Source organism: Gobius niger, assembly GCF_951799975.1.
Source record: "Gobius niger genome assembly, chromosome: 20".
Taxonomy (NCBI): Eukaryota; Metazoa; Chordata; class Actinopteri; order Gobiiformes; family Gobiidae; genus Gobius; species Gobius niger.
This window is the reverse complement of record NC_136871.1, coordinates 3,969,394-4,113,572: the sequence shown is the minus strand read 5'-3', so window position 1 is coordinate 4,113,572 and position 144,179 is coordinate 3,969,394. Positions and strand designations below refer to the sequence as shown.

At 40.2% G+C, this 144,179-nt stretch overlaps 1 protein-coding gene and 3 long non-coding RNA genes across 4 annotated transcripts; all 4 read left to right on the top strand.

Annotated features, from left to right (window-relative positions):
* The first annotated feature begins 12,543 nt into the window (after nt 1-12,543).
* Nucleotides 12,544-14,578, top strand: LOC306979978. The gene is made up of 3 exons (XR_013793981.1): nt 12,544-12,619; nt 13,005-13,078; nt 14,433-14,578. It is a non-coding gene; the product is annotated as an uncharacterized lncRNA (long non-coding RNA).
* Nucleotides 14,579-45,673: 31,095 nt separating this feature from the next.
* Nucleotides 45,674-133,570, top strand: LOC306979496 (uncharacterized protein; the record flags this gene model as incomplete). Its single annotated transcript, XM_079578454.1, has 5 exons — nt 45,674-45,845; nt 46,138-46,173; nt 47,225-47,317; nt 133,199-133,239; nt 133,310-133,570. 5 exons carry the CDS (start codon nt 45,674-45,676, stop codon nt 133,568-133,570), a joined length of 603 nt encoding a protein of 200 aa, XP_079434580.1.
* Nucleotides 113,453-116,059, top strand: LOC306979963. The gene is made up of 2 exons (XR_013793977.1): nt 113,453-113,524; nt 115,990-116,059. It is a non-coding gene; the product is annotated as an uncharacterized lncRNA (long non-coding RNA).
* Nucleotides 126,866-129,112, top strand: LOC306979877. Its single transcript, XR_013793967.1, has 3 exons — nt 126,866-127,100; nt 127,379-127,411; nt 129,059-129,112. It is a non-coding gene; the product is annotated as an uncharacterized lncRNA (long non-coding RNA).
* Nucleotides 133,571-144,179: the final 10,609 nt, after the last annotated feature.

Below are 144,179 nucleotides of genomic sequence, written 5' to 3'. Positions count from 1 at the left end.
TTGAGTGGATTCTTTGATTTGGTCAGCAGCGTGATTATTGTGGTATTTTGAATACGTCCATTGAAGTAGAATCCTGCATCCTGATTCATCTCTGAAGGACTTGATTTCTGCAAAGACTTAAAATGACACAGAAACACATTTACAATAAGCCGAATGCCCATCTCGACTGCTCATGCGTGGGTCAATCAAGCTCCTAATTTTGGCCCAAACACAACTGAAATGTGTGAGCGAGTTCAGGTAGTGGAGCCTGAAAATTGAAGTGTATTGAGCCAAAACCGTGAATTATTAGGCCTCTGGGCATTGGTTTAAAGACTAGAAGTCTCAAGTGACATTTCTGCAAATATTTATGTTGTCAATGTCTTGAATGTCATGAAAGCGAAGGAAAAGTCAGGACGGCGACCATAGCAGACCATAGCGGACCACAGCGGACTACAGCGGACCATAGTGGACCATAGTGAACCATAGTGGACAGGGGGGATCAGCCCAATACAGACACCGCCATTTTTTAAATCATTTAAATTTGTCTTGGAATCACAGGGAAAAGTTTCAAAACGGTGTTGATGTTAAATATAGTGGGTACATTTCCCTCTGTCTAATTAGCGATGGATTAGCTAATTCCATTAAATTCCATTAAATGTTCTAAACATCGGCGACTTGAGGCCACAGTTTCAGACCCTGGACTTTGTCCAACAGTCGCCTTCAAGAGTCAGAAATGTTTTTCTCACATAGTGATTCCAACTATGTGAACAAGGACTTTTGAAGCATCTCTACATATGAACGGTTCAGTTCTTTCTGTTTCTGTTTATCTCCGTCCGCAGCCCTGCTTGTAAAAATAGGCTTTAAGCTAATATTGTAACAAGCTCCACGACGACGACAAAAACGCTTTAAATCATCAACTTCCCAGCGGTTAAAACAGTTCAAATCAGCTTTCTTTGTTGCTTTACGCTAACTATCAGTATTGTTTGGTAGCCAAAAGAAATTCCATTACCCATAATGCAACGTGCGACCTGCGGCCATAAGTCCATTCTGGAAGAGCACAGAAGGGCCACCGGTCTGGCCTCTCAACTTTCTCCTGACCCTCTTATCCCCCGACTTAACCGAGCTTTACCCAAATCGGAAAGCTTAGAAGAAAAACGTCAAAATAGTGACAAAAAACGAGGATGAAAACGGAACAAAAATGTGCCGGAAAAAATGTGGCGAAAACAAAAATATGATTTAAAAAAATGACAAGAAAGAGACGAAAACACAGCAGCAAAGCAAAGAAAAAAGCAATAAAAAGCCACAAAAACAAAAAAATATGACAAAAATGTGAGCAAAACGCAGCGAAGTGACAATAAGTTGCAATTTTGTAGGCCTTAGCTTTCAAATGAGGCGTTACACTGTTTGGTAAAGCCTGGAGAAAATGCACTCGGTCAGTTAAGGCGGGGGGTAAGAGGTTAACATATGTCTTTGTGGAAGTGTCACATTTACGCTAATTTGGCCCAGGCTGGTCAGAGTCCAGGGCCGGTTTGAATTCCCGGTCCGGCCCTGCATAAAATGACATTACAGAATTTATTACTAGCCCTTCACTATTTTTTGTATCTGCTCCCAAAAGCACAACCCAGTTCAGATGACTCTGGCCCCTTTCCATTAGAGAATCATGGACGGCAAAACATACTAAATATATATCGACACATCTGATGTCCCAATATGTAATTTAAAACTAAAATAAAATGCTATTCTAATTTCTAAAACTGAACAGATCGTTAACAGGAAAACATATTACAAGATAAAGTGAATTATATTAGAATTTACCTGTGTGTGACATAAAGATTGTGAGTAGAAAGCTCCTCATTTTGCTGGTGTGGTTTAAGTGAATGTTCTCTTTCATCTGTGCAACTGACTTATTGTTCCTCCGCTAAACTTCCTACTCTTTCATTATAGCTGCTTTGCATGACTTTTTTTTTAGCAGTGGACTTAACAAACGTAACCTTGTTATTTTGTTCTATGGAAAAACTGTTTGCATATGTCGCACTGCAGGGGTGGGTAGAGTCGCCAAAATAGTTACTCAATAAGAGAAGTGTTACTTTGAAAAATAATGATTTGACTCAAGTATTTCATTTCATTTATTTCAAGGATAGCCCCGTTGAGATGAACCATCTCTTTTTCAAGGGGGTCCTGAACACAAAATAACAAAACATAGCAAGTATTGACACATACATACAACAGTCACATACACATAACAACATAACATAACATCACAAGGTCTCATGTCTTGTTCCCATCCCCGCCCACCCCACCAATGCCCCCACTTTCAATATAAAACAATATCTCTATAAAGAGAAAATAAATTAACATAAGAAGAGGGATAATAGAAAAGAAATTGGACATTATGAAAAAATGCTAATAACATTGACATTGACATTTTAGATTATTGTACAAGGATGTTTTGAATATATGTAAAGATGTCGTTGATCTAAGTTCTATTGATAAGTGATTCCAGTCAGATGGGGCTTTATAACGAAAGGCTCTCCTGCCGGCCTCCTTTTTTACATGTGGCACTCGATAGAACGGTTGGTCCAGATCTCTAAGTGCATATGATGACGTAAAAAGAACCAGATGCTGTTTTAAATATGTGGGATAATCATATCGGATACATTTATAAACTAGAATAATCCAGTGGAGCGTCTTCTGTCTTTGGGTTGTAGCCAGTCAAGTGTGTTGTACATAGTACTGTGATGAGTCAAATAATTACATCGAAGCACAAATGTGCAGAGCGAGTTTGTGAGTGTTGTCAGCGGTTTAAGAACATTATCTGTAGTGTTTTGGTAAACAATGTCTCCATAGTCGATTATTGGTAGTATGAGTTGCTGAGCTATTCTTTTCCTGATATCGAGGGTAAAACAATTGATAGATCTATAAAGTTGACCAAGACAAGCATTTACTTTATTAGTTACATATTCAATATGTTTTTTATAGGTTAGTTCTTGGTCAAGCCATAGTCCTAAATATTTAAATTCATCAGTGTTTTCAATCAGGTTTCCATTTGAGTAGTGTATATTGAGGCTCTGCAGGGAAGAGAGACAATTCTTAAAAAGCATACTGTAGGACTTCTTCTTGTTAAGTATCAAATTATGTTGAAAACACCAAGATTGAACATTGTTAAAGTCAAACTGAAGTGATTCTTCAATGTAACATTTATTCATATGCGAACTATAAATTATTGTGTCATCAGCATATAGGTGAATTTTTGACTTTTTGATAACTTTAGATAGATCATTAATATATATTGAGAATAATAATGGGCCCAGTGAGGACCCCTGGGGCACCCCTTTACTCACTGTGACTGTATCTGAGGACTTATCCTGAATGGTAACACATTGTCTTCTTCCGTGTAGGTACGCATTGAACCAAAGTACTGCATCTCTGGAGAGGCCAATTGAGTAAAGCTTGTCCAGAAGTAAATAATGATCAACAGTGTCAAATGCTTTTGTGAAATCTAGAAATATTGCACCAGTGAGCTGTGTATTATCAAAGGCTGTATAAATATTATTGGTAAGATCAAGTAATGCTGTTGTAGTTGAGTGATTATTTCTGAATCCCGATTGACTTTGGGACAAGATGTTATGTTCATTGACAAAGGAAGATAGTTGAGTAAAAATTAATTTTTCAAAGATTTTTTGTACGGTGCAGATAATGGAAATAGGTCTATAATTATTAACATCTGCTGAATCACCTCCTTTAAACACTGGCGTTACTCTGGCGCTTTTCCAGACTGATGGCAGTGACTTTGAGGAGAGAGAGAGGTTGAAGAGCTCTGCCAGAGGATAAATTAAGATATGGGCGGCCATTTTAACAAATTTAGCTTCCATCCCGTCAGAGCCAGGGCCAGTATTGGGAAGTAGAAGTCAAGTGTGGCTTTAACCTCTTAACCCCCGCCTTAATCGAGCACATTTTCTCCAGTTCGGCTTTACCCAAATCTAAAAGGTTAAAGCCTATAGGGCAGGGGTGCCCAAAGTGGGGCCCGCCGAAACAATTCTGTTGGCCCAGAGGGTGACCTACTTTTGTGCTGCTGTGGTTGATACTAATTCTCTTCAGGGGCGGACTGGGACTGAAAAACAGCCCTGGACTCTGACCAGCCTGGCCCAAATTAGCGTAAATGTGCACTTCCACAAATATATGTTTTAACCTTTTACCCCCCGCCTAAACGGAGCGCATTTTCTCCAGTTCGGCTTTACCCAAATCAAAAGCTTCTCGGCTGGAGAGCAACAATGTAACGCCTCATTTGAAAGCTGAGACCGACAAAGTGATTGTAACTTTTTGTCAAGTCGCCACATTTTTTGTCATAGTTTCGTTTTTCTTCATTACTTTTTGTGGCTTTTTGTTGAATTTTTGTCACTTTTTTTTGAATTTTTGTCACTTTTCGTTGAATTTTTGTCAAATTTTTGTTGAATATTTGACACATTTTTGTTGAATTTTTGTCTTTTTTTTTGTTGAATTTTTGTCATTTTTTTGTTGAGTTTTTGTCACATTTTTGTTGAGTTTTTGTCACATTTTTGTTGAATTTTTGTCACTTTTCGTTGAATTTTTGTCACATTTTTGTTGACTTTTCATCACATTTTTTGTCACATTTTTTTATGCTTTTCCGGCACATTTTAGCTTTGATGCTTCTCTTTTTAGCTTTTAGATTTGGGTAAAGCTCGGTTAAGGCGGGACTGGTGGCCCAAGAGCCAGTGGCCCTTCTGTGCTCTTCCAGAATGGACATATGGCCAGTCCGCCCCTGATTCTCTTCCATTCATTGTCAATGGGATATATGGACGCAGTACACTTTTTGGCCACCAGCGTCAAATTGGGGGCGCTGTTTCACTCCTTTCACAAAGTTAAGGAAACACTGTTGTGGTGTCTTGGTGTTTATCACAGGGCGTTGTAGCATCAACTTTCACACCTGTATACAGGTGTTTTTTTTTTACATTTTGCACTATATTGCTACAATTGTTTATTTTGTTCTACTAAAACTAGGCTTTTGCCAGAGTTAACATTTGGTTTAATGTAACATGTTATTTGCATAGATAGAATCAAATACAAACATATACCAAAAAATACAATAAAGTAACTATTATTAAATGCAGTTATATGTGTTTCACGCTGGACATCGCCGTGTTTGACCCGCGACCCACAGGCACTTTTCATTTTGGCCCTCGGAGACAAAAAGTTTGGGCACCCCTGCTGTAGAATAACACCTGATTTGAAAGCTAAGACTTTCAATACTGATCTAAGATTTTTCCTCGTCTTGTTGCCGTTTTGTCGTCACTTTTCCGTCATATTTTTGACATTTTTTGTTGCTTCTTTGTAATTTTTTGGTTGCTTTTTTTGTCTATTTTTTTTTATTTTTTTGGGCTTGTCATATTTTTGTCATATTTTTGTAATTCTTTGTGGGCGGTTTTTCCAAAAAGATTTTAGATTTGGGTGGGGGATAACGGACGGGGGGTTAAGTATCTTTTTGTCAGTAGTTTTTGTTTAGAGTACTTTTTATTTCTCGAATGATGTAATCAAGTATCTGTACTTTCACTTGAGTATAAAAGTATGTAACTCGTGACACTGGGAGTAAAGTTTCAAGAGACAATTCTTCAAATAGATCTGTCAAAAAGGTCAGATTCTGTTTTCTTTTCCATCATAATGATTTCTTTTTTCATGTTTTTGTGGTATTTTCTTTGAAAATACCACAAGATGGTGGAGCGGGTCGTCTCATGAGCGGAAGGTTGGCGGTTTGAATCCCAGCTCATTTTGAGAACATATTTTTATTTAGTTTTCGTCTTAGTCTTTTGACGAAAATGTAATTCAATTTTAGTCGAGATTTAGTCAAAAAAATATCTTTTTATTTTAGTCTAGTTTTAGTCGACTAAAATCGCAAGTAAATTTAGTCGACTTTGGAATTATAATGTTCATTATAATCATGTTTAATCTTGTTCCTCTGCTTCATGGAGCTGCTCCACATGAACAAAGCTCAGAGCTGATCCTTTGGCAGAGGATTTACATGATCTGAGACGGTCAGTAGAAATTTAGATGATTTTAGTCTCTCCTTTCATTTTTATTTAGTCTTGTTTTAATCGACTAAAATATCTGGACATTTGAGTCATAGTTTTAGTCTCATGATTTTTTTTAAATTTAGTTTTAGTCCAATTTTAGTCATCAAAAATATCACTTTGACTAAAATGACTAAATCTTTTAACACTGCCTGCAGATGCCCACTGTCATTGTGTCCTTGGGCAAGACACTTCACCTGCCACCTTTCATTTCATTTTTTCATTTATTTATTCATTTGAGCAGAAAAGTATGTCAACATTTTACAGAAAGAAAAAAATACAAAACAAGACTTTGTGCTCAAAAGGAGTAGGAAGAAGTTCAAAGAACTTATAGTAAACCTGCCCCTTATCTCTCATTCAAGTAATCGTCACATAAACTTTCCGCTCATGCAAGAAACCGATGCATGAGTCTGGGCTTACATGTTGATATAAATCGTTTATGATCGTACAAAATGTCAAAGAATTTCATCATTTACAGTTACCAAAAAATGAAAATAAAGGATTTATCATTTACAGTCATAAATAAATAAATACACCATATGGTACATAAGAGTTATACCAAGGCACATCTCCCTTTCGTTCTGATCACACAAAAATATATATAATATCGCTCAGCCCTGCTATACCAACTACACCCAAATGTACAAGCTCCGTATAACCATGTAGAAATAGAAACTATCTGTCCATAGTCATTCACTTAAGATTGACAGGGAAAGGGAAAGAAAAAAGACATGTATACATCCTTGAAGTTTACATACGTATATGTAATCCATGAACATATTGGAAACACGTGTTTTGTCCTTTGTCATGTAAACTTGAACTAACAAGCTGACCTCACTTTGAGTTCACACAAAATGATTTCCAAACGCACAAAAACTTACTGTAGTCGATGCAAAATAATGCTTTCGGGTCTTAACTTTCTTTATATTTTGATATTCATATCCAGGCAAATACAATATATACCTTGCCTCCAGTGTCTGCGTACGTTGGTGTATGAATCACAGAGTGAATGGGTGTCTGGTAGAAAAGCACTACTGTATATAAGTTGAGACCGTTTACCGGTTTGAATGATGACCTAGTTACTCAATACTCACACTACTTGAGTAAAATCTTCTCCAAGCACTTGTTTACCCTTACTCGAGTAAATATTTCTACTTGAGTCAAATCATTAGTAACACTTCTCTTATTGAGTAACTATTTTGGCGACTCTACCCACCCCTGCAGTGCGACATATGCAAACAGTTTTTCCATAGAACAAAATAACAAGGTTACGTTTGTTAAGTCCACTGCTAAAAAAAAAGTCATGCAAAGCAGCTATAATGAAAGAGTTGGAAGTTTAGCGGAGGAACAATAAGTCAGTTGCACAGATGAAAGAGAACATTCACTTAAACCACACCAGCAAAATGAGGAGCTTTCTACTCACGATCTTTATGTCATACACAGGTAAATCCTAATATTAATCCCTTCACTTTTTAATACGTTTTCCTGTTAACGATCTGTTCAGTTTTAGAAATTAGAACAGCATTTCATTTTCATTCATATTGAGACATCAAATTTGTCGAGATATATATTTATATTCAGAATGTTTTGCTGTCCATGATTCTCTAGTGAGTCACATACTCTGGGAACTGGGTTGTTTGAGAATCTTAACCTCTTAACCCCCGCCTTAACCGAGCACATTTTCTCCAGTCCGGCTTTATCCAAATCTAAAAAAGTGCATTAACATCTTTAACTCCCGCCTGAACCGTGAGCATTTTCTCCAGTTCAGCTTTACCCAAATCCTGTAGGCCAGTGTAGCACCTCATTTGAAAGCTAAGATCTAGAAAACTCATTTGAATGGATCTTTTCCCTCATGTCATCAGATTTTTTTCCCATCATTTTTTGGGGGGTTTCAACTCATTTTTGTCCATTTTTTGTCCAATTTTTTTCAATTTTTTATCCCATTTTTGCCACTATTTCAACATTTTTTTCATCATTTTATGGTCAATTTTTTGCCACTTTTTTGTCACATCTTCATCATTGTTTTCGTCTCAGTTCTGTCGTGATTTTCTCACCTTTTTTCCAGAAGCTTTTGGATTGGGGTAAAGCCAAACTGGAGAAAATGTGTTCGGCTCAGGTGGGAGTTAAGGGGTTAAAGACATCCAAGAATCTTCAACTTTTTAATATAATGTGTCAAGCTTATTCGGTCCATTTTTGGCAGCACATATAAATACCAGTGTGAACTTTAATGAACATTTCCTTGACAACCTGTAATTGTTCATGTGCTTTTGTGTCATTTGAAGTCTTTGCAGAAGTCAAGGCCGACATAGATGTAACAGGATGCCTTATGGGCTGGGCTACATTTAAATGGGATTTGGAATCAAATCCCGATTTTAACAAAATCACAGTATCTACTCCAACTGGCAGCACAATCGCCACAGAAGAATCGTTGTTGCCTGAATATTCCATCGTCGACAACAAAGAAAAGCGATTTCTGAGACTGAAGGTGAAGAAGATTCTAAACGTAAACTTTTTTGGGCGGCACAGTTGCATCGATGGAAAATCGGCAAAGACATTTGACTTAAAACCTGGAGGTAAAAAATTGCTTTTAAACTTTAATACAGGGTTTCTGCGGGTAGCAAGGAAGTAAGTGCTTTATTTGCCAAACCAAATTGCGTAGATCCACCTCAGCCTCCCTTTTCCTAGTTAGCATTAAAAGTCAGCATCTGCCATCTTAGGGTTACAGTTGTTTTCTCCAATTATCAGTGACGTACGTGAGGTTTGTTGCTGGTCAAGCTCATGTTCTACAGACTCCAATATAAAGTCAAAAACAAAACTGCAGGAAAATGAAACTTGCAGTCTCTGGTAATCAGAATCAGAATAGTTTTTATTGCCATTGTTTGTAAACAGGTTCACAAACTAGGATTTTTTCTTGGTGAGACGTGCAACATTAAACATAAAACACATATAACACAGAGTTTAGATAAAAATAAGCTACAAACTTTAAACTATAAGGCTTTAGGGGCATAAGAATATTAAAATAAATAAACAAGATCAAAAATAAGAGGTAAAATATGGTAGACAACAATTGACAAAATAATGGGATTGGATTTACCTACTGTGTAGGTGTATAAAGTGATATAAAGTGATATAAAGTGATATAAAGTGATAACTGGTGCAGTGGTTCTAAATGTGGACAAACCACATCGTGCAATAGAGCAGATTACAGTCTGTGCTGAGGTATTTGGTCTTTATCGTTCATGAGTCTGACGACGGTGGGGAAAAAACTGTTCAGGTGGCGGGATCTCTGGGTCTTGATAGACCGTAGCCTCCTGCCTGAGGGGAGAGGGGTGAATAGTCCGTGTCCAGGGTGAGAAGGGTCTCCGGGTCCTGGAGGTGAGCAGGACTTGGAGAGATGGTAGCTGACAGCCAGTCACCCTCTCAGCAGCTACACAATGCGCTGCAGTCGGTGCTTGTCCCGGTCTGTAGCACCGGGGAACCACTCGGTGATGGAGGAGGTGAGGATGGACCACACGGTGATGGAGGAGGTGAGGATGGACTCCATGACGGCCGTGTAGAACTGCACCAGCATCTTGGTCGGCAGCTTAGGTTTCCTCAGCTGCTGTAGGAAGAATTCTATAAATGTTACTTACTTTGAAATAACATCAGCAAAAGCAAAATAAAATATGCTCAGATTGTTTGCAAATGTGGCATTAACCTCTTAACTCCCGCCTGAACCGAGAGGATCTTTTTCCACACGTCATCAGATTTTTTTTCCATCATTTTTTTGTTGGGTGTTCAACTCATTTTTGTCACATTTTTGTCATTTTTTTGGTCATTTCTTTGTCAAATATTTATCACATTTTTTTCATTTTTTTGTCACATTTTTTTCATTTTTTGTCACATTTTTAGTCATTTTTTTGTCAATTTCTTGTCAATTTCTTGTGACATTTTTGCCACTTTTTCATCAATTTTTCGTCACTTTTCTGTCAATGTTTTCTGACTTTTTTGTCACATTTCCATCATTGTTTTCGTCTCAGTTTTGTTGCTATTCTCACAGCTTTTTTCCAGAAGCTTTTGGACTGGGGTCAAGCCAAACTGGAGAAAATGTGCTCGGTTCAGGTGGGAGTTAAGGGGTTAAACTATGTTATTTGGGCTTTACAAAGCCGTAGGTTTGACTTGCTGCTGCCTGTAGAAACCGTGTACATTTATGGACTTTGCTGTGGAATGTCAGTAGAACCCGCTTTGCTTTTAACATGAAACAACTGAATGGCTCAACTTAAAAAGACACATTTGTTGATGAAAATAACACTGCAGACATGACCTTCAATCTGCCGCCACCTGTTTCTACAGACCCTACCGACTGTCCCAAAGAGATCACCCAAACCGCCTACACAACAGAAGAAACAATCATCAAATGTGGACCATCGGATTCCAACTTCATCTGTAAAGTCGATGGTTTCGGTTGTGAGATGCTTCCCTATGATACAGACGGTATGATGTATACCATCAGCGATGTGAAACCAGAGCACGAGGGGGTCTACTGGTGTGGCCGTAAGTCACGGGATGGATACAAAGTGTCACGACAAAAAATAATCCTACAAGGTGTGTATGATGTTTACTTTCCAAGGATTAAATCTACCACAGGGAGTATTGAATATACCACTTAAAACAAATGTCATAAGATGGTAGAATAAAGATCAGTCTGTTATCATTTTGCCGTCTGTGGTTGCCCCTCTCCCATTATCCTAAGGCTGGCTCTTTAATCCCTAAACTCCCACCTGAACTGAGCACATTTTCTCCAGTTTGACTTTTCCCCAGTCCAAAAGCTGTGAAAATAGCAACGAAACTGAGACGAAAACAATGATGGAAATGTGACAAAAAAGTGAGAAGACATTGTCATTTTTTCGACTATTTTTTGTCAATTTCATGTGACATTTTTGACACTTTTTCATCAAACAATTGACCAAAAAAATGACCAAAAAAATTGCAAATATGTGATTAAAAAAATGATGGAAAAATGTGACAAGAAAAAAAAAAAAAAAGAAAAAAAAAGAGTTTAATGCCCAACAAAAAAATTATGGAAAAAAAATCTGATGACGTGAGGAAAAAGATCCTCTTGGTTCAGGCGGGAGTTAAGGGCTTAATCCAAATGCTTAGCTGCGCCTGAATATTAATCTGATTAAATAATTGTGATTTTCTAACAGTATCCGTTCGGCCGATTCTTGCACAAAGCACCTTTTCACCAGCGACTTCTTCAAGACCTTCTCCAACTCAGGAGACTCAAAACCAAGGTAAAGAACAGCAAAAAACAGGCAGTTTTCAGTGGTTCATCAGCAAATCATTCAACATGCACAGCCCCTCTCAGTGAAGTTAATTCATCTAACCATCATTCAGGAAACAATTTCAGCTAAAAACAAAAAGTCAGATTTTATGTCAGTTTCGCCGACGTATTGAAATCTTTCACCATCACCGGTAAACTTTCCTGTCTACACCTAAAGGGTAAATTACATTTGTTCAACTTACTCTATTTTCGTGGTTCTCAACCGGTGGGTCAGGACATCTCAGTATTCATCTATCTTTTCAGAGTCACTTATTTAATACCTTAATTTAAGCATTTGTGGGGAAAAGACAGCATTTTACATTAGATATAACAAATACAACTCTTATTTGGGTTGCAGCTTGTAATCCCAGCGTGTTTGTGGGCCCCAATGCCCCCGGGTTGGGAACCACTGCTCTGTTCAAATGGAAAAGTTCAAGTTCAAAAGACATGTTCACGTATCTAAATATAACAGAAGCACCAAACCCCATAGTTTCTGCCTTGTAGTAATATCAGGTCATATTTGAACATAGGACAGGGCGATATATCGATGCTTAAAATATATCAATATATTTTTAAATGAAATATGGAATTAGACCATATCGTGTATATCGGGATATTTCAAATTGAGATAAGCTATTAAGTTGACAAAAAGAAAAAGATAATCTCAGGCTGATTCTTAAACTGAGCACTTTATTTTGTTTTCTCTTTATATATAAACGCTGCCTTGTTTTATTTTGTAGGCTATTATTATTTCATATTTGGGGCAGAATGATGGGGAATCTAACTGATTTCATTTTGTTGTAAAGTTGCTAATGGTAACAGATAATATAAGATTAATCTTCCCTTTGTTCCTTTTTGTTCATTTATGGATGAAACAAAAAATTGTGGAACGGCATGAACAAAATAAATGATATAAATATATATTTTATATATATTTTATATTTTATTTAAATGTACACGTGCGCCTTACTGAGCTTTGTTACACAGTGTTTAAGTTTACTCATATTTGACTTTGACTTGAGCATTTCATTTCACAGCCCTCACTTTGCGGGAAAAATATCGGGATATATATCGTATATTGACATTTAACCAAAATGTTTCGGGATTTGACTTTTGGTCCATATCGCCCTGTTTGTTCAGTACATTCATTTTGTTGTGTATTTTGCAGGTTTTAAGTATAAGACTTTGACCATTGCTCTCCCCTGCTGTGGTGTCATTGTGATGCTGGGGCTCGCTGTATTCTGCCTCCAAAAGAGTAGGTTTTTACATTTGGTTGAGAATATTTGGATTTTAGCTTCTAAAGGTGCATTATGCAACTTTTGTGATGAAAAAAAGTAGATGTTTGTGCATATTTGACCTGGTTGTAACTCAGTGGCTGTATGATGGTCAATATGGCACCTTTACTTTCCAACACAGTGGTCTCTCGGACGCTCCAGGATTAATTGTTCGGAAGGTTTTCACTTTTCACCTACAAAACAGTTGATCCTGGAGCGTTGTAGAGGCCACTTGCCACTCATGCAGCCGCTGGGTCACTACAACTTTTGCATAAGAAGTTGCATAGTGCATCTTTAAATTCAACTGAAGTAATAGATATCACCAGACACAATGTGGTTTAGCATTTTTGTCGTCTCCTCTTTCAGGATTTCGCCGATCCAGGAGCACCAAACCAGACAAAGAGGAACCAGCAAACAAAGAGGAACCGTCGAACAAAGAGGTGCGTGTTTGATGTAAAAACCTGCTGTGTTTCATGCATGGATGTTATTATCGTAATTTGCATTGAGGAAATGCAGGGTGTGTTATGCTTTTTTCAATCACATAGCACCAGTCTATATCACACTACAATGATGACCAAACCTTCTGTTGGTCTGTAAATGCAGTAAATTAGAATAACTGCCTTGTGTAAAATTGCTCTCTCAAAATGGCTGTAGTGAATGTCTTGAAATAGGCCTCTGTCTCTTTAAGAACCTCTGACCCTTTAGACACGCCCCCTCCACACGCTGTCTGTGGCATCGGTGGGGAGGGGGTTCTGCTGAGGAGCAGTGGTTGGTTACTCGGCTGGTGACGAAAGCTCGGAGGCGTCTCCAGGAGGTGGGGGCGTTCCTAGGAGGACTCAGGCAAACCTATCCCTAAAATGGCCGCCATAAGAGTTTTTACAGATTACTCAAAAATACGTGAATGTGCCAAGGCAAAGCCGATTTTGCATAACACCCCCTTTTAAAAAATGCCTACTGTATTCAATAGTAGCAGTAGTATGTGCACTAAGGTGAGACACTGTGGGTGAATAGGGAAACACTTTAAATGTAGAGATATCAGTTTGAAACTTTTGATGTAGGTTACTGGCATAAATATGATGCAAAACTGCATTGCAAGTTTTTCATCATTTTGTGTTTTTTATATGAAAAAAAGGGATTTTCTTTTCATACATTTTCTTTTCCAAAACGTATTTTTGGCGACGAAATCAGAAAAATGGTTCGAGTCAGGTTTAAATGGTTGCATTTTGTTGACATATTTGTTACAAAGACTTTTAGAGTGGATTTTGGATATCTTGTCAAAATCAATTCTTTTTGTAGTGGAAAAATCTGTAAAAAAATGGAATTTCGCCTTGTTTTTTTATAAATTCAAACCTCAACAGATCAGGTTAGGGATTAGATATTTAAAAAATCCCTCTGAAAAAAACTTCAAAATCTGTTTTAGTACAAGACTGGACAATTTTAAGTCTGTCGAGAGATTGTTGCACCAGTGTGAGAAAAAAGCATTTTGAGGAAATGACAATATCCCAAATAAATCTGTAGAGAAACATTGAATCAGTGCATGTTATTGTGACGATTGGGGTTTAAAAAAAAAAAAAAAAAAAAAAAAAGCTAGTTTTTATATTAGACCAAATTGGCCTAAAAAAAATAAATAAAGTTTTTGACTGGGGGGGGTCAAATTTATTTTTTTGGAGGGGAGGGAAAAGTGTATTTTCTGCAGTGTAGTTCTCCACAAAAGGTGGTTTCAGTTCATTATAATGGAGGTTGGCTGACACTGCACCGAATTAATCAAACACTTCTTTCTGTAATTCTGTAAAGGTCCATGAATATGATGAGATACCAGGCCGCCCCCTACCGTCTGCCCCTCAAACTGCAGTCAAGACCATTTACAGCGCCGCTACTTTCCCCAACACTGAAGACTCTGCTGGGCCTGGTCGTATTGACACTGGAACCGCTCCTACTACAACGACAACAACTACTACTACAAGTGCATACTCCAATGTGACCCGTCGCACCTCAGACAACACGGAGCTCACCCCAAAAGGCTTCACCACGGCCACTGCTGCAGACGACAAGGTAGCTTTATCAAACAGCTGTTGAAATAAAATAACACTAAAGGGAAATGTTTGGATCATTTGGATTTTATTTCTCCTCAAATGTCTTTGTTTTGACACTATGTTGTTGTTGGACACTATACAGTAGGGGGCGACATGCGCTTTTGTTTGGCCTCACTCCACCAATACCTTTAAAGAAGAAGAAAAACAGCTGTTGGTGATGCCACTTCCCTTTCCCCTGTTTAAGGACGGACGGATTGTGCAAAATACCTTTGAAGCTCCAGTTCACTAACTGCACAGATCTAACAGTCGACCCCATGAAAGGTTAAGGAATAGTTGATAGTGTTAGTGCTTAGAGGCTATAATGTGATGGTTTCGGACGCAGCCACAGACACACAGGGAGGGGGGAGACACAGGGAAACACAGTTCCTCGTACCTCCTGCACCGCACGTCTTTCTCTCCTCTGTTTTCTTTCTCGTTCCTTTGTTTATCCAAACCCATGCGCTCTCAGCTAGGTCCGAGGTCCGATGTGATATCCATCACGGCACTTTAAAGCTGTTTAGTTTCCGAGTGAAAAGCAAAGCGAAACCATGCAGTGTTAAACAATTGAGCTAGTTTCAGAGAAAGAGAGCCCCACGCGGTCAGAGACAGAGCAGCACTGCATCTTTATTTTCATCACAACCCGCGGCTCCTTGTAGTGGCTCTTTGTCCCACTGTTGTAAAGAGCCCGTCTGAATCTGTCCTCTTTATATTCGCTTACTGTATACTGCAGCTGCTACTTTATTAAGAAACAAAACAAAGCGCATGAGCTGAAACATGTGCTTTTGCCGCTCGCTCGTATCATTCAGAAACTACGGCACTAAAGGGCTGACGAGAAAATCCTTCGACCCTCGTTCATAAAAATAGAGTGTCTGTCAAAGTAGGTGAATTTCTACTTTCTTTGCTGTTTTTTTTAATGAATTGATAAGAGAAAAGAACCGTATGAATAAGAGAAATGATCAATGGTATTAACATCGATAAAATCTACTGAGCATTAAAACTACTGCAGCTCTTTGAGATCTTGTTTGGGCTGAAATGGCTCTTTTGATGTTGTGGGTTGCAGACCCCTGCCCTAACAGCAGACTGACATGATTGCACTGAATTAATCAAACACTTCTTTCTGTAATTCTGTAAAGGGCCATGAATGTGATGAGATACCAGAGCACCCCCTACCGTCTGCCCCTCAAACTGCAGTCCAGATCATTTACAGCTCCGTTACTTTCACGAATACTGAAGACTCTGCTGGGCCTGGTCGTATTGACACTGGAACCGCTCCTACTACAACGACAACAACTACTACTACAAGTGCATACTCCAATGTGATCCGTCGCACCTCAGACAACACAGAGCTCACCCCAAAAGGCCTCACCACGGCCACCGCTGCAGACGACAAGCCCACAGCGTCGTCTCAGCTGTAAAGGAGCACATTAAGCTGCTTCTAACAATTATTTTAGCACAACATAAAGTGCATTATCTTTAAACTCTTCAGTCAGATCACATTTTGTTAATGTTCTTGTTAAGGCTGACTTTTTCATTTTAGTTGTTCCAAAAAAGTCCGAGTTGTTGTTTGTTTCTTCTCTTCTTCAGGCCTTGAGAGCAGTGGTTCCCAAAGCGGGGTCCAGGTCAGCGTGGGGAGGCATTGCAGGAAGGGTCCCTATGTTGTGTACATTAGTGGTTCCCAAACTTTGTGGGCCAGATCTTGTGGTGGCGCAGGCTGTTGGCGAATTATTTTCCGAGTGGCGGCGCTATATGTGCCATTCGCCTCCGCCACCTGTGAGGGGGCGTCACAAGAGGAGGCGACTGCACTGATGGAAACACGGCTGACATTCACTTCCTCGTTTACATTGCGCTGTCTTGTGTTCTTTCTTAAGCCTTAGGCTCTCACAGGTCAAACTAATAACTCTGTTTACCCCATCGTGAGCTAAACGATGTTCAAAATGTGTGTGTCTCCACCCACTTAAATGCGCTAAGTCTGGAGTGGCAAGATCACAAAGTGCTCCTACTGAGCGCAAAATGTCACACTATCGTCTGCATTTTGATGCACAAGATCGGGCCCCATATCTTGTGTACCCTGTGGACCTTCTATTTGTACTCCATGTACCCCCTTCCTCAAAGGTGTTGATGATTATTTATAAAATAGACGAGAAAATGAAGCTGTAATTCAACCTGAAAAGACTCACAGAAACAGAGTGGCGTTAGGAGAGTTTTATTGGACATGAATCATGATTGGGGCTCAGATATGAAGGACACGGTAAGGATGAATGACTGACTGAGACTTTCCCCCAGAGTCTAGACACAGGTGGTAGTAAAGGATGAGACGAGCAGAGTCAGGGAGAGGTCAGATGGAGCAGGGGCGGAGGAAGGTCGCAGCACAGCTGGGAAACGACCAAGCAATGGAGCTTAAGAAGGGGATCCTGGGCAATGAACGGCTGAAGCGGTGATTGGCTGTTGTGAAGGTGCGGCTTGAGATTTGGCTGGGATCGGTTGATTGGATGATCGGATGATCGGATGATCGGATGATCGGATGATTGGTGAGGAGCTGCCGGCAATGGTGATGAATGAGTGCTGCAGGTAGGTCCTCCAGGTTGACTTTGCGCAGACGCTTCATTAGTCTCTCTCATAGAAAAAGGTTAAATCATCGACTGGACTGGGTTTGGTAAAGTTGACGACATTTCGCTTCTAGTCACAGCCTTTTCTTTCAAAATTATTCAAATAGCTTTCACCCGTACCCCTGATTGGGAAACACTTGTGGCATAATAAGCATAACATGAGTTTGACATTAACTTTGTACGTTTGTTATTGAGAATCACTACTTTCAGTCTTGTTGTATTGACACTTCCGGTAGAGCGCGAAGCCCGTTCATTTAAACGGAGAACGAGGGAAAATGTTCGCCGCTAAAATCTGATGTTTAGTAGATTTATTTGTGTAAAATGTCCAATGTTCATTTGCACCAACTTGTCAACTCTGCACCGTTTCTCTGCGCGGCCTGAAAACGGCTTTGCTTTCGTGTAGAAACTGATTTTATCTTGACTCCTCTGGTCCTATGTTAACTGATAGGAGAAAAGGGGCGGGTACAATTCATGGCGACGCCCACGTGAACTTCCGGAATAAGATGAATAGATCTTCCAGGGTGAAGTCTTGCCAAAGAAATTGCTCGTTGAGTTGCTAAAATGTTCACACTGAAACCAGATTTTGAGTGTCTGAGAGTTATGTAAATATGTCTTGTAGGATTTGTCAAAGTAAAGTTCCATTTTATTGGATTTTATTATTATATTATATTATTTACTCTAGTTTGTGACATTTAACACATGTTTAATGATGCTTTATGAGATCTGGTGGTGGGACTTGATATATTTGTACTGTCTTAATATTTATTAATGTACACTGGGGGTATTTGGTATGTGTGATAAGGCACCGTTCATTTGAGTAATTTAGCATGAGTTTTATGTATGTTGTGCTGTCATGTGTGCTGTGTTTTGTACTCATGTATGTTCTGTGTTGGTGGTTTGTTTTTACCCCATGGGACTGTGGATGGAAATGAGCTCTGAGCTAAATCCAGCATATTATTATCCTGTTTGTCTGTTCATTAATATGCATTGTCCTATTCAAATGAATGAAGTGAAATAAAAGTAAATAAATAAGTAGCTTCATGACATTTTCCAGTGCTGTACATCTTACCACATATGTCTGTATTTTTGCAGAATCCTGCATTTGTTACATTAATATTTAATAAAAGTCTTTTCAATGTTGATTTTTATGTTTCTATTTGACAGGAAAAAGCGGTCTTGAGGTCTAGTTTGTAGATAAGGCATTATCTACTATGTATTAGTTTTAGAAGAACACTAACACTAAGAGGGTCGCCTCCCGCGGGAGGTGTTCCAGGCATGTCCTAGTGGGACAAGGCCTCGTGGAAGACCCAGGACACGCTGGTGGGACTATGTCTCCGAGCTGGCCTGGTGTCGCCTCGGGGGGTCCCCCCAGAACAGCTGGAGGAGGTGTGTGTGGATCGGGAAGTTTGGGCATCTCTGCTGAGATTGCTGCCCCCGCGACCCGGCCCCGGATAAAGCGGAAGAAAATGGATGGATGGATGGATGGATGGATGGGGTTCAATGAAGAGTTTTAAATTGACTCAATGAACCTTTGAACATTCAAGTCACGAACATTTTTTTGTTGAACCAATTTAAAATGTTCACAGTTACAGATGAAACATTTATAGTTGGACTAATGAATATATATCATTATGAACAACTAGTAAAATGCAGATGTAGATGATTTCTATACATTTTTCAGATTAAGCCAATGTTTTATTTTTCTCAGTGCAATACACACTAATAGAATCATGAAGAAGAAGCTAACAGGCTAACGGGCAAAGCTAACTGCGGGCTAGCACCACTTAAACAGTATGTACAGCCAAGTTTGAGTGAAAAAAATATTTCCATTGTGTAAATAGATGTACAATATCCCTCTCTCCCTTTGTCTTTTCTGTCTACGTTGTATTTACTCTCACGGACAATTAGTGAGTGAACCAGTTACTTTGTACTGGTTTAAAAGCTTTTGTGTAGAAATGTGCCAAAAACAACTCAGAGGCAGGCAGATAATCTTTGACCTTGCTTAGAGTTGATTTGACAACATGATTCTCTACGTTTTAATGTCAAATTTAAATGAATTGGGATTCCTTGCAAAAGGAGGAGGCCTGAGGGCCAATGGCAAAGTCACACAATGTTCCAACAATAGAGCTATTGATTATGGAGCTGAATGTATTGACATAATATGTCAATAAATTTATATATTATATAAAATAGGCTATTTCTTCTGGTGCTAAATTCTTATTAGTTGTGGATACAGTCCTCACATATTACTGTGAAATGCAAATGTTTATTATGTTGAATGTGGGGGAGGCGCTCATAAGCTTCTTGAGTCGGCCTATCTGTGACTGTTTAATGTGTATTTTGTTAATTAGGAAAAAGTAAGCTGCTCATACAAACTAAACAACACTCGCAAATATTTTTATTGGTGTCAAAGAATTCCAGGACAATACAGACATTTTCATCTTGTGAGTAAATAATCATGTGATGCTGCTTTAATCACATGCTGCAAGTTGTATGAACTGGGGCTGCACGTTAGCGCAACAAAATGTCCGAATGTGCTGCACAAAACGTGCAGTTCAGACAGTCGCCGCTCGAACTGGACCAACCGGGAAATTCCATTGTCACAGTCGCTCAATAATAGAATCGTACAAACAATTAACAGCAATACCGCTAATAAAGGATAAAGTGAACTTAAAATAAAGCAACATGTACACATTTACAAGTAAACAAACTTTAAAATATGAACTGAGGAGCGGATGAGAGCCGTCCCCAAAGATCGTTTGCAGATTTCATCGTCTGCTCAAAGCACAGGGGGCGGAGCTCTGACAGGGCAACCAATCATTTTAGAGCAGACGTTGAAAGTGTTCATGACGATTACAGTCCTGGATGTTCACGGAGAAGAACCAGCAAACAAAGAAAAAGGTTTTGATGCAGTAAACTCTCAATGAAAGAGTAACATGTTGTTAGGATTATAATACAAACACTAAATGATTTCAGCTTTCTTAGAAGAATTTTACCCAATGACTGAAATTGAAATTCAAGCATTTGAGCCTTTGAGTCCGGCTGACTCAATATTGACACAACTTGTACTATGTTTTGAGTTATTGCAATATGACTCTGCTGTTGTATAATTACGTTTAAGCTCTGTGAAGCGCTTTGTGACTCTGTGTCTGTGAAAGGCGCGATACAAATAAAGTTTAAACTTACTTACTTTACGACAGATATTTTCATCATTGGTAATTACTTCATGAATGTACAAACCAACATGTGCCTTTGCTCCTAAGACATGACTGTAACTTCACCGGGAGTGGGTGCGTCTCCAGCTCGTCTCCATGGGGATGTGACTAAAGTCAGCAGGATTTGAGATTTAAATAGGTTATGTTTTCAACCAAATCCATTCTTTTATTACCCACTACAATAACAGCATTTTCTGTGTCAAGCTGGTCATCAGGAGCGTGTTGTGAACTGATGGCAACAGTACAAAATGTTACACAGTGTCCCTTTAACAGAGAGAGAAAAAAATAATGCGTCCGTCTTACTAACAATTTTGTGCATTGGTCGTGGCTCAACAACATCTCCTGTCTGCTTGAGATTTACAAAACCCGCTAACCTTGTAGTTTACACACTACAAACATGTTCCGAAGTGCACCAGAATCTTGTTTTTTTTTTTTAAGTGCAGCCGATATAGCCTAGTGGTTAAGCTGCTGCACGTCTGGTATAACACGGTTCTGTCCTCAGCGTGGGGGGTTCGAGTTCTGGCTCCAGTTTGCTGAGTGTGTCTCTGCAGCCAAATCCTTAACCTCTTAACTCCCGCCTGGACCCAGAGGATCTTTTTCCTCACGTCATCACATTTTTTTCCCAGCGTTGTTTTGTTGGGTATTTAACTCATTTTTGTAGCTTTTTTTTGTCACATTTTCAAGGTCAAGGTCAAGGTCAAGTTTATTTCTATAGTACATTTACAACAACCACGGCTGCCCAAAGTGCTTCCCAACACAAACAAATGATAAAAACTAGGAATACAAATACAAACAAGGCATAATAAACTTTGCGTCAATTAAACAAAAAATACAATGGAGAAACAGTGTAACATATTAAAAGGCCTGTGTAAAGAGGTGAGTTTTAAGGGAGGACTTAAAAATGCTTAGAGTCGGGGCCAAACGGATGTTGAGGGGCAGACCGTCCCACAGTCGGGGGGCAGCAGCGGAAAAAGCTCTGTCTCCTCTGGTTTTCATGTGCGTTTTGGGCACATCCAGAAGGAGCAGGTCAGCTGAGCGAAGTGCTCTGGACGGGGCATGGACAGATCGTAGCTCGGACAGATACAAAGCTGCCGAGCCATTTAAACATTTAAAAACAATTAAAAGAATCTTAAAATTGATTCTGAGACAGACAGGAAGCCAGTGCAGACGGGCGAGCACAGGTGTGATGTGCTCACGTCGCCTGGTGCCGGTCAGCAAGCGGGCCGCTGCGTTTTGGACCATTTGTCACATTTTTGTCATTTTTTGTCAAATTTTTGTCATTTTTTTGGCAATTTTTTATCACAATTTTGTCACATTTTTGTCATTTTTTCGTACATTTTTCGTCACTTTTTTGTCAATGTTTTCTCACTTTTTTGTCACATTTCCATCATTGTTTTTGTCTCAATTTTGTTGCTATTTTCACAGCTTTTTTTCAGAAGCTTTTGCACTGGGGCAAAGCCAAACTGGAGAAAATGTGCTCGATTCAGGTGGGAGTTAAGGGGTTAAATAAGTAAATATTTGTGAATATATTGTTATCTTTCCTTCTATTACATGAACCTATTCAATGCAAAAAATATAGCACTCTGCTTTCCCCCAAACTCTGCCCATTGCTTTACTTCTTTGTGCCCACATTGACGTACACGGCGTCCCCGGATGGCGCTGTGTGGACGGTGCCGGCGTCTTCTCTCTTATTGAACAAAGTGCCGTATTCACAACGATCTGGCGTCTGCAATGCCTCATAGACGCGCTCCTCCTATTGACAAAACCATCAGACTTTAACTTTTTGATTAGTATTTACCCAAATCTAAAAGCTTCTTGAACAAAGCGTCAAAACAGCAACAATGTATGAAAAAAAAGCCACAAAAAAGCAAGTTTTAAAAAAAGTTATGAGAAAATGTAGGAACAACGTGAGGAAAAAGATCGATTTAGATGAGTTTTGTAGGGCTTAGCTTTCAAATGAGGCGTTGCACCTCATGGATTTGGGTAAAGCTGCACTGGAGAAAATGCATTTGGTTCAGGCGGGTGAACCGAGCACAGTTTCTCCAGTTTCCCAAATCTAAATGTTTCTTGAACAAAGTGCCAAAACAGCAAAGAAAACTAGGATGAAAAGACAACAACAAAAGCAACAAAAGCAACAAAAATGTGCCAGAAAAGAAACAATAACACAATAGAAATGCGACAATGACACAACTACAAAGTGACAGAAACAAAAAAGGACGAAAACATGAAAAAAATGCTTAAAAGATGTGACAAAAGCGTGTCAGTTTAGTAGGTCTTAGCTTTCAACTGAGCCGTCACTCTGGCCTATTGGCTGTAAGAAACTTTTAGATTTGGGTAAAGCCGAACTGGAGAAAATGCACTCGGTTATTATTTGGACAAAACAAGCACAAACCTGTCTGTTGTTCTGTCGTGGAGCTTCATTTCTTCTTTTCCCTGAAGGAAATTCACAACAAGAAAGCTGTCGTTAGCTTCCGCCATTTTGTATTTGACTTTTTTTGTGCCAAAAAACGTTTTATGTGCTTTTGAGTGGTCAGCATGGCGCCTTTACTTTCGGTGATCTCTTGGACGCTGGAATCGCCCATATGTGGTCATGTTTGAAAACAGTTAAGGGGTTAAACAATTTGGAGAAAAATCTAAACTTTCTCTAATTATTAAAAAACTACTTCAACAAACGCTGAATTATGAATATAGTTTTCTACTGAATGAAGATACAAAGACATGGAGAGGAGCAAAGTGGTTCAACAGCCCATAATTACATAAACAACGGAGATGCTTCACGCTCTGAGGTGCCGAGACCAGGCAAAAAGAGGCAAAAGTGGGCGTGGCGGAAAAAGGTGAATAGTCAAGATAGAAAAAAGAACTTATCTCTCCTATCATCATTTACTCATAAAAATAGATTTAAAGGAATAGGCCACCGTTTTTACATACTAAGATATGTTCTTACCTCACTTTAGCCAAGTTAATATATCCCCGTCTGGTCTTTGTCCGTGCGCTCTGCCAGGCAAACGGAGCACATACGCAGCCTCTCCCACATGTCACATAGCTCCAAAAAAGCTCACGATAGAAGCTACCAAGCTCTTCCACGTGTTCCCTATTTAAATAAAGTTACGTGAAGTGTTTTCATGCGAAGTATATTTACCCAGAAATGTAGCATGTCGATTTTATAAGCAAATAAAAAGGGGGACTATATTGTGAGGCGTAATGATACAAGGAGCACAGCGTCCGCGTAGTAACTCCTAAAGACTTCCCCCGCTCACTTCCGTCAATAACCTTTAGGAGTTACTGCGCGGACGTTTTTTTCCTCGTATCATTACGCCTCACAATATAGTCCCCCTTTTTATTTGCTTATAAAATCGACATGCTACATTTCTGTGTAAATATACTTTGCATGAAAACACTTCACGTAACTTTATTTAAATAGGGAACACGTGGAAGAGCTTGGTAGCTTCTATCGTGAGCTTTTTTGGAGCTATATGACATGTGGGAGAGGCTGCGTATGTGCTCCGTTTGCCTGACAGAGCGCACGGACAAAGACCAGACGGGGATATATTAACTCGGCTAAAGTGAGGTAAGAACATATCTCAGTATGTAAAAACGGTGGCCTATTCCTTTAACAAGAACATTTGTGCTTGTCGTCTGCAGCGGTGGCCGTGGTGAGGCCTTTTGGGGTGAGCTCCGTGTTGTCTGAGGTGCGACGGGTCACAGTGGAGTATGCACTTGTAGTAGTAGTTGTTGTTGCTGTAGTAGGAGCGGTTCCAGTGTCAATACGACCAGGCCCAGCAGAGTCTTCAGTGTTGGGGAAAGCAACGGCGCTGTGAAGGGTCTGGACTGCAGTTTGAGGGGTAGACGGTAGGGGGCGCCCTGGTATCTCATCACATTCATGGCCCTTTACAGAATTACAGAAAACAGAAGTGTTGGATTAATTCAGTGCAATCTTGTCAGTCTGCTGTTAGGGCAGGGGTCTGAACCCACAACATCAAAAGAGCCATTTCAGCCCAAACAAAAATCTCAAAGAGCTGCAGTAGTAGTGCGGCAAGATGCTTCCGAATTGGTAAGTCAGTTAGGAAGTAATTAGGAAAAGGAGTCTTGATGCTAACTATCATGGTCACTTTAGCATAGGGACCTGTGATGCTAACTAACCGGTGATTAGGAGCTATGTGCCATCCCATAAGCCACTGTGCCAAACCCCCCCACCCCCCTCGCCCCCACCCTCGAGTGATTCATGCGCAACCACTGCTGATTGACAGGAGCACATTTAATAATCAAAAATAATAATAATAAAAAAAATAAGATTCTGCACAAGCCAAACTTTATAAAAGTGACAACAAAGACATTTAAGGAGAAAAAAATATCCAAATGATCCATCACATTTCCTTTTAGTGTTATTTTATTTCAACAGCTGTTTCATAAAGCTACAGCAGCAAATGATCCATGTGGCTTAGTTTCTACTGAATGAAAACAAAAGCATTTAATCCGTTTACTGAGTTTCCTCTTTAACACTGACATGTGACTGAGCTGTGGGGACGTGTATTTTGTCACTTTTATAAAGTTTGGCTTGTGCTTATTATTATTATTTTTAATTATTAAATGTGCTCCTGTCAATCAGCAGTGGTTGCGCATGAATCACTCGAGGGCGGGGGCGAGGGGGGTGGGGGGGTTTGGCGCAGTGGCTTATGCGATGGCACATAGCTCCTAATCACTGGTTAGTTAGCACCAGAGGTCCCTATGCTAAAGTGGCCATTAGTTAGCATCTAGGCTCCTTTTCCTAACTCCTTCCTAACTGACAGACCAATTCGGAAGCATCTTGCCATGGCGGACGCTGACGCACATCCGGTTTGGCGCAAGAGCTCTTACCAATCTGATGGTTTCGGAAGGAGCCTAACAGTCGACCCCGTGAAAGGTTAAGGAGTTAGTTGCCAGTGTTAGTGCTTAGAGGCTACAATTTGATGGTTTCAGACTCAGCCTGTGTCTCCCCGCCTCCCTTTGTGTGTCTGTAGGTGTGTTTAAGATGCCGTTGTGTCTCTCCTGGATGATCGGCGAGAGTAGCCGACGCAACGGGGGCGGAGAAAAAAGTCTGAAGCCCGTCCGACCGCTCCACATGCAGAGCACAACGAAAGCCTCAGATCACGCAGCGTCTCGTTCAGATATCGCGTTCATTTAAAGTTTATCCTAAATAAAAGTCATTCACCTCCTGCTCTGTTTCCTTTACTCCAGAGACATCATTCTTCATCAGAGAAAACTTTCCCATTCGTTTGTTTGTTCAAGTTTGTGAGATAAAATACGTCCTTTTGAATCACGAGTTGTTCTGTAAGTACAACAAACATGAGCTCTATTTTAGGGGCGATGCATAACTTTAATAGTTTCAGTCATAGTTTATTTGTTCAGATCTAAAGAGGAGAGGGGAGGGGGCGAGGAGCACGTTTTTGATCACAGCAGACTCGTATCCAATCACCTGAGCGTGAGGACAGGTGGGCGTTTTCCCATCATGCACGGGGCCGTGGAGCCGCTGCAGTTGCCTCTGGAGAGATGCAGCGGCTGATCAAGTCGGCTGCTCTCGTTGGGGTCTCACGATCTTTCCGTGCCCCACGTGCCCGTGACGTCAGAGACTCTGGAGCAAGTCGGACAGAAATCTAACCGGCACCGAGCGTCTGCAGTCGGCGTCAAAACTGCGTCCGTCTGGCTCATCTCAAACACACCTTGTGTTACAACCTACCTGGGCGTGGCTACTCCAGGCCACAGAGCAATACACCTGCCAGCAATCACCAATGACCTGCACTGCCAGTTTCCTCACCATTCCTCGCTAGTTTGTTTGTACTGCCACAGTCTAGCAGCTTTTGGCTCTTTTAGATTTTTTGCTAAGCCTATGTTTTTTGTCTCCAGCTCCTGCCTGCCAACCAACCTACAAACACTCACCTGCCTGCTTACCTTCTTACAACTGGTCATCTCTTTCACAAATCAAAACTTACCTGTTCAATAAATACTTGTAATGACTTAGACTATCTGCTGTGCTTTGCTTTTTAGTCCAATAGAAAACAAATGAATCCCCAAATCCCAAATAAATCTAAAAATGGCTGTGTGTGACAACATCTATACATCAGTAGCAATTAAAGACTTCAAATTTTCCAGAACCATTAATCCGATTTTCATACAAAATCTTGCAATGCATATTCCCATATATTAATGCCAGTAATCCAGTGTTTTTCAACCACTGTGCCGTGGCACACTAGTGTGTCGTGAGATATTGTCTGGTGTGCCGTGGGAAATTATCCAATTTCACCTAATTGGTATAAAAATATATTTTTTGAAGACAAATTAATTATCTTCAAATAATGTGCTGTTATTGAGTCTCTGAGCGGTCTAGTGATCGACAGAGTAACCATGTTATATGTTATGGCCGCAGGAAGCTCATTTCTTTGAGACAAGAGAATTAGTGATGCATGGAAGCGACAGGTGTGACAGAGTCATTGTGGCTGACAAGACTATACGGTGTTCCTATTCAAAACATTTTGATGAGACTTTATATTGTGAATACAGGCTATACAGAGTAATTTTTTTTTTTTACATTTTCTGCTGGTGGTGTGCCTCGTGATTTTTTCAATGGAAAAAATGTGCCTTGGCTCAAAAAAGGTTGAAAAACACTGCAGTAATCTATATCAAAAGTTTCAGACTGATATCTCACCGGCAGTGTCTCGCCTTAGTGCACATACAGCTACTATTGAAAATGGTATAGGAATTTTTTTTAGGCTTCTCAGGAATTTCCCCAATGTAAATTACGATAATAACATCCTGAAACATGGCAGATATTTACATCAAACACCCACCTCTCTGTTCGCTGGTTCATCTTGGTCTGGTTTTGTGCTCTTGGATCGGGGAAATCCTGAAAGAGAAGTCGCCGTCAATTTACAAAAATGCAAAACCACAAATTTAAAGGTGCACAATGCAACTTTCTATGCAAAAAAACAAAACAAAAAAAAGGTTGCTATTTGACCTTGTAGTGACCTCGCGGCTGTATGAGTGGTTAGCATGGCGTCTTTACTTTCCATCAGAGGGCTGCCCCTTAGTGCCTCTCTGAGCTCCTCAAACCCCACTCTTCTTCTCAGTCTCATAGGTCGACCGACAGTGTCTCAAAGACAAATCGGAAGCTCAGAGGGGACCGGGATTTTGCAGTGGCAGCACCAAAGTTGTGGAATGCGTTGCCTTTATTTATAAGACAGGCCCCTTCTGTACCAGTGTTTTAAGTTTTAAGATACCAAACATCTTAGGTGGTGCTTGGTGCACCACCTAAGATGTTGACATTTTTATATTTGCGCATTTTGTTGTTGTTGTAATTTTAACTGTTTTATACATTTTAAAGAGAGATAGATGCAAGTTAGTCATTATATGCTCACTACTGCCACCTCAGGGCTTACGCGTAACTGCAGTTTCTATATTAAGCTCGTGCATGACGGCACTTCAGACCCGATTTAACAACTTTTTGAGTGACAGAGTAGAATTTTAGAGGCAGTTGTGGTGAACAGGTCTGGGCCATAGACTGTATATATAAATGGACGTCTTCTGCTCACTCCTCCCCGTTTACCATAATGACCAAGCTCGAGGGGGAAATCATGGCGGATTTACAGACTCCTCCTCCCCAGCTCTGATGAAGCATGTTCCTAAAAAGGACATAAGGGCGGGATCTTCACCGTAGACTCGGCCCTTGCGTGACGTGTAGCTCGCGCAGCTCCAATGCTAACAGTCCGACCCTCATTAAGTACGAGATTTCAAAAATTCTTCTTACGAAAACCAGCCTGGTTTCTTTAATTGTAGCTAACCCTCGAGATAGTTCCAAAAAATTGGGACCAGGCTTTAAAGTTGTTTTTAACGTGTCTAAAGTCCAATGCTTTTCAATGGGGGACCAGCGGCGATATGGAGGAACTACAGCAATGGCGGCCTCTAGTGTTGTGGGCATAAAGCAGAGCAGCCAGCGGCCATTGGTCTGGGCTCACTCTACACATTAGGACATGGCTGGAACATGAAGGGGGATGAAAATACTTAGTCGTATAGTCCCTTTTAAGTTTTTTTTGTATCTTGTTGCACTTTGGTCGAGTTTTTTAAAGTGCGTTATAAATAAAGTTACATTTGCAGAGTGACCTCTACAACGGTCCAGGATGAAAACCTTCCAAACAATTGATCCTGGAGCGTCCTAGAGGCCACTGTGATGGACAGTAAATGCCTCATGCTTTTTTTTTCCTCCAAAAAAGTTGCATAATGCACCTTTAAAAGCTAAAATCCAAATGCTCTCTACAAATTGTAAAAACCTACTCTTTTGGAGGCAGAATACAGCGAGCCCCAGTATCACGATGACACCACAGCAAGGAATAGCAATGGCCAAAGTCTTATACTGAAAACCTGCAAAAATAGACAACAAAATGAATGTACTGTTCAAATATGACCTGATATTACTACAAGGCAGAAACTATGGGGTTTGGTGCCTCTGTTATATTTAGAGATGTGAACATGTCTTTTGAACTTGAACTTTTCCATTTGAACAGAGCAGTGGTTCCCAACCCGGTGGCACTGGGGCCCACAAACACGCTGGGATTACAAGCTGCAACCCAAATAAGAATTGTATTTGTTATATCTAATGTAAAATGCTGTCTTTTCCCCACAAATGCTTAAATTAAAGTATTAAATAAGTAACCAACCCTAAAAAGCTAAAGTCATGATTAAAACTCTGGAGACAGACAGTAGATGAATACTGAGATGTCCTGACCCACCGGTTGAGAACCACGAGAATAGAGTAAGTTGAACAAATGTAATTTACCCTTTAGGAAAGTTTACCGGTGATGGTGAAAGATTTCAATACGGCGACGAAACTGACTTAAAATCTCACTTTTTATTTTTAGCTGAAATTATTTCCTGATGGTTAGATGAATTAACTTCACTGAGAGGGGCTGTGTATGTTGAATGATTTGCTGATAAACCACTGAAAACTGCCTGTTTTCTTCTGCTCTTTACCTTGGTTTTCAGTCGTCTGAGGTGGAGTCGGCCGAACGAATACTGTTAGAAAATCACAATTATTTATTCAGATGAATATTCAGGCGCAGCGAAGCATTATGGATTAAAGAGCCAGCCTTAGGATAATGGGAGAGTGGCAGCCACAGACGGCAAAATGATAATAATAGACAAACCACTGAAAACTGACTGTTTTCTGCTGCTCTTTACCTTGGTTTTGAGTCGTTGGAGAAGGTCTTGAAGAATTACGAACGAATACTGTTAGAAAATCACAATTATTTAATCAGATGAATATTCAGGCGCAGGCATTTGGATTAACCCCTTAACTCCCACCTGAACAGAGCACATTTTCTCCAGTTTGGCTTTACCCCAGCCCAAAAGCTGTGAAAATAGCAACAAAACTGAGACGAAAACAATGATGAAAAAGTGGCAAAAATGTGACAAAAATGTCACAAGAAATTGACCAAAAATTGACCAAAAAATGACTGATGACTTTGATAAAAAAAAAATGATGAAAAAATGACAAAAATGTGACAAAAATGTGATAATAATTTATTTAAAAAATGTTTTTTTTTTTAGATAAAATAAAACTAAATAAAACTTCACCATTTCTTTTCTAAATCTGCTCCTACTGTTTCATAAAAATTCAGGGCAAAAAGCACATTCTGTCCTAATACCATGAATGCTTCGATTAATACATTCTGCCATATTGTTGAACAGGATATTCAAAAAAGCCAAGATAAGTCATATATACATTCATCTAATCTATCCATAGATGAAAGTATTGCTTTAAAACAACTTGTGGCTGATAGAGAAATTGTGATAAAGCCAGCGGACAAAGGAGGCGCGATTTGCATCCAGGAAACTGCCAAATATAGGGAAGAAATGATGTCCCAACTTCCAGCTGCACGGGTCTACAAAAGACTGGACCATGACCCTACCACCTCTTTTCAAAAACAACTATGGGAATATCTTGTACCTGCAAAAGAAAGGGGATGGATCTCACAAAGTGACTTTGATTTTCTTTATTGTAAATTCCCAATTCGACCAGTGTTTTATACATTACCAAAGATACACAAATCACTCACTAACCCCCCTGGACGTCCCATTGTGGCACAAACAAATTCACTTTGGTCCCCCTTGTCTATTCTCGTAGACCACTACATCAAACCATATGTGCAGACTTTACCGGCTTACGTCAGGGATTCCACTGACTTCATAGAAAAATGTTCTCACATTAAAGACTTGTCAGATGATGTGTTTTTGCTCACCATGGACATCACAAGTTTATATACTTGCACCCCCCATGAAGGAGGTGTTGAAGCCCTTGATTTTTACCTCCAGAAAGACCATGACCCAGCGACTCCCCCAAACCAGCTGATCCTGGACCTCACAGAGTTTGTAATGAAATATAATTCTTTCAGATTTGAAGAAGACTTTTATCTACAGGTCTCTGGGACGAGCATGGGCACGGTCTGTGCACCTAACTACGCTGATATTTTTGTGGGTTATTTTGAAAATAAATTTGTTTTCAATGCAGTAAGAAATTCATTTGTCTCTAAGATCATTAAATGGTACAGATACATCGATATTTTCTGCATCTTCAGAGGCCCCACACAGGAAGCTACCGAATTTATATCACTACTAAATAGCTTCGAACCAAACTTATTTTTCACAACCCAGATTAGCAACGATGCAGTTAATTTTTTGGACATGCAAGTTATAAAATCTAAAGGGTCAATCATCACTGCACTCTATCAAAAAGAGACTGATAGAAACAATCTATTATTGGCATCCAGCTTCCACCCCACCGCTCTCAAGAAGAGTTTGCCCATAAGTCAACCTTTGCGTCTTCAGAGAATTTGCCACACGCACGACGACTTTATGGAGAAAGCGCAAGAACGTTTTTTACAAAGGGGTTTTCCATCAACGTGGGTAAACCAAGCGTGTGACCGAGCCTCAAATAAAACGCTGAAAAAAACAACCAGAAAACAAAAACATTTTTCAGTCACCTGTGTCTCACAATACTCACTCTGCAGCCATCAGGACCATTTTTAAAAAACATTGGCACATCCTTGCATCTGATCCTGAACTCGCTGCTACCTTTAAACATCCACCTCTCTTTGTGAACAGAAGAGGAAAGAACCTCAGGGACCACCTTGTGCATGCCAGCTCCACACCTATGAGAACTTTGAGACAATCTTTATTATCCCCGCTTCAACGGGAATTATAGGTGTGGCAACTGCGCACAGTGCAATAACACTATGAAAATAAATCATTTTCAACACCCGCACACAGGAAAGAAGATTTTTATCAGAAGTATAATGACGTGCGCATCTACACGCGTGATCTATCTTCTTCGTTGTCCCTGTGGTCTCGCGTATGTGGGCAAGACGATAAGACAATTGAAACAGAGAATCAGTGAACACAAAAGTACAATACGCCGCAATGACCGGGATGACCCTGTGGCAGTTCACTTTAACGATGCCAAACATGACGTGAGCGCTCTCCCATTCTGTGGGATCGAATGTGTCCCCCCGCCTCCGAGAGGGGGCGATCACGATAAACTCTTAAAACAACGAGAGGCCTACTGGATTTTTACCCTTCAGACTTTGTCTCCGAAGGGTCTAAATGATGAGTTCAACCTGAATGTCTAAGTATGAAAAATAATGCATGTTTAAGCCACTGATACAGTTGTTCTGTCTGAGGTGAACAAAGTGATATGAATATACAGTCAGTTTTTCCTTCTTTAGACTGACTGTGATATTTGTTTCCCATATGTGTACTACATCCTACTTAGACTAAGTATATATTGTGATAAAGTGATGGAATATGTATGTATTGTATGTGCACTGATATGGATTGGGTGTCTATGTTATATGGCCTGTGTACCTTTTATTTTGGACGCGGTCATTTTTTGCGTCATCGGCCACCCCCCTTTTTAAGGTGCTCTTTACCGCTCTATAGCCATTTGCCTGAAGAAGGTCTAGAGCCGAAACGTTGCAATACACTTTTTGCAAGTTTCCCAGTGTGCGGGAGTTACTTTTCTTCACATGTTACGAGCTTTACGCACGACTTCTCCCACGCAACTGGTGTGAATCTGATGTGCGAAGCACCCGCTTTCTGACATTTCTTTGTCACATATTTGTCTTTTTTTTTTTGGTCAAATTTTGATCACATTTTTGTCATTTTTTGTCACATTTTTTGTCACATTTTTTTGTCTTTTTTTGTCATTTTTTTGTAATTTTTTATACATTTTTTTGGTCAATTTCTTGTGACATTTTTGTCAATTTCTTGTGACATTTTTGTGACATTTTTTGCCACTTTTCCATCATTGTCTTCGTCTCAGTTTTGTTGCTATTTTCACAGCTTTTGGACTGGGGTAAAGCCAAACTGGAGAAAATGTGCTCGGTTCAGGTGGGAGTTTAGGGATTAAAGAGCCAGCCTTAGGATGATGGGAGAAGGGCAACCACAGACGACAAAATGATAACAGACTGATCTTTATTCTACCATCTTATGACATTTGTTTTAAGGACTACAGTGGTATATTCAATACTCCCTGGTAGATTTAATCCTTGGATAGTAAACATCATACACACCTTGTAGGACTATTTGTTGTCGTGACACTTTGTATCCACCATCCTGTGACACATGGCCGCACCAGTAGACCCCCTCGTGCTCTGGTTTCACATCGCTGATGGTATAACCCGCAACTGTATCATCGGTAAGCGTCTTACAACCGAAACCATCGACTTTACAGATGAAGTTGGAATCCGATGGTCCACATTTGATGATTGTTTCTTCTGTTGTGTAGGCGGTTTGGTTGACCTCTTCGGGACAGTCGGCACCGTCTGTAGAAACAGGTGGCGACAGATTGAAGGTCATGTCTGCAGTGTTATTTTCATCAACAAATGTGTCTTTTTAAATTGAGCCATTCAGTTGTTTCATGTTAAAAGCAAAGCGGGTTCTACTGACATTCCACAGCAAAGTCCATAAATGTACACGGTTTCTACAGGCAGCAGCAAGTCAAACCTACGGCTTTGTAAAGCCCAAATAACATAGTTTAACCCCTTAACTCCCACCTGAACCGAGCACATTTTCTCCAGTTTGGCTTGACCCCAGTCCAAAAGCTTCTGGAAAAAAGCTGTGAGAATAGCAACAAAACTGAGACGAAAACAATGATGGAAATGTGACAAAAAAAGTGAGAAAACATTGACAAAAAAGTGACGAAAAAAATTATGAAAAAGTGGCAAAATGTTACAGAAATTGACAAGAAATTGACAAAAATATGACCAAAAATATGACAAAAATGTAGCAAAAAAATGACAAAAAATTGATAAAAATGGACGAAAAAATTGCAAAAATGGGATAAATATTTGACAAAAAAATGACAAAAATGTGACAAAAAATGACAAAAAAAGTTACAAAAATGACTTGAATACCCAACAAAAAAATTATGGAAAAAAAATCTGATGACGTGAGGAAAAAGATCCTCTCGGTTCAGGCGGGAGTTAAGAGGTTAATGCCACATTTGCAAACAATCTGAGCATATTTTCTTTTGCTTTTGCTGATGTTATTTCAAAGTAAGTAACATTTATAGAATTCCTCCGACAGCAGCTGAGGAAATTTAAGCTGCCGACCAAGATGCTGGTGCAGTTCTACACGGCCGTCATGGAGTCCATCCTCACCTCCTCCACCACCGTGTGGTCCATCCTCACCTCCTCCATCACCGTGTGGTCCATCCTCACCTCCTCCATCACCGTGTGGTCCATCCTCACCTCCTCCATCACCGTGTGGTCCATCCTCACCTCCTCCATCACCGTGTGGTCCATCCTCACCTCCTCCATCACTGTGTGGTCCATCCTCACCTCCTCCATCACCGTGTGGTCCATCCTCACCTCCTCCACCACCGTGTGGTTCCCCGGTGCTACAGACCGGGACAAGCACCGACTGCAGCGCATTGTGTAGCTGCTGAGAGGGTGACTGGCTGTCAGCTACCATCTCTCCAACCCCTGCTCACCTCCAGGACCTGGAGACCCTTCTCACCCTGGACACGAACTATTCACCCCTCTCCCCTCAGGCAGGAGGCTACGGTCTATCAAGACCCAGAGATCCCGCCACCTGAACAGTTTTTTCCCCTCCCTCAGACTCATGAACGATAAAGACCTAATAACTCAGTACAGACTGTAATCTGCTCTATTGCACTATGTGGTTTGTCCACACGTAGAACCACTGCACCACTTATCACTTTATATCACTTTATATCACTTTATATCACTTTTAATCACTTTATATCACTTTATATCACTTTGTATCACTTTATATCACTTTATACCTACACAGTACGTAAATCCAATCCCATTCTTTTGTCAATTGTTGTCGTGTACCATATTTTACCTCTTATTTTTGATCTTGTTCTTGCCTTATAGTTTAAAGTTTATAGCTTATTTTTATCTAAACTCTGTGTTATATGTGTTTTATGTTTAATGTTGCACGTCTCACCAAGAAAAAATCCTAGTTTGTGAACCTGTTTACAAACAATGGCAATAAAAACTATTCTGATTCTGATTACCAGAGACTGCAAGTTTCATTTTCCTGCAGTTTTGTTTTTGACTTTATATTGGAGTCTGTAGAACATGTGCTTGACCAGCAACAAACCTCACGTACGTCACTGATAATTGCAGAAAACAACTGTAACTAAGATGGCAGATGCTGACTTTTAATGCTAACTATGAAAAGGGAGGCTGAGGTGGATCTACGCAATTTGATTTGGCAAATAAAGCACTTACTTCCTTACTACCCCGCAGAAACCCTGTATTAAAGTTTAAAAGCAATTTCTTACCTCCAGGTTTTAAGTCAAATGTCCCTTTAGAATTTCCATTGACGCTGCAACTGTGCCGCCCAAAAAAGGTTGCGTTTCGAATCCTCTTCACCTTCAGGCTCAGAGATTGATTTTCTTTGTTGTAGAAGATGGAATATTCAGGCAACAACGATCCTTCTGTGGCGATTGTGCTGCCAGTTGGAGTAGATACTGTGACTTTGTCCAAATCGGGATTTGGTCCCAAATTCCATTTAAATAGAGCCCAGCCCATAAGGCATCCTCTTACATCTGTGTCGGCCTTGACTTCTGCAAAGACTTCAAATGACACAGAAGCACATGAACAATTACAGTTCACACTTGTATTTATATGTGCTACCAAAAATGGACCGAATAAGCTTGACACATTATATTAAAAACGATGTCTTTAACCCCTTAACTCCCGCCTGAACCGAGCACATTTTCTCCAGTTTGGCTTTACCCCAATCCAAAAGCTTCTGGAAAAAAGGTGAAAAAATCACGACAGAACTGAGACGAAAACAATGATGAAGATGTGACAAAAAAGTGAGAAAACTAAGACAAAAAAATGGACAAAAAATTGACCAAAAAAAATGACAAAAAAGTGGTAAGAAATTGACCAAAAAATGATGAAAAAATGATGAAAAAGTGGGAAAAAATTGATAAAAAAATGGACAAAAAAAGAACAAATGTGACAAAAAGTGACAAAAAATGTACAAACAATTTGACAAAAAATGGACAAAAATGAGTTGAAACCCCCCCCCAAAAAATGATGGAAAAAAAAATCTGATGACATGAGGGAAAAGATCCATTAGGATGAGTTTTCTAGATCTTAGCTTTCAAATGAGGTACTACACTGGCCTACAGGATTTGGGTAAAGCTGAACTGGAGAAAATGCTCACGGTTCAGGCGGGAGTTAAGAGGTTAATGCGCTTTTTTAGATTTGGATGAAGCCCGACTGGAGAAAATGTGCTTGGTTAAGGCGGGGGTTAAGAGGTTAAGATTCTCAAACAACCCAGTTCCCAGAGTATGTGACTCACTAGAGAATCATGGACAGCAAAACATTCTGACTATAAATATATATCTCGACAAATTTGATGTCTCGATATGAATGAAAATGAAATGCTATTCTAATTTCTAAAACTGAACAGATCGTTAACAGGAAAACGTATTAAAAAGTGAAATTATATTAGGATTTACCTGTGTATGACATAAAGATCGTGAGTAGAAAGCTCCTCATTTTGCTGGTGTGGTTTAAGTGAATGTTCTCTTTCATCTGTGCAACTGACTTATTGTTCCTCCGCTAAACTTCCTACTCTTTCATTATAGCTGCTTTGCATGACTTTTTTTTTTAGCAGTGGATTTAACAAGCGTAACCTTGTTATTTTGTTCTATGGAAAAACTCTTTGCATATGTCGCACTGCAGGGGTGGGTAGAGTCGCCAAAATAGTTACTCAATAAGAGAAGTGTTACTAATGATTTGACTCAAGTAGAAATATTTACTCGAGTAAGGGTAAAAAAGTGCTTGGAGAAGATTTTACTCAAGTAGTGTGAGTATTGAGTAACTAGGTCATCATTCAAACCGGTAAACGGTCTCAACTTATATACAGTAGTGCTTTTCTACCAGACGCCCATTCACTCTGTGATTCATGCACCAATGTACGCAGACACTGGAGGCAAGGTGGGTGAAGTGTCTTGCCCAAGGACACAATGACAGTGGGCATCTGCAGGCAGTGTTAAAAGATTTAGTCTTCATTTTAGTCAAAGTGATATTTTTGATGACTAAAATTGGACTAAAACTAAATTTAAAAAAATGAATGAGACTAAAACTATGACTCAAATGTCCAGATATTTTAGACTAAATGAAATGAAAAGGAGAGACTAAAATCATCTAAACTTCTATTGAGCGTCTGAAAGAGCCTCAGATCAGGTAAATTCTCTGCCAAAGGATCAGCTCTGAGCTTTGTTCATGTGGAGCAGCTCCATGAAGCAGAGGAACAAGATTAAATTTGATTATAATGAATATTTTAATCATATTTAATCAAAAGTAAGTAAATACATTTACTTGCGATTTTAGTCGACTAAAACTAGACTAAAATAAAAAGATATTTTTTGACTAAATCTCGACTAAAACTGAATTACATTTTCGTCAAAAGACTAAGACTAAAACTAAATCAAAATATGTTGTCAAAATGAGCTGGGATTCAAACCACCAACCTTCCGCTCATGAGACGACCCGGTCCACCATCTGCACCATGATCGCCCAAATGATGAAAAACAAAACATGAAATTGTGTGAAAATGTTAATATTTTCAAAGAAAATACCACAAAAACATGAAAAAATAAATCACTATGAGGGAAAAAAAAACAGAATCTGACCTTTTTCTATTTCACGCGTCAAAAGAATTGTCTCTTGAAACTTTACTCCCAGTGTCACGAGTTACTATACTTTTATACTCAAGTAAAAGTACAGATACTTGATTATATCATTCGAGAAGTAAAAAGTACTCTAAACAAAAACTACTGCCAAAAAGATACTTAACCCCCGTTATCCCCGCCTGCACCAGGCACATTTGTCTCCCGTTTGGCTTTACCCAAATCTAAAATCTTTTTAAAAAAAAGAGTGAAAATAGTGACAAAATGAGACGTAAATGCGGCAACAAATAAATAAATAAAAATCCAAAAAGAATTCCAAAAATATGACAAAAAAATACTAAAAAGCCCCTCAAAAAATAAAAAAAAAACTACTAAAATTACACAGAAGCAACAAAAAATGTCAAAAATATGACGGAAAAGTGACGACAAAACGGCAACAAGACGAGGAAAAATCTTAGATCAGTATTGTAAGTCTTAGCTTTCAAATCAGGCGTTATTCTACAGCAGGGGTGCCCAAACTTTTTGTCTCCGAGGGACAAAATGAAAAGTGCCTGTGGGTCGCGGGTCAAACACGGCGATGTCCAGCGTGAAACACATATAACTGCATTTAATAATAGTTACTTTATTGTATTGTTTGGTATATGTTTGTATTTGATTCTATCTATGCAAATAACATGCTACATTAAAACAAATGTTAACTCTGGCAAAAGCCTAGTTTTAGTAGAACAAAATCAACAATTGTAGCAATATAGTGCAAAATGTTAAAAAAAAACACCTGTATACAGGTGAGAAAGTTGCTGCTACAACGCCCTGTGATAAACACCAAGACGCCACAACAGTGTTTCCTTAACTTTGCGAAAGGAGTGAAACAGCGCCCCCAATTTGACGCTGGTGGCCAAAAAGTGTACTGCGTCCATATTTCCCATTGAGAATGAATGGAAGAGAATCAGTATTAACCACAGCAGCACAAAAGTAGGTCACCCTCAGGCGGGCCAACAGAATTGTTTCATCGGGCCCCACTTTGGGCACCCCTGCTCTATAGGCTTTAACCTTTTAGATTTGGGTAAAGTCGAACTGGAGAAAATGTGCTCGATTAAGGCGGGGGTGAAGAGGTTAAAGCTACACCACGTGGAATTTTACCCAATAGATAAAATTTAAATACAAGCATTTATTTTATGACAGGTATTTTCATCATTGAAGAATGTAAAAACAAACAAGTGCGTTTGCTGTGGCTCAGCTCTCCTAAAACATGACTGTAGCTGGTGTATGAATGAGAGTGTGAACGGGCGACTGGTGCCTTCCTATGAAGCGCTTTCAAACAGTTCCTCCAAGCTACTTTTTCTACTTGAGTCAAATCATTATTTTTCAAAGTAACACTTCTCTTATTGAGTAACTATTTTGGCGACTCTACCCACCCCTGCAGTGCGACATATGCAAAGAGTTTTTCCATAGAACGAAATAACAAGGTTACGCTTGTTAAGTCCACTGCTAAAAAAAAAAGTAATGCAAAGCAGCTATAATGAAAGAGTAGGAAGTTTAGCGGAGGAACAATAAGTCAGTTGCACAGATGAAAGAGAACATTTACTTAAACCACACTAGCAAAATGAGGAGGTTTCTACTCACGATCTTTATGTCACACACAGGTAAATTCTAATATAATTCACTTTATCTTGTAATATGTTTTCCTGTTAACGATCTGTTCAGTTTTATTAATTAGAATAGCATTTTATTCTAGTTTTAAATTACATATTGGGACATCAGATGTGTCGATATATTAAGTATGTTTTGCCGTTCATGATTCTCTAATGGAAAGGGGCCAGAGTCATCTGAACTGGGTTGTGCTTTTGGAAGCAAATACAAAAAATAGTGAAGGGCTAGTAAAAAATTCTGTAATGTAATTTTATGCAGGGCCGGACCGGGAATTAAAACCGGCCCTGGACTCTGACCAGCCTGGGCCAAATTAGTGTAAATTAGTTTGCATCTCGGGTCGCACGTTGCATTATGGGTAATGGAATTTCTTTTGGCTACCAAACAATACTGATAGTTAGCGTAAAGCAACGAAGAACGCTGATTTGGACTGTTTTAACGACGCCTCTTATTGATGCCGCACAACCTCTTTATACTATAAACCTGCAGGCGCGGAGCCGCTGCAGATACAGGCACCACTCGCGCCCTCCCACACGTCCATTCTGTTTTAGGATCCGCGCTCCACGTTGTAATGAGCCCGTCTGAATCTGTCCTCTTTATATTCGCTTATACGAGCAGCTGCTACTTTATTAAGAAACAAAACAAAGCGCACGAGCTGAAACACGTGCTTTAGCCGCTCGCTCGTATCATTCAGAAACGAGGACGCTAAAGGGCTGACGAGAAAATCCTTCGACCCTCGTTCATAAAAATAGAGTGTCTGCCCCATTGAAGTTGCTTTAATTCCCGTTAATTGAATCAATATTGTGAATGAATTTGTATTTTTGTTAAACATATCAACAATAATATAAATCATTGTTCGGTCGGTTGAGCATTAAAACTACTGCGGCTCTCTGAGACTTTTGTTTGGGCTGAAATGGTCCGAAATGGCTCTTTTGATGTTGTGGGTTGCAGACCCCTGCTCTAACAGCACATAACACCACAGTCAAATTTTATTGAACAAAAAAAAAAAAATGCAGAAAAGGTCTTTTGCAGTGTAGTTCTCCAGAAAAGGTGGTTTCAGTTCATTATAATGGAGGTTGGCTGACACTGCACTGAATTAATCAAACACTTCTTTCTGTAATTCTGTAAAGGTCCATGAATGTGATGAGATACCAGGGCGCCCCCTACCGTCTGCCCCTCAAACTGCAGTCAAGACCATTTACTGCGCCGCTACTTTCCCCAACACTGAAGACTCTGCTGGGCCTGGTCGTATTGACACTGGAACCGCTCCTACTACAGCAACACCAACTACTACTACAAGTGCATACTCCAATGTGACCCGTCGCACCTCAGACAACACGGAGCTCACCCCAAAAGGCCTCACCACGGCCACCGCTGCAGACGACAAGCCCACAGTGTCGTCTCAGCTGTAAAGGAGCACATTAAGCTGCTTCTAACAATTATTTTAGCAATAACGTAAAGTGCATTATCTTTTAACTCTTCAGTCAGATCACATTTTGTTGTATGTTTCTTCTCTTCTTCAGGCCTTGAGAGCAGTGGTTCCCAAAGCGGGGTCCGGGTCAGCGTGGGGAGGCATTGCAGGAGGGTCCCTATGTTGTGTACATCAGTGGTTCCCAAACTTTTTATCTTGTGTACCTCGTGGACCTTCGATTTTGACTCCATGTACCCCCTTCCTCAAAGGTGTTGATGATTATTTATAAAATAGACGACAAAATGAAGCTGTAGTTCAACCTGAAAAGACTCAGAGAAACAGAGTTTTATTGGACATGAATCATGATTGGGGCTCAGATATGAAAGACACGGTAAGGATGAATGACTGACTGAGACTTTCCCCCAGAGTCTAGACACAGGTGGTAGTAAAGGATGAGACGAGCAGAGTCAGGGAGAGGCCAGATGGAGGAGGGGCGGAGGAAGGTCGCAGCACAGCTGGGAAACAGCCGAGCAATGGAGCTTAAGAAGGGGATCTGGGCGATGAACGGCTGAAGCGGTGATTGGCTGTTGTGAAGCTGCGGATTGAGATGTGGCTGGGATCGGATGATCGGATGATTGGTGAGGAGCTGCCGGCAATGGTGATGAATGAGTGCTGCAGGTAGGTCCTCCAGGTTGACTTTTTGCAGAAGCTTCATTTGTTTCTCTCGTAAAAAAAAAAGGTTGAAACATCGACTGGACTGGGCTTGGTAAAGTTGACGACATTTCGCTTCTAGTCACAGCCTTTTCTTTCAAAATTACTCAAATAGCTTTCACCCGTACCCCTGATTGGGAAACACTTGTGTGCATATTACGCATAAAATGAGTTTGACATTAACTTTGTATGTTTGTTTTTGAGAATCACTACTTTCAGTCTCCGTTGTATTGACACTCCCGGTCGAGAGTGGAGCCCGTTCATTTAAACGGAGAACGAGGGAAAATGTTCGCCGCTAAAATCTGATGTTTAGTCGATTGATTTGTGTAAAATGTCCAATGTTCATTTGCACCGACATGACAACTCTGCACCGTTTCTCTGCGCGGCCTAAAAACGGCTTTGTTTTCTTCTAGTGATTTTATCTTGACTCCTCTGGTCCCATGTTAACTGATAGGAGAAAAGGGGCGGGTACAATTCATGGCGACGCCCACGTGAACTTCCGGAATAAGGTGAATAGATCTCCAGGGTGAAGTCTTGCCAAAAAAATTGCTCGTTGAGTTGCTAAAATGTTCACACTGAAACCAGATTTTGAGTGTCTGAGAGTTATGTGAATATGTCTTGTCGGATTTGTCAAAGTAAAGTTCCATTTTATTGTATTATGTGACATTTAACACATGTTTAATGATGCTTTATGAGATCTGGTGGTGGGACTTACTCTGGTATATTTATATTGTCTTAATATTTATTAATGTACATCAGGGGTATTTGGTTTGTGTGATAAGGCCATAGACTGTAGAAAATAATGGACGTCTTATGCTCACTCCTCCCCGTTTACCAGAATGACCACGGCCGTGGGGCAATTCATGGCGGATTTACAGACTCCCCCTCCCCAGCTCTGACGAAGCATGTTCCTAAAAATGACATACGGGCGGGATTTTCACCGTAGACTCGGCTCTTGCGTGACGTGTAGCTCGCGCTGCTCCAATGCTAACAGTCCGAGCCTCATTAAGTACGAGATTTCAAAAAATCATATTACGAAAACCAGCCTGGTTTCATATAGTGTTATTAACCCAGCGTTATCTCAGGAGGAAGATCTAGCCTAGTCTAGCGTTGAAACAATTGAAACCAGGCTTTAAAGTAGTTTTTAACGTGTCTAAAGTCCAATGCTTTTCAATGGGGGCCTAGCGGCGATATGGAGGTACTGCAGCAACGGCGGAGCAATGGCGGCCCCCACGTTTGTGGTCAAAAAGCAGGGCAGCCACGGCCATTGGATAAGGCACCGTTCATTTGAGTAATTTAGCATGAGTTTTATGTATGTTGTGCTGTCATGTGTGCTGTGTTTTTGTACTCATGTATGTTCTGTGGTGGTGGTTTGTTTTTACCCCATGGGACTGTGGATGGAAATGAGCTCTGAGCTAAATCCAGCATATTATTATCCTGTTAGTCTGTTCATTAATATGCATTGTCCTATTCAAATGAATGAATGAATGAATGAAGTGAAATAAAAGTAAATAAATAAGTAGCTTTATGACATTTTCCAGCGCTGTACATCTTACCACATATGTCTGTATTTTTGCAAGATTCTCCATGTGTTACATTAATATTTAATAAAAGCATTTTCAATGTTGATTTTTATGTTTCTATTTGACAGGAAAAAGCAATGAGACATAGTTCGAAAGCAGAGTTTGCAGCTGATGTGATGCACAAAGGCTTTATCGCTGAATCTCTGCACAATTTATTTACATACACGTCTTCACACTTATTTATTTATTCACCCTCAGTGTAAATGTTTCTCAAACCCTGACACCGACCTGCAAAAACAATGTTAATTCATTCCCTCACTCACACAGATATTTACACATTTTGGTGAGATTCAGTATGAGCCATGTTGAAGCGTAATGTTTTTGAGGTCTAGTGTGTAGATAAGGCAGAGTGAACATGCGTGAGTGTTTTAACCACTGGCAACGGAAAAAGAGCAAAAGACATGATTCGATCTCGACAGGAAAAGTGACAGAAGCAACAAACATGTCGAGGTGAAGACACACAGCAACATGATCATCTTTCTGCTTCTTGCTTTTTCAGTGGCTAAAGGTAAAAATGCATTTTTATATGTAATACCACAGTGTAGCTTAACCACAGCGTTTTCATAGCCTGTGTTGTAATAATAATTCATATTTTGGCTATGATTTGGCAGAAAGTACGATGACAAAAATACTGTCATTTCTCCCACGATGATTCAGTCAAAGCTGTTTTCTCAATTGAAGCAGTTGTAGAAATTCTAACAAACAGACGTCAAATTGGAAGCTGTATTTTAATTTAAACTCATCAAATGTAACAGATACAAATGTACCTTTTTTCATGTGCACAATGACCATCATCTTTATCATCAAATCAGACGATTAAACACTTTCAAATGGGCAAAAAACGGATGATGTTTTGGATTATCATCAGTTTAGCTGCAAAGGGCTCTGTCTTATTGTGACAGAGTGGAAGGTCTTAGCTTAACACAATAACACATTAAAAAGGACCACAGGTTCGTTCATTGAAGAGGCCAGTCGTTCCAATCATTTTATCCAATTTATTTTCAGGTTTATAAATGAAGTTAAGTTTCAATCTTCATTTCAGTTTGTGTCCCAACAAAAATAAAAAAAGGAAAAAACAGGTTGGCAAGAGTCCGTTCACTGGCAACACCGCTCATCACGTTTCTCCGTTGTTTCACAGTTCACACACATTTTTCACTCTTCGCTTTCATTTCCGTCCGCATGAACAAAGCAGCAATGGTTTCTGTAGGTTCGAGATGGTTCAATTCGTGTTCTAAACAGAATCCAAAAGTGAGCTGCTAAACCTACACTGGTTTACTCCGTACATTCGCGTACTGGCCCGTGGGGAACCACACTTCCCACCTACAGCACCGCCATCTCGCACTGCGCCTGAAGCCCCGCCCCAGACCCATAGCTGCACCAAACACAGGGCTCGGATTAGAGCTAACAAATATAGATTTGTCAAGTTGTACTACGGGAATTTGCTTTTACCTGCTCACGAGAGGCTTAGGCTACACCACCTCCACAGCAGGCAGACACGGAAGAACAAGGGGTCGGAGGCCGAACGCAAGTAGACTGTGCCCTTTTATACAGCGCCCCCAGCTGACGGGCGGAGTAATACCGCAGACGGCTCCTACTATTACATTATAAGATAACTAACTTCCTCTGAGTTACAAGGAAAAGACTCTAAAGTTCAGTTGTATTAATTGAGCAACTTCCACATGTTTTATGTTCTTGTGAGTTTATGTAACTTCACAACAACATTCTCAATACGAGACAAAAACTAAAGCAAAATAGTAAATTACCTGTGTATTTTCCATTCACAGTGCGGGCAGGGGTTGGATGTGAAGGAGGATGGGTCACCTTCACCTGTGAAAGCCTGGACAACAGTAGCCTCCCAATGAACAGAACCAGGATCATCAATAACACTGTTGTGGTGAAAAATCTACAGCAAAAAGATGTAATCCTCTGTCCGACAAACAGAAAAGAAATTAGAATCGGTAAGAGAAATCACTTTTGTTTGAATAATAATGTAGGTTTAGCAAAATTGTATTATTAAATCTTTGCTTCCAGTGAATTGCAGAAAAAGACCTCAGATAAACCGCACTGTCTACAACAAAGCCCAAACTACAATTAATTGTGGTCACCCCGGCTTCAGCTCCACACATGGACTGTTGTATTTATGCAAAGAAACTGGTGATTTTGATTGTGAAGACGTCTCATTATTGACCCCACATGGTCGAAATGCAACAATTACCGGCATCACTCCAGAAAAACAGGGCATTTACTGGTGTGCAGAGCATAAGCATTTCTTTGACTGGTCGTACAGAAGAGTCAACATCACTGTTCTCTCCAGTAAGTGCAACACAAAAGTTCTTCTCATAAACTGCTGTTGCTGCTAAGAAAAGTGCTGAAACCAGAGAAGATACAAAAATACTGGCAGAACATAAAGATGTAGACAGACACTAATGTTTTTTTATTTTGTCTAGACTTTTCTGATCATCAGGAGAGAGGACGTATTGGAGAAGACCTCGGACTGTCATGTGAATATCCAAAGAAACACCGTGCGAAAAAAATCTTTTGTAAAGGGGAAGATCCACACACCTGCAGACAAACCAACAGTTCAATGCCAGATCCAAACCCTGAGAAGTTTAGGTTTGAAGACTCGGAAAACAGGCGCAATGTAACAATATTCAACATAACAGCAGAGGATGAAGGAACTTACTGGTTTGGAAGTGGGACTGACACAGAACATGGAAACGAGCTCGAGATCTTCTGTCGACTGGAGGTGACTTTAGGTGAGTGGTGTCACTTCTATCACTTCACATAACGTCATGACTCACTGACTGAACGACACCAAACTGGAGACGAGACTAAAGTGTTAACAGATAATGGCCGCCAGGAGGAGGAGGGCCTTCAGAATGTCTGTGCACGCCACTGATTCCTTTACCTTTTGATCTATTTTTGCTTTTGGGCGGTTGAATAATTTATTTATTTGCTAACATTTTGTAAAGGTAGAGCCTTTATTGGTTAAAACCCTCTGAAACAATTGTCACAAACTTGAACCTCTTTTTCTTAACGTTTCTACAGGTTTTTCAGGTCAGTCGCCGATCAACCCGCTTCCTGGTAAGAACTTGTTTACAGACAGAGCACAACTTAGGATACAGCTCACATTACAAAGCATCCTAGAGGCCAGGGCTTCACAAAGTGTGGCTCGTGACTCCCAGGGGCGTCATGAGGATGTGAGATTGAGAGAATAATTTTCAAATATAATAATATTGTGTTCTAGTTTTGTCATTTAAAACAGTGTATACAGCACTACACTAGTTAGATTTCACTGTGGAGGTCTGCAGTCGCTCACGTCTTTATATTGGGGGTCACGACCTGAAAACTTGGTAAACCCTTAGGCTTTAAAGGAATAGGCCACCGTGTTTACTTACTGAGATATGTTCTTACCTTAGCTTTGACGAGTTCTTTAGGACCTGTCTGATCTTCCCCCGTGCCTTCAGTCACGTAAACACAGCGCAGACGGCGTTAGCATTTAGCCTCTCCCTCTCTCCACTATAGCTCCAAAACAGGTCAAGATAGAAGCTACCAAGCTCTTCCACGTTTTCCCTTTTTAAATATGGTAACGTGAAGTGTTCCACTACAAAGTATAATTACACAAAATTAAACAATGTGGATTTTCTAAGCGGATAAAAGGGGGGACTATATTGTAAGGCGTAATAATACCAGGAGTAGTTTGAAATCCGCACAGTAAAGTGAAGATTACTGCGCAGTAAAGTGAAGATTACTGCGCGGATTTCGAACTACTCCTGGTATTATTACGCCTTACAATATAGTTCCCCCTTTTATCCGCTCAGAAAATCCACATTGTTTAATTTTGTGTAATTATACTTTGTAGTGGAACACTTCACGTAACCATATTTAAATAGGGAAAACGTGGAAGAGCTTGGTAGCTTCTATCTTGACCTGTTTTGGAGCTATAGAGGAGAGAGGGAGAGGCTAAATGCTAACGCCGTCTGCGCTTTGTTTACGTGACTGAAGGCACGAGTGAAGATCAGACAGGTCCTAAAGAACTCGTCAAAGCTAAGGTAAGAACATATCTCAGTATGTAAAAACGGTGGCCTATTCCTTTAAATTGAAGTGATCCAAACTGATCAGAACTTTTTTGCAGTGGAATCTTATTTTTATCTCATCATCGCCACCCTGTGTGTCTGCGTGGCTGTGCTGGTGCTGCTGGTGGTCGTCATCGTCCTTATTAAAAAAGGTGAGTTTCCAACAGTTGCTAGGATTTATGTTCATTTTGTTTCAAATATGCAAAACACACAAACAACACGAAGCGACGAAAAGCAAAGTTCAAAAGTTTGCGTTCACGGTTTATGGCCTTGATATATAGATACAGACGGCATCTCGTCATAGAAGGGGGCGTGGCCTCGCCAAGGAGGAAAATAGAATCTTTTCACTTTTTTAAGCCATTTCTTGGTGAAATATAAACGTATCTATTAGATATAAATAAAGTCAAGTCTAAATCAGGTTCATATGGATGTTTATTCACAGCAGATTGTTCAGTAGAAGTGAAAAAAGGCAGTCGTAGCCAGCGCCAGGGGTGGACTGGGACTGAAAAACAGCCCTGGACCCTGACCAGCCTGGCCCAAATTAGCGTAATTGTGACTTCCACAAATACATATTTTAACCTTTTACCATCCGCCCTAACAATGACAAGTGCATTTTCCCCAGTTCGGCTTTTTATTTTATTTTTTTTGATTGGCATCAGCAAAAAGAACAGGAAAGGTGGTCATAGAAACAGAAGCAAAATCATTAATATGAATAATAAATAATAATGGTCCCAGAATTGAACCTTGTGGCACACCATGCTCCACGGAATTCCTTTTAGATTCATGTTTTTTTATACTGGGCTTTACCCAAATCTAAAAGCCTCTCGACTGGAGATCAACAATGTAATGCCTCATTTGAAAGCTAAGACCTACAAAAGGGATGGAAACTTTTCGTCACGTCGCCACATTTTTGTCATATGTGTGTTTTTCTCACGTTTTTGTAGGTTTTTTTTGTCCGTGTTTTTCTCATGTTTTTGTTGACTTTTCATCCTCTTTTTCTCGCTATTTTGATGCTTTTCTTTTTAGCTTTTAGATTTGGGTAAAGCTCGGTTGAGGCGGGACCGGTGGCCCTAGAGCCAGTGGCCCTTCTGTGCTCTTCCAGAACGGACATATGGCCAGTCCGCCCCTGGCCAGCGTTAGCATTAGCACGTTGCTAACATGAAGCATCATGTTAGCATTCTCTGCTATTTATGCATTTATGGAATGTTGAACCACTTTTATCCTCTCCATGTCTTTGTATCTTTATTTAGTAGAAAACTGTCAATAATTTATGCATTTGCTAAAGTAGTTTTTGAATAATTAGAGAAAGTTTACATTTTTCTCCCAATTGTTTTCCCCCTTAACTGTTTTCAAACATGACCATATATGGGCGATTCAATAGACATTTGTACGTTTGAAAGTGTGTATCCTGCCGCTGCTACTGTGCTCCACTATTACTTTACTAATTGCTGAATTATTAATATATTTGTCAACTACATAAAAGATACAGAGACATGGAGAGGAGGAGAAAATAAATAAAGGAATACTTAAAAAACAAACAATGCTCACCAGGAAGTTAACGTTAGCTTCATGCTAAATATGCTAAGGTTAGCTACAACTGCCTTTGTTTTGCTTCTGCAGAACTATTTGCTGTGAAAAAACATCCTTTTGGACCCGATTTTGGCTCGACTTTATTCTTTTGTGATGAATATGCTTAAAGTCCGGCGAAAAAAAAGTGAAAAACTGTATTTCCCGTGAGAGGTTTTCTTCCCCCTTGGCTCGGTCACACCCCCTTGTATGACGCGTTGCTGCTTTTCCCACCTTCATAGCTTTGTGTCACATGAATGCAAACACTTTTCTTCTCTGTCTTTTACATGTTTGAAAAGAAATGAGAGGACGTGTTTGAATCACTCTAAAACTCTATCGTTTTGGTCTGTGCACATCCTGTACTCACATGTCAAACTTTTTCAATGTATTTACTTTGATTTTCTTCAGGCGTAAGAAGAAATGACGCGCCACCGCAGAATAACAGACAGGTTTGTACAGCTTGGTCCGTTCATGAATAATAACAATAACAATAAGTTAAAGTCTGGTGATTTGGTCTAAAGGAGGATTACATCTATGAGGAGGTGCAGTCGCCGACCGCGAGGAGCGCAGTGACCACGGTCTACGCCACAGCCGATCCCTGTCAGGACTCACTTCACTATGTGACCGTTGGTTTTGGGAAAAGGGGAAACACCTCTAAACCCAAACCCAGCTCCTCTCACTGTCAATACAGCACTGTGTTCAATAAGGGAGCAGACACATGCACCATCCAAGAGGCCCCGTCTGAGGAGCCCCTGTACTGCAACGTTAACAGAAAGCACTAATGCAATGTTTTATGAGGTATAGTAAGACATGTGTGCTGTGTATATGGTTTGCAGGACTTTGTACATGATAAGGCTCCATTGAGAGAGAATGTTTTGGATAAATAACAGGGTTTATACTGGCAGAAGCAAGTCAAATATAATGCCTTTTAATGCTCAAATACTACATTTTAATGTGACAAACACAGAAAAAAAATCTGTACATTTAATTGCTTAAGATTTGCAAACGGAGGAAAGAGAAATGGACAACATGGGCCACTTTTAAGCATAAACATTTGGTGCATATCAGCCAAAACTACAATTGAATATATTTTAGGCCATAATTTTTTGTTGTTTTCGGTGAAGCTGTTGTTGAGCGATGTCATCATTTCCAATACATTTAGTTTGAATCTAATTTGATGCTTTTTAATGACATTTAAGGCCCCCTTAATGCTTTTTGCAATCTTTGCTATTTGCTAATAAGTTTGATAATGCCATAATTCTGTAAAAAAAATGCTTTTTATTATCATAATCATTATTATTATTATTATTATTTAGGCCATTTTGTTTTGTTCTTTGTGTTATTTTTATGGAAATGTAAAGTTGAGTTGTTGAATACAATCTTTTGCAGTAAGAACATATATGTATAATGTTAAGAGTTTTTCTCTAAATAAATCATATTTTTAGATGAGTGAGTGAACCGCTTGTCTTTCTGTTGTATAACAAGACACCTTTTACATTATAGGTTTATAGGATAAATGACACGTGTGACCTGTAGAGCAAAACATGCTATTTTGTGTTGCACTGAAGGTACCATTTGTTCCTGTAATACAGTATTAGGCCCCAAATCTGATCTGTAAATAAGACAAACTTGCGTAAGTAAAAAAAAGGCAAAAATGACAAACATGTCTCAAAACAAATTCACAGGAGAAACACAATGACATAATGACCACAAGGATGAGCAGCCCAGAACAGCAGGTGAATTACATTTATTCACCTTATTCAGGAACTCACGGCAGGCAGCGCCATCTTGTGTTCATGGCCAGACTGCAGGTCTGACTTACATTAGGTGTGTTTAAGATGAGCGAGGCGCTGCAGGCGGGCGGCTGCAGGCGGGCGGCTGCAGGCGGGCGGTGCAGGCGGGCGCTGCAGGCGGGCGCTGCAGGCGAGCGCTGCAGGCGAGCGGTGCAGGCGAGCGGTGCAGGCGGGCGCTGCAGGCGGGCGGTGCAGGCGGGCGGCTGCAGGCGGGCGCTGCAGGCGGGCGCTGCAGGCGGGCGGCTGCAGGCGAGCGGTGCAGGCGAGCGGTGCAGGCGGGCGGTGCAGGCGGGCACTGCAGGCGGGCGCTGCAGGCGGGCGCTGCAGGCGGGCGGTGCAGGCGAGCGGTGCAGGCGGGCGGTGCAGGCGAGCGGTGCAGGCGAGCGGTGCAGGCGGGCGGTGCAGGCGAGCGGTGCAGGCGGGCGGTGCAGGCGAGCGGTGCAGGCGAGCGGTGCAGGCGGGCGGTGCAGGCGAGCGGTGCAGGCGGGCGGTGCAGGCGAGCGGTGCAGGCGGGCGGTGCAGGCGGGCGGTGCAGGCGAGGCGGGCGGTGCAGGCGGGCGGTGCAGGCGGGCGGTGCAGGCGAGCGGCTGCAGGCGAGCGGCTGCAGGCGAGCGGTGCAGGCGAGCGGTGCAGGCGGCTGCAGGCGGCTGCAGGCGGCTGCAGGCGGGCGGTGCAGGCGGGCGGTGCAGGCGGGCACTGCAGGCGGGCGCTGCAGGCGGGCGCTGCAGGCGGGCGGTGCAGGCGAGCGGTGCAGGCGGGCGGTGCAGGCGAGCGGTGCAGGCGGGCGGTGCAGGCGGGCACTGCAGGCGGGCGCTGCAGGCGGGCGCTGCAGGCGGGCGGTGCAGGCGAGCGGTGCAGGCGGGCGGTGCAGGCGAGCGGTGCAGGCGAGCGGTGCAGGCGGGCGGTGCAGGCGAGCGGTGCAGGCGGGCGGTGCAGGCGAGCGGTGCAGGCGAGCGGTGCAGGCGGGCGGTGCAGGCGAGCGGTGCAGGCGGGCGGTGCAGGCGAGCGGTGCAGGCGGGCGGTGCAGGCGGGCGGTGCAGGCGAGGCGGGCGGTGCAGGCGGGCGGTGCAGGCGGGCGGTGCAGGCGAGCGGTGCAGGCGGGCGGCTGCAGGCGGGCGGTGCAGGCGAGCGGTGCAGGCGGGCGGTGCAGGCGAGCGGTGCAGGCGGGCGGTGCAGGCGAGCGGTGCAGGCGGGCGGTGCAGGCGAGGCGGGCGGTGCAGGCGGGCGGTGCAGGCGGGCGGTGCAGGCGAGCGGTGCAGGCGGGCGGCTGCAGGCGGGCGGCTGCAGGCGGGCGGTGCAGGCGGCTGCAGGCCGGTCAGATTCGTGTCCAAGATGGCCCCGCCTCGCTCTGACGCCACCTGTGCGACGGTGCCCGTATTCTCGTGAGACCGAGGCGGCTGGAGCGCCTTGGGTCGGCGAGCAAAGTTGCTTTTCTCCGCCTCGCTCGGCTGCCTGAACTACAAAGGCCAAAGGGATTGTGGGAAATGAAGTGCTGTAAACACGTGCGCTGACAGAGGACTGACAGATGATGGATATGAGTTGTGTTTAGATCAGAATTGGTTTCCCTGACGCTCCGCAGCTCCTGCCTCATCTTTTCTCATCACAGAGATCTACTTAAATCTGCAGAAAGTCTTCATATTTGACGGAAGGTGCCAGTGTGTTCAACATATGGCTTCATTTAAATAAGCATACGTTTATTATTCTAATCCTAAACTGTAAGATGTGAGTCTGTTGTTTTAGCTGTAGTGATGGGGCATCTGTCTGGTGTGTGGGAGAAGCAGAAATGTGTTCACAAACTTTAACAATAGTTTTATTCAAAAACTCTTGTGATCTGAGGCTCCTCTGTTCTCGGGGCTGAGCTGTGTCTGCCTTGATTAGAGGCGCCTTTCTCCGGCCTCGGACGCCACCGCCTGGTCTCGTCTGGAATCGAGGCGAGGCCACTTCATCTTACTATTATAACCTGTTCTAGTTTTTTATCCTATTTTTATTGTTGTTGTTCACCTATTGTTGTATTTCTGCTTTGCTTGTTGTACATGGGATACCTCGTATTTATTCTATTTAACTGGTTGCACATTTTGAGTGATCTTCTTGAACGCCGACTGTAACAAGTGAATTTCTCCATTGTGAGATCAATAAAGGATTATCTTATCTTAGCTTATCTTAAACACACCTATTGGCTTTAATTTAGATACTGACGTCACATGTGACATTTCAGACGTCACTGGGTGAATATAATGTTCGGCTTCAGTTCTTGACAGATCCTCACAGACAAACCATCACTGTGGAGTAGATCGTGTTCCTTTTTCATGATGTCTTCCCCGTTTTGAGCCCATTTTAATTTTGTCACTTTCTGTGATTGGCAACAATTGAAATCCTCGCTCACAGGAAGCGCTGACACGGAGCAGAAATGCTCACACCACAAAAGTAGGCGGGGCTGAATGAGGTGAATATAGGCGTGGCTGCATCAGCTGTCCAAATGATTGGCTCGGTATTAAGGAGCCTCCACCAATCAGGCGCAGACAAGCAGCTGGAATTATGAACCAATCAGCAGCAGGACTGAAGGCCTTGAGTACTTCTTAGATTACTTTTACCATATGGCACATTATTATAATGAAGTATCTGTAATCTAACCTGAGTAAAAAACAAACAAACTGTTACTTTTCCACCGTGTCAAAAGTAGTTTGTGTTTCCATCCATCCAATTTTTTATTCCGCTTTATCCGGGGTCGGGGTCGGGTCACGGGGCAGCAGTCTCAGCAGAGATGCCCAAACTTCCCGATCCACACACACCTCCTCCAGCTGCTCTGGGGGGACCCCGAGGCGACACCAGGCCAGCTCGGAGACATAGTCCCACCACCGTGTCCTGGGTCTTCCACGAGGCCTTGTCCCACTAGGACATGCCTGGAACACCTCCCGCGGGAGGCGACCAGGAGGCATCCGGAACAGATGCCCGAGCCACCTCAGTGGAGGCCACCGACGTGAAGGAGCAGCGACTCTACTCCGAGCTCCTCCGGGTAACAGAGATCCTCACCCGATCTCGGAGGGTGCGCCCAGCCACCCTGCGAAGGAAACTCATTTCGGCCGCTTGTATTCGCGATCTTGTCCTTTCGGTCATGACCCAAATCTCATAACCATAGGTGAGGGCGGGAACGTAGATCGATCGGTAAATCGAGAGCTTTGCCCCGACTCAGCTCCCTCTTCACCACGACAGACCGATACAGCGACCGCATCACTGCTGACGCCGCACCGATCCGTCTGTCCATCTCACGCTCCATCCGTCCCTCACTCGTGAACAAGACCCCGAGATACTTGAACTTCTCCACTTGAGGTAAGGACTCCCCACCGACCTGTAGAGGGGAAGCACTTTTTTCCGGTGGAGAACCATGGCCTCAGATTTGGAGGTGCTGCTCCTCATCCCGGCCGCTACACACTCGGCTGCAAACCGCCCCAGAGCAGCTGAAGGTCCTGGTTCGTTGAAGCCAACAGAACAACATCATCCGCAAACAGCAGAGATGAGACTCTGAGGCTCCCAAACCGGACACCCTCCGGCCCCTGGCTGCGCCTAGAAATTCTGTCCATAAAAGTAATGAACAGAACCGGTGACAAAGGGCAGCCCTGGCGGAGACCAACACGCACCGGGAACAGGTCTGACTTACTGCCGGCAATGCGAACCAAGCTCCTGCTGCGGTCCCGGCCCCGGACCCCATACTCCCGGAGCACCCCCCACAGGGCACCACGATGGCCTCGGACCCCATACTCCCAGAGCACCCCCCACAGGGCACCACGAGGGACACGGTCGAAAGCCTTCTCCAGATCCACAAAACACATGTGGACTGGTTGGGCGAACTCCCACGAACCCTCGAGCACCCGATGAAGGGTATAGAGCTGGTCCAGTGTGTTTCATGTATTTTATTTTTTAGTTATGTTTGTATATATTTCTGGCATTTTCTTTGGAAATACGATATTTTTTACATTGTATATTTTGTTTCTTATCATTTTCTATCACTAATGAATCATAAATCAGACTTTTATGTCCAACAGTTACTCAGTACTCACACTACTCAAGTAGCTTTCTCCCCAGGTACTTTTTTACTCTAACTTGAGTGAATATTTTAGCTCCTCTGCAACCAAGACACCCAAAACAAAACAAAAAACCCTCAACAAAAAACGGTTTAAGGCACAAAAAAAAAAAAAAAAATACAAAAGTGAGAGCTAACGACAGTTTTCTTGTTGTGAATTTCCTTCAGTCAAAAGAAGAAGTGACGGTCGACAACACGTTTGTGCTGGTTCAAATAATAATAATCAAAAAGCTAAAGTCTCGATAGCAAAACTTTAGCCTCATATTTTTGTTTTTCGAGATTAATTTAGGAAACATAATGAAGAGAGAAAAGGCGATGAAACAGTTCGGGGTCTGATCCTCTGAATCTGCCCGGTATAAAAGCCAGGTCAGAGATCCCGGTTAAAGTTTAGTGTTTAGAATTGTCTGGAGCCTGTGTTTAAAATGTGGTCTTTGGTTTGACAGTTGTGAAGTCTGAAGGCGTCTCTCTGCAGTGGCGGGCTTGACAGGTTTTTTTTTTAATGCTAAAATAAATAGAGAACGACCCCCTGGTCTGTGGGCGCTGACCCCCCTCCCAACCGCCTTCTGAATGTCCAGTCCTGTCCTCTCTCAGGTGTGAGACTGAGAGGGAACTCCAGGGGCTGGGGGGAATGGGGGGTTTGTGGTTGGTGGTGGTGTAGTTCATTTTAACTGGAGTTTTTAAAATCTTGACTTACTGTACATGATCCACCAACTTAAACCACATTTCTAACATTGAAATGACGTCAGATCTTTAGTCAACAGGAAGTCTGGGCGTCTTTCTACAGAAAACCACAGGAAATGATTTGCTAACAGAGATGTTTCAGATTTTGAGATAACGTTAAGAAAGTCTGTGAACGGCATTTCCCGTTCTCTTTACGTTCGTTCAATTTGGTGACAGATTTCTTATATCAGTGATTTAAGACCGCGATCAGTGAATATAAAACCCTCGCCGCGCCGTCAGAGTTTACCAGCAGGTCTAAACTCTGGCGGGTCCACGGTGCAGCTCGCGCTAGCTCCGCTCCGCCCCCGCGCCAACAGCCCGACTGTGTCCAGTTCTGTGGCGCTGAACTCTGCTGTTTATGGCCCTGGCACAGGCCCTGGCACACTGGTAACCGGCGGGTCCGCACGGTGCCGCAGCAGCCACAGTGTGAGGTTACGAAGCGTTTCCCTTGTGTAACGTCTGTGGCTCCAAACTCCTCTGCTCCGCGGTGCCACTCATTTGCATAAAGCCACAATGTGGAGTTTTTAACGACAAATTAGCTCCTAAAACAATCTTATTCACATGATTAATTTACCAAATTAACACAAATGCAATTGAATATTTGTAGCTTCAGAATTTACAAATTAAACTTAATAATAATGAAATAAAATATGATTAGCAAAGATATCCAAAATCCACTCTGAAAACAGTGACCGGCTGACATGAAAGAGCTTTAACACTAAGTGAGGAGGCCATAATATTTTTGACTCATGGCTGAAGTCAACTTTCTCCAGCTCTCCCAAGGTTGGCAAAAATGCATCTCAAAATACTTGCTACTACAGATTGTTGCTTTAAGATATGGAATATAAAAATATTTCCCTGAGAGGGGAAATATACTTCTCACCTATTTCATCCCTGACCCGTTTTCATGCCTGAATAATAGCTTGCAGCAAAAAAAAAAAAAAGAACTATGAACTCGTTCATTTTTGGAACTGTGAACGAACTATTTACTATAAACAATTATGAACTATGAACGAACTAGTTAATTTTAACATTTGTGAACTGAGCTTTGAACTAGTTCAGGTAGAAAATGAACTTTCCCAACACTGGTGACTGGTTCCTTACTGGAAAGAGCATACAGTGTAAGTTGTGATCAGTAAAGGTTGCTCAAAAAAATTGCAGACGCAAATTGCCACAATTTAGTTGAAATTTAAAATAAAATTGTGGCAATTTGTGTCTGCAATTTTTCTGAGCAACCTTTGCTAATCACAACTTACAGTGTAGGGCCTAATGAAGGTAGAACAGTGATATATGAGTTGAGACCATTTACCACTTCAAACTATGTTGAAGAGCACTGAGTATTTCAATACTGATGTAGAGGCAAACTGCCTGTTCTCATCTGTATGAATATGCAGATGAAGATTTTACAACTTAGTAATATTTCTACCAGAAGATAATTATGCTTTAACTAATACAAATACACCGTAGAGGGCAATGTTGTAATGAGTACAAATATTAGTAATGTCAATAGGAAAAGCATTACCATATAGATATACCCCTCATATAGTTCCCCCTCAGTAGTATCTACAACTAGCACTATTGCTGTATCTACAACAGATCCTCAGAAGTACAACTTTCAAAAACTAGTCCTCCAAATAGACATAAGAAACACATCTGAGAACTGACTAAAATTAGAAAAACATTACCTCATAGCCCCGGCTCAACCAAGCTTATTTTCCCCAGTTTTGCTTTACCCAAATCTAAAAGCTTAAAAAAGCATCAAAATAGCGACAAAAACGAGGATAAAAAGGCAACAAAAAAGCAACAAAAGCTTGACAAAAAAGGCCCGAAAAAGTAACAAAGTTACAAGAAAGAGACAAAAACGTATCAAAAATGTGACAACAATGTTCCGATCACTTTTCTGGTTCTTAGCTTTCAAATGAGACATCACACTCATTCACCTGTGACACTAATCTTTGATAGAATCATTACATGCAAGGTGACACATGTGTGGCCTTTATTTGTCATCATTTTGATTATTATGGCTCAGTTTGGAAAAACCCCAAATTGAAAATCTCATAAAGTTTATTTTGAAAATGGACTATAAGCCACAATCATCAAAATTATAAAAAAAAACAAAGCCTTGACATTTGTCACTTTGCATGTGATGAGTCTATATCATATATTAGTTTCACATTTTAAGTTGAATTACAGAAATAAATGAACTTTTGAACGATACTCTAATTCTACTCTATTCTTACACAGTACATTCCATTGGATTAAAATAAATATTGTAATATTGTAAGTTTCTTGATAGTATTTTACATTTTTGAGGGTTTTGGGAAGGTGACAATACAAAGTACAACCTTTTATGGGCATGAGAGGCAGACGTGATACAAAGGGGAAGAAGTGACATTGGTACCAAATGGCAAACTGAAATATCACCAGAGAGAAAGAAACAGCAGCACTTCAAACATGAGGGTTGTTCTGCTCTTTGTCCTTCTACTCACCTCAGGTAAAAATGTATTGTTATTATTTGCATGGATTCTAATTAGTGGTTAATTATGGCCTTTGGGTTTTAGCGTATATTATGATATTTTATTGTCGCTGGTGTGTGCTATTTTACCAGTGTGTCATTATATGATCGCAATTTGATTAATTTTCTTTCAGCCATTTGTTTTTTCCTTTGTTTTTTAAGAATTATGTCGGCTAATGTTCCCATTTCTCACAGTGTGACCCGGGCGGGGGGTCACGAACCTCTTTAACTGTAATAATGGGGGTCACGGCTCCAAAAGGTTGAGAACCACTGCTTTAGAGGTATATCTTAGATGCTTCTTTGGATTTTCCGGGATTTGAACTCACCTGAAGTGGAGATTTGAGGCCAGCGTGAACATTTCAAACACTTTTTGGAGAATGATCTTTTAAATATATGTCGGAGATTAACTGTGTGAACAAACAAGTTTAACAGTCAAATAGTTTTTGGCTTCACGTGTTGTTTGTGCCTAAGCAGGAAAAGAAACGGAAGTGTCGAAAGTTAAGTGTGATTAATTTCGATTAATATTTTTAATCGCACTAAACCTTATGTAATTAAGGCGAGACACTGCAGGTCAATAGGGAAAAAATGTATATTTACAGATATCAATTTGAAACTGTTGCTGTCGATCACTGGCATAAATGTGAGAAAAAAATATGTTTAAAAAACGTTTTCAGAGGGGATTTTGGATTTCTTGTTTAGTTTTAAAATAAGCTGTTTTTAGTGGAAAAATGGGAAAATAAAAATGTAATTTTCGCCTTATTTTTTGACATTCAAAACTCAATAAATGGGGCTTAGGGATTAAATAATAAAAAATCCCTCTGAAAAAATCTTCCTAATTCCTATTGTTCAGTCCAAGGCTGGAAAAGTCTTTAGGTCCGACTGACGTGGACATAGTGTTGCCACAATGACAGAAAAATGTGTTTTGAGGAAAAGGCCCTTGAAATTGCATTGTCCCATATAAGTCTATGGGGGAACATTGAATCAGCGCAATATTTAAACACGTTATTGTGAAGATTAGGCATATTTTCTGTTTCCGGGTGAAAGCTTGTATGTTCAGAAATCAATTTAGCCCAAAACCTGAAAACTGAAAAAAATGAGTTTTGCCTGTAGTGTCTCCCCTTAATTAATCAATCGTCATTAGTCATGGCCCTAATTCTAATGCATTCATTTTCAACTCACTCTCCAGTGAGTCTCAGTTATTCCTATTTAATCATGTTTGACATTAGATTTATGCGCTCGTGTTTGAGTCTGATTTGCTGAATTTTCAGGGCAATTCAAAATTATTTGAATGTATATTTTGTTCTAGGGCTGTGGTTCCTTTTGTTTTATGTACACCTGGAGTCTTTCATCAATCTCAAGCACAAATATGCCCACTTTTTCTTTTTTTTTTTACTGCACAGCACACGTATCATTGACTTTCCTTAATAGGGAGAAATGTTGAAATACAAACTCTGAAATAATTCCAAGCCCCCCCTGCTAAGCGAGTTCCCATACCCTTAATTGCACGGTTATTTTTTTTTTTCGCAAAAGAAATGTACATGAGTTTATCCGACTGCTATAAAATAAATGTTGCCTTAACACTTTCTAAACCTATTGTAGCCGATATCCATCATGGAGGACGAATCTAAAGGAGACGTTTTTTCAGCAAACGGTTCAAAATCATCAAAAATGTACAGGTGCTTTAAACATTCCAAATTCAGTTATTTGTTTGACATAATTACTTATTAGCAATTACTTTATCTAAGATTGGGAACCACTGTTCTAAAGCACACCGAATCTCGCCTTTTTCACATTTTTCCAGTATGTTTTGTTGCTTTATTGTACATTTCTATCTCATGATTTAGGACTGACTCACTTTGACATTGTCTTCTGCAGTGTGTGGATATTCGGACGTTGGATGCCTTGGAGGCTGGATTGAATTCACATGCAATTCAGATAATAAAACAGATCTCCAATTATATGGCCCCTATAAAACACCAATAATGATCCCAAATATTGAAGACAATAAATGGACGGCTGTGGACGCACGACGATTCGTGTACCACAACACAACTGGGAAATACTGGAGAGTGCTTATGACACAACTTACCAGGTGGGACTTTGGGGACTACATGTGCAACAAAAGAGCAATAGACCTGAATTATTGTGAGATTTAATACATTTAAACAATTAGTCTCAATGCTTAAAGGAATAGGCCACCGTTTTTACATACTAAGATATGTTCTTACCTAACCTTAGTCGAGTTAATATATCCCCGTGTGGTCTTTGTCCGTGCGCTCTGTCACGCAAACGGAGCACATACGCAGCCTCTCCCACATGTCATATAGCTCCAAAAAAGCTCACGATAGAAGCTACCAAGCTCTTCCACGTGTTCCCTATTTAAATAAAGTTACGTGAAGTGTTTTCATGCGGCTTCTATTGACGGAAGTGAGCGGGGGAAGTCTTTAGGAGTTACTGCGCGGACGTTTTGTTCCTCGTATCATTACACCTCACAATATAGTACCCCTTTTTATCTGCTTATAAAACCGACATGCTACATTTCTGTGTAAATATACTTCGCATGAAAACACATCACGTAACTTTATCAGTCATCATAGACTTTGTGGACTGGTGTGAGCGTAACCACCTGTGCGTGAACATCAGTAAGACGAAGGAGATGGTGATCGACTTCACGAGGAAGCCACTACCGCACACACCGCTGAACATCCAGGGGGAGGACATTGAGGAGGTGGACAGTTTCAAGTACCTGGGTGTTCACCTCAACAATAAACTGGACTGGTCCCACAACACCAACGCCCTGTACAAGAAGGGCCAAAGTCGCCTCCACCTTCTGAGGAGACTGAAGTCCTTCGGAGTGAGCCGGCCTCTGCTCAGGACTTTTTATGACTCTGTGGTGGCCTCTGCTCTCCACTACGCTGCCGTGTGCTGGGCCCCGGGCCGCACAGAGCGGGACAAGAACAGACTGAACAAGCTGGTCGGGAGAGCCAGCTCCGTCCTGGGCTGCCCCCTGGACTCTGTGGAGGAGGTGAGGGACAGGAGGGTGTTAGCCAAGCTCACCTCCATCATGGACAACACCTCCCACCCACTGCATGGGACTGTAGAAGAGCTGAGCAGCTCTCTCAGTGGCAGACTGAGACACCCTCAGTGCAGGACGGAGCGCTACCGCAAAGCCTTCATCCCCACTGCTGTCAGACTGTGCAATAAGACTGTGAAGTAACGCCGACTGTAACAAGTGAATTTCTCCTTTGTGAGATTAATAAAGGTTTATCTTATCTTATCTTTATTTAAATAGGGAACACGTAGAAGAGCTTGGTAGCTTCTATCGTGAGCTTTTTTGGAGCTATGTGACATGTGGGAGAGGCTGCGTATGTGCTCTGTTTGCGTGACCGAGTGCACGGACAAAGACCAGACGGGGATATATTAACTCGTCTAAGGTTAGGTAAGAACATATCTCAGTATGTAAAAACGGTGGCCTATTCCTTTAAAGCTTTTGGGCATTTTAGCATATTTCCATTGTGTGACAGGAATAACTGAATTGTAAATTATTCTGTTTTAGATAACCCTGACTGTCCCCAACACTCACAAATTGTTTCAATTGGAGCAAATACCACCATCAGATGCACAAGCCCTGGTCAAAACTTTATCTGTAAACAAAGCCTCCACAAAGACACCTGTGACATACTGTCCCGAGCCCCAAACCGTGTTTATCACATCAGTGGTGTGAGTCGACAGGACCAGGGGGTCTACTGGTGCGGGTACGACTCACGAGATTACAAGATCTCAAAGGAAAAAATAGAACTTCACGGTAAGAGAAGATCTGCACTCAACACATCTGTTCATTTATAGACAGTATGTAATGTGAATTATTTCTGTATGAACACTGCAGTTAGGCTGGTATGGAGCACTCATTAGTGACACACACAACAAGAAAAACGTTATATGATTGATTAAGATTAAAGGGATATTTCAGGATTTTTGACATAGGGCCTCATTTCCTAGTTATCCAGAGTGTTGCTGATACCTGGAGATATTTTTTTTGTAATTCAAGCAGTTCTTATATTTGAAGAGTTTCGTGGCGCTAGGCTAATGTAAGGCTAGAACGTTTCTATGGTATCAGCTAGCCTGCATTAAAAACAGTCTGACCCGCTCCACAGAGCACCTGAGGCAAATCACTGATAACTCCAGACTAACCATATAAATGTCGGTGTCGATAGAATAAGTTTAACCATTTTGTATTTAAAATAACTTATATTTGAGCAGCATCAGCTTCGTGGTTGTATAAGCTACGCAGCGGCGGAGTGATCTGCTAGAAAATAGTCCCTCAAAATGCGATCATTCATGTGATGCAGGTCAGTTATATTCCAACATTATTCTATCGACACAGACATTTATATGGTTAGTCTGGTGTTATAAGTGATTTGCCTCAGGTGCTCTGTGGAGCGGGTCAGACTGTTTTTAATGCAGGCTAGCTGATACCATAGAATTGCGCTAGCCTTGCACTAGCCTAGCGCCACGAAACTCTTCAAATATAAGAACTGCATAAATTTCAAAAAAAAAAATATCTCCAGAAATCAACAACACTCTGGATAACTAGGAAATGAGGCCCTATGTCAAAAATCCTGAAATATCCCTTTAATGGCAGGTAATGGTATTACTGTTTATTCAGTATCTACAGTATATATACTTTAGACCAGTGGTTCTCCAGTGGTTTGGGTTCAGGACCCAACATTACCCTAAAGGATGACCCAAATAAAATTGTAATTTTTCACATATCATGTAAAATATTGTGTATTTTGCACACAATCGTTTATTGAACAAGCTGTGGATATGCCTTTAAGATTGAAATCAGGATCAAAACTACACAGTAACAGTCAATTGAATAGACTCCGGTTGTGCAGGAAAGACAAAGTGCTCAGGAAGTCAATGACATAATTCGTTTATAAGGTAAGGTTCCCTTTTTCGGTGTTTGGGGAACCAAGACTCAAAAGAAAAACAAAAAACCAAGGCACTCCTCTCACATCGTAATTCTCTATTTACATTTAAAAAGCCTTCATTGTGCTGGGCTGATGAATCTTAAAAATCTCTGAAACATAATGCTGGTTTTCTTCCACGTGTATCGGCTCCAAACAAGCCTTTGTCAAGAAGACTCCAGTTGTGTTTCCATGAAGTTTCAGATGGAAAATATGGAAAACTGTTCCCTGGATTAGACTCCGACCGACTGAAAGTGTTTCCGAGACCCACCTGTTGAGAATCACTGCTTTAGACCCAGAGGGGTTGATTCAATGAAAACAAATAAATAATACGAGATAAGATGTATTCAAAGTTATTTTTTTTATATTGACACATATATATATATACAGTATATTACAATATATAAATACTTAGTTGTTACATACAGTATGTTGTGCCATTTGAGCTGCAAACTTCTTCAGTCACTCACAATCCATCAAACAGAGAACAAACTTACAAAACAACAATCCAGTCAATTTCTCTTTTCATCTCAATCTTTTTGTTTGTCCATGTAGTTGTTGAAGTCACGAAGAGAAGTGTCAACTCTGGACAGGACTTGACCCATCAATGCAACTATACCAATGCTTCTATTAAGAAGTTTGTCTGTAAAGGAGAGTCTTCCACAAAGTGTCAAGAGCTCGTCAGCACGTCCCAAAGGCCCAATGAGAGGTTTACACTTGTAGATGTGAAAACAAACGGGATGATCATCCTAACTCTTCGACATGTAACCATTGAAGACAGTGGATCTTATTGGTTTGGGACTGTAAGGACTGGAACTAGAAATGAAAAAGTCTTCTTCCACAAACTGGAGCTGACCGTGGGTGAGCATGACTTCATTTTCACAGTTTAGCTTCAGTCACAGCGGCTCGATCTCTTTAACATCCTGTCCATCCGAACCGTGCCAGAGCGTGGAAGCCCTTTCAGCACGGTTTGTTTGTCTGTGAGCACAATCAAGCTGTGCTCAGGTCCAGCTCGGTTCTGGACTGTGGCGCTGGGAGGAGGTGGGCCAGAGAGCGGCCTGGTTGGTCATACATGCGCACACGGATAGGGAGCTGTTATATGAGCTGCTGTATAACATGTGTCAGTGCCGCTGTGGAGCGTTTTACAGCAGCAGAGACGTTAAGAAGACGCCTCTAATTAATGTATAAAATACAGGCCTGAAAAAGGCTACGAGACCAGAAGATTTGACGCTCGGTTTGTCATTCATCGCTGCTTCGGCCACTGGTTCAACAGCTTTGTAAGAAAGCACTGAATACAAACGCTCACCAAAATCACAAGCGATCTAAATGCACAGGCAGCCTTTATCTGTCTGAGATAAAAGCCTATGGCGAAACCAGGGTTCAGTATCAGAGAAATTAGACTTGGACACAGCGCGGACGAAGCACAGGCTGCCCCTCGTAAAGTCAGACCCGAGGCACAGTGGCATCGACACATATTGTAAACACAGGCTTCTCTCTCTGTTTAACGTGACAAATGCAGCCGCTCACATGACAGCGTGTGTGTCCGTGTGTGCACATACACGAGCTGTGGCCCATCTCTTCCAAGTGGTCCGAAGTCCGGAACCGAGCTGGACCTGGGCACGGTTTGATTGCGCTCACACTACACAAACGAACTCTGCTGAAGGAGCTTTCAGCGCTTATATGTATGTGTGTATGTGTGTACATATATATATATATATATTTTTTTTGTAAAGTCCCTCCAAAGGTCGAATCATAATTGGTTAATAATTCGGGCTGGGACGATATTGTTTGACAACAACAAAAAAGATGAGTCCAAAAGTTATAAAACAAATGTCACTTGACATTTTCTGAAGTGACTGTGAAATGTAGGTTTAACATGAAGTGCTGAGTAACTATTCCTGAGGAAAGATCACATTTAAAAGTATTGAAGATACTTGGTTTTGCGTCAAAGGCGTATGATGATATTGCAAAACGATATATCGTCCCAGCCCTACTGAGAATTACTGAAGTATTTGACACCATGATCAGTACAGTATTGATCATGTTAAATGTGAACCTCTTGTCTCCCACATCTCTGCAGGTGAACACGATCCGGAGCTGGACCTTCCAGGTAAGAACCTGTGTAACATCTGACATTACAAAGCTTTATAGGCCAGGGGTTCCCAAGTGGAGGTCGAGACTTCCAGGGCCATCATGAGGCTCTGAGCTATAAAATTATAACAGGTTTTGAATGCGTTGAATCTTGAAACAAGTGCAAGCATCAGCTACATTTTATTGCACAAGTCTCCAGTTGTTCACGTCAATATATTGGGGATCACGACCTGACAGATGTGGGAACCCCTTAAGCTCTAAAATGAACTGGGATGAACTGATCTGACTTTCTGCAGAACCTTCTCCCGCTCTCCTCGTCATCATCGCCTTGAGTGTTTGTGGGGTTGTGCTGGTGCTGGTGGTCGTCCTCATTATCAAGGGTGAGTACTCTGACATTTGGTGAGGATATAATAAAGTATATATTTAGAAAAGGTCTTTTTTGTATATTGCTCTGACATTTAAGAGCATTTTTAGTAAAAAAAAGGCGGGAGCTTGGAGGCCTGGTGCCGTAACAACACTTTTCTTGATGTGAATTTCCTTCAGGCAAACGAAGAAGTGAAGCTGCGCAACAGAACAACGGACAGGTTTGTGCTTGTTTTGTTCAAATAATAATCAAACAGTTAAAGTCTGACGGTTTTGTCAATAGGTGGAGCGCGTCTATGAGGAATTACAGATGGCAGACCGTTGTGAATACGATACTTTGTTCAATATGAGAGAAGACGCCTGCACCGTCCACACAGCGCCATCCGGGGACGCCCTGTACGCCAATGTGGACACAAAGAAGTAAAGCAATGGGCAGAGTTTTGGAGAAAATTAACAATATTATCACAAAAAGAGCCTTCATAGACATTATCTTCCGAGAAAGCTGAAATAATTTAGTGTTTGTTCTAAAATCCTGACCACATATTACTTTTTCATTGAGCATTTACTGTATCACAGCCTTCTTCTTTGTTTGCTGGTTCTTCTCCCTGAACATCCAGGACTGTAATCGTCATGAACACTTTCAACGTCTGCTCTAAAATGATTGGTTGCCCTGTCAGAGCTCCGCCCACCCTGTGCAACAATCTATGGGGACGGCTCTCATCCGCTCCTCAATCAGCTTCTATTTTTAAGTTTGTATACCTGTAAATAGGGCTGAAGCAACTAATCGATTAATCGACAACTAATCGATTACTAAAAAAGTTGTCAACTATTTCAGTAATTGATTAATCGTTTTCTAGCAAACACAGACTAAAATAGAGCAAAAAAAGACATGACAATTATGTATTTTGGATGAAAACCTACTTTGTTTTTAAAGTTAGGGTCTGTAGTGTTTTGTACATAATAAATTTCATTAATATCTGCCTTTGTCTCTTCCAATCACAAAGCAGAATTAGAACAAAGAGCCTCCTACAAACGTCTACTTTTAGTTTACTCCATCAACATGTCCTCAAGCGGCGCCACTTTAGCTTATGTGATAAAAAAAAATGAAGAAATACAATTTCCATGCACCTTTCACAGCCAAGTGATTAATCGATAAATCGTAACGATAATTGGTAGATTAATCGATTACCAAAATAATCGTTAGTTGCAGCCCTACCTGTAAATGTGTACAAACTAGGGCTGCAACTAACGATTATTTTGGTAATCGATTAATCTACCGATTATTTTTACGATTAATCGCTTGGCTGTGAATGGTGTATGAAAATTGTATTTTTTCATTTATTTTTAATCACATGAAGCTAAAGTGGCATCTCTTGAGGACATGTTGATGGAGTAAACTTAAACTGTGTTGTAAAGTGTTTTTGTAGTGCCAGTTCTGCTTTTTTAATTGGATGAGACACAGACAGATATCTATGAAATGTTCAATGTACAAAACTCTACAGACCCGAGCTTGAAAAACAAAGTAGGTTTCCATCAAAAATAAAAAATGTTCATGTCATTTTTGCTCTTTTTAAGTCTGTGTTTACTAGAAAACGATTCATCGATTACTAAAATAGTTGACAACTATTTCAATAATCGATTAGTTGTTTCAGCCCTAGTACAAACTTAACTTATTTGTTAATTTTGTTTGTTATTAGTGGTATTACTGTTAATTGTTTGTAAGATTGTATTATTGAGCTTCTGTGACAATGTAATTTCCCTCATGGATGAATAAAGTTTGTCTGTGTGGCTTCAGTCCGGACGAAGACTTTGTGATTAAACCATGTGTGACCATGTGATTAAACTGAGTGTTTAATGAACCTGTGGTCCTTAGTCATGTTTGATGATTTTAGACCATTTATGTTGCTCAAATAATAACAAAGCTCCCCCTTGCAATCCAAGGCGCCCTCAGGTTGGGAACCACTGATCTAGGTCATATTTAAAGACTCTAGAACTGAGACAGACTGAGAGTAAACTGTGTTATGTTAAAGCTGAACTAATGTTTTAATAAGTGGTAAATGAACTCAACTTATATAGATACAGACGGCATCTCATCATAGAAGGGGGCGTGGCCTCGCCGAGGGGGAAAATCTTAATCTTTAGAGAAACACAATTTTCCCTCTTTTTAGCCATTTTCTGGTGGAATATGAACTTATTTATCACACGTACATAAAGTCAAGTCTAAATCGGGCCCATATGGATATTTTGTCGCAACAGATTGTTCAGTAGAAGTGAAAAAACGGCAGTTGTAGCAAGCGCTAGCTAAACGTTAGCATTAGCCCGATGCTAACATCTAGCATCAAGTTAGCATTCTCCGTTATTCATGTATTTATGGGCTGTTGAACCACTTTGCTCCTCTCCATGTCTTTGTATCTTTATTTAGTAGAAACCATATTCATAATTCAACGTTTGTTACAGTAGTTTTTGAATAATTAGAGAAAATTTACATTTTTTAAACTTGTTTTCTCCCTTAACTGTTTTAAAAAATGACCATATATGGGCGATTCCAGAGATGCCGTCTGTATCTATAGCGCTTGTCTACCTTCATCAGGCCCAAAGTGCTTGACAGTGAGGAACGACTCACCCATTCACACTCTCATTCACACACCATTGTACGCAGACCCTGGTGGCAAGGCAGGTGGAGTGTCTTGCCCAAGGACACAACGACAGTGTGCAATTATAAGACTGAGTTGTATAAGGCAGAGTGAAGGTGCGTCAGAATTTGAACCACAGGCAAAAGACAAGATTTGATCTAGACAGGAAAAGTGACAGAAACAGACATTTCTATCATGAACGAGGCGAATACACAACATGATCATCACCAAATGCCCGGAGCAAAACTAGCACCCTGAAGAGGTTGAAAAATAAGTGTGAAAGCAAAAATGCAAATGGAACCAATTAACTCAATTTTATTGCTTTTATTCAAGGAAACACTTATTACAGTGTAGCCACGTAACTGAGCTCCTCACCCGATCTCGAAGGGTGCGCCCAGCCACCCTGCGGAGGAAACTCATTTCCGCTTGTATTCGCGAGTATTAGTATTGTCAAGAGGAAAAGCATTACCATATAGATATACCCCTCATATAGTTCCCCTTCAGTAGTATCTACAACTAGCGCTATTGCTGTATCTACAACAGATCCTTCTCAGAAGTAAGTACAACTTTCAAAAACTAGTCCTCCAAATAGACATGAGCAGAAACACATCTGAGAACTGACTAAAATTAGAAAAACATTACCTCATAGCCCCGGCTCAACCAAGCTTATTTTCCCCAGTTCCGCTTTACCCAAATCTAAAAGCTTAAAAAAGGCATCAAAATAGCGACAAAAACGAGGATAAAAAGGCAACAAAAAAGCAATGAAAAAGACAAAAAAACATGACAAAAAAGAGACAAAAACGTATAAAAAATGAGACAACAATGTTCACTTTTCTGGTTCTTAGCTTTCAAATGAGACCTGTGACACTAATCTTTGATAGACTCATTACATGCAAGCTGACACATGTTTGGCCTTTATTTGTCATCATTTTGATTATTATGGCTCAGTTTGGAAAAACCCCAAATTGAAAATCTCATAAAGTTTATTTTGAAAATGGACTGTGAGTCACAATCATCAAAATGATAAAAAACCAAAGCCTTGACATTTGTCACTTTGCATGTAATGAGTCTATATCATATATTAGTTTCACATTTTAAGTTGAATTACAGAAATAAATGAACTTTTGAACGATATTCTAATTCTACTCTATTCTTACACAGTACATTCCATTGGATTAAAATAAATATTGTAATATTGTAAGTTTCTTGATAGTATTTTACATTTTTGAGGGTTTTGGGAAGGTGACAATACAAACTACAACCTTTAATGGGCATGAGAGGCAGACGTGATGCAAAGGGGAAGAAGTGACATTTGTGACATATTTAACAAATGACAAACTGAAATATCACCAGAGAGAAAGAAATAGCAGCACTTCTAACATGAGGGTTGTTCTGCTCTTTGTCCTTCTACTCACCTCAGGTAAAAATGCATTATTATTATTTGCATGGATTCTAATTAGTGGTTAATTATGGCCTTTGTAATTTGGGTTAGGGTTACCTTTTTTGTGCGTACTCTATAATATTTTATTTAGTGATGCACGATAATGCCAATTTGAACCGATATCCGATAATTCCGCATGTCCCGATACCGATAACCGATAATGACACCGATAATTATGTATATATATTTGCACTTTATTTTGTGACAAGAACTCAATGTAACAGTTCACAGTTCTGCCCAAAATGTATTAACTCTACCAAGCAATATACAAGTGTATAAATATAAGTCAAATAATGAGTTTTACTTTGGGTTTGAGTCTCCACCTTTTTCTAAAGCTCTGGGTTTTTTACAGTTCCATCATCTGAGCAGGTCTGACTCTGTTCATCTTTGTCACATCGTATTTAAACAAAACAAAAAAAGAATAATATTACTACCACTACTACTAGAATATAGAATATAGACAGTATTACAGTATTTCACTGAGTCTAGAGGCGTCTCTGACGTGAGAGAGAAGTGATGCCAAATCTGTGACAGATTCTGACTAATAATACGATACTACAGCACAAAAACAAGACTCTCTCCTTTATTGGGCTCATTTATGCATTTGTGGTCGTGGCTCATTTCATCAATGTAAAACTTCTCTCGTTCATAGCGCTTCAATCTCGGGGCTGTCGTGTTTATTTTATCAGAAATACTAAGATAACTCATGGGTTTTTAGGCCTCGCTCTGTTCCAGTATCTTACGTGAGCGGGTCTGCGGTTCACATTTCCTCGTCTTTTTCTCATTTTGAATGTTGAATGTTGAAGTGACTTCGATGTAAAAAGTCGAAACACTCTTCCTTCACGGAGAGAGCCTGCACAGCTGTTTCCCTGGAATACTCGTCGTATTTATCAGCTAAAACCGTGCAGAAGTCGGCCGTGGAGAGCGTATATCTGCTGCTGTAAACGTGCTGTCCTGAGTCTGCAGCAGCTCCGGGCTGCAGGACGTGCAGCCGCAGAGAGAAAGGCAGCGAGCTGGAGCCGCAGATTCAATGTAATTTGAGCTTATAATTATCGGGCCTAATTATTGGACACATTTTTTTAATCTGCTTTATCGGGGATGGCGCCAAAATGCCGATAAATGCCGATAATTATCGGCGGCCGATATTATCGTGCATCCCTAATTTTATTGTCGCTGGTCTGTGCTATTTTACCAGAGTGTCATTATGGTAATTTGATCAATTTTATTTTAGCCATTTGCTTTTTCCTTTGTTTTTTAAGAATTATGTCGGCTAATGTTCCCATTTCTCACAGCGTGACCCGGGCCGGGGGTCACGGACCTCTTTAACTGTCATAATGGGGGTCACGGCTCCAAAAGGTTGAGAACCACTGCTTTAGAGGTATATTTTAGATGCTTCTTTGTATTTTCCGGGATTTGAACTCATCTGAAGTGGAGATTTGAGGCCAGTGTGAACATTTCAAACACTTTTTGGAGAATGATCTTAGTTTAATAGTTTTTGGCTTTACGTGTTGTTTGTGCCTAAGCAGGAAAAGAAACTGAAGTGTCGAAAGTTAAGTGTGATTGATTTCGATTAATATTTTTAATCGCACTAAACCTTATGTAATTAATTAATTAATCGTAATTAGTCACAAAAAAGTCCTGGCCCTAATTCTAATGCATTCATTTTCAACTCACTCTCCAGTGAGTTTTCAGTCATTCCTATGCGCTCATGCTTGAGTCTGATTTTATGCATTTTCAGGACAATAGAATGACTCTGAAATGAAAGAAAACGTGTTTTATTTTTATTTCCCGTCATTTTTCCAAATTATTTGAATGTACATTTTTGTTTTAGGGCTGTGGTTCCTTTTGTTTTATGTACACCTGGAGTCTTTCATCAATCTCAAGCACAAATATGCCCACACGTATCATTAACTTTCCTTAATAGGGAGTAATGTTGAAATACAAACTCTGAAATAATTCCAAGCCCCCCCTGCTAAGCGAGTTCCCATACCCTTAATTGTATGGTTATTTTTTTATTGCATTACGAAATGTACATGAGTTTAACATCCGACTGCTATAAAATAAATGTTGCCTGAACACTTTCTAAACCTATTGTTGCATCATGGAGGACGAATCTAAAGGAGACGTTATTTGAGCAAATGGTTCAAAATCATCAAAAATGACTGAGGAAGGTGTACAGGTGCTTTAAACTTTCCAAATTCAGTTATTTATTTGACATAATTACTAATTTGCAATGACTTTATCTAAGATTGGGAAACACTGTTCTAAAGCAAACTGAAACTCGCCTTTTTCACGTTTTTCCAGTATGTTTTGCTGCTTTATTGTACATTTTTATCTCATGATTTAGAACTGACTCACTTTGACATTGTCTTCTGCAGTGTGTGGATGTTTGGAGGTTGGATGCCTTGGAGGCTGGTTTGAATTCACATGCAATTCAAGTAATAAAAATGATCTCCAAGTAACTGGCCCCTATGGAAGTCCAATGACGATCCCAAATATTGAAGACAATAAATGGAAGCCTTTGGACGTACGACGATTCTTGTACCACAACACAACTGGGAAATACTGGAGAGTGCTTGTGACACAACTTTCCAGGAAAGACCTTGGGGAATACAAGTGCAACAAGAGAGAGATAAGAGAAATAGATGATGGTGAGATTTAACACATTTAAACAATTAGACTCAATGGTTAAAGCTTTTGGGCATCTTTGCATATTTCCATTGTGTGACAGGAATGACTGAATTATAAATTATTCTGTTTTAGATAGCCCTGTCTGTCCCCAACGCTCACCAACTGCTGTCATCGGAGCAAGTACCACCATCAGATGCCGTCGCCGTTGTAGGCGATTTTACAGGAAATATTAGCACTCTAATATACACAAGATCTGACTCCATAAGATCAATTTAAACACAGTTAAACAGTTAAGTTTAAAGTATTAAAGTATCAAAAAGGTCTCGCCAAGCGTGTTCGTTGATCCCAAGGTCCAAGGAGAAACAACCAGAATTCAGTAGCTTTAGACAAAGAAGATTTATTCCCTATAACAATTACAATTCTAAACACAGATTCTCCGAGCGCTAAAGTCCCTACACTAATACACACACGGTGCTCGAGCGGGGCAGTCCCGGAAAAAGCATCGTCTAACTGCGCTCTTACAATATATATTATCAAAAATGTGACGTTCACGAAGAGATAGGAGATGAGTTGAGCTTAGGCCAAGGTCACCAAGCTTTTCTCTCAGTAGTTTTCCACTAGAAGTGTCTTCCTGATGCCTTATTTGGAGTTATTATTGTCCAGACTGGTGAGGGCACCTGGACGTCTCCATAGATATGAGCAAAAGAATGCAAGAGCGAGAAATGGGGTATTGTTACAGCAGTGTGCGTGTGAAATGATTGGTTTTCCACTGAAACTTAAAGCACATAGATTAAACTCATAAAAAACATTCAATAGCATTATAAAATATAACATTAGCTAAAAATCATCAATTTCCCACATTCCCTCTTTTGATCTCTAACCAGAGATCACAAAAATGGCAAAAGCAAACAATGAAATGGCTGTGTATAAAAAATATTTTTATTTTTTAAATGTCCAATATAAATAAAAAAAACTTACAATACAACTGTATATATCTGTGTGTGTGTGTGTGTGTGTGTGTGTGTGTGTGTGTGTGTGTGTGTGTGTGTGTGTGTGTGTGTGTTTGTGTGTGTGTGTGTGTGTGTGTGTGTGTGTGTGTGTGTGTGTGTGTGTGTGTGTGTGTGTGTGTGTGTGTGTGTGTGTGTGTGTGTGTGTGTGTGTGTGTGTGTGTGTGTTCAATGCATACTGTTATGGCAGGAGTTCATCAGTCTCTGTGGTGTCCACTGTCTCCGCAGCATCTGTTGACACCGGCATCAGCACATACTGTCCTCCTGGTCCCACCATCGAGGTTATCATGTTAGACAGCATGCTGCGAAGACAGGGCACTATGCACATGGCAAAGACACAGAACAAAATCAGTATGATTAGTACAAGCAACAGAAATTTCTGGTCTCTGCCAGTTTTTGCAGGTCAGCGATGGCTTTTGTGACAAAATTCTATTGTAGTTTCTAATTCAAAGGTGGGGGTTCTGTTCAATATGAGTGATATATTTTAACAGTCCTTTAGACAGGACAGAGGGTAGCATGTCAGAGCTGGTTTGGATTGGTATGGTCTGACAAATAAAGATGGGGTTCCTGAAGCGTTGGGCATTTGGGTACACACAAAGCAATTGATCAGATTCCTGTGATTAGCAGTCCATTTGGCATATTTGTACCATATATTGACTTAATGCATATTTTTTGGGTTGTCTGTGTCATGCCATGCGGGTCAATGAGGTTGGTATAATAATCACTGCGTCGGGCACAAATTTTAAAAGGTCTGGTCACATTATACCATAAATCGTTGTTCTGGAAAGTGTGGTTGCATGTGGTCTTGGCAGTTGCCATTATGTGTATGCCCCACTCCCGGTCTGGGTTACGACCACGGAGTTATTGCAATAGAGTAAGTGTGTGGCATATTGTCTCGTGGCATCACGCCAACATTAAAATAGTAGTCTGAGATTGTAAGGTATGCACATGCCGCTATTATTGTGGTGTATGTCTACTGTTGTGAATGTTGTGGTGTGTCAGGTGTTTATTTGTGAAAAAGAAAAATCACGGCACTATAATACCCATACCAATCTTCCCTCTTTTGGACTGGGGTAACCCAGGCCATCAGAGTAGTTAAAACGAGGCATGTAAGCGGTGTAAAGTGTGACTTACGACCAGGGAGTAATATATCCACGTACAGTGGGAACAGGAAACACTCCTAAGAACCCACTGGAGACCTTAACTTGCAGCTCTGACCTGGAGACTAACTGAAGTGGTTAGCGAAAGCAGAAAAAGGAAAATTATTTAATGGAAGAAGAGACGTCCGGTGTGGAATAGTTTGCAGCCGGCCTGGTTTGAGTCAGATGATACTTTTTCCAAGGCCGTTTTCAAATTCAAAGTAGGATGGGCTCAATGGGAAAAATGTTTATCGTTAGCTCATAATCATGTGTTTCAAAAAGGAATGTGTGAGGAGTGTTGCGATGGAGTGTTGCGATGCGCTGCTGGAGCACTTCCTGTCCTGATCTTGGTCTGATTAGAGCACCTTTCGGATACAACCGAAACAATGCACTGTGTTTTCTGGAAGCGGCCTCTTACGTTACAATATCTCAGGCGCTTCATTTTCATATTTAAACTACGTGAAAGTGACCCTTACTATACCCCGTTAGCTTGTCCACCCATGACAAGCTACAAACCCCGGAAGTGTAACATTATATTACTGTATAGGCAGGAAGTGGCTAGATATGCAGATCTCCATTTAAACCATCAGAAACGAGCACTGCCAGGCCAGCACATATCCGGTCGCCATGGAGATAGATACCAGACCACTATGATGCCCCATCAGCGGCTATGTGTAAGCAGCAATGATGTGGCATAGCAGCACAGAGTAAGAATGTGTCATAACAACGGGTGGAAAAGAAAAAATGCCCTAAAACTATTAGTAAACTACTCTCAAAATCAGCCCCCTTCTTTACGGCAAGAAAGTTTCAGATGTGCCGGTACCAGGCATGAATTTGCGACGAGTACCAGGAGATTCAAACCCTCTCTATCCCTGCCTCGTCGTCTGTCCCTGGGCCGTAACTAGTGGTGTACCTGATTAAAACCTATTTGTTAGCTCCAGCTCTATGTGTGTGCGAAATGTGGTTCCAGGAGAACTGAGATCAACAATTTAGAAGTTGTGTCATTTTAAAGTTTAGTTTAATATGATAATTAGAAAGACAAAATTTAAACATGGCATTTACGTAAAGGTATATAATAGAGAATCAGCACTGTTCTTAAAATAATTTGATTATAACACATGGGTATAACGTGAGTGTGATAACAGAGTGCATATATTTCTGTCACAGAATATCAAATGAGTATAAGGTTTGTGGTGATGTAGAAAGCTTTCATACAATGGCTACTACATTATTAGTCATTAATAATGCTAATAATGCTCTTGTCTTGTCAGTAAGGCACATGTGATATATAATTGATCACACAGTTCTCATGGAACAGTTGTCTGTAGTGAAGGTGTATTAGCAAATCGTAAATTGTGTATTGTGTGCTATAATCAATACTAGGGACAGGGAAGATGTCTTCATCCGGGTCTTCACCCCACAAAGGGGTCATTTTGGTACCAGGGAACGCTCAGGGTCCGTCATGTCAAAGTCAGGGTCAGTCAGGGTAACTGTCAATGGCACCGTTACCATTACCTGGCAGAGCCAGGGCTCACTGAAGCCCTTAATATACAATTTTTGGTTCAAATTAGCATTAATTTTTGCCCATGTTTTTTATTTTTTCCTATAGAACCCTTATCAAAATAGGTCAGACAATAAGAATGGTGACTGCGGCCAGGTTGATCAGGTCTGTCCACGTTCCACATTCCAGTCTCTAGAACGGCTTTTCCCCCATTCATTGTTCAGGGGTCCGTTTCAAGTGTCCCCCTCATTATTGTTATATACCTGGAAAGGTCCTCGCCATCAGGGTGTTCAAGTCAATCTCCACAATGTGCCAGGTACCTGAGAAGATAAACACTGCACCGTATTGTTTAGTGTTCAAGTCCATTATATTTATTTATTTCATTTAGAGGTGCCATTAAAATGTTAATACTAAAACTGCTAAGCCAATACAGTTTGAATGTAAGGGATCAGGAGATCAATCTAATGATCTGCCCCTCAGTTCCTTCTATTAATTCACATCAGGCTGTGTTCAATAATATTTTCAATTATCAGTCAGTTCTTGGCAATATTTCAACGTTCATGTTCGATGTTCTAAATATTTACAGTTGTTTTTTGTATCTTCTGCACAGTATTTACAAATCTTCACAATATAAAACCATCATATTCATCTTTGTATATATAAAAACTAGATTTTTCATAATTCTTCAGAATTTTAGCTCAAACGCGATGTTTGGCCCATTGCTTTGGTCCTTATATGGTCAGTTATTTCAGATTAAAGTGAAGTAAAGTTTTTTTTATTTTGTTTTTCTTATTATTATTTTTTAGTCAGTCTTGGGTGTTCATTTGCAATTTATTTATTTATTTATTTATCTTTCTTTTTTTTAAATGTATTTATTGGCTTATTTGGTAGGGACAGTGCATGTTAATGAACATACACGGGTCTCATGCATGTAAACAAGCCACACCGGATTGTAGCCTTGGGCTAATTTCCATCCGTCGTCCCCCATGCGCACTCTCAAACACACACTCTTTCATCCAGGCCTATTGTACATGTTTTTATCCCAAACTTTATAAAAACTCTATAACTCTATACAGTTCTCAAACCATGTCAGTGTTTCCCTTATATGCTTACCGGTTTGACTAAGAAGTTAAGACCAAAATGTGCACACTGCCGGGGAAAATATCTAGCCTGTAGATAATATTGTAACCATTTTGTTTGAATTCCTTTATGATAAATATCCAGTTCAATTTAGACAACTCCCTCCAGGAAATGCAGCTCTTTCAAAACCGTACAGCACACGTACAGCACACGGACATCACACGGACAGCACACGGACAGCACACGCCATCACACGGACCTTCACCTCTCACAAGCAACTTCACTCGCTTCCCATAAAACAAAGAATCTAATTCAAAATACAAAAATCATTACATTCAAAGCACTTCCTAACCTGGCTCCTCCGTGCATATCTGACCTCCTGCCCACACACTCTGCTCCTCCTTCTCTCCAGCTCCGTCACCAGGGGTGAGCCTTCAGCCGCTCTGCCCCAGCTCTGGAACTCACTCCCTCCTGACCTACGTACCATAGACTCTCTGCCACTTTTCAAATCCAGACTGTCTCACACCATCGAGTCACACACTCACCATCTCTCACCAATGCTTTGCTCTATTTGATTCTGTTCTGCTTGTAAATATTGGTAGGGGAAACACTGCATGTTGCTACAATGTGATTTAGTTTTGTGTCATCTTTCGTCGACTGCTCACAGGAATATTTGTTTCAGTAACTTGTCGCAATTAATACATTTTTGTGTTTTTCTTTCACACGGTATTTAGTTTCGAGGCCAGATCTCAGCAAAGGTTTTTCCTTAGGTCTATTAAAACTGACATTTGTCATGGGCATGATTAAAGTGCACATGACGCACTAGACAAACATTGTGCTAAAACATTTAAAATTAAGATTCTGCTAAAACATCTAATCTAATATTCATTAAATTCTACCTACAACATAAATACTATTGTCTCACTTCCTCATTGGACAGTAACAGGAAGTGACATAAATAGAAGTAAAAATTAAACTGTCGCTGTGCCAACCATGTTTTATCAATGAGAATTCAGTCACTTGTTCTTCTTTTCTATGGATTTCCCTACAGGGATTAAAGTTTAACTTAACTTCTATGGGACTATCCTTATGTTATCAACTATATATATATTGATAGAAATAACTTTTCTTCCCATTTGTCCTTAAATTGTTGTTTCACTGAACAAATAATATCTCTGTAAATATAAAAGAAATTAAAACCTCTCATATGCACTTAAAGTACGGACGTTTGAGTCCATAACCTAAAGCAGTGTCCTTTTATTTATTTAACCTGTTGCATTTTATCTATTTCTGTTAGTATGTATGTTATAGTTTATTATATCCATTATATTTTTGCTTCCTTTTATATATATTATTATTATTATTATTATTATTCTCATTATTATTATTTTCACTTCCTCCTCAACTTTAGTTATGTGAACTCCTTTCAATGCCAGACGCTAGTTTTAAGGAGCTCTTTGCACAACTTTTATTTATACACATACTCACACATATCCATCCATCACATCCATATTCTTCCACACTCTCTCTCATGTTCACCATCCATTTTCACTCAACGTTTTCACACAATACTTAATATCATGAGTTACACAATTTAAAAGTTTTTTACACAATACTTAATATCCCGGGCTACACAATTCAATACCATGCACATTTTTCTATACAAAACGGCACGCCGACCGTACAACGAGTGACTCTTATATTTACAACGGTTTTTGGGGGCCACAAACCTCCCCAACGTATACCGTAACGTTGCAACAAAGAACCTACGTCTAGGTCTTTCCCAGTCTACGGGGTGGCAGGCTACAATATCGTTAATGAGCAAGGCACGCCGACCTCCTCCGATAATTGTACCTATAGGCGAGCTGGCCCGTTACTGACTTCTATAGTATCAGGCGGTGCCACTCCCTTTCAGTCACTTTAACTTTATATACAATGTTCTATAAAAAAACGGCACGCCGACCGTACAATGAGTGACTCTTATATTTACAACGGTTTTTGAGGACCACAAACCTCCCCAACGTATACCGTAACGTTGCAACAAAGAACCTACGTCTAGGTCTTTCCCAGTCTACGGGGTGGCAGGCTACAATATCATTAATGAGCAAGGCACGCCGACCTCCTCCGATAATTGTACCTATAGGCGAGCTGGCCCGCGGTGCCACTCCCTTTCAATCACTTAAACTTTATATACATTATATATACATTTCATTTCACACTTCCAGCACATTTCACAACATAAAATCCTGTCCCTACTTCTCCGCTCGAGCCACCACATTCAGACAATCTGTGTTTTTCAAAAAAAAAACCTTTAACTTTAAGTTTTCTTAAGTTTTGTTTTAAATTTTTTGTATTTTATTTCAAATTGAAACGGCAGACACTTAGTGATATGCTTACTTGTGTACACACCATTTTCTGTTTCCAATGTGGACAATTTTGGTTATTTAAAAACAACAGGCTTGTCCTTACCTTTTTAGAAGTGCCGCGGCGGTGTACACAAGTGAGCAGAGGTCACGGAGGTCTGTTGCCTGTCTCAAGTCCTTGCGGACGAGACTGGGGTTCCCATTGGTCTCTTGGAATCACGTCGGGGTCACCAAAACTGTAGGCGATTTTACAGGAAATATTAGCACTCTAATATACACAAGATCTGACTCCATAAGATCAATTTAAACACAGTTAAACAGTTAAGTTTAAAGTATTAAAGTATCAAAAAGGTCTCGCCAAGCGTGTTCGTTGATCCCAAGGTCCAAGGAGAAACAACCAGAATTCAGTAGCTTTAGACAAAGAAGATTTATTCCCTATAACAATTACAATTCTAAACACAGATTCTCCGAGCGCTAAAGTCCCTACACTAATACACACACGGTGCTCGAGCGGGGCAGTCCCGGAAAAAGCATCGTCTAACTGCGCTCTTACAATATATATTATCAAAAATGTGACGTTCACGAAGAGATAGGAGATGAGTTGAGCTTAGGCCAAGGTCACCAAGCTTTTCTCTCAGTAGTTTTCCACTAGAAGTGTCTTCCTGATGCCTTATTTGGAGTTATTATTGTCCAGACTGGTGAGGGCACCTGGACGTCTCCATAGATATGAGCAAAAGAATGCAAGAGCGAGAAATGGGGTATTGTTACAGCAGTGTGCGTGTGAAATGATTGGTTTTCCACTGAAACTTAAAGCACATAGATTAAACTCATAAAAAACATTCAATAGCATTATAAAATATAACATTAGCTAAAAATCATCAATTTCCCACACCGTCATGTAAACTTTATCTGCAAACAAAGCCTCCGCAATAAAACCTGTGACATACTGTCCGGAGCCCCAAACCCTGTTTATCGCATCAGTGATGTGAGTCGACAGGACCAGGGGGTCTACTGGTGCGGGTACGAGTCACGAGATTACAAGATCTCAAAGGAAAAAATAGAACTTCAAGGTAAGAGAAGATCTGCACTCAACACATCTGTTCATTTATAGACAGTATGTCATGTGAATTATTTCTGTATGAACACTGCAGTTAGGCTGGTATGGAGCACTCATTAGTGACACACACAAAAAGAAAAACGTTATATAAGAGAATAATTTTAACCATTTTGTATTTAAAAGACCTTATATTTGAGCAGCATCAGCTTCGTGGTTGTATAAGCTACGCAGCGGCGGAGTGATCTGCTAGAAAATAGTCCCTCAAAATGTGATCATTCATGTGATGCAGGTCAGTTATATTCCAAAAATTTTTCTATCGACACAAATGTTTATATGGTTAGTCTGGTGTTATAAGTGATTTGCCTCAGGTGCTCTGTGGAGCGGGTCACACTGGTTTTAATGCAGGCTAGCTGATACCATAGAAATGTATATCTTCAAAATATAAGAACTGCATGAACTACAAAAGAAAAAAATATCTCCAGAAATCAGCAACACTCTGGATAACTAGGAAATGAGGCCTTATGTCAAAAATCCTGAAATATCCCTTTAATGGCAGGTAATGGTATTACTGTTTATTCAGTATCTACAGTATATATACTTTAGACCAGTGGTTCTCCAGTGGTTTGGGTTCAGGACCCAACATTTCCCTATAGGATGACCCAAATAAAATTGTAATTTTTCACATATCATATAAAATATTGTATATTTTGCACACAATCTTTTATTGAACGAGCGGTGGATATGCCTTTAAGATTGAAATCAGGATCAAAACTACACAGCAACTGTAATTTGAACAGACTCCAGTTGTGCAGGAAAGACAAAGTGCTCAGGAAGTCAATGACATAATTCGTTTATGGGGGAAGGTTCCCTTTTTCGGTGTTTGGGGAACCAAGACTCAAAAGAAAACCAAAAACCAAGGCACTCCTCTCACATCGTAATTCTCTATTTACATTTAAAAAGCCTTCATTGTGCTGGGCTGATGAATGTTAAAAATCTCTAAAACATAATGCTGGTTTTCTTCCACGTGCATCGGCTCCAAACAAGCCTTTGTCAAGAAGACTCCAGTTGTGTTTCCATGAAGTTTCAGATGGAAAATATGGAAAACTGTTCCCTGGATTAGACTCCTGACCGACTGAAAGTGTTTCCGCGACCCACCTGTTGAGAATCACTGCTTTAGACCCAGAGGGGTTGATTCAATGAAAACAAATAAATAATACTTATTTAACATACCAAAGATGTATTCAAAGTTATTTTTTATTAGATTGACACACACACACACACACATATATATACATATGTATATATATATATATATATATATATATATATATATATATATTACAATATATAAATACTTATTACATTAAGTATGTTACCATTTGAGCTGCAAACTTCTTCAGTCACTCACAATCCATCAAACAGAGAACAAACTTACAAGACAACAATCCAGTCAATTTCTCTTTTCATCTCAATCTTTATGTTTGTCCTTGTAGTTGTTGAAGTCACGAAGAGAAGTGTCAACTCTGGACAGAACTTGACCCATCAATGCAACTATGCCAATGTTTCTATTAAGAAGTTTGTCTGTAAAGGAGAGTCTTCCACAAAGTGTCAAGAACTCGTCAACACGTCCCAAAGGTCCAATGGGAGCTTTACACTTGTAGATGTAAAAACAAACTGGATGATCCTAACTATTCGACATGTAACCATTGAAGACAGTGGATCTTATTGGTTTGGGACTGTAAGGACTAGAAATATAAATGAAAAAGTCTTCCTCCATAAACTGGAGCTGACCGTGGGTGAGCATGACTTCATTTTCACAGTTTAGCTTCAGTCACAGCGGCTCGATCTCTTTAACATCCTGTCCTGTCTCATCTATCGCCGAAATGACAACCCTTCCTCCATCTGCAAAACACCATTTCAATTTTTACTTTTGTCCCAAAAAAGTATTTTGCACCATTCACACATGACTGAATTGTATTGCTAACTATGATGAATTCAAGTATACTGTGTGCCTAAACTTTACTTACAGTCAAAATAACATATTGAAGGTTTTTGAAGCCATGCTACAACCAACCATTTCTTTTATTTTACATGAGACAAGGACAGTCAAGCACAAACACAATCTTGCGATAGTGCTTTTGCCGGTCACCTGAGGGCGTTGCTTGGGGAAAAAAGTGGGCCGGCGTAGGCGCGTACTACGAGCAGCGCTGACTTCAACAAGCGCTAGCTGCTTTTCCTTCGCTTGATCTCTGAAGAGTTCACTCACACTTGTCCATCCGAACCGTGCCAGAGCGTGGAAGCCCTTTCAGCACGGTTTGTTTGTCTGTGAGCACAATCAAGCTGTGCTCAGGTCCAGCTCGGTTCTGGACTGTGGCGCTGGGAGGAGGTGGGCCAGAGTGCGGCCTGGTTGGTCATACATGCGCACACGGATAGGGAGCTGTTATATGAGCTGCTGTATAACATGTGTCAGTGCCGCTGTGGAGCGTTTTACAGCAGCAGAGACGTTAAGAAGACGCCTCTAATTAATGTATAAAATACAGGCCTGAAAAAGGCTACGAGAACAGAAGATTTGACGCTCGGTGTCTGTCATTCATCACTGCTTCGGCCACTGGTTCAACAGCTTTGAAGAAAGCACTGAATACGAACGCTCACCAAAATCACAAGCGATCTAAATGCACAGGCAGCCTTTATCTGTCTGAGATAAAAGCCTATGGCGAAACCAGGGTTCAGTATCAGAGAAATTAGACTTGGACACAGCGCGGAAGAAGCACAGGCTGCTCCTCGTAAAGTCAGACCCGAGGCACAGTGGCATCGACACATATTGTAAATACAGGCTTTTCTCTCTGTTTTACTGTGACAAATGCAGCCGCTCACAGGACAGTGTGTGTCCGTGTGTGCACATACACGAGCTGTGGCCCATCTCTTCCAAGTGGTCCGAAGTCCGGAACCGAGCTGGACCTGGGCACGGTTTGATTGCGCTCACACTACACAAACGAACTCCGCTGAAGGAGCTTTCAGTGCTTATATGTATGTGTGTATGTGTGTACATATATATATGTATATATATATATATATATATATATATTTTTTTTTTTTTTTTGTAAAGTCCCTCCAAAGGTCGAATCATAATTGGTTAATAATTCGGGCTGGGACGATATTGTTTGACAACAACAAAAAAGATGAGTCCAAAAGTCACTTGACATTTTCTGAAGTGACTGTGAAATGTAGGTTTAACATGAAGTGCTGAGTAACTATTCCTGAGGAAAGATCACATTTAAAAGTATTGAAGATACTTGGTTTTGCGTCAAAGGCGTATGTTGATGTTGCAAAACGATATATCGTCCCAGCCCTACTGAGAAGTACTGAAGTATTTGACACCATGATCAGTACAGTATTGATCATGTTAAATGTGTCTCCCACATCTCTGCAGGTGAACACGATCCGGAGCTGGACCTTCCAGGTAAGAACCTGTGTAACATCTGACATTACAAAGCTTTATAGGCCAGGGGTTCCCAAGTGGAGGTCGAGACTTCCAGGGCCATCATGAGGCTCTGAGCTATAAAATTATAACAGGTTTTGAATGTGTTGAATCTTGAAACAAGTGCAAGCATCAGTTACATTTTATTGCACAAGTCTCCAGTTGTTCACGTCAATATTTTGGGGATCACGACCTGACAGATGTGGAAACCCCTTAAGCTCTAAAATGAACTGGGATGAACTGATCTGACTTTCTGCAGAACCTTCTCCCGCTCTCCTCGTCATCATCGCCTTGAGTGTTTGTGGGGTTGTGCTGCTGCTGGTGGTCGTCCTCATTATCAAGGGTGAGTACTCTGACATTTGGTGAGGATATATTTAAGTATATATTTACAAAAGCTCTTTTTTGTATATTGTTCTGACATTTAAGAGCATTTTTAGTAAAAAAAAAGGCGGGAGCTTGGAGGCCTGGTGCCGTAACAACACTTTTCTTGATGTGAATTTCCTTCAGGCAAACGAAGAAGTGAAGCTGCGCAACAGAACAACGGACAGGTTTGTGCTTGTTTTGTTCAAATAATAATCAAACAGTTAAAGTCTGACGGTTTTGTCAATAGGTGGAGCGCGTCTATGAGGAATTACAGACGCCAGATCGTTGTGAATACGATACTTTGTTCAATATGAGAGAAGACGCCTGCACCGGCCACACAGCGCCATCCGGGGACGCCCTGTACGCCAATATGGGCACAAAGAAGTAAAGCAATGGGCAGAGTTTTGGAGAAAATTAACAATATTGTCACAAAAAGAGCCTTCATAGACATTATCTTCCAAGAAAGCTGTGTTTGTTCTAAAATCCTGACCACATATTACTCTTTCATTGAGCATTTACTGTATCACAGCCTTCTTCTTTGTTTGCTGGTTCTTCTCCCTGAACATCCAGGACTGTAATCGTCATCAACACTTTCAACGTCTGCTCTAAAATGATTGGTTGCCCTGTCAGAGCTCCGCCCACCCTGTGCAACAATCTATGGGGACGGCTCTCCCCCGCTCCTCAATCAGCTTCTATTTTTAAGTTTGTATACCTGTAAATAGGGCTGAAGCAACTAATCGATTAATCGACAACTAATCGATTACTAAAAAAGTTGTCAACTATTTCAGTAATCGATTAATCGTTTTCTAGCAAACACAGACTAAAATAGAGCAAAAAAAGACAAGACAATTATGTATTTTGGATGAAAACCTACTTTGTTTTTAAAGTTAGGGTCTGTAGTGTTTTGTACATTATACATTTCATTAATATCTGTCTTTGTCTCTTCCAATCAGAAATCAGAATTAGAACAAAGAGCCTCCTACAAACGTCTACTTTTAGTTTACTCCATCAACATGTCCTCAAGCGGCGCCTCTTTAGCTTTTGTGATAAAAAAAAAATGAATACAATTTCCATGCACCTTTCACAGCCAAGCGATTAATCGATTAATCCCTAAAAAATAATCGGTAGATTAATAGTTGCAGCCCTACCCATACCCGTCGCTATGGGCGGGCCATAGGGGGCCGTGCCCGTCCCCCAAGATGCTTGTGCCCCCCCAGACACAGATGTGATGTCGTCTACGTGATACGCAGGTAAACGCCGTATAACCACGAGAAGCCACTACAAATTGGGCAAAGATAGGCTACGTATCACTCATTTGCGCAGTGTTACTTTTGTGCTTCCAGCCCAAACTCCACAACAAGTAACTGTTCCCTCCCCTGACACCGAGAGAGGGGACCGGCGGCATTTCATTCCTCTCTCTTTCTCTGGCACGGTTCCCTCTAAGCTGCGCTTGTGCGCAATTGCGCACGGCTCCAGTGTTGTCTGGGCACAAAATAAAACATAGCTGATGTGATAGAGGAGTAACGATCATCCTCCGCTCTGAGAGTGCACGATGTCGCCTCTTTATGCTCATTTCCCCGTCCCGGCTCGTGAGAGGCAAAGGCAGTGACAGGTGCTCGTGTGTGTTTTACTACAAAGTGCTGAAGTCCACCGAGAAGACCCCGCGTTCCAAGTGTGCGTTTTACACTCAGACACTGGAGCTTTAGTGAAGGCTGAGAGAGACTGAAAAGTGGACGCGGCCACAGCACTGACCGAGCCATATTCATGGTCCGAAAACGGTCGCGCGAGTGTGTGTGTGTGTGTGGGGGGGTGGGGGGTTGGTAGTTGTAGTTGGTCTGGTCATATTTGCTGTTGATTATGTTTAACGTAATGATCAGCGTGCGCCAGGGCTGCGTGAATACCAAATGAAAAATATTTATTTAATAGTGCATTTCATATGCCCCCCTTAAGACTGACGTCTGGCGACGGGACTGGCCCTACCTGTAAATACGTAATAAGTACAAACTAGGCCTGCAACTAACGATTATTTTGGTAATCGATTAATCTACCGATTATTTTTACGATTACTCGATTAATCGCTTGGCTGTGAATGCTGTATGAAAATTTTATTTTTTCATTTATTTTGAATCACATAAAGCTAAAGTGGCCTCTCTTGAGGACACGTTGATGGAGTAAACTTAAACTGTTTTGTAAAGTGTTTTTGTAGTGCCAGTTCTGCTTTATTAATTGGATGAGACACAGACAGATATCTATGAAATGTTCAATGTACAAAACTCTACAGACCCGAGCTTGAAAAACAAAGTAGGTTTCCATCAAAAATAAAAAATGTTCATGTCATTTTTGCTCTTTTTAAGTCTGTGTTTACTAGAAAACGATTAATCGATTACTAAAATAGTTGACAACTATTTCAATAATCGATTAGTTGTTTCAGCCCTAGTACAAACTGAATTTATTTGTTAATTTTGTTCTTTATTAGTGGTATTACTGTTAATTGTTTGTAAGATTCTATTATTGAGCTTCTGTGAAAATGCAATTTCCCTCATGGATGAATAAAGTTTGTCTGTGTGGCTTTAGTCCGGACAAAGACTTTGTTTCCCGGCCTGAAGAAGTGAGAGGAGAAGTGCAGGTTCTGTTGCTCGAAAGTGGAGCCCAGGTTCATCACATCTTGCAGCCTGTGATTAAACTGAGTGTTTAATGAACCTGTAGTCCTTAGTCATGTTTGATGATTTTAGACCATTTATGTTGCTCAAATAATATCAAAGCTCCCCCTTGCAAACCCAGGCGCCCTCAGGTTGGGAACCACTGATCTAGTCCATATTTAAAGACTGTTATGTTAAAGCTGAATTAATGTTTTCATAAATGGTAAATGAACTCAACTTATATAGATACAGACGGCATCTCCTCATAGAAGGGGGCGTGGCTTCGCCGAGGGGGAAAATCTTAATCTTTAGAGAAACACAATTTTCCCTCTTTTTAGCCATTTTCTGGTGGAATATGAACTTATTTATCACACGTACATAAAGTCAAGTCTAAATCAGGCCCATATGGATATTTTCTTACAGCAGATTGTTCAGTAGAAGTGAAAAAACGGCAGTTGTAGCTAGCGCTAGCTAAACGTTAGCATTAGCCCCATGCTAACATGTAGCATCAAGTTAGCATTCTCCGTTATTCATGTATTTATGGGCTGTTGAACCACTTTGCTCCTCTCCATGTCTTTGTATCATTATTTAGTAGAAACCATATTCATAATTCAACGTTTGTTACAGTAGTTTTTGAATAATTAGAGAAAATGTACATTTTTTAAACTTGTTTTCTCCCTTAACTGTTTTAAAAAATGACCATATATGGGCGATTCCAGAGATGCCGTCTGTATCTATAGCGCTTGTCTACCTTCATCAGGCCCAAAGTGCTTGACAGTGAGGAACGACTCACCCATTCACACTCTCATTCACACACCAATGTGCGCAGACACTGGAGGCAAGGCAGGTGGAGTGTCTTGCCCAAGGACACAACGACAGTGTGCAATTATAAGACTGAGTTGTATAAGACAGAGTGAAGGTGCGTCAGAATTTGAACCACAGGCAAAAGATAAGATTTGATCTAGACAGGAAATGTGACAGAAACAGACATTTCTATCATGAACGAGGCGAAGACACAACATGATCATCTTTCTTCTTCTTGCTTTTTCAGCGGCTACAGGTAAAAATATGTTGTTTTTTATACCATATCATAACTTAACTGTGTTCAAAGTTAACATTTTCAGGGTCTGTGATGTCATTTAAATGGAAGTGGGTATTTCCAGTTATCAACTGTGTGAAATATAACTCACGGACGTCAAAATGGAAGCTGTGTTTTTGTAAATGTAACGCAGAATAAAATGTACCAACAATGACACTTAAATGGGCAAAAGACTGATGATATAATGGATCAAAGTCTGGGACAGTTGGTTCAGATACAAAGGGCTCTGTCGTATAAAATAACTTCCTCTGAGTTACAAAGAAAACCGAGGGGACTGACGTCTGTTGTATTGATTGAGCAACTCTCACATGTTTTATGTTGCACCGTATGGGCAGCAATGCAATACTTTGCTTCATTAATTAGGTAAAAGAATACTACTGGTCACATATTACAACTTTGCACAGATTTGACACATTTAGTGGTAACTTCACACGTCACAAACTAGAACAAAATAGTAAATTACCTGTAAAATGTGTGTATTTTCTACTCACAGTGCGGGCAGAGACAGGGGTTGGATGTGAAGGAGGATGGGTCAACTTCACCTGTGAAAGCCCGGACAACAAGAGCCTCCCAGTGAACAGAACCAGGATCATCAATAACAAAGTTGTGGTGAGAAATCTACAGCAAGAAGACAATGGAACCCTCTGTCCGACTCCAGAGAGAGTAGAGTTTAGCATCGGTAAGAGAAATCACTTCCATGTCAATAATAATGTAGGTTTGTAATATTCAACTTTTCCTTCCAGTGAAATGCAGAAAACCTCAGATAAACCGCACTGTCTACAACAAAGCCCAGGCTAAAATTATCTGCGGTCGCCCCGACTCCAGTTACAAATATGGACAGTTGTATTTCTGCAAAGAAACTGGTGACTTTGATTGTAAAGACGTCTCGTTATTGAACACAATAAAGAAAGAAAAGTACTCGATATCACAGCGAACAAGTGGTCCACATGTGAAAATGACCGATGTCACTCCAGAAGACCAGGGCATTTACTGGTGTGCAGAGCATAAGGGTCTCTATGACCAATCGTACAGAAAATTCAACATCACTGTTGTCTCCGGTAAGTGCCAAACAAAACGTCTCATATGATGTTGTTACAAAGAGAAGTGCTGACACTTAGTGACACAAAACACTCCAATAGAAATGATGCTGCAATCATTTTGAACTCACTACAGTGTTTCCCAAACAGAGGTGCAGGGACCCCTGGAGGTTCGCAAATGCTCAGCAACTGAAATAAGTTGAAACTGAACACTCATTGAATGTTATTTTCAAGGGAATGCAGTTTCATATTTTGCAATAAAATGTATGGATTTGAGTCTTTTAGCCCTTTAGCTTTAGTTGATCTTTTTTTTATATATAATTGGCACAATCTCAAAGTATTAATCTCTTGAAGTATAAAAGAAACAACCAAGTTGTACGTGACACAAAAAAAGGAGCCACTGCACAACTGTTAGTTTTTAGTCGGCCAAAGCATGAAGTCACATGACCGTAGACAATATACTACAGCTGTTTTTTTTTTGTAGTTGAAATGACTGAAGAGGTCACAGCTGAGATTTAAACTAAGTCAGAAACAATGTTTTTGTGTTCAAGTAACGTGACACAAGCTGATCATAAATGGCCATGTTGACCATGTGACTCCATGCACATCTCGAAGCAGCATTTGTAGTTTCAGCAGTTATTTGTGTTTACTTTGTAACACAATTATTATAAGTCAAAACAAATTAAAAAAAAAAAAAACATTAGTTGGTATAAAGAGGAAATAAATACTATGCCTCTCGAAAGTACTAATACACCTAGAACTTTTGCACATTTTGTCATATTTACAATCATAAACAAAGACTTTATTTTGAATTTTTTTACTGAATGTTCACACACAAGTAACAGAGAACTGTAAAGTGAAAGCAAAATGATACATGATTCTGTTATTTTTCAAAAAATAGAAAACCAAAAAGTCGGGCGTGCACAAGCATGAATGAATACTTTGTGGAACCCCTTTTGCTGCAATAACACAGATTTTCTGTAGGATTTAGTTCAGGACTTTGACTGGGCCATTCTAACACATTAATATGTTTTTGTTGAACCATTCCATTGTAGATTTATCTTTGTGTTTAGGGTCATTGTCCTGCTGGAAGGTGAATCTCCGCCCCAGCCTCAGTTCTCTTGCTGACTCCAGCAGGTTTTCCTCCAAAATGTCTCTGTATTTGGCTCCATCCCTCTCCTCAATCTCCCCAGTCCCCGCTGAGGAAAAGCAGCCCCACAGCATGATGCTCCCCCCCATATTTGACCCTGGGGATGGTGCACTCATGAGCAGTGTCAGGTTTGCTCCATACATAACGTTTTGCTTTTGGGCCAAAAAGTTACATTTTTGTCTCATCTGACCAAAGCTCCTTCTTCCACATGGAGCTGTGTCCTCCATATGACTTCTAGCAAACTTCAAACGGGATTTCTTATGGCCTCCTTTCAATAATGGCTTTCTTCTTCCACTCGTCCATGAGGGCCAGATTTGTGTAGATACGACTTATTATGTCCCATGTACAGATTCCCCCAGCTCAGCGGCAGGACTTCACAGCTCCTCCAGAGTTATCTTGGGGCACTTGGTTGCCTTTCTGACCAGTGTTCTCCTTGTTCGCTCTGATATTTTAGGTGGAGGATCACGCCTTGGTAAGTTGGCAGTGGTGCTTTACTCTTTCCATTTCTGAATGATGGATTGAACAGTTGCTCCGTGAGATGTTCAAATCTTGGGAAATCTTTGTATAACTTAACGCTGCTTTAAACTTCTCCACAGCTTTATCCCTGACCTCTCTGGTGCTCCTTGACCTTCATGATGTTGTTTAGTGACCAACACACTCCGACCACAGCTCTGAGGGCCTGAAAGAACAGCTGTAATTATACTGAGAGTAGATCACACACAGGTGGCCTCTATTTAATGGTTAGGCGAAGGTGTGAACATTCTGGAGCCATTAGGAATGTTATAAAGGCAATTTAATGCACTCAGAAAAATGCTGTTACTTGTGTGTGAACGTTCAGTAAAAAGTGCAAAACAAAATCTTTATGTTTATGGTTGTAAACATGACAAAATGTGCAAAAGTTCCAGGTGTATGAATACTTTCGAGAAGCACTCTATGTATAAATACAATTTTGCATTTCATTCTTTCTAGACTTTGCTGATCATCAGGAGTATGGACGTATTGGAGAAAACCTTGTACTTTCATGTGAATATCCAATGGGAGGCCGAGAGAAGAAATTCTTCTGTAAAGGGGAAGATCCACACACCTGTGAACATTTGGTGACCAGTTTGATGCCAGATCGATACCCTGGGAAGTTTACTCCGTTTGAAGACTCGGAAGGCAGGATCAATGTAACAATATTCAACATAAAAGCAGAGGATGAAGGAACTTACTGGTTTGGAGATGGGAATAACACAGAACATACAAACGAGCCCAAGATCTTCTGTCGACTGAAGCTGACTGTAGGTGAGTGGTGTTACTTCTATCAGTTACTTCTATCAGTTGAGACAAGATCAAATTGTTACCCAATAATTGCCAGGGACGGGAGTGGGCACTGATTTGTTTACCTTTAAATCCTTTTGGCTTTTGGACGGCTGGATCATTTATTTATTCGCCAACATAAGGGAAACAAATCAACATTTTGTTATTGGCTACAACCCTCTGAAAGAATTGTCACAAACTTGAACTTTTTTTCTGAACGTTTCTACAGATTTCTCACATCTGGAGCCGACCGACCCACCAGGTAAGAACTTCATACAGATATGCAAGAACAAAATAAAGTCATTTTTTCCTTGTAACCATGGACATTTTTTCATGCTGTCGTGGTTACAAGGCAAAATGACTTCATTTCATTCCTGCAGCTCTCAGTGTAAGCACATTTGTACGTCTTATAAAGCAGAGGCAGGCAACGTCAGGCCCGAGGGCCAAATCCGGCCCTTCAGCACGGAACCTCTGGCCCTCAAGATGATTTTGACAAACATTATCACACAAATCAGAGAGTACTTTTAACATTATTAGAGTTAATGGGAGAAAAAAAAGGTAGAAACACTGTCAATGACCCCCAATTAAGTCATATATTATGTACAACACTGGCATTTGATATCATCGTCCATCGTGATGGAAGAGAAATATCATGATGGAGAGCCACCATCGTGATGTCACGCCCCCTCCTGTCAGAAACACGCACTGGTCTTCTGTAGACCTTGTAAACCTACAAACTGTGCAGGGATTGCACTATAAATTAAATCACGGATGTAACTAATATGCGCTAGTTTCAGTACCTGCCAGAAGCCATGATGTGTTAGCCGTAATGATTAAAGTAAAGACACAGCGCTGCTCTGTTTCTGACGCGCGGAGCTCTCTCTCTCTCTCTCTCTGCAGCTCGGAGTTTACCAGCACGTGGTTTTGCTTTGCTTTGCTGCGTACGGAAACTTAAACCATTTTAAAATGAGATGGCTCTCACATCGGAGCTAGATGAGCTCGCGGATTATTCTCACGAAGGCCCGAGAGAGGAAAGAGAGAGGAGAGAGAAAGAGGCGGTGCAGGAGGTACGAGGTTACGAGCTCACGGACCGGGCGGCGCGTGGAGCGGCTTCAAAAAACGTGTACATATTGTCCCGTTCACCCATTGTTTCTTAAACATTACTTTAAAACTGAGCAAATTGAAAATGATAAGCTCCGATTTACATTTGTATTAATGTGATAAGAGTCTTGGAGTTCACGCTCTGAATAAGTCGTTCTATGTGTGTGCGTGCGTGCCCAAAACCTGCTCAAACACGAGCCTCTAATCAAACGCGCTGCTCCGACTGATTTATCCTCCGTGTGAGTAAAAGCGAAAATGAAACTACCAGTTAACGAGCGCATGGCCTGCAATGCGTAGTTTTTTTCTTTTTTTTTTACTTTGCTGCTGTACCATTTGTTTTCTATTTTGCTTTCACGTATTGTGAGCCCAGAGGTACATTTTACTATAAAGCAGCTTTGAAAGCATTGCCAATTTTATTGTAAGGTTATAAATACTGTCTAACAACGATCATTAGGCTATTTCAGTTCAAAACCAACTTATTACTTTTTTTATTGTACACTACCGTGATGCACCAAACCACTGGTCCTGCACCGTGAACCAAAACGTTAGAGCTGAACCCCTAATATTTATCCATAATTATCCCACTGTCTCCTGAATCCTGTTCCCTGAGTTTAGCGAAAATATTGTCGTTGTAGTTTATAAGAAAGGAGCACGGGTGCATCAAACACTCCAATTGCAGTTTGTTTGAAAAAATGTTTTGCCTTCATTCTTTTACACATTTGTAGTGGCCATAGTTTTTGGAATGGGTTGGGAACCACTGGTCTACAGCTAAACTGTGTGACAGGTTGGACATTTCTTTGTAATCACTCACAATCTCAGAATATCAAATGTGGAGACTAGCGAGGCCCGGCCGAAGGCCGGGTCTCAGCTAGTATATATATATATATCTTTTTGTAAAGTCCCTCCAAAGGTCGAATCATAATTGGTTAATAATTCGGGCTGGGACGATATTGTTTGACAACAACAAAAAAGATGAGTCCAAAAGTTATAAAACAAATGTCACTTGACATTTTCTGAAGTGACTGTGAAATGTAGGTTTAACATGAAGTGCTGAGTAACTATTCCTGAGGAAAGATCACATTTAAAAGTATTGAAGATACTTGGTTTTGCGTCAAAGGCGTATGGTGATGTTGCAAAACGATATATCGTCCCAGCCCTACTGAGAATTACTGAAGTATTTGACACCATGATCAGTACAGTATTGATCATGTTAAATGTGAACCTCTTGTCTCCCACATCTCTGCAGGTGAACACGATCCGGAGCTGGACCTTCCAGGTAAGAACCTGTGTAACATCTGACATTACAAAGCTTTATAGGCCAGGGGTTCCCAAGTGGAGGTCGGGACTTCCAGGACCATCATGAGGCTCTGAGCTATAAAATTATAACAGGTTTTGAATGTGATGAATCTTGAAACAAGTGCAAGCATCAGCTACATTTTATTGCACAAGTCTCCAGTTGTTCACGTCAATATTTTGGGGATCACGACCTGACAGATGTGGGAACCCCTTAAGCTCTAAAATGAACTGGGATGAACTGATCTGACTTTCTGCAGAACCTTCTCCCGCTCTCCCCGTCATCATCGCCTTGAGTGTTTGTGGGGTTGTGCTGGTGCTGGTGGTCGTCCTCATTATCAAGGGTGAGTACTCTGACATTTGGTGAAGATATATTTAAGTATATATTTACAAAAGCTCTTTTTTGTATATTGTTCTGACATTTAAGAGCATTTTTAGTAAAAAAAAAGGCGGGAGCTTGGAGGCCTGGTGCCGTAACAACACTTTTCTTGATGTGAATTTCCTTCAGGCAAACGAAGAAGTGAAGCTGCGCAACAGAGCAACGGACAGGTTTGTGCTCGTTTTGTTCAAATAATAATCAAACAGTTAAAGTCTGACGGTTTTGTCAATAGGAGGAGCGCGTCTATGAGGAATTACAGACGCCAGATCGTTGTGAATACGACACTTTGTTCAATATGAGAGAAGACGCCTGCACCGTCCACACAGCGCCATCCGGGGACGCCGTGTACGTCAATATGGGCACAAAGAAGTAAAGCAATGGGCAGAGTTTTGGAGAAAATTAACAATATTATCACAAAAAGAGCCTTCATAGACATTATCTTCCGAGAAAGCTGAAATAATTTAGTGTTTGTTCTAAAATCCTGACCACATATTACTTTTTCATTGAGCATTTACTGTATCACAGCCTTCTTCTTTGTTTGCTGGTTCTTCTCCCTGAACATCCAGGACTGTAATCGTCATGAACACTTTCAACGTCTGCTCTAAAAGGATTGGTTGCCCTGTCAGAGCTCCGCCCACCTTGTGCAACAATCTATGGGGACGGCTCTCATCCGCTCCTCAATCAGCTTCTATTTTTAAGTTTGTATATCTGTAAATAGGGCTGAAGCAACTAATCGATTAATCGACAACTAATCGATTACTAAAAAAGTTGTCAACTATTTCAGTAATCGATTAATCGTTTTCTAGCAAACACAGACTAAAATAGAGCAAAAAATGACATGACAATTACGTATTTTGGATGAAAACCTACTTTGTTTTTAAAGTTAGGGTCTGTAGTGTTTTGTACATAATACATTTTATTAATATCTGTCTTTGTCTCTTCCAATCAGAAAGCAGAATTAGAACAAAGAGCCTCCTACAAACGTCTACTTTTAGTTTACTCCATCAACATGTCCTCAAGCGGCGCCACTTTAGCTTTTTTGATAAAAAAAAAATGAATACAATTTCTATGCACCTTTCACAGCCAAGCGATTAATCGATTAATCGTAAAAATAATCGGTAGATTAATCGATTACCAAAATAATCGTTAGTTGCAGCCCTACCTTAACCTGGCTAACCCCAGGCTGCTGTGTGCGCTCGAATTATTTCGAACTGCACAACAGCCTGGGGACCATGGCCCAAATTTTCCGGTGGATTTGGGAACCAATCACAGAGCGAGGAGAGACGGCAAGACGATGACGCGCTATTCGATATACGGAAGCTTGTAGTTTATTTACGGATTAAAAAAAAAGTTTATTTACGGATCCATCATGACAGCAGCAGACACGATGGTATTTTTCGATCAAGCTTTAGACCTTGTTCTAAATAGTTTAGCTCAAAAGTTTACAGCGGGTACGTCATACGTCATCTCATACGATGATACGATTGGCCATGGCTACGTGCAGACGCATGATAGACTTTTTTTTTTTTTTCCGTATCGCCCAATAAACGAGTATGGACGATCGTAAACCACACCTCTCCTACGAGAAAATGAATTGGTGGTCACCAGACTAAATATCATTTAGTCTGGTGTTTGCCAGGCTGGCCCTACCTGTAAATGTGTACGAACTAGGGCTGCAACTAACGATTATTTTGGTAATCGATTAATCTACCGATTATTTTTACGATTAATCGATTAATTGCTTGGCTGTGAATGAATGAAAATTGTATTTTTTCATTTATTTTGAATCACATAAAGCTAAAGTGGCCTCTCTTGAGGACACGTTGATGGAGTAAACTTAAACTGTGTTGTAAAGTGTTTTTGTAGTGCCAGTTCTGCTTTTTTAATTGGATGAGACACAGACAGATATCTATGACATTTTCAATGTACAAAACTCTACAGACCCGAGCTTGAAAAACAAAGTAGGTTTCCATCAAAAATAAAAAATGTTCATGTCATTTTTGCTCTTTTTCAGTCTGTGTTTACTAGAAAACGATTCATCGATTACTAAAATAGTTGACAACTATTTCAATAATCGATTAGTTGTTTCAGCCCTAGTACAAACTTAACTTATTTGTTAATTTTGTTCGTTATTAGTGGTATTACTGTTAATTGTTTGTAAGATTGTATTATTGCGCTTCTGTGACGATGTAATTTCCCTCATGGATGAATAAAGTTTGTCTGTGTGGCTTCAGTCCGGACGAAGACTTTGTGATTAAACCATGTGTGACCATGTGATTAAACTGAGTGTTTAATGAACCTGTAGTCCTTAGTCATGTTTGATGATTTTAGACCATTTATGTTGCTCAAATAATAACAAAGGGGGGGGGCCCTGCAATCCCAGGCGCCCTCAGGTTGGGAACCACTGATCTAGGTCATATTTAAAGACCCTAGAACTGAGACGGACTGAGAGTAAACTGTGTTATGTTAAAGCTGAACTAATGTTTTCATAAATGGTAAATTAACTCAACTTGTCTACCTTCATCAGGCCCAAAGTGCTTGACAGTGAGGAACGACTCACCCATTCACACTCTCATTCACACACCAATGTGCGCAGACACTGGAGGCAAGGCAGGTGGAGTGTCTTGCCCAAGGACACAACGACAGTGTGCAATTATAAGACTGAGTTGTATAAGGCAGAGTGAAGGTGCGTCAGAATTTTAACCACAGGCAAACAGAAAAAGAGCAAAAGATAAGATTTGATCTAGACAGGAAAAGTGACAGAAACAGACATTTCTATCATGAACGAGTGGAAGACACAACATGATCATCACCAAATGCCCGGACCAAAACTAGCACCCTGAAGAGGTTGAAAAATAAGTTGCGTGAAAGAAAAAATGCAAATGGAACCAATTAACTCAATTTTATTGCTTTTATTCAAGGAAACACTTATTACAGTGTAGCCACGTAACTGAGCTCCTCACCCGATCTCGAAGGGTGCGCCCAGCCACCCTGCGGAGGAAACTCATTTCCGCTTGTGTTCGCGAGTACAAATATTAGTAATGTCAATAGGAAAAGCATTACCATAGATATACCCCTCATATAGTTCCCCCTCAGTAGTATCTACAACTAGCACTATTGCTGTATCTACAACAGATCCTCAGAAGTACAACTTTCAAAAACTAGTCCTCCAAATAGACACAAGAAACACATCTGAGAACTGACTAAAATTAGAAAAACATTACCTCATAGCCCCGGCTCAACCAAGCTTATTTTCCCCAGTTCCGCTTTACCCAAATCTAAAAGCTTAAAAAAGGCATCAAAATAGCGACAAAAACGAGGATAAAAAGGCAACAAAAAAGCAACAAAAGCTTGACAAAAAAAGCCCGAAAAAGCTACAAAAAAGCAATGAAAAAGACAAAAAAAAAAAGACAAAAAAAGAGACAAAAACGTATCAAAAATGAGACAACGATCACTTTTCTGGTTCTTAGCTTTCAAATGAGACATCACACTCATTCACCTGTGACACTAATCTTTGATAGACTCATTACAAGCAAGGTGACACATGTGTGGCCTTTATTTGTCATCATTTTGATTATTATGGCTCAGTTTGGAAAAACCCCAAATTAAAAATCTCATAAAGTTTATTTTGAAAATGGACTGTGAGTCACAATCATCAAAATGATAAAAAAACAAAGCCTTGACATTTGTCACTTTGCATGTGATGAGTCTATATCATATATTAGTTTCACATTTTAAGTTGAATTACAGAAATAAATGAACTTTTGAACGATATTCTAATTCTACTCTATTCTTACACAGTGCATTCCATTGGATTAAAATAAATATTGTAATATTGTTAGTTTCTTGATAGTATTTTACATTTTTGAGGGTTTTGGGAAGGTGACAATACAAACTACAACCTTTTATGGGCATGAGAGGCAGACGTGATGCAAAGGGGAAGAAGTGACATTTGTGACATATTTAACAAATGACAAACTGAAATATCACCAGAGAGAAAGAAACAGCAGCACTTCTAACATGAGGGTTGTTCTGCTCTTTGTCCTTCTACTCACCTCAGGTAAAAATGCATTATTATTATTTGCATGGATTCTAATTAGTGGTTAATTATGGCCTTTGTAATTTGGGTTAGGGTTACCTTTTTTGTGCGTACACTATAATATTTTATTTAGTGATGCACGATAATGCCAATTTGAACCGATATCCGATAATTCCGCATGTCCCGATACCGATAACCGATAATGACACCGATAATTATGTATATATATTTGCACTTTATTTTGTGACAAGAACAAAATAAATGTAACAGTTCACAGTTCTGCCAAAAATGTATGAACTCTACCAAGCAATATACAAGTGTATAAATATAAATCAAATAATGAGTTTTACTTTGGGTTTGAGTCTCCACCTTTTTCTAAAGCTCTGTTTTTTTACAGTTCCATCATCTGAGCAGGTCTGACTCTGTTCATCTGTGTCACATCGTATTTAAACAAAAAAAAAAAGAATAATATTACTACCACTACTACTAGAATATAGAATATAGACAGTGTTCTAGTATTTCACTGAGTCTAGAGGCGTCTCTGACATGAGAGAGAAGTGATGCCAAATCTGTGACAGATTCTGACTAATAATACGATACTACAGCACAAAAACAAGACTCTCTCCTTTATTGGGCTCATTTATGCATTTGTGCCTCGTGTGGTCGTGGCTCATTTCATCAATGTAAAACTTCTCTCGTTCATAACGCTTCAATCTCGGGGCTGTCGTGTTTATTTTATCAGAAATACTAAGATAACTCATGGGTTTTTAGGCCTCGCTCTGTTCCAGTATCTTATGTGAGCGGGTCCGCGGTTCACATTTCCTCGTCTTTTTCTCATTTTGAATGTTGAATGTTGAAGTGACTTCGATGTAAAAAGTCATAAAACTCTTCCTTCACGGAGAGCGCCTGCACAGCTGTTTCCCTGGAATACTCGTCGTATTTATCAGCTAAAACAGTGCAGAAGTCGGCCGTGGAGAGCGTATATCTGCTGCTGTAAACGTGCTGTCCTGAGTCTGCAGCAGCTCCGGGCTGCAGGACCTGCGGGCGCCGCAGAGAGAAAGGCAGCGAGCTGGAGCCGCAGATTCAATGTAATTTGAGCTTATAATTATCGGGCCTAATTATCGGACACATTTTTTTAATCTGCTTTATCGGGGATGGCGCCAAAATGCCGATAAATGCCGATAATTATCGGCGGCCGATATTATCGTGCATCCCTAATTTTATTGTCGCTGGTCTGTGCTATTTTACCAGAGTGTCATTATGGTAATTTGATCAATTTTATTTTAGCCATTTGTTTTTTCCTTTGTTTTTTAAGAATTATGTCGGCTAATGTTCCCATTTCTCACAGTGTGACCCGGGCGGGGGGTCACGAACCTCTTTAACTGTAATAATGGGGGTCACGGCTCCCAAAGGTTGAGAACCTCTACTTTAGAGGTATATTTTAGATGCTTCTTTGTATTTTCCGGGATTTGAACTCATCTGAAGTGGAGATGTGAGGCCAGTGTGAACATTTCAAACACTTTTTGGAGAATGATCTTTTAAATATATGTCGGAGCTGAACTGTGTGAATAAACAAGTTTAACAGTCAAATAGTTTTTGGCTTTATGTGTTGTTTGTGCCTAAGCAGGAAAAGAAACTGAAGTGTCGAAAGTTAAGTGTGATTGATTTCGATTAATATTTTTAATCGCACTAAACCTTATGTAATTAATTAATTAATCGTAATTAGTCACAAAAAAGTCCTGGCCCTAATTCTAATGCATTCATTTTCAACTCACTCTCCAATGAGTTTTCAGTCATTCCTATGCGCTCATGTTTGAGTCTGATTTTATGCATTTTCAGGACAATAGAATGACTCTGAAATGAAAGAAAACATGTTTTATTTTTATTTCCCGTCATTTTTCCAAATTATTTGAATGTACATTTTGTTTTAGGGCTGTGGTTCCTTTTGTTTTATGTACACCTGGAGTCTTTCATCAATCTCAAGTACAAATATGCCCACTTTTTCTTTTTCTTTACTGCACAGCACACGTATCATTAACTTTCCTTAATAGGGAGTAATGTCGAAATACAAATTCTGAAATAATTCCAAGCCCCCCCTGCTAAGCGAGTTCCCATACCCTTAATTGTATGGTTATGTTTTTATTGCATTACGAAATGTACATGAGTTTAACATCCGACTGCTATAAAATAAATGTTGCCTGAACACTTTCTAAACCTATTGTTGCATCATGGAGGACGAATCTAAAGGAGACGTTATTTCAGCAAACGGTTCAAAATCATCAAAAATGACTGAGGAAGGTGTACAGGTGCTTTAAACTTTCCAAATTCAGTTATTTGTTTGACATAATTACTAATTTGCAATGACTTTATCTAAGATTGGGGACCACTGTTCTAAAGCAAACTGAAACTCTGCTTTTTCACGTTTTTCCAGTATCTTTTGTTGCTTTATTCATCAACCTTTATTGCAGACTCGAGGTCCAGTTAAAACGAAAAAACAAACACACAACAACATTTAGAGCAGACAACTGTACCAATGTTGCCACAGTTCAGACTGGTAGCGCGTGGCACTGACTTTGATGTTTGTCAAGCTCATAATAATCATATTGGCACAGTTGTTGAGCCGACATATAAATCTGTACATTAAATTTCTCAAAACAGCATGAAAAGTTCGGATGCCAGCAGAAACAAATAAGTGGCTGGCACTCTCCCATCGAGGTCTTTTCAGCAAAATTCTTAGACAGTCGTTATATGCCACGTTAAGTTTCCGTATGCTCGAACGTTTATAGTTTGACCACAGGTGTGCTGTATAAAGTGGGGTACAATAGGCATTAAACAGTGTCCTTTTCACTACATTTGTACACGCACCAAACCTGCGCACAAGAATATTAGCCTGCACATACATCATGCGGCACTGTCGGAGCACGTGATCATCGTCTGCCAAATCATCAGAGATAAAATGTCCCAAATATTTGTATTTGCTGCACAAGGTCAGATTATTCCCGCACAAATTAAATGACGGAAAGTTCAAAACCTTATCGTCTCTTGTTCTGCAAATCATTATGACACTCTTGTTTGCATTATATTTGATGTCATAGTCCACACCATATTTGGAACACACGTTTAAAAGTTCCTGCATCCCAGCACTGCTTGGACTAAAAACAACAACATCATCGGCGTACATGAGATGATTTACAAGGGTAGACCCGATCATACAGCCGGTCCTGCACACATTTAACAGTTGTGACAATTCATCCATATACAAACTAAACAGTACAGGAGAGAGGATTCCACCTTGTCTCACTCCATTGGTAACACCAAATGGAGCCGACACACTACTGCCCCATCTCACCTGCATCACCTGGTGGGCGTACCAGTAGGCTAAGATTCTCAATATATACTTAGGTACTCCTCGCTGACGCAGCTTGATAAATAACTTTACATGGTTCACACGGTCAAATGCCTTGGATGCATCAATGAAGCATATGAGCATAGAGGAGTTTTTACTCTTATACTTTCTGATAATTTCCTTTAAAGCAAATATGCATAAGTCTGTGCCATGCTTTGCCTTGAAACCAAATTGGTTATCTGCAGAGTATATCACATCTTGTAATCTACACAACAGTACTTTCTCAAGGACCTTTGATACAATGCTGGCAAGGGCAATGGGCCTATAGTTGTCCGAGCTTCCCATTCTACCCGCTTTGTCCTTTATGACTGGGACCAGGGTGATAGAGAGGAGTGCATCAGGCAGAATCCCATGGGTCATACAGCTGGTGAAGCAAATTGCCAGAAGGGGAGATAGTCTATTGCTGGCATTTTTCAGATGTTCAGCAAAAATAGCATCAGCACCACAGGTTTTATTGTCTGTCAGCTTTTTTATGGCTTGATACACATCATGAGCCGTGACACTCATACATTCGACCATATCGATAGCCTCTACATTAAATTGTTCAGTGTGTATACAGTTGAAGAGAGCATCGTAATGCTGTTTCCAATGCTCTACTATGTTGTCTGGACCAGAAATGCCATCCACAGTACAGGGCAAAGTTGTCTTGTTGCAGTTAAGGGAGCGTACTTCTTTCCAGAACTCCATACCATTGTTTGTCAAGAGCTTCCCAGCCAATGAATCTGATCTTATGCTTTGCTCATTCTTTGTGATGAACCTAATGGCGTACTTGTATCTAGCATTAGTGAACTTTTTGTTTTCAAACACAGGACCTTGTCGAGGTTTTCCAGCCTGTGCCCACTCCCTTGTAGCTTCACGGGCCAGTTCATGGTACCCAGCTACGTACCTATTCCACCCAGGCCGTTTAACATTATTGTTTTTCATCCGTTTACAGTAGGGTTTACCACTTTCAACAAGAGCACTTACTATTCCATTATAGAATGCACAAGTGTCCCTCCTGTGATTCACGTCAACACAGTTTGGATCAGTACATCTGATTGCATCGTAAGGTAAATTAATTCTGCTCAATAGTATATCAGTTTGAATGAAATAGGAAATACGGTCTTCCTTAGTGAGGGCAGACCAGTCCAGCTTTCCTTGGAACGTAGTATTGTTGCTTATAGACAACACCGGCAACTGGTCAACTTTAATTGAGAATGACAGGGGTATATGGTCACCTGTAACCATATCATACAGTATATCCATAGACCCAATGCAGGCATGTGCATCAGATGTACTAATACAGTGGTCTAGCCACGATGTAGTATGCCATGCCTCACTGATATAGGTATAACTGTCATTAGGCAACAACAGCTTGCTCGACAAAATATAATTATGATCTTCGCAGAGCTGGACCATATATTTTCCAAATGAAGAATTCATATCATTTATGTCAGCATTCATGTCTCCTACAACATAGATACTTGATGAGAGACAGCTTTCAACAAAAGAATTTAAAAAGGCAAGCTTATTTAAGTATTCATCCTCGTTCTGTCTACATTCATATGGGGTATATACATTCAAAATTAAAAAGTCCTTATTGTCACTGGTGAACTGTACTCCAATACACCAATCAGCACCCAATCTGACAACTTTTATGCATTTGTCAAGCGCTTTTCTCCACAGTATTGCCACACCTCCTGAAATTCTCCCCCTGACAATACCCCTGTCAAAGTCCGCAGTGGATTCTCCGACTCCATGAAAATTGTCATTAAAAGAGTTTAACTTCTGCAAGTCTTGCTGGGCTAAAAATGTCTCCTGCAAACAGAGTATATCACACTTAACTAAAAGATTGTCAACAATCAGACGACGAGCTTTATCCGTAGCGCTGTTCCCAAGCCGCAATCCACGACAGTTATAGGACAAGACTCGTACATCCATAGTTCCAAATTAGTTTACCACCACCGCGGTGCCATTACGCGCGCGCTCATCCCCTGTGCCAGGCATGGTCCTGGGGTTCCCAGCACGACGGGGCTCGTAAAACCGCCGAACAAGGGCACCCTCAGGCCAAAGATCTGGGTCATACATCTCACTCACGTCGTTACATTCAGCACAGACTTTGAAGGAGCTAAATCGGCTGTGCACAACATCTAGTTTATTACAGGTAACGTCACGGCCAAGCTTTTCTTTTAGATACAGAGTTAGCGTAGTTTCATCCAAATCCGGAGAAAATCTGGAAGCAAACACACTCACCAGCTTGGTCCTGACCGTTCTGATGTTGCCCACAGCCCCAGTACCAACAATGGGCTTGGCGGTCCTTGGTCTTTTCACTTGTCCAGGTGCACCAGCGCGCGGTCGAGCAGTAGTATCCTCTGCTGTTGCGCGTCGGGGTTTTCTCACCACCTGACTCCATTTCGGCGATTGTGGCCCATGTAGACTCCACTCCGCTGTCGTTTTCACTTGACTCGTGGCAACATTCAGGATTGGCACTTCAGAAGTATCCATATTATCCAGGCTATGCGCGTTTAGATCCGTCGGAGCTCTCACATGGGACAATGACGTCGCGTCTGCCACTGCTACATCCGCGTTAGCGTCTTTAGCCCGATCCAAACTTTCTGTTGCAGGCCTACGCTCCAAATCACCCACTCGGTCACGAATACCCTCCGTCACCATACGTAGGTCATTGCTAACATCAGCCTGCAATTTCATTGTTTCTTTCATTATGGCGACTTCTGCGCTCAGTTGCTCCATTCTTGTTAGTAGACAAGACACATCCAAGCTATTGAACGTAACAGGCGGCAAGTCATCCAGATAATAAGAAACAAATCTGGGGGCATTCTCACCGCACTCATTCAACACTTTTAGACAACTTTTTATGTTGTTTACGTCTTTCTGTGCTCCTTTGTGTGAGACATTCCTCTGTGTTGTAGGGCAGAGTTCAAAGAGGGCCTTCTTAGATGATTCAATCCACTCAGAGTCAAACGCATTGGTAGCCAGAATTACAAGCTCATCCTGGCTCATTGTCCTCATTTTTACAGAAAGGAAATTCAAAAGTTCATCCTCAACGACCACTTTTCCATCCACAGTCTGGTATACCTCAGGTTTCAAACGAGAACGTTTAAAAACAGGAGCAGCAGACGCAGCAGACGCAGCGCCAGCCATCGCGCAACCCTTGCGCAATTATTGTACATTTCTATCTCATGATTTCGGACTGACTCACTTTGACATTGTCTTCTGCAGTATGTGGGGATTCGGATGTTGTTGGATGCCTTGGAGGCTGGTTTGAATTCACATGCAATTCAGATAATACAAATGATCTCCAAGTAACTGACCCCTATGGAAGACCAATACCGATCCCAAATATTGAAGACAATAAATGGAAGCCTGTGGACGCACGACGATTCTTGTACCACAACACAACTGGGAAATACTGGAGAGTGCTTGTGACACAACTTACCAGGTGGGACTTTGGGGAATACATGTGCAACAAGAGAGAGAAAATAGGAATAGATGATGGTGAGATTTAACACATTTAAACAATTACACTCAATGGTTAAAACTTTTGGGCATTTTAGCATATTTTCATTGTGTGACAGGAATAACTGAATTGTAAATGATTCTGTTTTAGATAACCGTGTCTGTCCCCAACACTCACAAATTGTTTACATTGGAGCAAATACCACCATCAGATGCACTCGCCCTGGTGTAAACTTTATCTGCAAACAAAGCCTCCACAAAGACACCTGTGACATACTGTCCCGAGCCCCAAACCCTGTTTATCACATCAGTGATGTGAGTCGACAGGACCAGGGGGTCTACTGGTGCGGGTACGAGTCACGAGATTACAAGGTGTTAAAGGAAAAAATAGAACTTCACGGTAAGAGAAGATCTGCACTCAACACATCTGTTCATTTATAGACAGTATGTAATGTGAATTATTTCTGTATGAACACTGCAGTTAGGCTGGTATGGAGCACTCATTAGTGACACACACAAAAAGAAAAACGTTATATAAGAGAATAATTTTAACCATTTTGTATTTAAAAGACCTTATATTTGAGCAGCATCAGCTTCGTGGTTGTATAAGCTACGCAGTGGCGGAGTGATCTGCTAGAAAATAGTCCCTCAAAATGTGATCATTCATGTGATGCAGGTCAGTTATATTCCAAAAATTTTTCTATGGACACAGACATTTATATGGTTAGTCTGGTGTTATAAGTGATTTGCCTCAGGTGCTCTGTGGAGCGGGTCAGACTGTTTTTAATGCAGGCTAGCTGATACCATAGAAATGTATATCTTCAAAATATAAGAACTGCATGAACTACAAAAGAAAAAAATATCTCCAGAAATCAACAACACTCTGGATAACTAGGAAATGAGGCCTTATGTCAAAAATCCTGAAATATCCCTTTAATCGCAGGTAATGGTATTAGGTACTGTTTATTCAGTATCTACAGTATATATACTTTAGACCAGTGGTTCTCCAGTGGTTTGGGTTCAGGACCCAACATTACCCTAAAGGATGACCCAAATAAAATTGTAATTTTTCACATATCATATAAAATATTGTATATTTTGCACACAATCTTTTATTGAACGAGCGGTGGATATGCCTTTAAGATTGAAATCAGGATCAAAACTACACAGTAACTGTAATTTGAACAGACTCCATTCGTTTATGGGGGAAGGTTCCCTTTTTCGGTGTTTGGGGAACCAAGACTCAAAAGAAAAACAAAAAAACCAAGGCACTCCTCTCACATCGTAATTCTCTATTTACATTTAAAAAGCCTTCATTGTGCTGGGCTGATGAATCTGAAAAATCTCTAAAACATAATGCTGGTTTTCTTCCACGTGTCTCGGCTCCAAACAAGCCTTTGTCAAGAAGACTCCAGTTGTGTTTCCATGAAGTTTCAGATGGAAAATATGGAAAACTGTTCCCTGGATTAGACTCCTGACCGACTGAAAGTGTTTCCGCGACCCACCTGTTGAGAATCACTGCTTTAGACCCAGAGGGGTCGATTCAATGAAAACAAATAAATAATACTTATTTAACATACCAAAGATGTATTCAAAGTTATTTTTTATTATATTGACACATACATATATATATATATATATATGTATATATATATATATATATATATATATATATATATATATATATATATATATTACAATATATAAATACTTATTACATTAAGTATGTTACCATTTGAGCTGCAAACTTCTTCAGTCACTCACAATCCATCAAACAGAGAACAAACTTACAAGACAACAATCCAGTCAATTTCTCTTTTCATCTCAATCTTTATGTTTGTCCTTGTAGTTGTGGAAGTCACGAAGAGAAGTGTCAACTCTGGACAGGACTTGACCCATCAATGCAACTATACCAATGCTTCTATTAAGAAGTTTTTCTGTAAAGGAGAGTCTTCCACAAAGTGTCAAGAGCTCGTCAACACGTCCCAAAGGTCCAAGGGGAGGTTTACACTTGTAGATGTAAGAACAAACTGGATGATCATCCTAACTATTCGACATGTAACCATTGAAGACAGTGGATCTTATTGGTTTGGGACTGTAAGGACTAGAAATATAAATGAAAAAGTCTTCCTCCACAAACTGGAGCTGACCGTGGGTGAGCATGACTTCATTTTCACAGTTTAGCTTCAGTCACAGCGGCTCGATCTCTTTAACATCCTGTCCTGTCTCATCTATCGCCGAAATGACAACCCTTCCTCCATCTGCAAAACACCATTTCAATTTTTACTTTTGTCCCAAAAAAGTATTTTGCACCATTCACACATGACTGAATTGTATTGCTAACTATGATGAATTCAAGTATACTGTGTGCCTAAACTTTACTTACAGTCAAAATAACATATTGAAGGTTTTTGAAGCCATGCTACAACCAACCATTTCTTTTATTTTACATGAGACAAGGACAGTCAAGCACAAACACAATCTTGCGATAGTGCTTTTGCCGGTCACCTGAGGGCGTTGCTTGGGGAAAAAAGTGGGCCGGCGTAGGCGCGTACTACGAGCAGCGCTGACTTCAACAAGCGCTAGCTGCTTTTCCTTCGCTTGATCTCTGAAGAGTTCACTCACACTTGTCCATCCGAACCGTGCCAGAGCGTGGAAGCCCTTTTAGCACGGTTTGTTTGTCTGTGAGCACAATCAAGCTGTGCTCAGGTCCAGCTCGGTTCTGGACTGTGGCGCTGGGAGGAGGTGGGCCAGAGTGCGGCCTGGTTGGTCATGCATGCGCACACGGATAGGGAGCTGTTATATGAGCTGCTGTATGACATGTGTCAGTGCCGCTGTGGAGCGTTTTACAGCAGCAGAGACGTCAAGAAGACGCCTCTCGTTTGAGGAAAGGTCTGGATGCCCCGAACGGCCCGCGCTCACAAACGAACCGAGTCGTGGCCGATTAGAGAAGCACGAGGAGTCGTTTGTTTCCATGTGCAGCAGCAGTGCAACATGTTTATGCGGAAGGGAAGAAAATAAATTAAACAGCAGCGTGAAATAATGCAAGTCTATATGAGCCCCTTGTCAAATCTGCTACTCCACTTTTCTTTGCATTGTTCTGCAGTTTAAACAAAACGGGCTATGATGAATAAAATAATAAAGCTAATCATGTAGAGAGAAAGAGCTGTGCGTGTCACCCTTTCCTCCACTCAGCTGTGGCAGAGGGCCGATCAGACTCCTGTCTCTGAGCCTTTTTTACATTAATTAATGTATAAAATACAGGCCTGAAAAAGGCTACGAGAACAGAAGATTTGACGCTCGGTTTATGTCATTCATCGCTGCTTCGGCCACTGGTTCAACAGCTTTGCAAGAAAGCACTGAATACGAACGCTCACCAAAATCACAAGCGATCTAAATGCACAGGCAGCCTTTATCTGTCTGAGATAAAAGCCTATGGCGAAACCAGGGTTCAGTATCAGAGAAATTAGACTTGGACACAGCGCGGAAGAAGCACAGGCTGCTCCTCGTAAAGTCAGACCCGAGGCGAGCGCGAGGCGAGTCGGCAATGCAGCACAGTGGCATCGACACATATTGTAAACACAGGCTTTTCTCTCTGTTTTACTGTAACAAATGCAGCCGCTCACAGGACAGTGTGTGTGTCCGTGTGTGCACATACACGAGCTGTGGCCCATCTCTTCCAAGTGGTCCGAAGTCCGGAACCGAGCTGGACCTGGGCACGGTTTGATTGCGCTCACACTACACAAACAAACTGCGCTGAAGGAGCTTTCAGCGCTTATACGTATATATATATATATATATATATATATATAACTTTTTGTAAAGTCCCTCCAAAGGTTGAATCATAATTGGTTAATAATTAGGGCTTGGACGATCTGCTTTAGGACAACACGATATACGTCTCGCGATACAGTAGGTATTGTTTGACAACAACAAAAAAGACGTGTCCAAAAGTGATAAACTAAATGTCACTTGACATTTTCTGAAGTGACTGTGAAATGTAGGTTTAACATGAAGTGCTGAGTAACTATTCCTGAAGAAAGATCACATTTAAAAGTATTGAAGATACTTGGTTTTGCGACAAAGGCGTATGGTGATGTTGCAAAACGATATATCGTCCCAGCCCTACTGAGAAGTACGGAAGTATTTGACACCATGATCAGTACAGTATTGATCATGTTAAATGTGAACCTCTTGTCTCCCACATCTCTGCAGGTGAACACGATCCGGAGCTGGACCTTCCAGGTAAGAACTTGTGTAACATCTGACATTACAAAGCTTTATAGGCCAGGGGTTCCCAAGTGGAGGTCGAGACTTCCAGGGCCATCATGAGGCTCTGAGCTATAAAATTATAACAGGTTTTGAATGTGTTGAATCTTGAAACAAGTGCAAGCATCAGTTACATTTTATTGCACAAGTCTCCAGTTGTTCACGTCAATATTTTGGGGATCACGACCTGACAGATGTGGAAACCCCTTAAGCTCTAAAATGAACTGGGATGAACTGATCTGACTTTCTGCAGAACCTTCTCTCCCCGTCATCATCGCCTTGAGTGTTTGTGGGGTTGTGCTGGTGCTGGTGGTCGTCCTCATTATCAAGGGTGAGTACTCTGACATTTGGTGAGGATATATTTAAGTATATATTTACAAAAGCTCTTTTCTGTATATTGTTCTGACATTTAAGAGCATTTTTAGTAAAAAAAGGCGGGAGCTTGGAGGCCTGGTGCCGTAACAACACTTTTCTTGATGTGAATTTCCTTCAGGCAAACGAAGAAGTGAAGCTGCGCAACAGAACAACGGACAGGTTTGTGCTTGTTTTGTTCAAATAATAATCAAACAGTTAAAGTCTGACGGTTTTGTCAATAGGAGGAGCGCGTCTATGAGGAATTACAGATGGCAGACCGTTGTGAATACGACACTTTGTTCAATATGAGAGAAGACGCCTGCACCGTCCACACAGCGCCATCCGGGGACGCCCTGTACGCCAATATGGGCACAAAGAAGTAAAGCAATGGGCAGAGTTTTGGAGAAAATTAACAATATTGTCACAAAAAGAGCCTTCATAGACATTATCTTCCGAGAAAGCTGAAATAATTTAGTGTTTGTTCTAAAATCCTGACCACATATTACTCTTTCATTGAGCATTTACTGTATCACAGCCTTCTTCTTTGTTTGCTGGTTCTTCTCCCTGAACATCCAGGACTGTAATCGTCATGAACACTTTCAACGTCTGCTCTAAAAGGATTGGTTGCCCTGTCAGAGCTCCGCCCACCCTGTGCAACAATCTATGGGGACGGCTCTCATCCGCTCCTCAATCAGCTTCTATTTTTAAGTTTGTATACCTGTAAATAGGGCTGAAGCAACTAATCGATTAATCGACAACAAATCGATTACTAAAAAAGTTGTCAACTATTTCAGTAATCGATTAATCGTTTTCTAGCAAACACAGACTAAAATAGAGCAAAAAAAAGACATGACAATTATGTATTTTGGATGAAAACCTACTTTGTTTTTAAAGTTAGGGTCTGTAGTGTTTTGTACATTATACATTTCATTAATATCTGTCTTTGTCTCTTCCAATCAGAAAGCAGAATTAGAACAAAGAGCCTCCTACAAACGTCTACTTTTAGTTTACTAAAAAAATGAATACAATTTCCATGCACCTTTCACAGCCAAGTGATTAATCGATTAATCGTAAAAATAATCGGTAGATTAATCGATTACCAAAATAATCGTTAGTTGCAGCCCTACCTGTAAATGTGTACAAACTAGGGCTGCAACTAACAATTATTTTGGTAATCGATTAATCGCTTGGCTGTGAAAGCTGTCTGAAAATTGTATTTTTTCATTTATTTTGAATCACATAAAGCTAAAGTGGCATCTCTTGAGGACACGTTGATGGAGTAAACTTAAACTGTGTTGTAAAGTGTTTTTGTAGTGTCAGTTCTGCTTTTTTAATTGGATGAGACACAGACAGATATCTATGACATTTTCAATGTACAAAACTCTACAGACCCGAACTTGAAAAACAAAGTAGGTTTCCATCAAAAATAAAAAATGTTCATGTCATTTTTGCTCTTTTTAAGTCTGTGTTTACTAGAAAACGATTAATCGATTACTAAAATAGTTGACAACTATTTCAATAATCGATTAGTTGTTTCAGCCCTAGTACAAACTGAATTTATTTGTACATTTTGTTCTTTATTAGTGGTACTACTGTTAATTGTTTGTAAGATTCTATTATTGAGCTTCTATGAAAATGTAATTTCCCCCATGGATGAATAAAGTTTGTCTGTGTGGCTTCAGTCCGGACGAAGACTTTGTTTCCCGGCCTGAAGAAGTGAGAGGAGAAGTGCAGGTTCTGTTGCTCTAAAGTGGAGCCCAGGTTCATCACATCTTGCAGCCTGTGATTAAACTGAAATTGGAGAGTTTAATGAACCTGTGGTCCTTAGTCATGTTAGACCATTTATGTTGCTCAAATAATAACAAAGCTCCCCCTTGCAAACCCAGGCGCCCTCAGGTTGGGAACCACTGATCTAGTCCATATTTAAAGACTCTAGAACTGAGACAGACTGAGAGTAAACTGTGTTATGTTAAAGCTGAATTAATGTTTTCATAAATGGTAAATGAACTCAACTTATATAGATACAGACGGCATCTCATCATAGAAGGGGGCGTGGCCTCGCCGAGAGGGAAAATCTTAATCTTTAGAGAAACACAATTTTCCCTCTTTTTAGCCATTTTCTGGTGGAATATGAACTTATTTATCACACGTACATAAAGTCAAGTCTAAATCAGGCCCATATGGATATTTTCTCACAGCAGATTGTTCAGTAGAAGTGAAAAAACGGCAGTTGTAGCAAGCGCTAGCTAAACGTTAGCATTAGCCCGATGCTAACATGTAGCATCAAGTTAGCATTCTCCGTTATTCATGTATTTATGGGCTGTTGAACCACTTTGCTCCTCCCCATGTCTTTGTATCTTTATTTAGTAGAAACCATATTCATAATTCAACGTTTGTTACAGTAGTTTTTGAATAATTAGAGAAAATTTTCATTTTTTAAACTTGTTTTCTCCCTTAACAGTTTTAAAAAATGACCATATATGGGCGATTCCAGAGATGCCGTCTGTATCTATAGCGCTTGTCTACCTTCATCAGGCCCAAAGTGCTTGACAGTGAGGAACGACTCACCCATTCACACTCTCATTCACACACCAATGTGCGCAGACGCTGGAGACAAGGCAGGTGGAGTGTCTTGCCCAAGGACACAAAGACAGTGTGCAATTATAAGACTGAGTTGTATAAGGCAGAGTGAAGGTGCGTCAGAATTTGAACCACAGGCAAAAGATAAGATTTGATCTAGACAGGAAATGTGACAGAAACAGACATTTCTATCATGAACGAGGCGAAGACACAACATGATCATCACCAAATGGCAGGACCAAAACTAGCACCCTGAAGAGGTTGAAAAATAAGTTGTGTGAAAGCAAAAATGCAAATGGAACCAATTAACTCAATTGTATTGCTTTTATTCAAGGAAACACTTATTACAGTGTAGCCACGTAACTGAGCTCCTCACCCGATCTCGAAGGGTGCGCCCAGCCACCCTGCGGAGGAAACTCATTTCCGCTTGTATTCGCGAGTATTAGTATTGTCAATAGGAAAAGCATTACCATATAGATATACCCCTCATATAGTTCCCCTTCAGTAGTATCTACAACTACCACTATTGCTGTATCTACAACAGATCCTTATCAGAAGTAAGTACAACTTTCAAAAACTAGTCCTCCAAATAGACATGAGCAGAAACACATCTGAGAACTGACTAAAATTAGAAAAACATTTCCTCATAGCCCCGGCTCAACCAAGCTTGTTTTCCCCAGTTCCGCTTTACCCAAATCTAAAAGCTTAAAAAAGGCATCAAAATAGCGACAAAAACGAGGATAAAAAGGCAACAAAAAAGCAACAAAAGCTTGACAAAAAAAGCCCGAAAAAGCTACAAAAAAGCAATGAAAAAGACAAAAAAACATGACAAAAAAGAGACAAAAAACGTATCAAAAATGAGACAACAATCACTTTTCTGGTTCTTAGCTTTCAAATGAGACATCACACTCATTCACCTGTGACACTAATCTTTGATGGACTCATTACATGCAAGCTGACACATGTTTGGCCTTTATTTGTCATCATTTTGATTATTATGGCTCAGTTTGGAAAAACCCCAAATTAAAAATCTCATAAAGTTTATTTTGAAAATGGACTGTGAGTCACAATCATCAAAATGATAAAAAACCAAAGCCTTGACATTTGTCACTTTGCATGTGATGAGTCTATATCATATATTAGTTTCACATTTTAAGTTGAATTACAGAAATAAATGAACTTTTGAACGATACTCTAATTCTACTCTATTCTCATTCCATTGGATTAAAATAAATATTGTAATATTGTTAGTTTCTTGATAGTATTTTACATTTTTGAGGGTTTTGGGAAGGTGACAAAACAAACTACTACCTTTTATGGGCATGAGAGGCAGACGTGATGCAAAGGGGAAGAAGTGACATTTGTGACATATTTAACAAATGACAAACTGAAATATCACCAGAGAGAAAGAAATAGCAGCACTTCTAACATGAGGGTTGTTCTGCTCTTTGTCCTTCTACTCACCTCAGGTAAAAATGCATTATTATTATTTGCATGGATTCTAATTAGTGGTTAATTATGGCCTTTGTAATTTGGGTTAGGGTTACCTTTTTTGTGCGTACACTATAATATTTTATTTAGTGATGCACGATAATGCCAATTTGAACCGATATCCGATAATTCCGCATGTCCCGATACCGATAACCGATAATGACACCGATAATTATGTATATATATTTGCACTTTATTTTGTGACAAGAACTTAATGTAACAGTTCACAGTTCTGCCAAAAATGTATGAACTCTACCAAGCAATATACAAGTGTATAAGTATAAGTCAAATAATGAGTTTTACTTTGGGTTTGAGTCTCCACCTTTTTCTAAAGCTCTGGGTTTTTACAGTTCCATCATCTGAGCAGGTCTGACTCTGCTCATCTGTGCCACATCTTATTAAAAAAAAAAAAAATAGAATAATATTACTACCACTACTACTAGAATATAGAATATAGACAGTATATAGTATTTCACTGAGTCTAGAGGCGTCTCTGACATGAGAGAGAAGTGATGCCAAATCTGTGACAGATTCTGACTAATAATCTGATACTACAGCACAAAAACAAGACTCTCTCCTGCACTGGGCTCATTTATGCATTTGTGCCTCGTGTGGTCGTGGCTCATTTCATCAATGTAAAACTTCTCTCGTTCATATCGCTTCAATCTCGGGGCTGTCGTGTTTATTTGATCAGAAATACTAAGATAACACATGGGTTTTTAGGCCTCGCTCTGTTCCAGTAACTTACGTGAGCGGGTCCGCGGTTCACATTTCCTCGTCTTTTTCTCATTTTGAATGTTGAATGTTGAAGTGACTTCGATGTAAAAAGTCGAAAAACTCTTCCTTCACGGAGAGCGCCTGCACAGCTGTTTCCCTGGAATACTCGTCATATTTATCAGCTAAAACCGTGCAGAAGTCGGCCGTGGAGAGCGTATATCTGCTGCTGTAAACGTGCTGTCCTGAGTCTGCAGCAGCTCCGGGCTGCAGGACCTGCGGGCGCCGCCGAGAGAAAGGCAGCGAGCTGGAGCCGCAGATTCAATGTAGTTTGAGCTTATAATTATCGGGCCTAATTATCGGACACATTTTTTTAATCTGCTTTATCGGGGATGGCGCCAAAATGCCGATAAATGCCGATAATTTTCGGCGGCCGATATTATCGTGCATCCCTAATTTTATTGTCGCTGGTCTGTGCTATTTTACCAGAGTGTCATTATGGTAATTTGATTTTTCCTTTGTTTTTTAAGAATTATGTCGGGTAATGTTCCCATTTCTCACAGTGTGACCCGGGCGGGGGCTCACAAACCTCTTTAACTGTAATAATGGGGGTCACGGCTCCCAAAGGTTGAGAACCACTGCTTTAGAGGTATATTTTAGATGCTTCTTTGTATTTTCCGGGATTTGAACTCATCTGAAGTGGAGATTTGAGGCCAGTGTGAACATTTCAAACACTTTTTGGAGGATGATCTTTTAAATATATGTCAGAGCTGAACTGTGTGAATAAACAAGTTTCACAGTCAAATAGTTTTTGGCTTTATGTGTTGTTTGTGCCTAAGCAGGAAAAGAAACTGAAGTGTCGAAAGTTAAGTGTGATTGATTTCGATTAATATTTTTAATCGCACTAAACCTTATGTAATTAATTAATTAATCGTAATTAGTCACAAAAAAGTCCTGGCCCTAATTCTAATGCATTAATTTTCAACTCACTCCCCAGTGAGTTTTCAGTCATTCCTATGCGCTCATGTTTGAGTCTGATTTTATGCATTTTCAGGACAATAGAATGACTCTGAAATGAAAGAAAACATGTTTTATTTTTATTTCCCGTCATTTTTCCAAATTATTTGAATGTACATTTTTGTTTTAGGGCTGTGGTTCCTTTTGTTTTATGTACACCTGGAGTCTTTCATCAATCTCAAGTACAAATATGCCCACTTTTTCTTTTTTTTTACTGCGCAGCACACGTATCATTGACTTTCCTTAATAGGGAGTAATGTTGAAATACAAACTCTGAAATAATTCCAAGCCCCCCCTGCTAAGCGAGTTCCCATACCCTTAATTGTATGGTTATTTTTTAATTGCATTACGAAATGTACATGAGTTTAACATCCGACTGCTATAAAATAAATGTTGCCTGAACACTTTCTAAACCTATTGTAGCCGATATCCATCATGGAGGACGAATCTAAAGGAGACGTTACTTGAGCAAATGGTTCAAAATCATCAAAAATGACTGAGGAAGGTCTACAGGTGCTTTAAACTTTCCAAATTCAGTTATTTGTTTGACATAATTACTAATTTGCAATTACTTTATCTAAGATTGGGAACCACTGTTCTAAAGCAAACTGAAACTCGCCTTTTTCACATTTTTCCAGTATGTTTTGTTGCTTTATTGTACATTTCTATCTCATGATTTCGGACTGACTCACTTTGACATTGTCTTCTGCAGTGTGTGGATATTTGGAGGATGGATGCCTTGGAGGCTGGTTTGAATTCACATGCAATTCAGATAATAAAAATTATCTCCAAGTAACTGACCCCTATGGAAGACCAATAACGGACCCAAATATTGAAGACAATAAATGGACGGCTGTGGACGCACGACGATTCTTCTACCACAACACAACTGGGAAATACTGGAGAGTGTTTGTGACACAACTTACCAGGTGGGACTTTGGGGAATACAAGTGCAACAAGGGAGAGAAAATAGGAATAGATGATGGTGAGATTTAACACATTTAAACAATTACACTCAATGGTTAAAGCTTTTGGGCATTTTAGCATATTTTCATTGTGTGACAGGAATAACTGAATTGTAAATGATTCTGTTTTAGGTAACCCTGACTGTCCCCAACACTCACAAATTGTTTACATTAGAGCAAATACCACCATCAGATGCACTCGCCGTCATGTAAACTTTATCTGCAAACAAAGCCTCCACAATGAGACCTGTGACATACTGTCCCAAGGTCGAAACCCTGTTCATCACATCAGTGATGTGAGTCGACAGGACCAGGGGATCTACTGGTGCGGATCCGAGTCACGAGATTACAAGATGTCAAAGGAAAAAATAGAACTTCACGGTAAGAGAAGATCTGCACTCAACACATCTGTTCATTTATAGACAGTATGTCATGTGAATTATTTCTGTATGAACACTGCAGTTAGGCTGGTATGGAGCACTCATTAGTGACACACACAACAAGAAAAACGTTATATAAGAGAATAAGTTTAACCATTTTGTATTTAAAAGACCTTATATTTGAGCAGCATCAGCTTCGTGGTTGTATAAGCTACGCAGTGGCGGAGTGATCTGCGAGAAAATAGTCCCTTAAAATGTGATCATTCATGTGATGCAGGTCAGTTATATTCCAAAAATTGTTCTATCGACACAGACATTTATATTGTTAGTCTGGTGTGATAAGTGATTTGCCTCAGGTGCTCTGTGGAGCGGGTCAGACTGTTTTTAATGCAGGCTAGCTGATACCATAGAAATGTATATCTTCAAAATATAAGAACTGCATGAACTACAAAAGAAAAAAATATCTCCAGAAATCAACAACACTCTGGATAACTAGGAAATGAGGCCCTATGTCAAAAATCCTGAAATATCCCTTTAATGGCAGGTAATGGTATTACTGTTTATTCAGTATCTACAGTATATATACTTTAGACCAGTGGTTCTCCAGTGGTTTGGGTTCAGGACCCAACATTACCCTAAAGGATGACCCAAATAAAATTGTAATTTTTCACATATCATATAAAATATTGTATATTTTGCACACAATCTTTTATTGAACGAGCTGTGGATATGCCTTTAAGATTGAAATCAGGATCAAAACTACACAGTAACTGTAATTTGAACAGACTCCATTCGTTTATGGGGGAAGGTTCCCTTTTTCGGTGTTTGGGGAACCAAGACTCAAAAGAAAAACAAAAACCAAGGCACTCCTCTCACATTGTAATTCTCTATTTACATTTAAAAAGCCTTCATTGTGCTGGGCTGATGAATCTGAAAAATCTCTGAAACATAATGCTGGTTTTCTTCCACGTGCATCGGCTCCAAACAAGCCTTTGTCAAGAAGACTCCAGTTGTGTTTCCATGAAGTTTCAGATGGAAAATATGGAAAACTGTTCCCTGGATTAGACTCCGACCGACTGAAAGTGTTTCCGCGACCCACCTGTTGAGAATCACTGCTTTAGACCCAGAGGGGTCGATTCAATGAAAACAAAAAAATAACACTTATTTAACATACCAAAGATGTATTCAAAGTTATTTTTTATTAGATTGACACATATATATATATATATATATATATATATATATATATATATATTACAATATATAAATACTTATTACATTAAGTATGTTACCATTTGAGCTGCAAACTTCTTCAGTCACTCACAATCCATCAAACAGAGAACAAACTTACAAGACAACAATCCAGTCAATTTCTCTTTTCATCTCAATCTTTATGTTTGTCCTTGTAGTTGTGGAAGTCACGAAGAGAAGTGTCAACTCTGGACAGGACTTGACCCATCAATGCAACTATGCCAATGTTTCTATTAAGAAGTTTGTCTGTAAAGGAGAGTCTTCAACAAAGTGTCAAGAGCTCGTCAACACGTCCCACAAGTCCAAGGGGAGGTTTACACTTGTAGATGTAAGAACAAACTGGATGATCATCCTAACTATTCGACATGTAACCATTGAAGACAGTGGATCTTATTGGTTTGGGACTGTAAGGACTGGAACTAGAAATGAAAAAGTCTTCTTCCACAAACTGGAGCTGACCGTGGGTGAGCATGACTTCATTTTCACAGTTTAGCTTCAGTCACAGCGGCTCGATCTCTTTAACATCCTGTCCTGTCTCATCTATCGCCGAAATGACAACCCTTCCTCCATCTGCAAAACACCATTTCAATTTTTACTTTTGTCCCAAAAAAGTATTTTGCACCATTCACACATGACTGAATTGTACTGCTAACTATGATGAATTCAAGTATACTGTGTGCCTAAACTTTACTTACAGTCAAAACAACATATTGAAGGTTTTTGAAGCCATGCTACAACCAACCATTTCTTTTATTTTACATGAGACAAGGACAGTCAAGCACAAACACAATCTTGCGATAGTGCTTTTGCCGGTCACCTGAGGGCGTTGCTTGGGGGAAAAAGTGGGCCGGCGTAGGCGCGTACTACGAGCAGCGCTGACTTCAACAAGCGCTAGCTGCTTTTCCTTCGCTTGATCTCTGAAGAGTTCACTCACACTTGTCCATCCGAACCGTGCCAGAGCGTGGAAGCCCTTTTAGCACGGTTTGTTTGTCTGTGAGCACAATCAAGCTGTGCTCAGGTCCAGCTCGGTTCTGGATTGTGGCGCTGGGAGGAGGTGGGCCAGAGTGCGGCCTGGTTGGTCATGCATGCGCACACGGATAGGGAGCTGTTATATGAGCTGCTGTATAACATGTGTCAGTGCCGCTGTGGAGCGTTTTACAGCAGCAGAGACGTTAAGAAGACGCCTCTCGTTTGAGGAAAAGTCTGGATGCCCCGAACGGCCCGCGCTCACAAACGAACCGAGTCGTGGCCGATTAGAGAAGCACGAGGAGTCGTTTGTTTCCATGTGCAGCAGCAGTGCAACATGTTTATGCGGAAGGGAAGAAAATAAATTAAACAGCAGCGTGAAATAATGCAAGTCTATATGAGCCCCTTGTCAAATCTGCTACTCCACTTTTCTTTGCATTGTTCTGCAGTTTAAACAAAACGGGCTATGATGAATAAAATAATAAAGCTAATCATTTAGAGAAAAAGAGCTGTGCGTGTCACCCTTTCCTCCACTCAGCTGTGGCAGAGGGCCGATCATATAGGCCTGAAAAAGGCTACGAGACCAGAAGATTTGACGCTCGGTTTATGTCATTCATCGCTGCTTCGGCCACTGGTTCAACAGCTTTGTAAGAAAGCACTGAATACAAACGCTCACCAAAATCACAAGCGATCTAAATGCACAGGCAGCCTTTATCTGTCTGAGATAAAAGCCTATGGCGAAACCAGGGTTCAGTATCAGAGAAATTAGACTTGGACACAGCGCGGAAGAAGCACAGGCTGCTCCTCGTAAAGTCAGACCCGAGGCACAGTGGCATCGACACATATTGTAAATACAGGCTTCTCTCTCTGTTTCACCGTTCTCTCTCTGTTTCACCGTGACAAATGCAGCCGCTCACAGGACAGTGTGTGTGTCCGTGTGTGCACATACACGAGCTGTGGCCCATCTCCTCCAAGTGGTCCGAAGTCCGGAACCGAGCTGGACCTGGGCACGGTTTGATTGTGCTCACACTACACAAACAAACTGCGCTGAAGGAGCTTTCAGCGCTTTCAGCGCTTATACGTATATATATATATATATATATATATATATATATAACTTTTTGTAAAGTCCCTCCAAAGGTTGAATCATAATTGGTTAATAATTAGGGCTTGGACGATCTGCTTTAGGACAACACGATATACGTCTCGCGATACAGTAGGTATTGTTTGACAACAACAAAAAAGAGGTGTCCAAAAGTGATAAACTAAATGTCACTTGACATTTTCTGAAGTGACTGTGAAATGTAGGTTTAACATGAAGTGCTGAGTAACTATTCCTGAAGAAAGATCACATTTAAAAGTATTGAAGATACATACAAAAGGCGTATGGTGATATTGCAAAACGATATATCGTCCCAGCCCTACTGAGAAGTTCTGAAGTATTTGACACCATGATCAGTACAGTATTGATCATGTTAAATGTGTCTCCCACATCTCTGCAGGTGAACACGATCCGGAGCTGGACCTTCCAGGTAAGAACCTGTGTAACATCTGACATTACAAAGCTTTATAGGCCAGGGGTTCCCAAGTGGAGGTCGAGACTTCCAGGGCCATCATGAGGCTCTGAGGTATAAAATTATAACAGGTTTTGAATGTGTTGAATCTTGAAACAAGTGCAAGCATCAGTTACATTTTATTGCACAAGTCTCCAGTTGTTCACGTCAATATTTTGGGGATCACGACCTGACAGATGTGGGAACCCCTTAAGCTCTAAAATGAACTGGGATGAACTGATCTGACTTTCTGCAGAACCTTCTCCCGCTCTCCTCGTCATCATCGCCTTGAGTGTTTGTGGGGTTGTGCTGGTGCTGGTGGTCGTCCTCATTATCAAGGGTGAGTACTCTGACATTTGGTGAGGATATATTTAAGTATATATTTACAAAAGCTCTTTTTTGTATATTGTTCTGACATTTAAGAGCATTTTTAGTAAAAAAAAAGGCGGGAGCTTGGAGGCCTGGTGCCGTAACAACACTTTTCTTGATGTGTATTTCCTTCAGGCAAACGAAGAAGTGAAGCTGCGCAACAGAACAACGGACAGGTTTGTGCTCGTTTTGTTCAAATAATAATCAAACAGTTAAAGTCTGACGGTTTTGTCAATAGGAGGAGCGCGTCTATGAGGAATTACAGACGCCAGATCGTTGTGAATACGACACTTTGTTCAATATGAGAGAAGACGCCTGCACCGTCCACACAGCGCCATCCGGGGACGCCCTGTACGCCAATGTGGGCACAAAGAAGTAAAGCAATGGGCAGAGTTTTGGAGAAAATTAACAATATTATCACAAAAAGAGCCTTCATAGACATTATCTTCCGAGAAAGCTGAAATAATTTAGTGTTTGTTCTAAAATCCTGACCACATATCACTCTTTCATTGAGCATTTACTGTATCACAGCCTTCTTCTTTGTTTGCTGGTTCTTCTCCCTGAACATCCAGGACTGTAATCGTCATGAACACTTTCAACGTCTGCTCTAAAATGATTGGTTGCCCTGTCAGAGCTCCGCCCACCCCGTGCAACAATCTATGGGGACGGCTCTCACCCGCTCCTCAATCAGCTTCTATTTTTAAGTTTGTATACCTGTAAATAGGGCTGAAGCAACTAATCGATTAATCGACAACTAATCGATTACTAAAAAAGTTGTCAACTATTTCAGTAATCGATTAATCGTTTTCTAGCAAACACAGACTAAAATAGAGCAAAAAAAGACAAGACAATTATGTATTTTGGATGAAAACCTACTTTGTTTTTAAAGTTAGGGTCTGTAGTGTTTTGTACATTATAAATTTCATTAATATCTGTCTTTGGGCCCGATCTTGTGCATCAAAACGGAGACGATAGCGTGACATTTTGCGCTCAGTCGGGGCGCACTTTGTGATCTTGCCACTCCAGACTTGGCGCATTTAAGTGGGTTGAGACACACACATTTTCCTCCAACCAGCTCGACTCCGCGTCCAGGAGAGTGGTTGTGTGGGAGTGGGGGGTGAACATGTGCTTTTGTTTTGCTTCGCGTTCACGCCAAGCGCGAGCCGATCCGCGCCACAGCGGACGCTGTAGCTCTTTTTCTCTCGAGACGTGAACATGGTTTAGCTCACGATGGGGTAAATAAAGTTTTTAGTTTGACCTGTGAGAGCCTAAGGCTTAAGAAAGAACGCAAGCCAGCGCAATGTAAACGAGGAAGTGAATGTCAGCCGTGTTTCCATCAGTGCAGTCGCCTCCTCTTGTGACGCCCCCTCACAGGTGGCGGAGGCGAATGGCACAGATAGCTCCGCCACTCGGAAAATAATTCGCCAAGAGCCTGCGCCGCCCCGTGCGCCGCCACAAGATCTGGCCCTTTGTCTCTTCCAATCAGAAAGCAGAATTAGAACAAAGAGCCTCCTACAAACGTCTACTTTTAGTTTACTCCATCAACATGTCCTCAAGCAGCGCCATTTTAGCTTATGTGATAAAAAAAATGAATACAATTTCCATGCACCTTTCACAGCCAAGCGATTAATCGATTGTTAGTTGCAGCCCTAGTTTGTACACATTTACAGGTAGGGCTGCAACTAACGATTATTTTGGTAATCGATTAATCTACCGATTATTTTTACGATTAATCACATGAAGCTAAAGTGGCATCTCTTGAGGACATGTTGATGGAGTAAACTTAAAACTGTGTTGTAAAGTGTTTTTGCAGTGCCAGTTCTGAAATGTTCAATGTACAAAACTCTACAGACCCGAGCTTGAAAAACAAAGTAGGTTTCCATCAAAAATAAAAAATGTTCATGTAATTTTTGCTCTTTTTAAGTCTGTGTTTACTAGAAAACGATGAATCGATTACTAAAATAGTTGAAAACTATTTCAATAATCGATTAGTTGTTTCAGCCCTAGTACAAACTGAATTTATTTGTTAATTTTGTTCTTTATTAGTGGTACTACTGTTAATTGTTTGTAAGATTGTATTATTGAACTTCTGTGACGATGTAATTTCCCCCATGGATGAATAAAGTTTGTCTGTGTGGCTTCAGTCCGGACGAAGACTTTGTGATTAAACCATGTGTGACCATGTGATTAAACTGAGTGTTTAATGAGCCTGTAGTCCTTAGTCATGTTTGATGATTTTAGACCATTTATGTTGCTCAAATAATAACAAAGGGGGGGGGCCCTGCAATCCAAGGCGCCCTCAGGTTGGGAACCACTGATCTAGGTCATATTTAAAGACTCTAGAACTGAGACAGACTGAGAGTAAACTGTGTTATGTTAAAGCTGAACTAATATTTTCATAAATGGTAAATGAACTCAACTTGTCTACCTTCATCAGGCCCAAAGTGCTTGACAGTGAGGAACGACTCCCCCATTCACACTCTCATTCACACACCAATGTGCGCAGACACTGGAGGCAAGGCAGGTGGAGTGTCTTGCCCAAGGACACAAAGACAGTGTGCAATTATAAGACTGAGTTGTATAAGACAGAGTGAAGGTGCGTCAGAATTTGAACCACAGGCAAAAGATAAGATTTGATCTAGACAGGAAAAGTGACAGAAACAGTCATTTCTATCATGAACGAGGCGAAGACGCAACATGATCATCTTTCTTCTTCTTGCTTTTTCAGCGGCTACAGGTAAAAATATGTTGTTTTTTATACCATATCATAACTTAACTGTGTTCAAAGTTAACATTTTCAGGGTCTGTGATGTCATTTAAATGGAAGTGGGTATTTCCAGTTATCAACTGTGTGAAATATAACTCATGGACGTCAAAATGGAAGCTGTGTTTTTGTAAATGTAACGCAGAATAAAATGTACCAACAATGACACTTAAACGGGCAAAAGACTGATGATATTATGGATCAAAGTCTGGGACAAAGGGCTCTGTCGTAGAAAATAACTTCCTCTGAGTTACAAAGAAAACCGAGGGGACTGACGTTGAATTGATTGAGCAACTCTCACATGTTTTATGTTGCACCGTATGGGCAGCAATGCAGTACTTTGCTTCATTAATTAGGTAAAAGAATACTACTGGTCACATATTACAACTTTACTAATATAAGTAAAGAGTTCTCAGTATAATACAACTCAAGTAAAGTACAGATGTATAGCTAAACCTGCACAGATTTGACACATTTAGTGGTAACTTCACACGTCACAAACTAGAACAAAATAGTAAATTACCTGTAAAATGTGTGTATTTTCTATTCACAGTGCGGGCAGAGACAGGGGTTGGATGTGAAGGAGGATGGGTCAACTTCACCTGTGAAAGCCCGGACAACAAGAGCCTCCCAATGAACAGAACCAGGATCATCAATAACAAAGTTGTGGTGAGAAATCTACAGCAAGAAGACAATGGAACCCTCTGTCCGACTCCAGAGAGAGTAGAGTTTAGAATCGGTAAGAGAAATCACTTCCATGTCAATAATAATGTAGGTTTGTAATATTCAACTTTTCCTTCCAGTGAAATGCAGAAAACCTCAGATAAACCGCACTGTCTACAACAAAGCCCAGGCTAAAATTATCTGCGGTCGCCCCGACTCCAGTTACAAATATGGACAGTTGTATTTCTGCAAAGAAACTGGTGATTTTGATTGTAAAGACGTCTCGTTATTGAACACAATAAAGAAAGAAAAGTACTCGATATCACAGCGAACAAGTGGTCCACATGTGAAAATGACCGAAGTCACTCCAGAAGACCAGGGCATTTACTGGTGTGCAGAGCATAAGGGTCTCTATGACCAATCGTACAGAAAATTCAACATCACTGTTGTCTCCGGTAAGTGCCAAACAAAACGTCTCATATGATGTTGTTACAAAGAGAAGTGCTGACACTTAGTGACACAAAACACTCCAATAGAAATGATGCTGCCATCATTTGGAACTCACTACAGTGTTTCCCAAACAGAGGTGCAGGGACCCCTGGAGGTTCGCAAATGCTCAGCAACTGAAATAAGTTGAAACTGAACACTCATTGAATGTTATTTTCAAGGGAATGCAGTTTCATATTTTGCAATAAAATGTATGGATTTGAGTCTTTTAGCCTTGATCTAAGCAGAATCTGAGCTTTAGTTGATCTTTTTTTTTATATATAATTGACACAATCTCAAAGTATTAATCTCTTGAAGTATAAAAGAAACAACCAAGTTGTACGTGACACAAAAAAAGGAGCCACTGCACAACTGTTAGTTTTAAGTCGGCCAAAGCGTGAAGTCACATGACCGTAGACAATATACTACAGCTGTTTTTTTTTGTAGTTGAAATGACTGAAGAGGTCACAGCTGAGATTTAAACTAAGTCAGAAACAATGTTTTTGTGTTCACGTACGTGACACAAGCTGATCATAAATGGCCATGTTGACCATGTGACTTCATGCATATCTCGAAGCAGCATTTGTAGTTTCAGCAGTAATTTGTGTTTACTTTGTAACACAATTATTATAAGTCAAAACAAATACAAAAAAGTTGGTATAAAGAGGAAATAAATACTGTGCCTCTCGAAAGTACTAATACACCTTGAACCTTTGCACATTTTGTCATATTTACAATCATAAACAAAGATTTTATTTTGAATTTTTTTACTGAATGTTCACACACAAGTAACAGACGACTGTGAAGTGAAAGCAAAATGATACATGATTCTGTTATTTTCCAAAAACTCGGGCGTGCACAAGCATGAATGAATACTTTGTGGAACCCCTTTTGCTGCAATAACACAGATTTTCTGTAGGATTTAGTTCAGGACTTTGACTGGGCCATTCTAACACATTAATATGTTTTTATTGAACCATTCCATTGTAGATTTATCTTTGTGTTTAGGGTCATTGTCTTGCTGAAGGTGAATCTTCGCCCCAGCCTCAGTTCTCTTGCTGACTCCAGCAGGTTTTCCTCCAAAATGTCTCTGTATTTGGCTCCATCCCTCTCCTCAATCTTCCCAGTCCCCGCTGAGGAAAAGCAGCCCCACATCATGATGCTCCCCCCGTATATTTGACACTGGGGATGGTGCACTCAGGACGATGAGCAGTGTTAGGTTTGTCCATACATAACGTTTTGCATTTGGGCCAAAAAGTTACATTTTTGTCTCATCTGACCAAAGCTCCTTCTTCCACATGGAGCTGTGTCCTCCATATGACTTCTAGCAAACTTCAAAAGGGATTTTTTTATGGCCTCCTTTCAATAATGGCTTTCTTCTTCCACTCGTTCATGAAGGCCAGATTTGTGTAGATACGACTTATAGTTGTCCCATGTACAGATTCCCCCAGCTCAGCGGCAGGACTTCACAGCTCCTCCAGAGTTATCTTGGGGCACTTGGTTACATTTCTGATCAGTGCTCTCCTTGTTCAGTTTGTTAGTTTACGTGAACAGCCATGTCTTGGTAAGTCTGCAGTGGTGCTTTACTCTTTCCATTTCTGAATGATGGATTGAACAGTTGCTCCGTGAGATGTTCAAATCTTGGGAAATCTTTGTATAACTTAAGGCTGCTTTAAACCTCTCCACAGCTTTATCCCTGACCTCTCTGGTGCTCCTTGACCTTCATGATGTTGTTCAGTGACCAATGCACTCCGACCACAGCTCTGAGGGCCTGAAAGAACAGCTGTAATTATACTGAGATTAGATTACACAGGTGGCCTCTATTTAATGGTTAGGCCAAGGTGTGAACATTCTGGAGCCATTAGGAATGTTATAAAGGCAATTTAATGCACTCAGAAAAATGCTGTTTGAATACTTATGCACGCCCCACTTTTTTGCTTTCACTTCACAGTTGTCTGTTACTTGTGTGTGAACGTTCAGTAAAAAGTGCAAAACAAAATCTTTATGTTTAGGGTTGTAAACATGACAAAATGTGCAAAAGTTCCAGGTGTATGAATACTTTCGAGAAGCACTCTATGTATAAATACAATGTTGCATTTCATTCTTTCTAGACTATGCTGATCATCAGGAGTATGGACGTATTGGAGAAAACCTTGTACTTTCATGTGAATATCCAATGGGAGGCCAAGAGAATAAATTCTTCTGTAAAGGGGAAGATCCACACACCTGTGAACATTTGGTGACCAGTTTGATGCCAGATCGATACCCTGAGAAGTTTACTCCGTTTGAAGACTCGGAAGGCAGGATCAATGTTACAATATTCAACATAAAAGCAGAGGATGAAGGAACTTACTGGTTTGGAGATGGGAATGACACAGAACATACAAACGAGCCCAAGATCTTCTGTCGACTGAAGCTGACTGTAGGTGAGTGGTTTTACTTCTATCAGTTACCTTCACATAATGTCACGCCCCGCTGACTGAACGAAGCCAAACTGGAGACAAGATCAAATTGTTAACCAATAATTGCCAGGGATGGGAGTGGGGCACTGATTTGTTTACCTTTAAATCCTTTTTGCTTTTGGACGGCTGGATCATATATTTATTCGCCAACATAAGGGAAACAAATCAACATTTTGTTATTGGCTACAACCCTCTGAAAGAATTGTCTCAAACTTGAACTTTTTTTCTAAACGTTTCTACAGATTTCTCACATCTGGAGCCGACCGACCCACCAGGTAAGAACTTCATACAGACATGCAAGGACAAAATAAAGTCATTTTTTCCTTGTAACCATGGACATTTTTTCATGCTGTTGTGGTTACAAGGCAAAATGACTTCATTTCGTTCCTGCTGCTCCCAGTGTAAGCACATTTGTACGTCTTATAAAGCAGAGGTAGGCAACGTCAGGCCCGAGGGCCAAATCCGGCCCTTCAGCACGGAACCTCTGGCCCTCAAGATGATTTTGACAAACATTATCACACAAATCAGAGAGTACTTTTAACATTATTAGAGTTAATGGGAGAAAAAAAGGTAGAAACACTGTCAATGACCCCCAATTAGGTCATATATTATGTACAACACTGGCATTTGATATCATCGTCCATCGTGATGGAAGAGAAACATCACGATGGAGAGCCACCATCGTGATGCCACGCCCCCTCCTGTCAGAAACACGCACTGGTCTTCTGTAGACCTTGTAAACCTACAAACTTTGCAGGGATTGCACTGTAAATTAAATCACGGATGTAACCAATATGCGCGCTAGTTTCAGTAGCCTGCCAGAAGCCATGATGTGTTAGCCGTAATTATTAAAGTAAAGATGCAGCGCTGCTCTATTTCTGACGCGCGGAGCTCTCTCTCTCTGCAGCTCGGAGTTTACCAGCACGTGGTTTTGCTTTGCTTTGCTGCGAACGGAAACTTAAACCGTTATAAAATGAGATGGCTCTCCTCACATCGGAGCTAGCTGAGCACGCGGATTATTCTTACGAAGGACCGAGAGAGGAAAGAGAGAGGAGAGAGAAAGAGGCGGTGCAGGAGTTACGAGGTTACGAGCTCACGGACCGGGGGGCGCGTGGAGCGGCTTCAAAAACGTAAACTACGACGCAAACGTGTACATATTGTCCCGTTCACCCACTGTTTCTTAAACATTACGTTAAACTGAGCAAATTGAAAATGATAAGCTCCGATTTACATTTGTATTAATGTGATAAGAGCCTTGGAGTTCACGCTCTGAGTAAGTCGTTCTCCTCTCAGACTTTACGCACGAGTTTTAACACTTTTCTGTTACAAAAGTCGTGTTCCGTGACTCTGTTCGGATCATGTTAAGTTTAGATCCATTTATCCTGCAATCTCACATTTTCCTAACATACATAGTAATATGCAGCATATATATAGGCTATGTAAATGTCTTTAAAAAAATGCTTATAATGAGAAATGGATCACGATGGTTCACTGTAAACATCGTCAACGGCCAATTAAGGGAACATCGCCCAACCCTAACCTCTAGTATTAGTTATTCTCTTAATTCAGATAATCTTGTGTCATTTCAAGTGAAAAACAATTGTCTGATTTGAAGTGGGTTTTATTCTTGTTCCATTGGTTTTAGCATTTGTGTCTTGGATTAGTTCAAACTGACTCAAATTCAACATAGAATGTTTATCTGAGCAATTTTAAGTCATTTATCTCATTTAAGATGGTCATTTTTCCAGTGTTGTGCTTTACTTTGGGCTAATGATCAGCGGCTTCGGCCCTCGATCTGTTTACAATAAAGAAAATCAGCCTCCGCCAACAAAACTTGCCTTCCCCTGTTATAAAGCATGAAGCATGAACGGGCCTTTAGGCTCTGAACTGAAGTGATCCAAACTGATCAGGACTTTTTGCAGAGGGTTCTTCTATTCTCTCCATCGCCATCCTGGGTGTTTGTGTGGCTGTGCTGGGGCTGCTGGTGCTCGTCCTCGTCCTCGTCCGTATTAAAAAAGGTGAGTATTCCAACTGTCGGTAGGATTTATATTCAGGCATCCTGTGTGAAATAAAAGCTTTCCTTTTTCAGTCAGTGTGCCTTGGACTTTGCCTATTTCCAAGTATTTTTCTTCAGGGCACGATTTTATAATTAATTAAAATGATTCATAGTAATTTTGTTTCAAATATGCAAACACAACACAAAGTGACAATATATGGTCTCAATATAAACACCGACACCATGTTTGGAATTACCCATATATGGTCATGACTCATGTTTAAAGGAGCCAGAGGGGGAAAACAAAGTGAGGTAAAAAAAAAAACGTTCTCACATTACTCCGTGACTTTACCAGATGCTAAATTATTCATAGATTTTTTAACTGAATAAAGATACAGAGACGTGGAGAGGAGAAAAGTGGATCAACAGCCCATGAATGCTAAAAAAAACAGACAATGGTCCCTTCCTACCCAGGACGTTAACGTTAGCTTCATGCTACATATGCTAACGTTAGCTATGACTGCCCTTCTTTCTATTCTACTGAACAATTTGCTGTGAAAAAACATCGAAGTGGAGCCGATTTTTGCTTGACTTCATTTTAGTGTGATAAACATGTTCGCAGTCGGCCAAAAAAATGGCAAAAATGTTTTAAAACATTTTAACTTCAGAGAGGTTTTCTTCCACCTTGGATAGATCACGCCCCACGATTTTATGACAAGTTGGTGCTTTTCTCACCTTTATAGCACTGGGTCACATGACTTGAGGGGGCTGGGACTCATGACTTGAGATTAAAAACGAACACTCAGGTTTAAAGGGCGAGACAAAACCCTAGTACAAGTTTTAAGTACAATATTTACAATTTACAAATACTTTAAATAGCAAAAATACAAATAGCAATCTTATTTTAGGAGCAAATGTTCTCAATCAGGCACTTAATCAGTTAACAGCAAATCGATCAAAGGTGCAATAAACTTAATACTTGGTCCAATAACCTCTAAAATCACCATACACAAGTATTTTAGCATTTACAATGACATTTCCTATGAATTTATCAGTAAACCTTTAGTATAGTTACAGACGGCATCTCTGGAATCGCCCATATATGGTCATTTTTGAAAACAGTTAAGGGGGAAAACAATTTTGAAAAAATGAAAATTGTCTCTAATTATTCAAAAACTACTTTAACAAACGCTGAATTATGAATATAGTTTCTACTAAATAATGATACAAAGACATGGAGAGGAGCAAAGTGGTTCAACAGCCCATAAATACATGAATAACGGAGAATGCTAACTTGATGCCACATGTTAGCATCGGGCTAATGCTAACGGTTAGCTAGCGCTTGCTACAACTGCCGTTTTTTCACTTCTACTGAACAATCTGCTGTGAGAAAATATCCATATGGGCCCGATTTAGACTTGACTATAAATAAGTTGATATTCCACCAGAAAATGGCTAAAAAGAGTGAAAAATTGTGTTTCTCTAAAGATTCTATTTTCCCCCTCGGCGAAGCCACGCCCCCTTCTATGACGAGATGCCGTCTGTATCTATTGTAAAGTATTAGATTTTTGGATACACTTTTTAACCAATATTTTAAAGCTGCCCTAAATGATATCATTTAAAAAAAAAAAAAAGTCAGTAGGTGGAGTAGTGAGCCCTGCTCTGCTCCACCACCACCCCCTCCCCTCACCTGACCCCCACTCTTCTCCACACCATAGACCAGGGGTGTCCAAACTTTTTTCATGGGGGGCCGCACACTGAAGCGCACACAGGGTGAAGGGCCATAGATCGGTGGTTAGTGCCGCAAAACCTTTGACTAGCAAAACCTTCATGCCAGCTCTGTCTCACAGTACAAGGTTAGTTGTTAGGTTTGAATTGTGTAGAATTATTACATTTCAACTAAAAAGGACTATCTCTGATGATGTGTCCCGATTCAGCAAGAAGGCAGAGGGCCACCAAAACTGGTCTGAGGGCCGCATTTGGCCCCCGGGCCGCACTTTGGACACCCCTGCCATAGACCTTTTATCAGCATAAATAAATATGTAGCAAAGTAAACATTTTGATTTAGAACATAATACTTGCATTTAGAACTAAATTTACAGTGCTGAACTTTTTCTTCCCCACAACCCTTGAACGCCTCAGCCTCGAGTGCTGCTTTGCTTTGTGATCAAAAGGAGAAAAAAGACCTGACCGCTCCTGTAGATATCGGATTAATAAACAAACGGACATTTCACGAGGATTTCAGCTGCGTCAGAGCAGGTCGGTCAGATGTTTATCAGTTCACCATCTTTTTTGTAAACTTCTGCCATAATGCTAAACTGATATGGCGTCTTCTGCTTCAAACATTTGCGATCTCTTATTCGTGTGTGTGATTACATGGATGCTTTATGAGTCGCTTTAACCGCTTACGTCTCTGCACCTAAACCTAGTATGAATAAATGCTTTTACGCTCCCGGACCAAGCTTTTAATGATAAACATATCTTGGTAATCTAGTATATATTTGTTTCCCGATTAGAACCTGCACTGGCACATTAAACCACTAAACTAAATCACTGTGCTCTTTCCAACCACTACTAACCAGAGCAGGAGCCGCATTTATTGATTGGCAAACACAACGCAGCATTTAGCACAACACAAAGCTCAAGCGCACCTTTACCCTTCGATCGCAGTGGTCACTACAACGCTCCAGAATCGATTGTTTTGTAGGTTTTCTGGAGCGTCCTACTGTAGATACCACTGTGACGGAAAGTAAAGGCGCCATCATGCCACTCACACTACAAAAAGTAAATATCAAGCATTGGCTTAAATGACTTGAATTGAGGAAATGTTTCTTGTTTTGAGCGGTTTTCGCTCATTTAGACACTTTACTCAGTTTACTTTGCTTGTTTGAGGACATTTCAGACCAGTTCTAGGGTAAATCTCGCTTGAAATAAGAAAGTAAAATTGCCAATGAGATAAGACCAATTTTCTTACCCCATTGGCAAAGAAAATGACCTGAAATAAGGACGAAATGTATCGAAACGAGTCAGAAACATCTCAGAACAAGTGAAATAATCTAGGACAAATGCCCAAGAACTTCTTACCTAGTCAAAACAACTAAAATTTGGATTATTATGCTCAAATTGAGATGTTTATACTGATCTAGTTAAATACTTTTTGCAGTGCATACAGCCCCCGGGTCACTACAAGGTCAAACACGCACAAACTTCATAGTAAAAGTTGCATAATGCACCTTTAAGGCCAAGCTGTTGTTTTGGACTGCGCACATGCTGTACTCACTACATGTCAAACCTTTTCAATGCATTTACTGTTTTCTTCTTGTGATTTTCTTCAGGCAAAAGAAGAAATGACGCAACACCACAGAATAATACACAGGATTTTTGTCATTTTTTACTGGATTTTTGTCTTTTTTTGTTGGATTTTTGACAATTTTTTGTTGGATTTTTGTCACTTTTTTGTTGGATTTTTGTCATTTTGTGTTTGATTTTTGTCACTTTTTTGTTGGATTTTTGTCAATTTTTTGTTGGATTTTTGTCATTTTTTCCTGGATTTTTGTCTTTTTTTTTTTACTGGATTTTTGACATTTTTTGTTGGATTTTTGTCATTTTTTGTTGGATTTTTTATCATTTTTGTCATTTTTTTTTAACTGGATTTTTGTCTTTTTTTGTTGGATTTTTGTCTTTTTTTTGCAGGATTTTTGTCATTTTAGTCAATTTACATCATCATTTTCTTCTCGTTTTTTGTCGCTATTTTGAAGCAGCTTTTAGATTTGGAAAGTGAAATAATCTCGAACAAATGCCCAACAACTTCTTAACTAGTCAAAACAACTAAAATGTGGATTATTAGGCTCAAATTGAGATGTTTATACTGATCTAGTTAAATACTTTTTGCAGTGCATACAGCCCCCGGGTCACTACAAGGTCAAACACGCACAAACTTCATAGTAAAAGTTGCATAATGCACCTTTAAGGCCAAGCTATTGTTTTGGACTGCGCACATGCTGTACTCACTACATGTCAAACCTTTTCAATGCATTTACTGTTTTCTTCTTGTGAATTTCTTCAGGCAAAAGAAGAAATGACGCGACACCACAGAATAACAGACAGGTTTGTACAGCTTGGTCCGTTTATGAATAATAACATTATAAAAGTTAAAGTCTGGTGATTTGGTCTAAAGGAGGAGTACATCTATGAGGAGGTGCAGTCGCCGACCACAAGGAGGGCAGTGACCACGGTCTACGCCACCGCAGATCCCTGTCAGGAGTCACTTCACGTCATGACCGGTGATTTTGGGAAAAGGGGAAACACCTCTGAGCCCAAACCCAGCTCCTCTCACTGTCAATACAGCACTGTGTTCAATAAGGGAGCAGACACATGCACCATCCAAGAGGCCCCGTCTGAGGAGCCCCAGTACTGCAACGTTAACACAAAGTACTAATGCAATGGGGAGTGTTTTATGTGGTATAGTAAAACACGTGTGCTATATATATTGGCAGGACTATGTGAAAAATACTGAGCTGTTTTTACATAATAAGGCTCCATTGAGACAGAATATTTTGGATAACAGGGTTTATACTGGCAGGAGCAAGTCAATAATGCTTATAAATGCTCAAATACTAGAGTGCCATTGTATTTAATTTCTTAAGATTTGCAAATGGGGGAAAGAGAATTGGACAAAACGGGCAACTTTTGAGCATAAAAATGTGGTAAATTTCAGCCAAAACTACATCATTTAGTTGTTTTTGGTGAACTGATACAGTGAAAATTGTTCAGCAATGTCATAATTTTCCAATAACTTTAGATTTGATGCCAGTTTGAATCTAATTTAGGCTTTTTTTTAAATTACGGCCTTCTTAATGCTTTTCAATACATTTTTAGGATGCTTTATGAGATCTGACGGTGGGTCTAACTCCGGTACATTATTACTGTCTTAGCGTTTGTTAATGTACATTGTCCCGCTTAAAACATGGGACCATATTTGGTATGTGTGATAAGGCACCGTTCATTGTAGCAATTTAGCATGAGTTTTTTGCATGTTGTACTGTCATGTGTACTGTGTTTTGTACTCATGTATACATGTTATGTTTTTAACCTCTTACCACCCGCCAAAACCAAATGCATTCTCTCCTCTTTGCCATTGGCGTCACTTTTTGTTTCCCTTATGTGTTTTTGTCACTTTTTTATGCCACTTTTGCCACTTTGTTACTTTTTTGTGATGCATTTTTGTCAAATTTTTTCCTGGATTTTTGTCATTTTTTGTTGGATTTTTGTCACTTTTTTGTTGGATTTTTTGTCACTTTTTTGTTGGATTTTTGTCACTTTTTTGTTGGATTTTTGTCACTTTTTTGTTGGATTTTTGTCATTTTTTGTTGGATTTTTGTCACTTTTTTGTTGGATTTTTGACATTTTTTGTTGGATTTTTGTCAATTTTTTACTGAATTTTTGTAATTTTTTGTTGAATTTTTGTAATTTTTTGTTGGATTTTTGTAATTTTTTGTTGAATTTTTGTAATTTTTTGTTGAATTTTTGTAATTTTTTGTTGGATTTTTGTAATTTCTTGTTGGCTTTTTGTAATTTTTGGTTGGATTTTTTGTCATTTTTTCCTGGATTTTTGTCTTTTTTTTTTACTGGATTTTTGTCATTTTTTCCTGGATTTTTGTCATTTTTGTCAATTTACATCCTCATTTTCTTCTCGTTTTTTGTCGCTATTTTGAAGCAGCTTTTACATTTTGAGAATTTGGAGAACAGGAGCAAACATGTTCAGGTGGGAGTTAAGAGGTCGACCCATGGGACTGTAGATGGAAATGAGCTCTGAGCTAAATCCAGCATATTTACAGCACTGGTCGTCTGTTCATTCATATGCAGTGTCTTATTCAAATAAATGAAATAAAATTAAAGTTAATAGTATAGTAGTAGCTTTATGCCATTTTTCTTTTGCGAGATCCTGCATTTGCTACATTAAACCTTAATAAAAGTATTTTCAATGTTGATTTTTATTTTTATATGACAAGAAAATGCAATGAGACATAGTTCAAAAGCAGAGTTTGCAGCTCATATGATGCACAAAGGCTTTATCGCTGAATCTCTGAACAATTTATTTACATACACGTCTTCACACACTTATTTATTCATTCACTCTCAGTCTGAATTAAATATCACTCAAACTCATTCCCTCACACACACAGATATTTACACATTTTAGTTACATTCAGTATGAGCCATGTTGAAGCTGAATGTTTTTGAAGTATCGTGTGTAGATAAGGCAGAGTGAACATGCGTGAGTGTTTTAACCACTGGCAACGGAAAAAGAGCAAAAGACATGATTGGATCTATATAGAGGAAAAGTGTCAGAAGCAAACAAACATTTCGAGGCGAAGACACACGGCAACATGATCATCTTTCTTCTTCTTGCTTTTTCAGCAGCTCAAGGTAAAAATGCTTTTTTTATATGTATTACCTTGGTGTAACTTAACCACAGTGTTTTCACGGCCTGTGTTGTAATAATAATAATTCATATTTTGACTATGATTTGGCAGAAAGTACGATGACAAAAATACTGTCAAAGCTCCCACAATGTTTCAGTCAAAGTCGTTGTTTTCTAAATTGAAGCAGTTGTAGAAATTATAACAAACAGACGTCAAAATACAGCTTCCATATGTTAATTGAAATTCAAATCAAAAGTAAAGCAGATGAAAGTGTACCTTTTCCCATGTGCACAATGACCATCCCCATCTTAATCATCAAATCAGACGATTAAACACTTTCTTACGGGCAAAAGACGGACGATATTATTGATTCAAAGTCTGAGAGAGTTTGTTTAGCTGCAAAGGGCTCTGTCTTATAAGATAAGTAACTTCCTCTGAGTTACAAGGAAAAGACTCTAAAGAGGGGAATGACTGTTTTATGTTCTTGTGACTTTATGGAACTTCACAACAACATTCTCAATACGAGACAAAAACTAGAGCAGAATCATTACTAATGGTTTTCCTTCTTTCTAGACTTTTCTGATCATCAGGAGGAAGGATGTATTGGAGAAGACCTCGAACTGTCATGTGAATATCCAAAGGGAGGCCATGAGAATAAATTCCTTTGTAAAGGGGAAGATCCAGATACCTGCGAACATTTGGTGAACAGCTCAATGCCAGATCTAAACCCTGAGAAGTTTAGGTTTGAAGACTCAGAAAACAGGCTCAATGTAACAATATCCAACATAACAGCAGAGGATGAAGGAATTTACTTGTTTGGATGTGGGAATGACACAGAACATGGAAACGAGTCCGAGATCGTGTGTAAAAGGCGTGTTGGTCTCGGTGAGTGCTGTTATTTCTATCGGTTAACTTCACATAACGTCACGTCCCACTGCAACTGATTGGTTTACCTTCGGATCCAGTTTGGCTTTTCTGGCTAATTAAATAATTTGCTAACATGAGGTAAACAAATCAACATTTTGTAAAGGGAGAACCGTTATTGGCTAAAACCCTCTGAAACAATTGTCACAAACTTGAACTTCTTCTTTGTCAGGTCCCTGGATTTTTGTCTTTTTTTTGTTGGATTTTTGTCTTTTTTTGTTGGATTTTTGACAATTTTTTGTTGGATTTTTGTCACTTTTTTGTTGGATTTTTGTCATTTTTTCCTGGATTTTTGTCTTTTTTTTTTACTGGATTTTTGTCATTTTTTGTTGGATTTTTTATCATTTTTGTCTTTTTTTTTTTACTGGATTTTTGTCTTTTTTTTTGCTGGATTTTTGTCATTTTTGTCAATTTACATCCTCATTTTCTTCTCGTTTTTTGTTGCTATTTTGAAGCAGCTTTTAGATTTGGAGAATTTGGAGAACAGGAGAAAACATGTTCAGGTGGGAGTTAAGAGGTCGACCCATGGGACTGTGGATGGAAATGAGCTCTGAGCTAAATCCAGCATATTTACAGCACTGGCCGTCTGTTCATTCATATGCATTGTCTTATTCAAATAAATGAAATAAAATTAAAGTTAATAGTATAGTAGTAGCTTTATGCCATTTTTCTTTTGCGAGATCCTGCATTTGCTACATTAAACCTTAATAAAAGTATTTTCAATGTTGATTTTTATTTTTATATGACAAGAAAATGCAATGAGACATAGTTCAAAAGCAGAGTTTGCAGCTCATATGATGCACAAAGGCTTTATCGCTCAATCTCTGCACAATTTATTTACATACACGTCTTCACACACTTATTTATTCATTCACTCTCTGTCTGAATTAAATGTCACTCAAACTCATTCCCTCACACACACAGACATTTACACATTTTGGTGAGATTCAGTATGAGCCATGTTGAAGCTGAATGTTTTTGAAGGATCGTGTGTAGATAAGGCAGAGTGAACATGCGTGAGTGTTTTAACCACTGGCAACGGAAAAAGAGCAAAAGACATGATTGGATCTATATAGAGGAAAAGTGTCAGAAGCAAACAAACATTTCGAGGTGAAGACACACGGCAACATGATCATCTTTCTGCTTCTTGCTTTTTCAGTGGCTCAAGGTAAAAATGCAATTTTTATATGTATTACCACAGTGTAGCTTAACCACAGTGTTTTCACGGCCTGTGTTGTAATAATAATAATTCATATTTTGACTATGATTTGGCAGAAAGTACGATGACAAAAATACTGTCAAAGCTCCCACGATGTTTCAGTCAAAGTCGTTGTTTTCTCAATTGAAGCAGTTGTAGAAATTATAACAAACAGACGTCAAAATACAGCTTCCATATGTTAATTGAAATTCAAATCAAAAGTAAAGCAGATGAAAGTGTGCCTTTTCCCATGTGCACAATGACCATCATCTTTATCATCAAATCAGACGATTAAACACTTTCTTACGGGCAAAAGACGGACGATATTATTGATTCAAAGTCTGAGAGAGTTTGTTTAGCTGCAAAGGGCTCTGTCTTATAAGATAAGTAACTTCCTCTGAGTTACAAGGAAAAGACTCTAAAGAGGGGACTGACTGTTTTAGGTTCTTGTGAGTTTATGTAACTTCACAACAACATTCTCAATACGAGACCAAAACTAAAGCAAAATAGTAAATTACCTCTGTATTTTCCATTCACAGTGCGGGCAGTGACAGGGTTTGGATGTCAAGGAGGATGGGTCAACTTCACCTGTGAAAGCCCGGACATCAAGAGCCTCCCAATGACCAGAACCAGGATCATCCATAACACTGTTGTGGTGAAAAATCTACAGCAAGAAGATGTAATCCTCTGTCCGACTACAAACAGAAAAGAAATTAGAATCGGTAAGAGAAATCACTTTTGTTTGAATAATAATAATAATTGTGTAGCAAAATTGTATTATTAAATCTTTGCTTCCAGTGAATTGCAGAAGAAAACCTCAGATAAACCGCACTGTCTACAACAAAGCTCAGGCTACAATTAAATGTGGTCGCCCCGACTCCAGTAACAGACATGGACAGTTGTATTTACGCAAAGAAACTGGTGATTTTGATTGTGTAAAAGTCTCATTATTGAACCCACATGGTCAAAATGCGACAATTACCGACATCACTCCAGAAGACCAGGGCATTTACTGGTGTGCAGAGCATAAGGATTTCTTTGACTGGTCGTACAGAAGAGTCGACATCACTGTTCTCTCCAGTAAGTGCAACACAGAAGTTCTTCTCATAAACTGCTGCTGCTGCTAAGAAAAGTGCTGAAACCGGAGAAGATGCAAAAATACTGGCAGAACATAAAGATGTAGACAGACACTAATGTTTTTTATTTTGTCTAGACTTTTCTGATCATCAGGAGAAAGGAGGTTTTGGAGAAGACCTCGAACTGTCATGTGAATATCCAAAGGGAGGCCATGAGAATAAATTCTTTTGTAAAGGGGAAGATCCAGATACCTGCGAACATTTAGTGACCAGCTCAAGGCCAGATCTAAACCCTGAGAAGTTTAGATTTGCAGACTTTGAAGACAGGCTCAGTGTAACAATATTCAACATAACAGCAGAGGATGAAGGAACTTACTGGTTTGGATGTGGGACTGACACAGAACATGGAAACAAGTCCGAGTTCGTGTGTAAAAAGCGGGTTCGTCCCGGTGAGTGGTGTTATTTCTATCGGTTAACTTCACATAACGTCACGTCCCACTGCAACTGATTGGTTTACCTTTGGATCCAGTTTTGCTTTTCTGGCTAATTAAATAATTTGCTAACATGAGGTAAACAAATCAACATTTTGTAAAGGGAGAACCGTTATTGGCTAAAACCCTCTGAAACAATTGTCACAAACTTGAACTTCTTTCTTTTTTTTTTACAGTTCTCTTATTTCCGAAGCTGCCCTACCCGCCTCCTGGTAAGAACTTGTTTACAGATCATCAGTTTCAGTTTATTCGGTCAAAATTATGACAAAAGATTTACATTCAGTTAAGTATACTTCTTCATAACATAACATACAAAAATGACTGAAAAGGTATAGGCTGAAGCTAATGCTTATTTTGCCTACCCTTGTCTTTTTAAACTTACAGCACGTGTTTTTGTTAACTTTCCAACATAACATCAAACATTCAAAAGGATTTTATTATATATATACATATATATATGTATATATATACACATACACACATACATACATATATACATATACACATTTTAAAGTAAGTTGACAGTCTTAAACAGACTAGTAAACAGAATTAAGGTATTTTTCAAGTATAATACTTTTATACATTCTCTTTAGGTGGAAGAGAGAGGGACATGATTTGAGATCCTCTGTACAGTTATTCCAGAGATCGACCCCTTTAATGGAAACACAAAATCTCATGGTGTTTGTTTGAAATGTTTTCTTTACAAACATCTCCACTCCTCTGAGCTCATACCTCATAGATAGAGCACAACTTAGGACACAGCTCACATTACAAAGCATCCGACAGAGGCCAGGGCTTCACAAAGTGTGGGCCGTGACTCCCAGGGGCGTCGTGAGGATGTGAGATTGAGAGAATAATTTTCAAAAATAAAAAATTGTGTGAGAGTATTTTATCATTTAAAACAGTGTATATAGAGCAATAAACTAAAATCAATTAGATCAAACTGATTCTAAATCCTTGAAACGAGTGCGAGCGCCAGTTACAGTTCATTGTCGAGGTCTGCAGTTGTTCATTATTTGGGGGTCGCGACCTGTAAACTTTGTGAACCCTTAGGCTCTAAATTGAAGTGATCCAAACTGATCAGGACTTTTTTGCAGAGGAATCTTCTTATCTCTCCATCGTCTCCCTGGGTGTCGGCGTGGCTGTGCTGGTGCTGCTGGTGCTGCTGGTGGTCTTCATCGTCCTGATTAGAAAAGGTGAGTTTTCCAAAAGTTGACAGGATTTTTGTTCATTTTGTTTCAAATATGCAAAACACTCAAACAACACAAAGCGACCAAAATCAAAATTCAAATGTTCGCTTTCATGGTTTATAGATACATGTTTGGAATGTTTAGAATTGCCCACGCAGTTTATGGTCATATGGGAGACGCTCACAACCATCAGGATGAATCTTGGACCATTCCTCTTTACAAAACTGCTGCAGTTCAGTGAGATTCAGGGGGTGCACTTACTTATTCCACACTGTCCTGAGAATGTTTACATGTGGTGGCCAATAAAAGTATGATCAAATGCAAATGTTTGGGTGGTAATAGTCTAATCAGACACTGTTTCATCATTCCTGTGATTTTGATGAAGATCAGACCACATTTAGTGACCAATTTAGGCAGAAATGTGAGAAATTCCAAATGGTGGACTTACTTTTTCTCGCCACTGGAACAAGGTACAAACCGGTATATATGAAGAGTTCAGTTGCAAAAGCAGATCGACAACGACATGAGCGATCGCGATGTCGTCACATCCGTTGGCCGTGGTAGGCATTTGACATTTTCATATTTGATAAACATTTTATTAAAATCCTATAATCGGCAAAAACAATGTCCATAAACAGGGCATTGCTTCTCTTGTGCTGTAACAGATCTATCGTTTTATAAAACCGAGTTAGACGCCTGTCTGCATCAGCTGCCCACCAAACATCCGGCCAACATTGCAGAAGTAAAACAATAACAGCGATCGCTCGTATTGAAATCCTCACTCGCAGAAAGTAGGCGGGGCCAGTATATGAGGTGAATGTGGGCGTGGCTGCATCAGCTGTCCAATGATTGGCCCGGTGTTAAAGAACCTCCACCAATCAGGCGCAGACAAGCAGCAGCAGGCTGAAGGCCATCCACCAATCAACAACGAGCGCTCACAGCCAAGCAGAGGCCGGTAGTACTCAGTACATGTACTTCAGTAACTTTTTGAAGTACTTCTTAAAGTCCTTTTGCCGTATGGCACTTTTTGCTTCTACTTGAGTAATATTATAACAAAGTACCTGTAATCTTACTTAAGTAAAAGAAACAAATAGGTGCAGGTTCCACAGAGTAAATCTTAAAGTGACAAAAGTAGTTTGTGTTTCATGTACTTTATTCTTTAAAAAAATATATTTTTTTTTTCTTGATGATTTTTACATCGTTTCATATTTTGCTTCTCATAATTTACATCAATAACAAATCATGAATCAAACTTTTACACTCACAGTTACTCAGTACTCACACTACTCAAGTAGCTTTCTCCACAGGTACTTTTTTACTGTTGACTAATTATTTTGGTCACTATTGGTTTATATGAGCAGCAAACAAAGAAAACAGACAACAGATGTTTTCACAGGAAAGGGAGAGAATGCGCACACTCAGAAGGAGAAGGTTCACAGAACTTAAAAAGAACTTTATTTGACCTGTAATAACTTGTACCTATGAAGTTTATACACGAGGGAATAATGTGAATGAGTACTTTGGAAGTACATAATTGAATAACACAGAAGACCCTTAGGGCTTAAGTTCGGGTTAGAGTTTGGGTCTTATGTCTTATTACATTATGTACCTCCAAACTATAAATCCACATTATTTACTTGGTAGTATTAGGTACAAGTTATTACACATTGTTATGGAACATTGCATTTTCTAAACTTGGTCGGTGCAATGTATCGGGGCGGTGTAATAAAGTGTTACCCGACTGTTCACTCATCGTTACTCTTACTTGAGTAAATATTTGAGCTGTTCTGCCCACCTCTGCAGCCAAGATACACAAAACTAAACAAAAAACTCTCAACGAAAAAACGGTTTAAGCCACAAAAAAGTCCGATGCAAAATGTCAGAGCTAACAACACTTTTCTTGTTGTGAATTTCCTTCAGGTAAAAGAAGAAATGAAGCTCCACAAGAGAACAACAGACAGGTTTGTGCTTGTTTTGTTCAAATAATCATAAAACAGTTCAAGTCTGACGGTTTTGTCAATAGGAGGAGCGCGTCTATGAGGAATTACAGATGGCAGATCGTTGTGAATACGGCACTTTGCTCAATATGAGAGAAGGCGCCTGCACCGTCCACACAGCACCATCCGGGGACGCCCTGTACGACAATGTGGGCACAAATTAGTAAAGCAATGGGCAGAGTTTGGGGGAAAGGAGAGTGCTATATTTTTTGGATTGAATAGGTTCATGTAGTAGAGGGAAAGAAAACAATATATTCACAAATATTTACTTATTCAATGATTTGGCTGCAGGCTTTCTTTTGCTTGACACGACAGCTCAGGGTGAAAGGGCGTGAAGAGCGAAGAGAGACATTCAGCAAATTGAGCCAGAACTCAAACCCCCAACACTGAAGACAGAACAGTGTCATAAGAGACGTGCAGCAGCTTAACCACTAGGCTATATCGGCTGCACATTTCAGTTTGAGATTAGACTGAAGATTACCGTGCATTTCGGAACATGTTTGTAGAGGTGTAAACTACAGGGTTAACAGGTTTTGTACAACATGAGATCTCAAGCAGACAGGGGATTGTGTTGTTTGCAAATATATCGTACTGCCTATATCATTGCGACGGTGGAGATTTCCTTGAGCCATTAACAATGCACAAAACTGTAAGACGGATGCATTATTTTCTTCTCTCTCTGTTAGATCTCGTTTCCTGCTCACTTTGACAGAAAGAAGAATTTGAGCACACAGTTAGGAGTTGAAAATGTGAAAGGAAATAACAATATGGTCATAAAAAGTTCCATCACAGGCTATATCTTCTGAGAAAGCTGAAATCATAATCTTGGCAACATATTACTCTTTCATTGAGAATCTACTGTGTCACAACTTTCTGCTGCTCTGCTCTACTACTACTACTGCTCTAAAATGATTGGTTGCCCTGTCAGAGCTCCGCCCCCTGTGCTTTGAGCAGACGATGAAATCTGCAAATGATCTTTGTGGACGGCTCTCATCCGCTCCTCAGTCAGTTACTATTTAACCCCTTAACTCCCGCCTGAACCGAGCACATTTTCTCCAGTTTGGCTTCACCCCAGTCCAAAAGCTTCTGGAGAAAAGCTGTGAAAATAGCGACAAAACTGAGACGAAAACAATGATGGAAATGTGACAAAAAAGTGAGAAAACATTGACAGAAAAGTGAGAAACATTGACAGAAAAGTGTGGAAATCTAGAAATAAATCTATTTGAATTAACAGAATAAATCTAAGGATTGAGTAGATTTGGTCTAGTCTTGGATGAGATAAAACCTCTAGTATTAGATATTCTCTTAATTCAGATAATTTTGTGTCATTTCAAGTGAAAAACAATTGTCTGATTTGAAGTGGGTTTTAATCTTGTTCCATTGGCTTTAGCATTTGTGTCTTGGATTAGTTCAAACCGACTCAAATTCAACATAGAAGAACTTTTATTCGAGCAATTTTAAGTCATTTATCTCATTTAAGATGGTCATTTTTCCAGTGTTGTGCTTTACTTTGGGCTAATAATAATCAGCGGTTTCGGCCCTCGATCTATTTACAAGAAAACTTGCCTTCCCCTGCTTTATGAGATCTGGGGGTGGGTCTAACTCCAGTACTTTATTACCGTCTTAATGTTTATTAATGTACATTGTCCCACTTAAAACATGGGGAGGAGGTGTAATATTTGGTGTGTGTGATAAGGCACCGTTTTAGTAATTTAGCATTAGTTTTATGTATATTGTGCTGTCATG